Source organism: Tachypleus tridentatus, chromosome 13 (assembly GCF_004210375.1).
Source record: "Tachypleus tridentatus isolate NWPU-2018 chromosome 13, ASM421037v1, whole genome shotgun sequence".
In the NCBI taxonomy this organism is placed as follows: Eukaryota; Metazoa; Arthropoda; class Merostomata; order Xiphosura; family Limulidae; genus Tachypleus; species Tachypleus tridentatus.
The window spans coordinates 273,806,726-273,950,904 of NC_134837.1; the positions used below are offsets into that span (position 1 = coordinate 273,806,726).

At 32.6% G+C, this 144,179-nt stretch overlaps 3 protein-coding genes across 11 annotated transcripts in view; all 3 read right to left on the bottom strand.

Moving 5' to 3' along the window:
* Positions 1-34,855: 34,855 nt before the first annotated feature.
* Positions 34,856-87,349, bottom strand: Zip48C (Zinc/iron regulated transporter-related protein 48C). Of its 6 annotated transcripts, none has more exons than XM_076477953.1 (9): positions 86,996-87,349; positions 85,176-85,214; positions 72,812-72,970; positions 64,196-64,340; positions 59,228-59,368; positions 53,491-53,557; positions 48,683-48,781; positions 42,705-42,863; positions 34,856-35,316 (listed from the first exon to the last, which is right to left on the bottom strand). In XM_076477953.1, the coding sequence occupies exons 1-9, from the start codon at positions 87,101-87,103 to the stop codon at positions 35,238-35,240; spliced, it is 996 nt and encodes a 331-aa protein (XP_076334068.1). In that variant the 5' UTR covers positions 87,104-87,349; the 3' UTR covers positions 34,856-35,237. The 6 variants fall into 6 exon arrangements, with proteins under 6 accessions (XP_076334068.1, XP_076334066.1, XP_076334071.1 ...); XM_076477951.1 differs by having other exon boundaries at positions 53,491-53,560; positions 86,996-87,347; XM_076477956.1 differs by lacking the exon at positions 72,812-72,970 and having other exon boundaries at positions 53,491-53,560; positions 86,996-87,348.
* Positions 87,350-104,450: 17,101 nt separating this feature from the next.
* On the bottom strand, positions 104,451-117,650 carry LOC143240179 (uncharacterized). Its single transcript, XM_076482229.1, has 2 exons — positions 117,152-117,650; positions 104,451-106,953 (listed from the first exon to the last, which is right to left on the bottom strand). Exons 1-2 carry the CDS (start codon positions 117,329-117,331, stop codon positions 105,712-105,714), a joined length of 1,422 nt encoding a protein of 473 aa, XP_076338344.1. The 5' UTR covers positions 117,332-117,650; the 3' UTR covers positions 104,451-105,711.
* A 2,850-nt stretch (positions 117,651-120,500) lies between these two features.
* Positions 120,501-144,179, bottom strand: part of LOC143240180 (organic solute transporter subunit alpha-like) — a 68,309-nt gene continuing 44,630 nt past the window's right edge. Inside the window, exons 7-8 of one of the 4 annotated variants that reach the window (XM_076482231.1) lie at positions 131,538-131,794; positions 120,501-121,360 (exon numbers count right to left, since the gene is read on the bottom strand). In XM_076482231.1, the coding sequence (XP_076338346.1) occupies positions 121,240-121,360; positions 131,538-131,794 (378 nt within the window). In that variant the 3' untranslated portion in view covers positions 120,501-121,239. Of the gene's footprint in view, positions 121,361-123,516; positions 125,742-131,537; positions 131,795-144,179 lie in introns of those variants that run through there. The other 3 variants (XM_076482230.1, XM_076482233.1, XM_076482234.1) reach the window with 3 other exon arrangements.

Sequence of the window (144,179 nt, forward strand, 5' to 3'; positions counted from 1 at the left end):
AATCTGTTAAACATTATAGCTGGTATACAACAGTTCTAATGTAATCTGTTAAACATTATAGCTGTAATCTGTTAAACATTATACAACAGTTCTAATGTAATCTGTTAAACATTATAGCTGGTATACAACAGTTCTAATGTAATCTGTTAAACATTATAGCTGGGATACAACAGTTCTAATGTAATCTGTTAAACATTATAGCTGGGATACAACAGTTCTAATGTAATCTGTTAAACATTATAGCTGGGATACAACAGTTCTAATGTAATCTGTTAAACATTATAGCTGGTTAAACATTATATATAACAGTTCTAATGTAATCTGTTAAACATTATAGCTGGTATACAACAGTTCTAATGTAATCTGTTAAACATTATAGCTGGTATACAACAGTTCTAATGTAATCTGTTAAACATTATAGCTGGGATACAACAGTTCTAATGTAATCTGTTAAACATTATAGCTGGGATATAACAGTTCTAATGTAATCTGTTAAACATTATAGCTGGGATACAACAGTTCTAATGTAATCTGTTAAACATTATAGCTGGGATACAACAGTTCTAATGTAATCTGTTAAACATTATACCTGGTATACAACAGTTCTAATGTAATCTGTTAAACATTATAGCTGGTACAACACAGTTCTAATGTAATCTGTTAAACATTATAGCTGGTATACAACAGTTCTAATGTAATCTGTTAAACATTATAGCTGGGATACAACAGTTCTAATGTAATCTGTTAAACATTATAGCTGGATATACAACAGTTCTAATGTAATCTGTTAAACATTATAACTGGGATACAACAGTTCTAATGTAATCTGTTAAACATTATAGCTGGGATACAACAGTTCTAATGTAATCTGTTAAACATTATAGCTGGGATACAACAGTTCTAATGTAATCTGTTAAACATTATAGCTGGTATATCTGTTAAACATTATAACAGTTCTAATGTAATCTGTTAAACATTATAGCTTATACAACAGTTCTGTAATCTGTTAAACATTATAGCTACAACAGTTCTAATGTTATCTGTTACACATTATAACTGGGATACAACAGTTCTAATGTAATCTGTTAAACATTATAGCTGGGATACAACAGTTCTAATGTAATCTGTTAAACATTATAGCTGGGATACAACAGTTCTAATGTAATCTGTTAAACATTATAGCTGGGATACAACAGTTCTAATGTAATCTGTTAAACATTATAGCTGGGATACAACAGTTCTAATGTAATCTGTTAAACATTATAGCTGGGATATGACAGTTCTAATGTAATTTGTTAAACATTACAGCTGGGATATGACAGTTCTAATGTAATCTGTTAAACATTATAGCTGGTATACAACAGTTCTAATGTAATCTGTTAAACATTATAACTGGATACAACAGTTCTAATGTAATCTGTTAAACATTATAGCTGGTATACAACAGTTCTAATGTAATCTGTTAAACATTATAGCTGGGATACAACAGTTCTAATGTAATCTGTTAAACATTATAGCTGGGATACAACAGTTCTAATGTAATCTGTTAAACATTATAGCTGGGATATAACAGTTCTAATGTAATCTGTTAAACATTATAGCTGGGATACAACAGTTCTAATGTAATCTGTTAAACATTATAGCTGGGATACAACAGTTCTAATGTAATCTGTTAAACATTATAGCTGGGATACAACAGTTCTAATGTAATCTGTTAAACATTATAGCTGGTATACAACAGTTCTAATGTAATCTGTTAAACATTATAGCTGGTATACAACAGTTCTAATGTAATCTGTTAAACATTATAGCTGGTATACAACAGTTCTAATGTAATCTGTTAAACATTATAGCTGGTATACAACAGTTCTAATGTAATCTGTTAAACATTATAGCTGGTATACAACATATGTAATCTGTTAAACAGTTCTAATGTAATCTGTTAAACATTATAGCTGGGATATGACAGTTCTAATGTAATCTGTTAAACATTATAGCTGGGATACAACAGTTCTAATGCAATCTGTTAAACATTGTAGCTGGGATACAACAGTTCTAATGTAATCTGTTAAACATTATAGCTGGTATACAACAGTTCTAATGTAATCTGTTAAACATTATAGCTGGTATACAACAGTTCTAATGTAATCTGTTAAACATTATAGCTGGTATACAACAGTTCTAATGTAATCTGTTAAACATTATAGCTGGGATACAACAGTTCTAATGTAATCTGTTAAACATTATAATACAACAGTTCTAATGTAATCTGTTAAACATTATAGCTGGGATACAACAGTTCTAATGTAATCTGTTAAACATTATAGCTGGGATACAACAGTTCTAATGTAATCTGTTAAACATTATAGCTGGTATACAACAGTTCTAATGTAATCTGTTAAACATTATAGCTGGGATACAACAGTTCTAATGTAATCTGTTAAACATTATAGCTGGGATACAACAGTTCTAATGTAATCTGTTGGGATAAACAGTTCTAATGTAATCTGTTAAACATTATAGCTGGTATACAACAGTTCTAATGTAATCTGTTAAACATTATAGCTGGTATACAACAGTTCTAATGTAATCTGTTAAACATTATAGCTGGTATACAACAGTTCTAATGTAATCTGTTAAACATTATAGCTGGTATACAACAGTTCTAATGTAATCTGTTAAACATTATAGCTGGGATATAACAGTTCTAATGTTATCTGTTTAACATTATAGCTGGGATATGACAGTTCTAATGTAATTTGTTAAACATTACAGCTGGGATATGACAGTTCTAATGTAATCTGTTAAACATTATAGCTGGGATACAACAGTTCTAATGTAATCTGTTAAACATTATAGCTGGTATACAACAGTTCTAATGTAATCTGTTAAACATTATAGCTGGTATACAACAGTTCTAATGTAATCTGTTAAACATTATAGCTGGTATACAACAGTTCTAATGTAACCTGTTAAACTAATACAACAGTTCTAATGTAATCTGTTAAACATTATACCTGGTATACAACAGTTCTAATGTAATCTGTTAAACATTATAACTGGGATATAACAGTTCTAATGTAATCTGTTAAACATTATAGCTGGGATACAACAGTTCTAATGTAATCTGTTAAACATTATAGCTGGGATATCACAGTTGTAATGTAATATGTTAAACATAATAGCTGGGATACAACAGTTCTAACATAATATGTTACACATTATAGCTGGGATACAACAGTTCTAATGTAATCTGTTAAACATTATAACTGGGATACAACAGTTCTAATGTAATCTGTTAAACATTATAGCTGGGATACAACAGTTCTAATGTAATCTGTTAAACATTATAGCTGGGATACAACAGTTCTAATGTTATCTGTTAAACATTATAGCTGGGATACAACAGTTCTAATATAATCTGTTAAACATTATAGCTGGGATACAACAGTTCTAATGTAATTGGGATACAACAGTTCTAATGTAATCTGTTAAACATTATAGCTGGGATACAACAGTTCTAATGTAATCTGTTAAACATTATAGCTGGTATACAACAGTTCTAATGTAATCTGTTAAACATTATAGCTGGGATACAACAGTTCTAATGTAATCTGTTAAACATTATAGCTGGGATACAACAGTTCTAATGTAATCTGTTAAACATTATAGCTGGGATACAACAGTTCTAATGCAATCTGTTAAACATTGTAGCTGGGATACAACAGTTCTAATGTAATCTGTTAAACATTATAGCTGGTATACAACAGTTCTAATGTAATCTGTTAAACATTATAGCTGGGATACAACAGTTCTAATGTAATCTGTTAAACATTATAGCTGGGATATAACAGTTCTAATGTAATCTGTTAAACATTATAGCTGGGATACAACAGTTCTAATGTAATCTGTTAAACATTATAGCTGGGATACAACAGTTCTAATGTAATCTGTTAAACATTATAGCTGGGATATAACAGTTCTAATGTAATCTGTTAAACATTATAGCTGGGATACAACAGTTCTAATGTAATCTGTTAAACATTATAGCTGGTATACAACAGTTCTAATGTAATCTGTTAAACATTATAGCTGGTATACAACAGTTCTAATGTAATCTGTTAAACATTATAGCTGGTATACAACAGTTCTAATGTAATCTGTTAAACATTATAGCTGGTATACAACAGTTCTAATGTAATCTGTTAAACATTATAGCTGGGATACAACAGTTCTAATGTAATCTGTTAAACATTATAGCTGGGATACAACAGTTCTAATGTAATCTGTTAAACATTATAGCTGGGATACAACAGTTCTAATGTGATCTGTTAAACATTATAGCTGGGATACAACAGTTCTAATGTAATCTGTTAAACATTATAGCTGGGATACAACAGTTCTAATGTAATCTGTTAAACATTATAGCTGGGATATGACAGTTCTAATGTAATCTGTTAAACATTATAGCTGGTATACAACAGTTCTAATGTAATCTGTTAAACATTATAGCTGGTATACAACAGTTCTAATGTAATCTGTTAAACATTATAGCTGGTATACAACAGTTCTAATGTAATCTGTTAAACATTATAGCTGGGATACAACAGTTCTGGTTAAACATACAACAGTTCTAATGTAATCTGTTAAACATTATAGCTGGGATACAACAGTTCTAATGTAAAATCTGTTAAACATTATAGTTAAACTAGCTGGATACAACAGTTCTAATGTAATCTGTTAAACATTATAACTGGGATACAACAGTTCTAATGTAATCTGTTAAACATTATAGCTGGGATACAACAGTTCTAATGTAATCTGTTAAACATTATAGCTGGGATACAACAGTTCTAATGTAATCTGTTAAACATTATAGCTGGGATACAACAGTTCTAATGTAATCTGTTAAACATTATAGCTGGTATACAACAGTTCTAATGTAATCTGTTAAACATTATAGCTGGGATATGACAGTTCTAATGTAATTTGTTAAACATTACAGCTGGGATATGACAGTTCTAATGTAATCTGTTAAACATTATAGCTGGGATAAACAGTTCTAATGTAATCTGTTAAACATTATAGCTGGGATACAACAGTTCTAATGTAATCTGTTAAACATTATAGCTGGGATACAACAGTTCTAATGTAATCTGTTAAACATTATAGCTGGGATACAACAGTTCTAATGTAATCTGTTAAACATTATAGCTGGTATACAACAGTTCTAATGTAATCTGTTAAACATTATAGCTGGTATACAACAGTTCTAATGTAATCTGTTAAACATTATATAGCTGGTTAAACATATAGCTGGTATAACATAATGTAATCTGTTAAACATTATCTATATAACAGTTCAAATGTAATCTGTTAAACATTATAGCTGGGATATGACAGTTCTAATGTAATTTGTTAAACATTATAGCTGGGATATGACAGTTCTAATGTAATCTGTTAAACATTATAGCTGGGATATGACAGTTCTAATGTAATCTGTTAAACATTATAGCTGGTATACAACAGTTCTAATGTAATCTGTTAAACATTATAGCTGGTATACAACAGTTCTAATGTAATCTGTTAAACATTATAGCTGGTATACAACAGTTCTAATGTAATCTGTTAAACATTATAGCTGGTATACAACAGTTCTAATGTAATCTGTTAAACATTATAGCTGGTATACAACAGTTCTAATGTAATCTGTTAAACATTATAACTGGGATATAACAGTTCTAATGTAATCTGTTAAACATTATAGCTGGGATATGACAGTTCTAATGTAATCTGTTAAACATTATAGCTGGGATATACAACAGTTCTAATGTAATATGTTAAACATGATAGCTGGGATACAACAGTTCTAACAGTTCTAATGTAATCTGTTAAACATTATAGCTGGTATACAACAGTTCTAATGTAATCTGTTAAACATTATAGCTGGTATACAACAGTTCTAATGTAATCTGTTAAACATTATAGCTGGAACAGTTCTAATGTAATCTGTTAAACATTATAGCTGGGATACAACAGTTCTAATGTAATCTGTTAAACATTATAGCTGGGATATGACAGTTCTAATGTAATCTGTTAAACATTATAGCTGGGATACAACAGTTCTAATGTAATCTGTTAAACATTATAGCTGGTATACAACAGTTCTAATGTAATCTGTTAAACATTATAGCTGGTATACAACAGTTCTAATGTAATCTGTTAAACATTATAGCTGGTATACAACAGTTCTAATGTAATCTGTTAAACATTATAACTGGGATATAACAGTTCTAATGTAATCTGTTAAACATTATAGCTGGGATACAACAGTTCTAATGTAATCTGTTAAACATTATAGCTGGGATACAACAGTTCTAATGTAATCTGTTAAACATTATAGCTGGGATACAACAGTTCTAATGTAATCTGTTAAACATTATAGCTGGGATACAACAGTTCTAATGTAATCTGTTAAACATTAACAGTTCTAATGTAATCTGTTAAACATTATAACTGGGATATAACAGTTCTAATGTAATCTGTTAAACATTATAGCTGGGATACAACAGTTCTAATGCAATCTGTTAAACATTGTAGCTGGGATACAACAGTTCTAATGTAATCTGTTAAACATTATAGCTGGGATACAACAGTTCTAATGTAATCTGTTAAACATTATAGCTGGGATACAACAGTTCTAATGTAATCTGTTAAACATTATAGCTGGGATACAACAGTTCTAATGTAATCTGTTAAACATTATAGCTGGGATATACAACAGTTCTAATGTAATCTGTTAAACATTATAGCTGGGATACAACAGTTCTAATGCAATCTGTTAAACATTGTAGCTGGGATACAACAGTTCTAATGTAATCTGTTAAACATTATAGCTGGTATACAACAGTTCTAATGTAATCTGTTAAACATTATAACTGGGATATAACAGTTCTAATGTAATCTGTTAAACATTATAGCTTACAACACTAATGTAATCTGTTAAACATTATGGGATATGACAGTTCTAATGTAATCTGTTAAACATTATAGCTGGGATATAACAGTTCTAATGTAATCTGTTAAACATTATAGCTGGGATATGACAGTTCTAATGTAATCTGTTAAACATTATAGCTGGGATACAACAGTTCTAATGTAATCTGTTAAACATTATAGCTGGTATACAACAGTTCTAATGTAATCTGTTAAACATTATAGCTGGTATACAACAGTTCTAATGTAATCTGTTAAACATTATAGCTGGTATACAACAGTTCTAATGTAATCTGTTAAACATTATAGCTGGGATATAACAGTTCTAATGTAATCTGTTAAACATTATAGCTGGGATACAACAGTTCTAATGTAATCTGTTAAACATTATAGCTGGGATATGACAGTTCTAATGTAATCTGTTAAACATTATAGCTGGGATACAACAGTTCTAATGTAATCTGTTAAACATTATAGCTGGTATACAACAGTTCTAATGTAATCTGTTAAACATTATAGCTGGTATACAACAGTTCTAATGTAATCTGTTAAACAGTTCTAATGTAATCTGTTAAACTAGCTGGTATACAACAGTTCTAATGTTATCTGTTAAACATTATAACTGGGATATAACAGTTCAAATATAATCTGTTAAACATTATAGCTGGGATACAACAGTTCTAATGTAATCTGTTAAACATTATAGCTGGGATACAACAGTTCTAATGTAATCTGTTAAACATTATAGCTGGGATACAACAGTTCTAATGTAATCTGTTAAACATTATAGCTGGTATACAACAGTTCTAATGTAATCTGTTAAACATTATAGCTGGTATACAACAGTTCTAATGTAATCTGTTAAACATTATAGCTGGTATACAACAGTTCTAATGTAATCTGTTAAACATTATAGCTGGTATACAACAGTTCTAATGTAATCTGTTAAACATTATAGCTGGGATATAACATTATAGCTGGTATACAACAGTTCTAATGTTATCTGTTAAACATTATAACTGGGATATAACAGTTCTAATGTAATCTGTTAAACATTATAGCTGGGATACAACAGTTCTAATGCAATCTGTTAAACATTGTAGCTGGGATACAACAGTTCTAATGTAATCTGTTAAACATTATACCTGGTATACAACAGTTCTAATGTAATCTGTTAAACATTATAGCAACAGTTCTAATGTAATCTGTTAAACATTATAGCTGGATACAACAGTTCTAATGTAATCTGTTAAACATTATAGCTGGATATACAACAGTTCTAATGTAATCTGTTAAACATTATAGCTGGGATACAACAGTTCTAATGTAATCTGTTAAACATTATAGCTGGGATACAACAGTTCTAATGTAATCTGTTAAACATTATAGCTGGTATACATACAACAGTTCTAATGTAATCTGTTAAACATTATAGCTGGTATACAACAGTTCTAATGTAATCTGTTAAACATTATATATAACAGTTCTAATGTAATCTGTTAAACATTATAGCTGGGATACAACAGTTCTAATGTAATCTGTTAAACATTATAGCTGGGATACAACAGTTCTAATGTAATCTGTTAAACATTATAGCTGGTTAAACATTATACAACAGTTCTAATGTAATCTGTTAAACATTATAGCTGGGATACAACAGTTCTAATGTAATCTGTTAAACATTATAGCTGGGATACAACAGTTCTAATGTAATCTGTTAAACATTATAGCTGGTATACAACAGTTCTAATGTAATCTGTTAAACATTATAGCTGGGATACAACAGTTCTAATGTAATCTGTTAAACATTATAGCTGGGATACAACAGTTCTAATGTAATCTGTTAAACATTATAGCTGGGATACAACAGTTCTAATGTAATCTGTTAAACATTATAGCTGGGATACAACAGTTCTAATGTAATCTGTTAAACATTATAGCTGGGATACAACAGTTCTAATGTAATCTGTTAAACATTATAGCTGGTATACAACAGTTCTAATGTAATCTGTTAAACATTATAGCTGGTATACAACAGTTCTAATGTAATCTGTTAAACATTATAGCTGGGATACAACAGTTCTAATGTAATCTGTTAAACATTATAGCTGGGATATAACAGTTCTAATGTAATCTGTTAAACATTATAGCTGGGATACAACAGTTCTAATGTAATCTGTTAAACATTATAGCTGGGATATAAAAGTTCTAATGTAATCTGTTAAACATTATAGCTGGGATACAACAGTTCTAATGCAATCTGTTAAACATTGTAACTGGGATACAACAGTTCTAATGTTATCTGTTAAACATTATAACTGGATACAACAGTTCTAATGTAATCTGTTAAACATTATAGCTGGGATACAACAGTTCTAATGTAATCTGTTAAACATTATAACTGGGATATAACAGTTCTAATGTAATCTGTTAAACATTATAGCTGGGATATGACAGTTCTAATGTAATCTGTTAAACATTATAGCTGGGATATGACAGTTCTAATGTAATCTGTTAAACATTATAGCTGGTATACAACAGTTCTAATGTAATCTGTTAAACATTATAGCTGGTATACAACAGTTCTAATGTAATCTGTTAAACATTATAGCTGGTATACAACAGTTCTAATGTAATCTGTTAAACATTATAGCTGGTATACAACAGTTCTAATGTAATCTGTTAAACAGCTTATATAACAGTTCTAATGTAATCTGTTAAACATTATAGCTGGGATAACAGTTCTAATGTAATCTGTTAAACATTATAGCTGGGATACAACAGTTCTAATGTAATCTGTTAAACATTATAGCTGGGATACAACAGTTCTAATGTAATCTGTTAAACATTATAGCTGGTATACAACAGTTCTAATGTAATCTGTTAAACATTATAGCTGGGTAATCTGTTAAACATATAGCAACAGTTCTAATGTAATCTGTTAAACATTATAGCTGGGATACAACAGTTCTAATGCAATCTGTTAAACATTGTAACTGGGATACAACAGTTCTAATGTAATCTGTTAAACATTATAGCTGGGATATAACAGTTCTAATGTAATCTGTTAAACATTATAGCTGGGATACAACAGTTCTAATGTAATCTGTTAAACATTATAGCTGGTATACAACACAGTTCTAATGTAATCTGTTAAACATTATAGCTGGGATATAACAGTTCTAATGTAATCTGTTAAACATTATAGCTGGATACAACAGTTCTAATGTAATCTGTTAAACATTGTAGCTGGGATACAACAGTTCTAATGTAATCTGTTAAACATTATAGCTGGTATACAACAGTTCTAATGTAATCTGTTAAACATTATAGCTGGTTAAACATTATACAACAGTTCTAATGTAATCTGTTAAACATTATAGCTGGTATACAACAGTTCTAATGTAATCTGTTAAACATTATAGCTGGGATACAACAGTTCTAATGTAATCTGTTAAACATTATAGCTGGTATACAACAGTTCTAATGTAATCTGTTAAACATTATAGCTGGGATAACAGTTCTAATGTTATCTGTTAAACATTATAGCTGGGATATGACAGTTCTAATGTAATCTGTTAAACATTATAGCTGGGATACAACAGTTCTAATGTAATCTGTTAAACATTATAGCTGGTATACAACAGTTCTAATGTAATCTGTTAAACATTATAGCTGGTATACAACAGTTCTAATGTAATCTGTTAAACATTATAGCTGGTATACAACAGTTCTAATGTAATCTGTTAAACATTATAGCTGGGATACAACAGTTCTAATGTAATCTGTTAAACATTATAGCTGGGATATAACAGTTCTAATGTAATCTGTTAAACATTATAGCTGGGATATGACAGTTCTAATGTAATCTGTTAAACATTATAGCTGGGATACAACAGTTCTAATGTAATCTGTTAAACATTATAGCTGGGATACAACAGTTCTAATGTAATCTGTTAAACATTATAGCTGGGATACAACAGTTCTAATGTAATCTGTTAAACATTATAGCTGGTATACAACAGTTCTAATGTAATCTGTTAAACATTATAGCTGGGATACAACAGTTCTAATGTAATCTGTTAAACATTGTAGCTGGGATACAACAGTTCTAATGTAATCTGTTAAACATTATAGCTGGTATACAACAGTTCTAATGTAATCTGTTAAACATTATAGCTGGGATACAACAGTTCTAATGTAATCTGTTAAACATTATAGCTGGGATACAACAGTTCTAATGTAATCTGTTAAACATTATAGCTGGGATAACAGTTCTAAATCTGTTAAACATTATAGCTGGGATACAACAGTTCTAATGTAATCTGTTAAACATTATAGCTGGGATACAACAGTTCTAATGTAATCTGTTAAACATTATAGCTGGGATATACAACAGTTCTAATGTAATCTGTTAAACATTATAGCTGGGATACAACAGTTCTAATGTAATCTGTTAAACATTATAGCTGGGATACAACAGTTCTAATGTAATCTGTTAAACATTATAGCTGGGATACAACAGTTCTAATGTAATCTGTTAAACATTATAGCTGGTATACAACAGTTCTAATGTAATCTGTTAAACATTATAGCTGGATAGTTCTAAACAGTTCTAATGTAATCTGTTAAACATTATAGCTGGGATACAACAGTTCTAATGTAATCTGTTAAACATTATAGCTGGGATACAACAGTTCTAATGTAATCTGTTAAACATTATAGCTGGGATACAACAGTTCTAATGTAATCTGTTAAACATTATAGCTGGGATACAACAGTTCTAATGTAATCTGTTAAACATTATAGCTGGGATACAACAGTTCTAATGTAATCTGTTAAACATTATAGCTGGTATACAACAGTTCTAATGTAATCTGTTAAACATTATAGCTGGATATAACAGTTCTAATGTAATCTGTTAAACATTATAGCTGGAATATGACAGTTCTAATGTGATCTGTTAAACATTATAGCTGGGATACAACAGTTCTAATGTAATCTGTTAAACATTATAGCTGGGATAACAGTTCTAATGTAATCTGTTAAACATTATAGCTGGTATACAACAGTTCTAATGTAATCTGTTAAACATTATAGCTGGTATACAACAGTTCTAATGTAATCTGTTAAACATTATAGCTGGTATACAACAGTTCTAATGTAATCTGTTAAACATTATAGCTGGTATACAACAGTTCTAATGTAATCTGTTAAACATTATAGCTGGGATACAACAGTTCTAATGTAATCTGTTAAACATTATAGCTGGTTAAACATTATAGCTGGGATAACAGTTCTAATGTAATCTGTTAAACATTATAGCTGGGATACAACAGTTCTAATGTAATCTGTTAAACATTATAGCTGGTATACAACAGTTCTAATGTAATCTGTTAAACATTATAGCTGGTATACAACAGTTCTAATGTAATCTGTTAAACATTATAGCTGGTATACAACAGTTCTAATGTAATCTGTTAAACATTATAGCTGGGATATAACAGTTCTAATGTAATCTGTTAAACATTATAGCTGGGATATAACAGTTCTAATGTAATCTGTTAAACATTATAGCTGGGATACAACAGTTCTAATGTAATCTGTTAAACATTATAGCTGGGATACAACAGTTCTAATGTAATCTGTTAAACATTATAGCTGGTATACAACAGTTCTAATGTAATCTGTTAAACATTATAGCTGGTATACAACAGTTCTAATGTAATCTGTTAAACATTATAGCTGGTATACAACAGTTCTAGTGTAATCTGTTAAACATTATAACTGTGATATGACAGTTCTAATGTAATGTTAATCTGCTTATAACAGTTCTAATATCTGTTAAACATTATAGCTGGATACAACATATCTGTTAAACAGTTCTAATGTAATCTGTTAAACATTATAACTGGGATACAACAGTTCTAATGTAATCTGTTAAACATTATAGCTGGGATACAACAGTTCTAATGTAATCTGTTAAACATTATAGCTGGGATACAACAGTTCTAATGTAATCTGTTAAACATTATAGCTGGGATACAACAGTTCTAATGTAATCTGTTAAACATTATAGCTGGGATACAACAGTTCTAATGTAATCTGTTAAACATTATAGCTGGGATACAACAGTTCTAATGTAATCTGTTAAACATTATAGCTGGTATACAACAGTTCTAATGTAATCTGTTAAACATTATAGCTGGTATACAACAGTTCTAATGTAATCTGTTAAACATTATAGCTGGTATACAACAGTTCTAATGTAATCTGTTAAACATTATAGCTGGTATACAACAGTTCTAATGTAATCTGTTAAACATTATAGCTGGGATATAACAGTTCTAATGTAATCTGTTAAACATTATAGCTGGGATACAACAGTTCTAATGTAATCTGTTAAACATTATAACTGGGATATAACAGTTCTAATGTAATCTGTTAAACATTATAGCTGGGATACAGTTCTAATGTAATCTGTTAAACATTATAGCTGGGATATACAACAGTTCTAATGTAATCTGTTAAACATTATAGCTGGGATACAACAGTTCTAATGTAATCTGTTAAACATTATAGCTGGGATACAACAGTTCTAATGTAATCTGTTAAACATTATAGCTGGGATACAACAGTTCTAATGTAATCTGTTAAACATTATAGCTGGGATACAACAGTTCTAATGTAATCTGTTAAACATTATAGCTGGGATACAACAGTTCTAATGTAATCTGTTAAACATTATAGCTGGGATACAACAGTTCTAATGTAATCTGTTAAACATTATAGCTGGGATACAACAGTTCTAATGTAATCTGTTAAACATTATAGCTGGTATAACAGTTCTAATTATATCTGTTAAACATTATAGCTGGGATATATAACAGTTCTAATGTAATCTGTTAAACATTATAGCTGGGATACAACAGTTCTAATGTAATCTGTTAAACATTATAGCTGGGATACAACAGTTCTAATGTAATCTGTTAAACATTATAGCTGGTATACAACAGTTCTAATGTAATCTGTTAAACATTATAACTGGGATATAACAGTTCTAATGTAATCTGTTAAACATTATAGCTGGGATACAACAGTTCTAATGTAATCTGTTAAACATTATAGCTGGGATACAACAGTTCTAATGTAATCTGTTAAACATTATAGCTGGATACAACAGTTCTAATGTAATCTGTTAAACATTATAGCTGGTATACAACAGTTCTAATGTAATCTGTTAAACATTATAGCTGGTATACAACAGTTCTAATGTAATCTGTTAAACATTATAGCTGGTATACAACAGTTCTAATGTAATCTGTTAAACATTATAGCTGGTATACAACAGTTCTAATGTAATCTGTTAAACATTATAGCTGGGATACAACAGTTCTAATGTAATCTGTTAAACATTATAGCTGGTATACAACAGTTCTAATGTAATCTGTTAAACATTATAGCTGGATATATACAACAGTTCTAATGTAATCTGTTAAACATTATAGCTGGGATACAACAGTTCTAATGTAATCTGTTAAACATTATAGCTGGGATACAACAGTTCTAATGTAATCTGTTAAACATTATAGCTGGGATACAACAGTTCTAATGTAATCTGTTAAACATTATAGCTGGGATACAACAGTTCTAATGTAATCTGTTAAACATTATAGCTGGGATACAACAGTTCTAATATAATCTGTTAAACATTATAGCTGGGATACAACAGTTCTAATGTAATCTGTTAAACATTATAGCTGGTATACAACAGTTCTAATGTAATCTGTTAAACATTATAGCTGGTATACAACAGTTCTAATGTTAAACATTATAGCTGGGATACAACAGTTCTAATGTAATCTGTTAAACATTATAGCTGGGATACAACAGTTCTAATGTAATCTGTTAAACATTATAGCTGGGATACAACAGTTCTAATGTGATCTGTTAAACATTATAGCTGGGATATAACAGTTCTAATGTAATCTGTTAAACATTATAGCTGGGATACAACAGTTCTAATGTAATCTGTTAAACATTATAGCTGGGATATAACAGTTCTAATGTAATCTGTTAAACATTATAGCTGGGATACAACAGTTCTAATGTAATCTGTTAAACATTATAGCTGGGATACAACAGTTCTAATGTAATCTGTTAAACATTGTAGCTGGGATACAACAGTTCTAATGTAATCTGTTAAACATTATAGCTGGTATACAACAGTTCTAATGTAATCTGTTAAACATTATAACTGGGATATAACAGTTCAAATGTAATCTGTTAAACATTATAGCTGGGATACAACAGTTCTAATGTAATCTGTTAAACATTATAGCTGGGATACAACAGTTCTAATGTAATCTGTTAAACATTATAGCTGGGATATGACAGTTCTAATGTAATCTGTTAAACATTATAGCTGGTATACAACAGTTCTAATGTAATCTGTTAAACATTATAGCTGGTATACAACAGTTCTAATGTAATCTGTTAAACATTATAGCTGGTATACAACAGTTCTAATGTAATCTGTTAAACATTATAGCTGGTATACAACAGTTCTAATGTAATCTGTTAAACATTATAGCTGTAATCTGTTAAACATATAACAGTTCAAATATAATCTGTTAAACATTATAGCTGGGATACAACAGTTCTAATGTAATCTGTTAAACATTATAGCTGGGATACAACAGTTCTAATGTAATCTGTTAAACATTATAGCTGGGATATAACAGTTCTAATGTAATCTGTTAAACATTATAGCTGGGATACAACAGTTCTAATGTAATCTGTTAAACATTGTAACTGGGATACAACAGTTCTAATGTGATCTGTTAAACATTATAGCTGGGATACAACAGTTCTAATGTAATCTGTTAAACATTATAGCTGGGATACAACAGTTCTAATGTAATCTGTTAAACATTATAGCTGGTATACAACAGTTCTAATGTAATCTGTTAAACATTATAGCTGGTATACAACAGTTCTAATGTAATCTGTTAAACATTATAGCTGGTATACAACAGTTCTAATGATACAACAGTTCTAAATCTGTTAAACATTATAGCTGGGATACAACAGTTCTAATGTAATCTGTTAAACATTATAGCTGGGATACAACAGTTCTAATGTAATCTGTTAAACATTATAGCTGGGATACAACAGTTCTAATGTAATCTGTTAAACATTATAGCTGGGATACAACAGTTCTAATGTGATCTGTTAAACATTATAGCTGGTATACAACAGTTCTAATGTAATCTGTTAAACATTATAGCTGGGATACAACAGTTCTAATGTAATCTGTTAAACATTATAGCTGGTATACAACAGTTCTAATGTAATCTGTTAAACATTATAGCTGGGATACAACAGTTCTAATGTAATCTGTTAAACATTATAGCTGGGATACAACAGTTCTAATGTAATCTGTTAAACATTATAGCTGGGATACAACAGTTCTAATGTAATCTGTTAAACATTATAGCTGGTATACAACAGTTCTAATGTAATCTGTTAAACATTATAGCTGGGATACAACAGTTCTAATGTAATCTGTTAAACATTATAGCTGGGATACAACAGTTCTAATGTAATCTGTTAAACATTATAGCTGGGATATGACAGTTCTAATGTAATCTGTTAAACATTATAGCTGGGATACAACAGTTCTAATGTAATCTGTTAAACATTATAGCTGGGATACAACAGTTCTAATGTAATCTGTTAAACATTATAGCTGGGATACAACAGTTCTAATGTAATCTGTTAAACATTATAGCTGGTATACAACAGTTCTAATGTAATCTAATGTAATCTGTTAAACATTATAGCTGGGATATAACAGTTCAAATATAATCTGTTAAACATTATAGCTGGGATACAACAGTTCTAATGTAATCTGTTAAACATTGTAACTGGGATACAACAGTTCTAATGTGATCTGTTAAACAGCTGGGATACAACAGTTCTAATCTGTTAAACATTATAGCTGTTCTAATGGATAACAGTTCTAATGTAATCTGTTAAACATTATAGCTGGTATACAACAGTTCTAATGTAATCTGTTAAACATTATAGCTGGGATACAACAGTTCTAATGTAATCTGTTAAACATTATAGCTGGGATACAACAGTTCTAATGTAATCTGTTAAACATTATAGCTGGGATACAACAGTTCTAAGTTCTAACATTATATACAACTGTTAAACATTATAGCTGGTATACAACAGTTCTAATGTAATCTGTTAAACATTATAGCTGGGATACAACAGTTCTAATGTAATCTGTTAAACATTATAGCTGGGATACAACAGTTCTAATGTAATCTGTTAAACATTATAGCTGGGATACAACAGTTCTAATGTAATCTGTTAAACATTATAGCTGGGATACAACAGTTCTAATGTAATCTGTTAAACATTATAGCTGGGATAGCTGGGATAACAGTTCTAGTGTAATCTGTTAAACATTATAACTGGGATATAACAGTTCTAATGTAATCTGTTAAACATTATAGCTGGGATACAACAGTTCTAATGTAATCTGTTAAACATTATAGCTGGTATACAACAGTTCTAATGTAATCTGTTAAACATTATAGCTGGGATACAACAGTTCTAATGTAATCTGTTAAACATTATAACTGGGATACAACAGTTCTAATGTGATCTGTTAAACATTATAGCTGGGATATACAACAGTTCTAATGTAATCTGTTAAACATTATAGCTGGGATACAACAGTTCTAATGTAATCTGTTAAACATTATAGCTGGGATACAACAGTTCTAATGTAATCTGTTAAACATTATAGCTGGTATACAACAGTTCTAATGTAATCTGTTAAACATTATAGCTGGTATACAACAGTTCTAATGTAATCTGTTAAACATTATAGCTGGTATACAACAGTTCTAATGTAATCTGTTAAACATTATAGCTGGTATACAACAGTTCTAATGTAATCTGTTAAACATTATAACTGGGATATAACAGTTCAAATGTTAATCTGTTAAACATTATAGCTGGGATACAACAGTTCTAATGTAATCTGTTAAACATTATAGCTGGGATATGACAGTTCTAATGTAATCTGTTAAACATTATAGCTGGTATACAACAGTTCTAATGTAATCTGTTAAACATTATAGCTGGGATACAACAGTTCTAATGTAATCTGTTAAACATTATAGCTATAGCTGGTATACAACAGTTCTAATGTAATCTGTTAAACATTATAGCTGGTATACAACAGTTCTAATGTAATCTGTTAAACATTATAGCTGGTATACAACAGTTCTAATGTAATCTGTTAAACATTATAGCTGGGATACAACAGTTCTAATGTAATCTGTTAAACATTATAGCTGGTATACAACAGTTCTAATGTAATCTGTTAAACATTATAGCTGGGATATACAACAGTTCTAATGTAATCTGTTAAACATTATAGCTGGGATACAACAGTTCTAATGTAATCTGTTAAACATTATAGCTGGGATACAACAGTTCTAATGTAATCTCTTAAACATTATAGCTGGGATACAACAGTTCTAATGTAATCTGTTAAACATTATAGCTGGTATACAACAGTTCTAATGTAATCTGTTAAACATTATAGCTGTTATACAACAGTTCTAATGTAATCTGTTAAACATTATAGCTGGGATACAACAGTTCTAATGTAATCTGTTAAACATTATAGCTGGTATACAACAGTTCTAATGTTATCTGTTAAACATTATAACTGGGATATAACAGTTCAAATATAATCTGTTAAACATTATAGCTGGGATACAACAGTTCTAATGTAATCTGTTAAACATTGTAACTGGGATACAACAGTTCTAATGTAATCTGTTAAACATTATAGCTGGGATACAACAGTTCTAATGTAATCTGTTAAACATTATAGCTGGGATACAACAGTTCTAATGTAATCTGTTATACTGGTATAACAGTTCTAATGTAATCTGTTAAACATTATAGCTGGTATACAACAGTTCTAATGTAATCTGTTAAACATTATAGCTGGTATACAACAGTTCTAATGTAATCTGTTAAACATTATAGCTGGGATATCACAGTTGTAATGTAATATGTTAAACATTATAGCTGGGATACAACAGTTCTAACATAATATGTTACACATTATAGCTGGGATATGACAGTTCTAATGTAATTTGTTAAACATTACAGCTGGGATACAACATCTGTTAAACATTATAGCTGGTATACAACAGTTCTAATGTAATCTGTTAAACATTATAGCTGGTATACAACAGTTCTAATGTAATCTGTTAAACATTATAGCTGGTATACAACAGTTCTAATGTAATCTGTTAAACATTATTAAGCTGGGATACAACAGTTCTAATGTAATCTGTTAAACAGTTCAACAGTTCTAATGTAATCTGTTAAACATTATAGCTGGGATACAACAGTTCTAATGTAATCTGTTAAACATTATAGCTGGGATACAACAGTTCTAATGTAATCTGTTAAACATTATAGCTATACAACAGTTCTAATGTAATCTGTTAAACATTATAGCAACAGTTCTAATGTAATCTGTTAAACATTATAGCTGGGATACAACAGTTCTAATGCAATCTGTTAAACATTGTAGCTGGGATACAACAGTTCTAATGTAATCTGTTAAACATTATAGCTGGTATACAACAGTTCTAATGTAATCTGTTAAACATTATAGCTGGTATACAACAGTTCTAATGTAATCTGTTAAACATTATAGCTGGTATACAACAGTTCTAATGTAATCTGTTAAACATTATAGCTGGTATACAACAGTTCTAATGTAATCTGTTAAACATTATAGCTGGGATATAACAGTTCTAATGTAATCTGTTAAACATTATAGCTGGGATACAGTTCTAATGTAATCTGTTAAACATTATAGCTGGGATACAACAGTTCTAATGTAATCTGTTAAACATTATAGCTGGTATACAACAGTTCTAATGTAATCTGTTAAACATTATAGCTGGTATACAACAGTTCTAATGTAATCTGTTAAACATTATAGCTGGTATACAACAGTTCTAATGTAATCTGTTAAACATTATAGCTGGTATACAACAGTTCTAATGTAATCTGTTAAACATTATAGCTGGGATACAACAGTTCTAATGTAATCTGTTAAACATTATAGCTGGGATATAACAGTTCTAATGTAATCTGTTAAACATTATAGCTGGGATATGACAGTTCTAATGTAATCTGTTAAACATTATAGCTGGGATACAACAGTTCTAATGTAATCTGTTAAACATTATAGCTGGTATACAACAGTTCTAATGTAATCTGTTAAACATTATAGCTGGTATACAACAGTTCTAATGTAATCTGTTAAACATTATAGCTGGGATATAACAGTTCTAATGTAATCTGTTAAACATTATAGCTGGTTAAACATTATATATAACAGTTCTAATGTAATCTGTTAAACATTATAGCTGGGATACAACAGTTCTAATGTAATCTGTTAAACATTATAGCTGGGATACAACAGTTCTAATGCAATCTGTTAAACATTATAGCTGGGATACAACAGTTCTAATGTAATCTGTTAAACATTATAGCTGGGATATAACAGTTCTAATGTAATCTGTTAAACATTATAGCTGGGATACAACAGTTCTAATGTAATCTGTTAAACATTATAGATGGAATATAACAGTTCTAATGTAATCTGTTAAACATTATAGCTGGGATACAACAGTTCTAATGTAATCTGTTAAACATTATAGCTGGTATACAACAGTTCTAATGTAATCTGTTAAACATTATAACTGGGATATAACAGTTCAAATATAATCTGTTAAACATTATAGCTGGGATACAACAGTTCTAATGAAATCTGTTAAACATTATAGCTGGGATACAACAGTTCTAATGTAATCTGTTAAACATTATAGCTGGGATATAACAGTTCTAATGTAATCTGTTAAACATTATAGCTGGGATACAACAGTTCTAATGTAATCTGTTAAACATTATAGCTGGATACAACAGTTCTAATGTAATCTGTTAAACATTATAGCTGGGATATAACAGTTCTAATGTAATCTGTTAAACATTATAGCTGGGATATAACAGTTCTAATGTTATCTGTTAAACATTATAGCTGGGATATAACAGTTCAAATATAATCTGTTAAACATTACAGCTGGGATATGGTATACAACAGTTCTAATGTAATCTGTTAAACATTATAGCTGGTATACAACAGTTCTAATGTAATCTGTTAAACATTATAGCTGGTATACAACAGTTCTAATGTAATCTGTTAAACATTATAGCTGGGATACAACAGTTCTAATGTAATCTGTTAAACATTATAGCTGGGATATAACAGTTCTAATGTAATCTGTTAAACATTATAGCTGGTATACAACAGTTCTAATGTAATCTGTTAAACATTATAGCTGGGATATAACAGTTCTAATGTAATCTGTTAAACATTATAGCTGGGATATGACAGTTCTAATGTAATCTGTTAAACATTATAGCTGGGATATGACAGTTCTAATGTAATCTGTTAAACATTATAGCTGGGATACAACAGTTCTAATGTAATCTGTTAAACATTATAGCTGGGATACAACAGTTCTAATGTAATCTGTTAAACATTATAGCTGGTATACAACAGTTCTAATGTAATCTGTTAAACATTATAGCTGGGATATAACAGTTCTAATGTAATCTGTTAAACATTATAGCTGGGATATAACAGTTCTAATGTAATCTGTTAAACATTATAGCTGGGATACAACAGTTCTAATGTAATCTGTTAAACATTATAGCTGGGATATACAACAGTTCTAATGTAATCTGTTAAACATTATAGCTGGTATACAACAGTTCTAATGTAATCTGTTAAACATTATAGCTGGTATACAACAGTTCTAATGTAATCTGTTAAACATTATAGCTGGTATACAACAGTTCTAATGTAATCTGTTAAACATTATAGCTGGGATATAACAGTTCTAATGTAATCTGTTAAACATTATAGCTGGGATACAACAGTTCTAATGTAATCTGTTAAACATTATAGCTGGGATACAACAGTTCTAATGTAATCTGTTAAACATTATAGCTGGTATACAACAGTTCTAATGTAATCTGTTAAACATTATAGCTGGTATACAACAGTTCTAATGTAATCTGTTAAACATTATAGCTGGTATACAACAGTTCTAATGTAATCTGTTAAACATTATAACTGGAATATAACAGTTCAAATGTAATCTGTTAAACATTATAGCTGGGATATAACAGTTCTAATGTAATTTGTTAAACATTATAGCTGGGATATGACAGTTCTAATGTGATCTGTTAAACATTATAGCTGTTAAACATTATAGCTGGGATATAACAGTTCTAATGTAATCTGTTAAACATTATAGCTGGTATACAACAGTTCTAATGTAATCTGTTAAACATTATAGCTGGTATACAACAGTTCTAATGTAATCTGTTAAACATTATAACTGGGATATAACAGTTCTAATGTAATCTGTTAAACATTATAGCTGGGATATGACAGTTCTAATGTAATCTGTTAAACATTATAGCTGGGATATGACAGTTCTAATGTAATCTGTTAAACATTATAGCTGGGATAGTTCTAATGTAACAGTTCTAATGTCTAATGTAATCTGTTAAACATTATAGCTTGGATATAACAGTTCTAATGTAATATGTTAAACATTATAGCTGGGATATCACAGTATTAGGAAGGATTTAAAATAATCTTTAAACAAACATAAATTGTGTATCAAACCAGATAAGCAAGGTTGATTGAAGCTGTGGCCTTCTATATGGATGAAGGTTAAAAAATCAGTTAATGCTGAAAACAAAATAAGTAGTACACTCAATCTATACAATATAGCATCAAAAAATATGTGGTAACTTCACTAAAAGACAGACTAAAAATGTGTTATGGTTCATGTAAGTTACAGGTTAGAAATTTGGATGCTGTGAAAAATCGACTAAAATAACACCAGACAGATGAGTAAACACCTTCAAAAAGTAATATTAAAATAAATAAATGTGTTGAGTTGGATAACATTCCACCTGACAATACTAATAAATATTTTAACTTATCATGTTGCAGATATTTGATGATCGAATGAATGTTTCTTAGTTGGACACCAAAGGTTTGATGAGGAATTATTATTGAAAAGAGGAAACCCAAAGAACACCAGAAGAATTTGACATCTGTATTTATTACAGAGATGTATGAAAAACATTGCAATTTATCAATGCTGTTCTCTATGATTTACAAGTGACACAATTCTTACACAATACAGCAACTAAAACTAGGCTAAAAAATAAAGTAATTCAACCCTAGAATTCAGCACATTAGCTGAGTCACTCCATTATTTTCAGCACATCAGCTGAGTCACTCCATTATTTTCAGCACATCAGCCGAGTCACTCTGTTATTTTCAGCACATCAGCTGAGTCACTCCGTTATTTTCAGCACATCAGCCGAGTCACTCCGTTATTTTCAGCACATCAGCTGAGTCACTCCGTTATTTTCACACTGTTAAAACAAGTCTTTGCTTCCAGTAAATTGCATTTTTGTTAAAACTTTAAAAGGTTTTTAATGTTTTTATAAGCATTTAGAAAATTTAATACTTAAATAATTTGAAACTATAAAGAGTTGTTTCAATATTATTTCTAAATAGTACAGTATTACCAAATGTTGAATTTTCATTCTATCATTTCATGCATGTGTTTCTTATCTTCATATAAACTTGCCTTAGTTAATGATCTGTATGCTTTTACCACTAACTGCACATTCCTGATATATGTAACTTGGTAACTGTCTTATAATTACACACATTACATTTCTGCAGGATTTAGATTAACTTACAACAGATTTCACACATTAGAAGTTAAATAAGATAGCAACTGGTATAAGTGGGGATAAAATCTGAATATGGATACAGCCAGCAGAAGAAGCAGGTTCAAGATTTAGTACAAACATCATGACAAATGTAGATTTTAATACAGCAGCCAGTAGAAGAAGCAGGTTCAAGATTTAGTACAAACATCATGACAAATGTAGATTTTAATACAGCAGCCAGTAAAAGAAGCAGGTTCAAGATTTAGTACAGGAAAACATCGATATAAAACGCATCGATAAAGCGCGATAATCAGTTGGGCGCGATGGGGTCTTAGGCCCCAAATTTTTTTTGGTTTCTACAGAGGCCGCCGCTTAATATTACCACTGCTTAATGTAATCAGCCGGTTAATGTGATCAAAAATCAAAAACCAAATCCACTTCAATCTTTTTGTATGGTTTTCACGCTGCATATTGTGATCAAACCCCGGCCTGCATGTAATAATTCCTGGTGCTGTCAACTGCAGTAAAGTACATAATCTGCCAGTCATAGGATAGCTCTCAGTGCGTAGGCAAGAAGTATCAAAACTTTATTTTCATTAAAACCACAAGTCATCCTTGATCGACCGATGGATGACGAAGGATGAGTCATATACACTCATACACCAGTGACAGTGGCATGAAGTGCTGCAAACGATAGCGTCAATGTTGAAACCATATAAATTTCTAAGAAACAGCTCGCTCCCCAGAAGCTTTCAGACGAAATAGTTTCTTGGAAATCTGTGACGTCAGCTATTCACTTTTATTCTAATATCGCCAAATAACTGAAAGGTCTTGTAACACCAGCTCGTAGGCAGAATTTCGTAGACCAAATCAATTTTGTCGTGAGTGAATGGGATAGTGACCATCCGGTGGCGACAGACTGCGATTTTCATATTTTTTCAACATACAGCGTATTTATACCCATGGAGAAGAGAGGCACCAAAAGGAATGCTTACACAGTACAAGAGAAGATACAGATTGTGCAGCGAATCCGGAACGGGGAAGCAAGGACCAAGATTATGAAAGAAATAGGAGTTCCAGAGTCTACACTTCGAGGTTGACTGAAGAATGAAGATCAACTGAGAGAATTCTGCAACCAGGTAGACAGAATGACAGGACTACAGAGGAAGAAAGCCAAGACAGCAGCAGACCCAGCAGTGGACATGGAAGTTTATGATTGGTTTGTGAGACTTCGAGCAGACAACATTCCCATCTCAGGACCCATGGTCCTTGCAAAGGCAGAGAAGACCTACCAGCAACTATACCAGAAAGAAGATTGGCAGCCCACCCATGGATGGCTACAGAGATTCAAGGAGCGGCACGGCATCAACCAGATCAAGATTTGTGGAGAGGCAAAGTCGGCAGATATAGCAGCAGCAGTGGAATTCATCTCTCAACTACAGGATTACATCAAGGAGAATAACTTGGAACTGAACCAGATCTACAATTGTGATGAGACAGCACTTTACTACAAGGCTATGCCAGATAGGACATTCGCACTTTGGACAGAGACCCAGACATTTACAGCAGAAGAAGTAGCAGAGGCAGAAAGGAAGTTTGTAGACTACCAGGATGGACTCCCCTTGTGAAGCAGTGGGCCGAGATTGACGAAGTAGCACCAGTTACCCAGCCACCCCTTACAGATGAAGAGATCCAGAAAGCAATAGAGAACCCAGCGGCAGCACTCACAGATTTTACCACTCCAGATGAAGAAGAAGAAGATGACCCCATTCCAGAAGAATTCAGGAATTGCATCACCTCAACTCAGTCAGTACAGTACACAGAACAACTTCTATATTGGGCAAAACACCACAATCTAGGAATTTGCAAGATACTACAGATCCAGGACCTAATGAGAACTGTGAAGAGGATGCGGAACCAAGGAGGAAGACAACAGACACTTTTGGAGGCTTTTGAAAGAAAGAAGACTACTGAGTAACTATAAATTTGTGCATTTCAACTTGTTTTATGTGCTTACTATATTTTATTGTTATTAAATTTTTTGAAAAATCTGTTTTTGTTTCAGTACTGAATTCGTATTTTAAACTTTGCCATGACATTTTTTTATCTGGTAATTATTTGATCTCAGTTTGTACTTAGATTTTAATAATTAGTAAATAAATTATCAAAATTAATTACTATATGTATTAACTTTTAAAATTGAACTAATTTTAATCAGCGTCTAATCGTAAAAACGATCACATGATTGCTCTGACGGAACTACTTTTAGAATATCAGCCCCCATCAAAGTAATGAACTCGATAAATTTCTTTAGAATTCTGCTTTTTACATTTAATTTCAGTCTTAAAATTGAGTTTAATAAATAAAAATAAATAAAAAAAAAGCTATATCATTGATGTAAGTAGTAGTTTTGTTTGTTTTTCTTTATTTCACTACAAAACGCATAAATTTTGCATTATCGCTCACCCCGAGGGTAAAAAAAATATATAATCAAATCGGTATAAGGCGCAATCAGATACAACGCGGTCGAATTTTTTGGACCCCAACTACTTATATCGATGTTTGACTGTACAAACATCATGACAAATGTATATCGATGTTCATGATTTGTACAAACATCATGACAAATGTAGATTTTAATACAACAGCCAGTAGAAGAAGCAGGTTCATGATTTAGTACAAACATCATGACAAATGTAGATTTTAATACAGCAGTCAGTAGAAGCAGGTTCATGATTTAGTACAAACATCATGACAAATGTAGATTTTAATACAGCAGTCAGTAGAAGAAGCAGGTTCATGATTTAGTACAAACATCATGACAAATGTAGATTTTAATACAGCAGCCAGTAGAAGAAGCAGGTTCATGATTTAGTACAAACATCATGACAAATGTAGATTTTAATGCGGCAGTCAGTAGAAGCAGGTTCAAGATTTAGTACAAACATCATGACAAATGTAGATTTTAATACAGCAGCCAGTAGAAGAAGCAGGTTCAAGATTTAGTACAAACATCATGACAAATGTAGATTTTAATACAGCAGCCAGTAGAAGAAGCAGGTTCAAGATTTAGTACAAACATTATGACAAATGTAGATTTTAATGCAGCAGTGGGTAGAAGAAGGAGGTTCATGATTTAGTACAAACATCATGACAAATGTAGATTTTAATACAGCAGCCAGTAGAAGAAGCAGGTTCAAGATTTAGTACAAACATCATGACAAATGTAGATTTTAATACAGCAGTGGGTAGAAGAAGCAGGTTCAAGATTTAGTACAAACATCATGACAAATGTAGATTTTAATACAGCAGCCAGTAGAAGAAGCAGGTTCATGATTTAGTACAAACATCATGACAAATGTAGATTTTAATACAGCAGCCAGTAGAAGAAGCAGGTTCATGATTTAGTACAAACATCATGACAAATGTAGATTTTAATACAGCAGTAGCTACTTGTCTTGCAATACAAAATAGTTCCTGGAATTTAATAAATGCTGTTTCATTGTTTTATAAAAGGGCTTTGAGAGTTTGTTAGATGCTAAAAATAAAGTGTACATCTTAGGCTGGAAAGTTACAGAAGGCAGATATACTTAGGTTAAAAAACATTCAACCGCACTGAGATTTACTGAGGGTTTGAAATGAGCCATGACTGAATCACAATTTTAGTATATTAAAGAACAAGTTATTAAGAGAATAGAAGACCAGAAATAGCAAATACAAACATTAAACAATTAAATATATTTGCTCAAATCAGAGGTGAATCTTTCAGAGTATTTGAACACAGGTTTCCAGAATTAAATCAGAGATGTAGTGATAATACATTGAAGTATATAAAAAAGTCTTGTTAGTAACTTAAATACAACAAATGAGTGAAATTTAGATTTAAATTCACTGATGACACACTAAAGTATATAAAAAACGTCTTGTTGGTAACTTAAGTTAAATGAATGACACATAGTTTTACATTCATTGATGATATATTGAAGTATATAAAAAAATGTCTTGTTGGTAACTTAAGTTAAATGAATGACACATAGTTTTAATTCATTGATGATACATTGAAGTATATAAAAAATGTCTTGTTAGTAACTTAATTAATTTAAATTAGTGAAACTTAGCTTTAATGGAATTACTACTGGACTGATGTTACTAGGGTCATAAAACTGTAACAGTGGATTTTTTAACATCATAAAAAGTTTAGTCATCTAACTTTTCTCTACACATTTCACTTGCTTTTACCTTTTCTTTCTGTCATAAACATACTGTAAGTTTCACTGCTGTCATTCAACAATACTTTCATAAATCTGTTGAATTATGTAACACTTTTTCCGTGATTATTCTAAGCAAGTAATGTTACTCAGTTCTTTAGTGATCTTAAACTAAGTCGTAGTAAAGAGCACTTTTCCATGACCTAATAAACAGACAGTAAAGAGCACTTTTCCATGACCTAATAAACTGACAGTAAAGAGCACTTTTCCATGACCTAACAAACTGACCTTAGGTAGAGAAAATACTTTTTGTCCAAGGAGATCAAACGCAGTGACTAACATGTTAGAATAGAAAAACAAAGACAGAAAACTGCATTTATATTACCTTAAGGAAATTCAGGAAAGTAACAGCTGATCAGAATATAATAATCCAAAGATAAATGTATATACTATCATTAACAACTGTTTTTGTTATTTAGATGATGAGATAGTTTTTTAACAAATTTCTAAGAACATATAGTAAAATTATTTGTTTGACAACTTATGCAACCAAACTTGAGACTAAAAGTCTCCAAGAGCCAACTTCAAAGGAAGTAAGTACAATGCCTCAAATGTGAGGTGACCACAGGTGACATCAAACCTTCTAAGTGTCAACTTTGATGAAAGTACATATCTGTTGTGAAGTGACCACTGACGGTGTGAGATCAAACCTAAAAAACGTTTGAGGTACACAAAAATAATCCTGTGTCAAAAATATTAAAAGATATTAGGGTATTTTTAGAATTTTACAAAAGGCTTACCTGACATTCTGATACTCACAAAACCTTCAATGATGTTGACAAAACACTAGATTTTCAGTGGATTAATAAATATTAAAAGATATTAGGGTATTTTTAGAATTTTACAAAAGGCTTACCTAACATTCTGATACTCACAAAACCTTCAATGATGTTGACAAAACACTAGATTTTCAGTGGATAAATAACAAGGAAAAGATACAGAGATTCATTACTAAAAATAATTTAGTTAGCCACAGGTTATATGAAGCCCAGATACTTCAGGTTAGATAAACTATTTTTGTAAATGGTGTTTAATATTAGTATTAACACATTCTGTTGTTTTATTTATGGTAGAAGTTCATGACATTTACAATTCATGCAGTTTAATGACACCAATCTACAACGTGGTTTAACAGTTACATGATTACCATTTTGCAGTAACACACAGACCATGTATAAAAGAAATGTGGATATATTACATTAGAGAAAAAGAGGGAACAGATCATTCAAATTGATTAAAAAACACATTTTAGTAGTTGGAACCTATAATGTGGGAACAGAAATCTCTATCAGTAAACTCATTAAGTAAGACAAGATACTTTGTGGAGAAAAAAATTATGTTTTAGAATCAGACGTGTTATGCACAAACACTGGAAATATGGGGAAAACAGTAAGTATACAACAGACAGTAGCAGAATAAAGTTTATAAGAAATTATGATTATTCTCCATTAAGTATTGACAAAATAATAAGTATACAACAGACAGTAGCAGAATAAAGTTTATTAGAAATTATTACAAATTATGATTATACTCCATTAAGTATTAATAAAATAGTAAGTATACAACAGACAGTAGTAGAATAAAGTTTATTAAAATTATTAAAAATTATGATTATTCTCCATTAAGTACTAACAAAATAGTAAGTATATAACAGACAGTAGCAGAATAAAGTTTATTAAAATTATTACAAATTATGATTATACTCATTAAGTACTAACAAAATAGTAAGTATACAACAGACAGCAGCAGAATAAAGTTTATTAAAATTATTAGAAATTATGATTATACTCCATTAAGTACTAACAAAATAGTAAGTATACAACAGACAGCAGCAAAATAAAGTTTATTAAAATTATTAGAAATTATGATTATACTTCATTAAGTACTAACAAAATAGTAAGTATACAACAGACAGCAGCAAAATAAAGTTTATTAAAATTATTAGAAATTATGATTATACTCCATTAAGTACTAACAAAATAGTAAGTATACAACAGACAGCAGCAAAATAAAGTTTATTAAAATTATTAGAAATTATGATTATACTCAATAAGTACTAACAAAATAGTAAGTATATAACAGACAGTTACAGAATAAAGTTATATTAAAATTATTAGGAATTATGATTATACTCCCTTAAGTATTGACAAAATAATAAGTATACATCAGACAGTTACAGAATAAAGTTTATTAAAGGTTATTAGGAATTATAATTATACTAAATTACATACTGACAAAATGATATAGAGGAATAAATATGAAATTCTTTTGGGAAACAACTTTTCTCAATCATGTGACTTAGGCCTACAAGCAAACTGTTATTTGTAGCAAGCATTATTGAAGAAACCAATAACCTTAGACAGACTGTACTGCACTAAGCCTGGCCCATTACAGAGTGAGAGACATTCTCTCTTACTTTATCACACATAGCATCTGTAGTATTGAGATCCAAACTGGTATCTTCATATAAAAGGTTAAAATTTAAAAGCCGATTTAGTGACAGATGTAGCTACATGACTTCTCAAAGACTCTGAACCTTGTAAAGTAAATAACAAGTCTCGGGTTCAACAGTGCACTTTTGGTTAAGATAATTCACAGCCTTAATATACCCAGTTATTTCATTCTCTACTTGAAAAATGGAAAAGAACAAAGAAATAAATAAAGCTTTGCCAAATTTTCCCTGTGGATATAATGTATTCTTCAAATAATCACACACACACATACTTCTGAATGTTCTTAGAAGTATATTTAGTAGGTACAGACTTCTGTTGCTGCAGGGATGAGTTTCCTCAGAATTATGAGAAAAGCAAGACAAGAAAGGGGAAAGATAAATATGAAAATGAGAAGCAATTCCAATATGAAGATTGGATTTCTCCATGGAATGCCCCAGAAGTTTCCTCTTACACCCAGATGGGATAAACCACAGGTTGTGCTTTGATTTTTATAACTCATTAAATTTAAGTAATTACTCATACATTATAAGAAGCAAAACACATCAGTAAACTAAAGCAGCATGTTTCTGATAAATCTCTTATGAAATACCTGAGCTATGACATGGATAGCATTTGGTTGTAAAGTTAGAAAAGAAACACTGCTATAGTTTACTCAGCAGTAGTTTCAATAATATATAACGTTGCTAGAGTTCACCAGGCAGTAGTATCAACAACACATAACACTGCTGGAGTTTAGTAGACAGGAGCATAATGCCACTAGAGTGACCAATCAATGATACATAATGCTGCTACAATCGACTAGGCAGTAGTGTCAATGACATATGATATTTTTAGAGTTGACTACACAGTAGTTTCAATGATATAATACTGATAGAGTTGACTAGACAGTAATATCAAGGACAAATAACATTGCTAGTGTAGACTAGAAAGTGATATCAATGATATATAATGTTGCTGGAGTTTACTATGCAGTAGTATCAAAGACACATAATGTCATTAGAGTTGACCAGGCAGTAGTGTCAATGATATATAATGTTACCAGGCAGTAAGAATAAACTGGAAAATATTTCGTAATGATGAGAAACGCACTCAAGACGGCTGGTATGGATATTAAAACTTTTATCAAAATAAAGTAGAGAACAAAGTTTCAACTTTCTTAGGCCATCTTCAGGTTAACAAAGAGAGTTTGCAATTGACTGTTGTGAAGCATGTCTTAGGGATGAGAGTATAACGAGTATGATAATGTAGGGGGCGCTGCAGTATATGTTAAGTTATTAATTTGTATAGGTATAAAGGTGTTTTCTCATATTCCTTTTATTTGCTGTATAAGTAGGGCTTTTATGATTTTGCTTTTGTTTATGTTTGTTAACATACTTAGTATCTGAGTGTTTTCTATGGTTATGTTGTGTTTATTTGAGTTGCAGTGTTCAAAAAGTGTGAAAGTATTTTTTTTATGTTCTTTGAATCTGGTTTCCATTTTTTCTGCTTGTTTCTCCAATATAGAAGTCATGGCAGTTATCACATTGTATTTTATAAATAATGTTGGTGTTTGTCAGTGTAGTTTTTACATAAGATGGACTTTAGTTTTGTACCTGGGTTTTGAATAAATGTGGTATTTACTTGAAGGTTGTGTTTTACGTTTTTTTACCAAATGCTAGTTATTTTTTTGCTGATATTGGGAATATATGATATGCAGCAGTGTAAAGTTTTGTAGTTTATTGTTTCTTGGGATTTATTGTTGTTAATCTATGTATGTGTGTAATTTTTTCAACAGTTTTTGATGTTGATGAAGTGTTGTTTTGTTAATTTCATGGTTAATTTTATCAGGTGAAAACAGTTTTGTGTCAAAATGAACATTCGTCTGGAAGACCTAGCTAGAAGACTGATGATCCATTCTACACAAACTGAAACAACAGAAAGCAACCAGCAGAAAGAAGATGACTGACAACACTTCCAACCAACAATCTAACTTTATACATAGAAGTAAAACCATCTATTTCCTAATAACAGTATCTTAAACAACTTTTTCAAAGAATTTTCATGCAAAACAATCAACATAATTTCACAAAAAAACAACTAAAAAACAACCTCAAATGGAAAGATATTAATTCTATAAACAATCTAAAACAAGACAACCAAATCAAAATTCTAAAAGCAATGCTATACTTATAATGAACACAAAAAATGAATAACCTCAGATACAAAGAAATTTAAACCAATATGCACAAAAACACAAGAAAACCAAACACAAAAAATACTTCTACAAATGAGAAAACCAACACAATCTAAGAAAACCTTTATTCTTACCTATGCAAGACCAACTCATGCGCACCACAACTATATGGCACCTCCAAACCTCACAAAATCAACTGTTCACTATGACCTACAATGTTGACCTATGAATCATTTGACTACAGCTTTGGTAAATATATAACATGGGCATTTTCTAAATATGCAACATCAGCCGACTTCTTTTTCAAAGACTCTTTTAATTTTAAATATGTTCTTAATCAACTCAATGATAAAGCCTTAAAGGCTAGTTTTGATGTAATCTCCATCTTCACAGAAGTCTGCAAAATAGCTCCAGAGATTTATATTCAAGACCCCAACCCATTGATACACATCCCAGCAATCCTTACAGAATTCAATACCACCAAAACTAACTTTATGTTCAATAACCAAAAATACCCACAAATAAATGCCCCGAGTATGGGGAATCCTGTGTTACCAGTTCTCTCCAAGATTTCATGACACAGATTGAATTTCAAGCAATCCATTCAACCTAACACCCACCACAATGCTGATATGTTAATAATAGAATTGCTGGATTCACATCTACAGAACACACACTTAGTTTTCTCAACCACGTTAACTCCATACACCCCAACATTAAGTTCATCTGTGAACATAAAAAAAATGCATTTCTCAATCTCAAGATCACAAGAACTGATACACTATTCAAAAAAAATCACCCATGCTGGACTATACATTCCCTGGGACTCAGCACATGAAACAAAACAAAAACTCAACATATTAAGAAACCAAATAATCACAACCATAAAACTATGTTCACCAAATAAAATTAACAATGAAATCAACAAAATAAAACAACACTTCATCAACATAAACAAATTTCCTCAGAAAACCATGGAAATAATTATATGCACATATCTAGACAAACAACAATAAATCCCAAGATACAACAAACCACAAAACCTTATACTGCTGCATACCACATGTTCCCGACATCAGCGAAAAATAACCAACATCCGAGAAAAACTTATAACAAAAAACATCATTCCAGTACACAATAAATTTATTAAAAAATCACGTACAAAACTAAAAGACCGCACTATGTAAATAGTACATTGACAAACACAACACCAACATTATTTATAAAATACAACCCAACAGCTGCCATGATTTCTATATTGGAGAAACAAGAAAAATGGAAACCAGATTCAAAGAACACAAAATAACATCTTCACACATTTTTGAACATTGCAATTAACCATAGAAAACACTCAAATACTAAGTATGGAAACAAACATAAAGAAATGCAAAATAATAAAAGTCCTATTTATACAGCAACTAAAACCAAAATTAAACCAATATGAGAGAACACCTTTATACCTATACTAATTAATAACCTAACATATACTGCAGCGCCCCCTACATTCTTGTACCCATTACACTCTCGTCCCTAAGACATGCTTCACAACAGTCAGTTGCAAACTCTCTTTGTTAACCTGAAGATGGCCTAAGAAGGTCGAAACGTTGTTCTCTACTTTATTTTGATAAAAGTTTTAATACCCATACCAGCCGTCTTAAGATACATTGGAAAATATATTTAGAAAATGACATTATCTTGACAAAATGGATGAATAAACCTCAGCTTTTTCAAAAACAGCTATTTTGTTTTGGTGGATGAACATACATAGTTTTATTTTAATAGAGTTAGAATAATTAAATTTACCACTTTAGGTTAAAAAATGAACATGTCAGTGAAAATACTGCAAGCAATCCTAAAAGATTACTGGTGATGCTTTCACAATTACTTTTATGAATTAGTAAACAAAATAGATACTTTCTCATCATACTCATGAATGTCACACAGTTATGTTTATCATATGTTAGTAAGCAAATACAATGTGTGTGACGACTGAGTACACACTTGACAGTAAACAGTGACCATCAAAATCCCACTCATTAACCTGTCAGAATAACATTTTACAAAAGTTGCAATTTCTTTCAGAACTATTTATTTCATAGAAAGTGTCTTACAAATCAAAATTTGATTACCAACATTTCTAGTCTTGTAATGGAATAGTACTTACATAAACAAATAGTATACTGGCCATTTCAAAGGAAAAAAAAATTATTGATATAAATATTCTAAAATTTTAAAGTAAACTACAACATATCTTAAGATGTAATTCTCATGTCATTCAATGAACACTAATATCTCCTTCAACAAAAAATATTTTTAATCAAAAACCTGTACATTCTTGTCATCTGGAACTTCTAAGAAGTAACTCATGCTTTTGCTGACTATTGCATAAGAGCATCATTGGAACTCTTGTTTTTCAGAAAAATGAAATAAATGAATGTTGAGGCACTTCTGACTTTATGCAAATGCTACATCCAAAGTCATCATCAACAGGAATCCAAATATTGCAAACCAGGAAGCAAAACTTCCATTCCCACTGTAAAACAAGAAAATACAAGAGTTAATATTTCACTTTGTCATGATGAGATACACTTCACTAAAACACTACTGTATCATGCTAATCAAATAAATATTAAGACAAAAACTGAAAGATGAAAAAAATACAAGAAATAAACATCATTCTATTTTCAATTGAAACATTGCATGATCAGTGTTTTACACAAGTCAACTGAAATTTAACAACTGTCGTCTGCTAAGCATTAACTATTACAAAAGAGATTGTCAAATACAACTTAAAATAAATAATTTATATTACTTTCAATCAACAACATTTTCAGAACTTCCAAAAGACGAATATTGCTTAAAAGTAAAAACTACTAAAACCAGCTGAACAATGTATCTCTTCATTGTAATGATTCTTGGAAAACAGGATTATGATGAAAGATAAGTATAGTTACAAGTTAGTGAGAAACAGATAATTCTTGAAAGGAATTATTAAAATCATAAATGTTAATCTCTCAGCACAGTGGACTACCTGTGTTCTGCCCACTGTAGAGAATCCAACCCCACCACATGATTAAACAATATGTAGTTAATTTCTAACAATAATCACTTAAATGCTTCCATGGCAAGACCTCAGCAAACAAACAGCACATTATTACAAGTAAAACAAACAATAAAGAATAGATATATACCAAAAGGCTTTTGAACTGCGACAGACACAAACAATCAAAACATATTAGTGGTTTAAAATTAGATATTCATAAGTATGTAACAGTACAATTAGTCAAGGGGTGATCACTTTTATGGACCTCTGAAAGGTCAAATATTATGCATGGTTATGAAGCACAAAAATTGGAAGTTGTTTTAAGTAAAACCATCTTTGTGTACCTATAAGGAAGGAATGTATTTTGTTTTCCCTTTGAACAGCAACAGCTAGGGTATCAGAGTCAAAATCTGAAGTACAAATTAACCCCTAAGAATGGCCATTACATCCACCAAAACATTCTTTTGTTTGGATGTGTTATAACAGCACTTGCTTTAAGAAAAAGTTATTTTCTCACATATTGTATATGCAAAAAAATTACTGCTTTGTAAAGCTGAACTTAATATTTTAGTGTTCCATTCAAGTTCTCTAGACAGAAGGTATTACTGACTGGCTGGTAAATTTAAATGTCATCCAACTAGAAGCATGTAACTTGAAATAAAGAAATTCTATTCAGTATACTTCAAGGATAACAACAGTACATCAGGTGTCAAATAAATAAAAAGTATGCAACATGAAAGAAGTATGTAACTTGAAATAAAAAAACTATTCATCATACATCAAGAACAACAGTGGTGGACTGGGTGTAATGCAGGTGAGAAGTATGTAACTTGAAATAAAGAAACTATTCATCATACATCAAGAACAACAGTGGTGGATTGGGTGTAATGCAGGTGAGAAGTATGTATCTTGAAATAAAGAAACTATTCATCATAAATCAAGAACAACAGTGGTGGATTGGGTGTAATGCAGGTGAGAAGTATGTAACTTGAAATAAAGAAACTATTCATCATACATCAAAAACAACAGTGGTGGACTGGGTGTAATGCAGGTGAGAAGTATGTATCTTGAAATAAAGAAACTATTCATCATACATCAAGAACAACAGTGGTGGACTGGGTGTAATGCAGGTGAGAAGTATGTAACTTGAAATAAAGAAACTATTCATCATACATCAAGAACAACAGTGGTGGACTGGGTGTAATGCAGGTGAGAAGTATGTAACTTGAAATAAAGAAACTATTCATCATACATCAAGAACAACAGTGGTGGACTGGGTGTAATGCAGGTGAGAAGCATGTAACTTGAAATAAAGAAACTATTCATCATACATCAAGAACAACAGTGGTGGACTGGGTGTAATGCAGGTGAGAAGTATGTAACTTGAAATAAAGAAACTATTCATCATACATCAAAAACAACAGTGGTGGATTGGGTGTAATGCAGATGAGAAGTATGTATCTTGAAATAAAGAAACTATTCATCATACATCAAGAACAACAGTGGTGGACTGGGTGTAATGCAGGTGAGAAGTATGTATCTTGAAATAAAGAAACTATTCATCACACATCAAGAACAACAGTGGTGGACTGGGTGTAATGCAGGTGAGAAGTATGTATCTTGAAATAAAGAAACTATTCATCATACATCAAAAACAACAGTGGTGGATTGGGTGTAATGCAGGTGAGAAGTATGTATCTTGAAATAAAGAAACTATTCATCATACATCAAAAACAACAGTGGTGGATTGGGTGTAATGCAGATGAGAAGTATGTATCTTGAAATAAAGAAACTATTCATCATACATCAAGAACAACAGTGGTGGATTGGGTGTAATGCAGGTGAGAAGTATGTATCTTGAAATAAAGAAACTATTCATCATAAATCAAGAACAACAGTGGTGGATTGGGTGTAATGCAGGTGAGAAGTATGTAACTTGAAATAAAGAAACTATTCATCATACATCAAGAACAACAGTGGTGGATTGGGTGTAATGCAGGTGAGAAGTATGTAACTTGAAATAAAGAAACTATTCATCATACATCAAAAACAACAGTGGTGGACTGGGTGTAATGCAGGTGAGAAGTATGTATCTTGAAATAAAGAAACTATTCATCATAAATCAAGAACAACAGTGGTGGATTGGGTGTAATGCAGGTGAGAAGTATGTAACTTGAAATAAAGAAACTATTCATCATACATCAAAAACAACAGTGGTGGACTGGGTGTAATGCAGGTGAGAAGTATGTATCTTGAAATAAAGAAACTATTCATCATACATCAAAAACAGTGGTGGACTGGGTGTAATGCAGATGAGAAGTATGTATCTTGAAATAAAGAAACTATTCATCATACATCAAGAACAACAGTGGTGGACTGGGTGTAATGCAGGTGAGAAGTATGTATCTTGAAATAAAGAAACTATTCATCATACATCAAAAACAGTGGTGGACTGGGTGTAATGCAGATGAGAAGTATGTATCTTGAAATAAAGAAACTATTCATCATACATCAAGAACAACAGTGGTGGACTGGGTGTAATGCAGGTGAGAAGTATGTATCTTGAAATAAAGAAACTATTCATCATACATCAAAAACAACAGTGGTGGATTGGGTGTAATGCAGGTGAGAAGTATGTAACTTGAAATAAAGAAACTATTCATCATACATCAAGAACAACAGTGGTGGACTGGGTGTAATGCAGGTGAGAAGTATGTAACTTGAAATAAAGAAACTATTCATCATACATCAAAAACAACAGTGGTGGACTGGGTGTAATGCAGGTGAGAAGTATGTAACTTGAAATAAAGAAACTATTCATCATACATCAAAAACAACAGTGGTGGACTGGGTGTAATGCAGGTGAGAAGTATGTATCTTGAAATAAAGAAACTATTCATCATACATCAAAAACAACAGTGGTGGACTGGGTGTAATGCAGGTGAGAAGTATGTATCTTGAAATAAAGAAACTATTCATCATACATCAAAAACAACAGTGGTGGACTGGGTGTAATGCAGGTGAGAAGTATGTAACTTGAAATAAAGAAACTATTCATCATACATCAAGAACAACAGTGGTGGACTGGGTGTAATGCAGGTGAGAAGTATGTATCTTGAAATAAAGAAACTATTCATCATACATCAAAACCAACAGTGGTGGATTGGGTGTAATGCAGGTGAGAAGTATGTATCTTGAAATAAAGAAACTATTCATCATACATCAAAAACAACAGTGGTGGACTGGGTGTAATGCAGATGAAAAGTATGTATCTTGAAATAAAGAAGTTTAAGAATGACATTTCAATATTTATGTTTTGACAAAAATGTTATGTTCAAATGAATTTTCTATATTTTAAAATCTAATTTCTCAAAAACACAAAGACTCACCTCATTTTGACAATATTGTTCTAACAGAAGTTTAGCAAATAGCAATAAATCTTTGATTAATATGTTGCTGTGTGTTCTTTCATTGAGCAAGTTATTTTACAATATTTGATAAAAATAAAGCCAGCACAGTCCACTCCATAATGATTAATGTATTACTAACTGCTTTATGTTACTGTTCCTTGTAAACAGTTGCAGGCTTAAGCTTACAAGCAATGTTTTAATTTCAACAAACATCCACTGGCTAATAGTAATATGACTATCATACAAATAAACCTGTATAATTTCATTAATAATTGAAACAGTAACTATCATTCATCTGAATATTTAATTACATTTTGAATCATCAAATCAACTAAATATTTCAATAAGTGTTTGATATTCTACTTCCTCAATCAACTAACAACTAAATATTTCAATAAGTGTTTGATATTCTACTTCCTCAATCAATGGACTTAATGCTTCACTGATTCTCACATTTATAATGCAACCTCGTTTCTGAACCTTTTGCAAAATTTATCAATCACTAATATTAAAAACACTGTAGGAATATTTTTATAAATTATTTAATTTAAACGTTATAGGTACTCTGGTTAAAATCTAAGTTAAAACACTGAAAATACAGCTTTTTACAAAATTTTCTACAAATGTCACTATAATAAAAAACAACATAATTCTCTGTCAGGAGATAAGTGTAATAGTTTCAAAATGAGACCCAAAGCTCAAGTGCTTTCAAAGAGTTGACTATTCTTCTTCAGGAGAATAAAGGGTTATGTTTAATGAGTGTGATGAAATATACAGTCTCACATGTGTAAGAGGTTATAAACAAAACACTACCACCCAACAAGATGAGAAAAATATACCATGTACATCTGCCCTGAAACAATAACCTAAAACCAATTCTTCTCATGTTCTACTAGTTATTACCTAGCACCCAAAACTGAAGAATCTATACCAGATACTAAAGAAATCTTTAAACTTAATGATCAATTAATATCTATTTTTAGGAAAGTTTCTGTAATTTCTTTCAGAAAGAATAAAACTTTCCATTCATATTTAGTTCATGCTAAAAGTAAACTCTAAACCGACACCAGGTGGAAGTGAACTTTGCAATAAGAAGCGACGTTAAACTTGTAAGTTTCAACAATAAAAACACAAACAAAACACTTTAATGTGCTTAGACACTCTCTTGAAGACATTAAACTTATGGGTTTAGAGACAAATTTTACATGTAACCGAAACAGGGAAATTAAAGAAGCTTATTGGATAGCACTGTTAAATACTGTAAGTAAACTTGTAAGTTTCAACAATAAAAACACAAACAAAACACTTTAATGTGCTTAGACACTCTCTTGAAGACATTAAACTTATGGGTTTAGAGACAAATTTTACATCTAACCGAAACAGGGATATTAAAGAAGCTTATTGGATAGCACTGTTAAATACTGTAACACCAAGCTTACTGGATAGCACTGTTAAATACTGTAACACCACATGATATCAATGTCAGGGTTGTTGACCTTTTCAAGTCTCTCAATAGATTTCCAAAACTAAATTCATGATTACACTTACTTCACATTACTAGTGTTATTCTTCCTTATATATACATTGATTTGATTTCATATATATTGAGCTACATTATTATTTTCTGTGTTATTCTGAGTAAATCCTGTAATGTAGAAAACACATCTGCACTAGTACTGACCATAAGTAACCTAGAGATGTATTACAAGTAGTTTAAGCTGGAATAAGTCCTGTTAATGTAGAGGGAGACATACATGTACTAGTCTTGACCATAAGTAACACAGGGTTAGATTAAGTGTAGTTTACACTTAAATAAATCCTGTTCATGTCAAGGGAGACATACCTGTACTAGTCCTGACCATAAGTAACACAGGGTTAGATTAAGTGTAGTTTACACTTAAATAAATCCTGTTCATGTCAAGGGAGACATACCTGTACTAGTTCTGACCATAAGTAACATATGGTTGGATTCAGTGTAGCTTACACTTGAATAAATTCTGTTCATATAGAGGGAGACACACATCCTGACCATAAGCAACCTAGGTATGGATTATGTGTGGTTTGCAGCTGGGTAAATTATGTTTGTGTAGAGGAAGACACATCTGCCCTAGTCTTGATCCTAAGTAACCTGAGGGATGGAATAAGTGTAGTTTACAGTTCAGTAAATCCTGTACACGTAGCAGATATAACAACGTATTAACTATAGTTATAATTGATATATCTGAACTAGTTCTGACAATAAGTAACCAACTGAAGAATAAGGATGGTTAAATCTAGTTCATGTAAGGAAAAACACTTGTACTGACCATAAGTAACTTGATGAATAAGTGTAACTTGCAACAGGGTAGATCATGTTCATGTGGGAAAATACATTTTTACATTACTTAAGTAATCTGTGAGTGAATTAAGTATGGCTTAAGTTAAATATACCTTGTTCATGTTTAAAATTTGACTTAGGCACAAACAATGTCATAAAATTCTAAAAAATCTATCTGAATAAAAATATAGCCATTTTTAATATGAAATCTCTGAGTTAATCAGAGCTACTTGCAGTGTGAGTACAATCTCCACAAAATCTGAAATTGCACAAATACGTTACAGAGACAGGTATAGTTTAATCTGCTGGGTACTTTTATGTGGTTGAAAGTTTGAAGGGTGTGTTCAAGAGAAGAGTTCTTCTAGTGCTTATCTCTGAGTGACAGCTACTCTACCCCAACCAAACATAAGCTTCTCACCATCAATGTTTATTGCCCTTCAACAACTGTCCCTTCTCACGTTCCTCTTTCTGATTAGGAACTTGTGGAAACTTCTTGAAAATACTTAACATATAAATGTCATTCTTTGCTTCTGGCATTAATTTGTTTTGACATCTTTGCCAAGGTAAAGCCTTCTTTGATGACTTTAACAGCTTAATTTTGTAGTAATGGGTAAAACACCACATCTCCTGTACTGGTAACATTCTGAGCATTTAGCAACCTTGAACTTACATATCAGTTTAAAACTGAAGAATGAAGGTTAAAATAACTTGTCATTTTGGAAGGAAAGTTGTCTGTTCTCAGTGAAATTGCATGAAATTAACTGCTAACTTGGAGTCAATTTTTAGCAAAAATTCATTCACACCAACCACACCAAACTCACTTTTTACTTCAGGATTACTCTAAACCATGTAATTTATTGTAAAATAAGCTGCATCCTGAGATATGACAAATTATTTGATTAATCAGATGGAGAGCAGTTTGACAAATGTACTCTTGTTAAGTTAGAGAACACATGTTAAGTTATAGCATAACACTCGTATATTAACAAGTGTTGCTGTGTTTGACTCTAAATTACTAAATATTTAAAAAAGAAGTATTTATTTGAAATGTATCTGAATAATAGTAAAAAACACATTTGGAATATTATGCTCTCACCAAAAATATATGTTTTAAAAATTTTATACAGATTTAAATCATCCTTTAACCTTACCCCATATTAGCTTCAGGAATTATGTCATCAAAAACAACATATACCATAGCACCTGCAGCAAATGCTAAGGCATATGGCAAGAGTGGTTCTGCTATACTAACAGCCACAACACCTAGTAGACCTGCAACTGGTTCTACAATCCCACTCAGCTGGCCATACCTACAAGAAAAATATAACAATAATAGAAAAGCTTCTTATGTGTATGGTTTGAAACTTAACAGTAAATATTTTGTTTAAATAGGAAGAGTATGAAAGAAGTTATAATATATTAAAAACTCAAAAAAGGAGAAAAATCACAAATTTTCAACCACACACTTAATTTACTTAGAGGGTATCTTATAGACTAGTTATATTTTTCAGAATGAAATATGAAAGACTATCTGTGAAATGAGACTGTTCAACTTTACCAGTTAATTCATTAAATTTAAAGTAGGAAAAATGAAAATACATAATAATTTAAATTATAAACCTACTTAAAAAAATGTGTGCTATTTACAGAGATACATTTCTTGTCTTTTGACTATACTATACAATAATAAAACATACGTTATTCTAACATAAATTTAGCTCCTGTGTAGATAGAACAGTACTTTACTATAATAAAACATACATGTTATTCTAACGTAAATCCAGTTCCCATCTAGTGTTGCAACAAAATTATGATCTGCTGAGTTTTGATTGAATGTACATGGGTTTTATGCATACAACAATACAATTGGTTTGTGTAATATTTCATGCAATATTCTTTCCAGATTTAATCTCATACTATTTACTTTTTATACATTCTTGGTGGGGAATGCCCCTAGACCTCCATAGTATTAGTATGCAAATTGTGCTTTGCAAAATATGTGTTACCGTTTGATTTCACAAATTAGAATTCCTCTTTCAAATAGTCTGCATACGAGCCCGATTGATTTCCTCTCTTCTGTATATTTCAGTTTTCACACTATTGATAGAATTCATGTTTCAACATTATAGGATCTAATATTCCCTTAACTTCTAGATGGCTTCACTAGTAGTTTATCTGCAACTTTGATGGATGAAGCTCTATTGTCAACAGCAGATCTTCCTTCAGAAATATACATTTGCTTTGCCTTAGCCTGATCCTCATCTCATAAGATATCTATAAACTGGTCATGTGCTAAAGAATCCATCATTATGTGAGTAGAATCAAGTTAAGATAACTGAACAAAACCCTTTATAAATATTTCTCTAGTTTAGCTCAAATCTCTTCTTCCTTCCATACTCCTGATAACAAGAAACCCACTTGAAATAAAAATGTATCAAACAACAGCTGGTATGGGTATTAACACTTTTACTGATAAGCAGAGAACAACACTGTTCTTTGTTTGTCAATAAAAGTGTTAGTACTCATACCAATGTTCTGATATACATTTTCCTCCATATTTTGTTCCATAACTTTGGTCTCGATACTTTTTTCTAGTACAACACTGCATCTGTTAGATAAGGTGGTTACCAATACTTCATAGGTTTTTGTGGCTCTCAGCTGGAAGGTTACTTAATATTATCAGATTTGGTCCTTTTAAATAGGCTGCAAGATAGATGGCTTGTTGTTCACTATTCCACCGATCTATTCTGGGAACAATTTCAAATTAAGCCTAGTATGGCTCCCAGTAAACTGTGTTGGCCCATACTGAACTGGCTAGCTAAGTTCTGGAATTGCTTACTCCATAGCTGAAGTAGCCCAGAAAGGTTCTTCAGTATCAAATAGCACAGCAGTAGCGATAATAGTAATGATCAAACGATCTCCTCTTCCATATTTGTTCATGAATGATGTTATCAGTTGGAACTCTTGAACTTACAGAAAGAGGTGTGGCTGGTTTAATTGTTGCTTTTAATAATTTATTTACTAGATTTTATTGTATTGCCACCAATGATTTCTACCTCATTTACGTGTTTCTTCAGTTAACATTTAACTTTGTTAATTTTGTCATTATAACCTTGCTATACTTACTTACTTACTCGCTGTACTTACTCAATTTTGTTACTACAGCCTTTTCATACTTATTTCATGTTATTTATCTGTACATTTTCTAGTCTACCATTAATATTATCTTTGGACTTTTTTATTCCTATCTTATATTTATTTCATCTCTTGATATCATTTTGTTTCTTGTCACATTCCTCTTGGTCCTCTCTTAATTTTATGCAAATTTCTCTTTGTAATATTTTCACCAAAACAAGTAATAATTAACTCTTTGACCTCATGGTGGTCATCTTCACTGTTGAAATTCAACTTGTAATACATTCAAAGTTCTATTTTATTTTCATCAAAATAACATCACTTCTGATACCAATATTTGAAAATTGTTCATATGTTAGCATGAACTTTAATATTATCTGGTGAAAATAATTCAATATTTAGTCGAGATAAGAATAACAGGTGAGTTTTGATTCCTTCTTAACATTTCTTTGCAGGTTTTTAACTTGGCTGTATTGTCTCTGTTTACAGCCACAATACTTTCACTACATATTAACATTTCTTTACAAGTGTGTACATTTTTAACTCGGCTGTATTGTCTCTATTTACAGCCACAATACTTTCACTACATATTAACATTTCTTTACAAGTGTGTACATTTTTAACTCGGCTGTATTGTCTCTATTTACAGCCACAATACTTTCACTACATATTAACATTTCTTTACAAGTGTGTACATTTTTAACTTTGCTGTATCGCCTCTGTTTACAGCCACAATACTTTCACTACATATTAACATTTCTTTACAAGTGTGTACATTTTTAACTTGGCTGTATTGTCTCTGTTTACAGCCACAATACTTTCACTACATCTTAACATTTCTTTACAAGTGTGTACATTTTTAACTTGACTGTATTGCCTCTGTTTACAGCCACAATACTTTCACTACATATTAACGTTTCTTTACAAGTCTGTACGTTTTTAACTTGATTGTATTGTCTCTGTTTACAGCCACAATACTTTCACTACATATTAACATTTCTTTACAAGTGTGTACATTTCTAACTTGGCTGTATTGCCTCTGTTTACAGCCACAATACTTTCACTACATATTAACATTTCTTTACAAGTGTGTACATTTCTAACTTGGCTGTATTGCCTCTGTTTACAGCCACAATACTTTCACTACATATTAACATTTCTTTACAAGTGTGTACATTTTTAACTCGGCTGTATTGTCTCTGTTTACAGCCACAATACTTTCACTACATATTAACATTTCTTTACAAGTGTGTACATTTTTAACTTGGCTGTATTGCCTCTGTTTACAGCCACAATACTTTCACTACATATTAACATTTCTTAACTAAAACTAAACTAAACTAACGTGGCAGGGGTTCAGTTTAGAGAGAGAGAAATCCGAAGAGTTCTCTCTCCAACTGGGGTGTTCAGGAACTTTGTAGTTCCTCTTCGTCCCCTTTCGTGAATTGTTATTAGGATTAAGTGGTGGTTTTTTTTATTATTATTATTTTAATAAATTAATTATCGTTATTATTCTTGACTTTTTGGGTGGGGAATGTCTCACTAAATGGTCTTTTGGGTGGAGGCAAAGGTAGCAGTGGAAAGAAGGAAAGGTCGGGACCTGTCTCGAAAAGAAAAAGTTGGGTAGATGTGAACATGAATGTAATTCATTCAAGTTCAGATCAAATCAAACGCCCGATTCTGGGTCTGGCAAAAGGTTGCCTGGGCTGGGATCTAGAAATCAATGCCTGAAGATTTTGATGTGGGGAAGCGGGAGTACCCGAGAAAACCCACTTTCACACGACAGGCCGAAAGTTTTGCCTGTCGTGTGCCCTGTACCTGAAAAAAAGGAATTCATGTTAATAACATAGTTTTATGTATTTAGACTCTTTGTTGAGTGGATTGTGATTCTTGAAATATGTTGTATGGTGATATGTATTTTGTTGGTGCACTTGATAATTTGTGTAGTGATGCCGTTAGTTTGTTTCTGTTTTCTGCTTTTGATAATATTTCATAGAAAGTTCTGTTATTCTATCTCTTATAGTTGGTAAATTACTAATTTGGTGTAGATAATTTGTTGGTGTAAAAGATGGTAAACTGAATGCGGATTTTAATATTTTGTTTTGTTGCACTTGGATTTTTTTGGAGTGTGTTGTTTGACATGTTGTATGTTACTTGACATCCATTACTCTATTAGTGGGCCGGATGTAAGCCTTGTATATTTGTATAATGGTGTTGGTGCGCATTTTGATTGTTTACCAGTTATAGTCTTTAGATATGAAATCCTTTTCTTATTGATGAGTGTATATTGTTTATGTGTTTTTCCATGTTAGTTTTGTGTGAAAGTGGCGCCAAGGAATGTGATGTTTTTGCTCATGTTGATGGTTGTGTTTCCAAGTGATAGATTTATTTTTTCTAGATTTTTTCTTTGCTTCTTTAGTTTTCTATAGAAGGTGATTGCTTGTGTTTTTGTCGGATTTAACACGACCCTCCACTTGTTGCTCCATGTTGAGGCGATGTTTAGTGATTCTTGTACGCGAGACATGGCCATTACTGGGTTTCTGGAGGTGCTCCAGATTGCGATGTCATCTGCGTATTGTGAATTGTGTGTGTATGTTAGATTTGGAAAAGGTATGTCACTGACGAAAATTATGTAAAGAAGTGGAGAGAGGACTGATCCTTGGGGCACTCCTGCCGTTATATTAAACAATTTTAACATTTCTTTACAAGTGTGTACATTTTTAACTTGGCTGTATTGCCTCTGTTTACAGCCACAATACTTTCACTACATATTAACATTTCTTTACAAGTTTGTACATTTTTAACTTGGCTGTATGCATATGTTTACAGCCACAATACTTTCACTACATGAACATAAACACTGAATTATTTATACAAAGTAACTCAATGTGTTAACAGCTTAGAGATATCCAAAACGGCAGATATTGAGTGATTCACTTTAATGGCTAGAAAACAACTATTTTGTTTTTATACATCTTATCAACTGACTGTACTTACAATCTAGTACATTTAATAGATGTTTCACAAAATCTCTCATTTGCAACATTCCTAAGTATCCTAAGACTAACTCTGTGATAGTAACATTTACATTACAATATCAGAAAGATGTACAATGCAACTGAGCACGGACAATTTCAGAAGGCCACAATGCTTTAGTTAGTACATACAATATAAAAAGCAAAGTGTAATGCTTTTACATAAATAATAGTTTGAAACAGCAAATGTTTTTTTTTGGTTTCCACAATAATTTATTTTACACTGATCTACAATCTCAAATGTATTAATTATGTTTTAAAGCTTCATAATGCATTATATTAAAGATCAAAGAGCAAAACATTGTAATGTTTATTACAATACAGTATGGCTTCTTAATTGTGTTAATGCATAAAACTGTTTGTTAAATAAATCAATAAGAAGCAATAGATCTATTTGTAGACTTTTGTTTCAGTGTTTTATTGAGTTATATTACCTACTAAAACTGAAATATTATGCTATTTAGTTTGCAGTAACACAAATGGTACTAAAAGGTGACCTTGAGATTGTATTATCATGTGCCCAAGGCCAGATTATCTATTAGGCACAATAGGCACAGTGCCTAGGGCCTATGAAAATCTGAGGGCTTACAAAAACTATGGGTTCATGAAAATTTTCTTTAAAAGTTAATCTTAGAGGGCCAAAAAATAATAAACATAAAACACATATTTTACTGTAAAAACTTCATGACATCTTCAAGTTATGATATACTTTTCTGACTTATGTCAATACCAATGTCTTTTTAATATAGAAGTCACCTTCCAACATCACATATGGTCATCTTTGCTCCCAGAAAATGTTTTACTGGTATTTTCCCCTCCATATATTCTTTATAATCCAAATGTGTTTTGTATTAGCCATGCATTACACATAGAATACACATCAAGTTGTTCAAAAATATATACCATGCATTACACACAGAATACACATCAAGTTGTTCAAAAATATATCATGTCAATACCAAAAACTTTTCCAATAAGAAATTCCTGCTCCATGCAAAGGCAAACTCACGGCAAGGCCTTCTGGGAAGTTCTGAATGCCAATTCCTATGGCTAGATTTCTGCAAATAAATAAATTATCTATAAGTTAAATTTGTTTCACTCTGAATAACTGCTATAGGTAGCTCACTGAAACATTATATAAAACAAGGAGGTTAAAGGTTAAAGTTCAGTTATCTTACAACTAACAATGAGAACAGAAGACATATTTCAGTGAAAATATGAACAATGAATTATTTTTTCAAGTATGCAAATAAAAGACTAAAACATTAGTTCCAGCTATCACATAAGTGTTTGTTCATAGCAAATTGAGCAAAGGCTTCTATTATAAGCAAGAACACTTTACAAAATGTATATAAATAACTTAGAATATTTAAAAACTGAACATGATAACAATTAACATCTATATAACTCAATGAAAAAACAGAGCTGTATTTAACTACCAGATTTTAAAAACTTGTACTTCAATGATTTTCTGGAAAATGCTATAACCAGAAAGATAAACTAGAGAGATACTCAGTAAAGAGCATACTATCTCCATGCAACATTGGTCATATTTGGGACTCAAAAAAATATGAAAATGTGTCTTTTTATTTGTTAACATGGCCCATTTTTGGCAGGACAATGTAGAATAATATTATATGCAAGTCCACCAAGTTTTGTCAAAATGCAATAATTTTTGACTGAATTACAGAACAAAAATTGTGTGAAAAAGCAGTCTTGAATTAACAGATAAAGATTTTTTAAAATTTTTCATGACCTTGTGACCTTAAACTTAGACCCTCCCAAACTAATTATTTCTAAGTTAGATCATAGTTCAAATTTATACTATCTTTTGTTCAAATCCATTTAGTCCTTTTCAAGAAATCTTGAAAGGGATAAAATATCACAAACTTGAGACAAAAAATAAATGAAGACCATGTTAAGCCTAGTTCATTGTTCAGCCTGTAATTGAGAAGGAACATCAAATACTGGAGGCAGAAAAATATTATCAATATTCTTGTTAGTCTGAAAAGTTTCAGCAGACACAACAGGAACCTGGGCAATGTCTGGGAACAAATATTTACCTGAATAGAGTTCAATCTCCCAACGTACAAAAGCAGAGAGATTCATCATCAGGTTGCTCACACCACATTGGTCATTGGTGTGGCACCCGAAATAGAACATGAACTTCAGAATTCATAACTAAAAAAAAATTTTCACAAACTGTTGAATGCAGAAATATAGTGGTAAGAACGAAATGGTGTAAAATAAAGTAAACTGAAAAAGGAACCACTTTGTGTTAGTCACACAGCAAAAACTAAGCACACTAAGGAAGATTTCTGAATTCAAACACTGTCAAACAAGAAGCGAAGGTTTGATAGAAGGGAAAGTTACATTCATCACGGAATATAGTAATTCCAACAGGAGGCAGGGACATAAGGCTTGGGGCATGTGTAAAGAAAATGTTATCACACAGAGTGCACAGTGGGGTGAAATGGTTAATTTTGTAAAAGAGATAACTACTGTATCAGAAACTCACAATGTTTCTCTACTGATTCAATCAAGTTGCAGTTCATGTAGATGATCTATTCCCAAATGTGGGAAGTTGTCATGTATATGACCTCAGCCATTCTGACCAAGCTTGTAATTACTGTGTAAATATAGTTCTGAACATACTAAGTGTATCATCACAAGAGTTGCAAGCTTTAGGTAAACATTACAAGTCTACTGTACAAAAAAAAAAGTACTTTTACAAAAGGTTTGTCTAAATTTTTACAGTTTTTACTTAGTCTGAGTAATGGGTGATTTTTATTGTAAGAATAAAAATATCTCTTTTCATATTACAGTTTGAATGATCTCTCAATCCTCTTAAATGAAGTTTTTTCTCTTATTTTCTCCATCCAATACTACTATGGAAAAAAATCCTCCAGAATAAAATATTAAAAGTGAAATAAAAAATGTGTTATTTTTAGATGACAAAAGACAATTACATTTATTTACTCTAAATGGCCTCAGGCTCTTTAAAAGTTTCTACATGTTTTCATTTCATTGTCTTATTGCTCTTTGAACCATAATTAATTGGCATAAAAAAGCAATAACTGACCTGGTGACAGCTTGGCACAAGACATAGTAAACATTGACTTACATTATGCAGTGCTTTTCCTTTCTACATTCCTTGAGAATAATTTATTATTATTTTTATTTAAAACAATTTTCATGAATAACCTAATAAATTTTAGTTACTTTTTAAAAAAAATATATAGCAAATAAAAATATGCACAAAACCATGAAAGTTTGCACTAACTTTATCTTTGAGGCCTTTGCACTTGTGGGCATCATATTTATTAAGCCTATTTTTCTCATTCTGATAGTTGTCCAAAATAATTCTTCTATCTTTTACATGTGCATTTTAAAACACAAAATATACAAATGCTGGTCTAAAATAATTAACAATTACCCAACTTTCATACTAACATATAAACAGGTTAAATTTCACTACTTCTCAAAGCAGCACTATCAGTCCAAACAGGAGAATTATTAGTCTTTACCACTAAAATAAAACAATCATGTGCTTTATGTAATGTAGAAATGGCTCTATATATTGGTTATAAACAATTTAAATAGCAATCTTAAAGAATTAAACATATAGGGTGTTCGGAAAATCACTGTGCACTTATATATTTATTAACAGACATGTTTCAATATAGAATACAGGAGGTAAATATGTATGACAATTATAAACAATGTTGAAAGTGACTCCCGTTGTCATCAATACAGGCCTGGATCCTTCTTATTTTGTTTCTAAACACCGCTATCAGTTGCTGGCTTGAAACAGACCGAATAAAATATGATTACCAAACTGCACAGTGACTTTCCAAACACCCTATATTTCTTTAAAGACAGAAAATTTGGAAGGGGTGTGTCAATTTGGGTTGAACAAATATGGTGATGTCTCAGAAAATCAAGAAGTTCAAATTTCATATTATGATTTGTCAACATGTGTTACTAACTAACTAAACAATCTGAAACCTAAGGGAAAAGTACAAACTTGATAACAGAGAAGCCACTAAATCATGCTCACTTTGAAAAATGTAGATTGAAAATATAAATATTTCCTTTATAAATGAAAATTTAGATAATATAAACATTTCAATTGTAATCTATGTCCTGATGTCAAGATTACTGGCATACATTCATAACAAAGTAGTTTAATTATGTTTAAAAAGTCACACAATATATACTTCTATACACTTTTATCCAGAAGGGTAAAGGGTCATGTAAATTACTTTTCTAAGATCTATTGAAAAGCAGTCTCTATCCTAACATATTAATAGATTCCTTATAAGATGAAAAAACTGGAGTAATGTAAGTTTTCAATATATGTTTATAAATTTAAGGAGATACATGTAATAATAATGTTTATAAATTTAAGGAGATACATGTAATAATAATGTTTATAAATTTAAGGAGATACATGTAATAATAATGTTTATAAATTTAAGGAGATACATGTAATAATAATGTTTATAAATTTAAGGAGATACATGTAATAATAATGTTTATAAATTTAAGGAGATACATGTAATAATAATGTTTATAAATTTAAGGAGATACATGTAATAATAATGTTTATAAATTTAAGGAGATACATGTAATAATAATGTTTATAAATTTAAAGAGATACATGTAATAATAATGTTTATAAATTTAAGGAGATACATGTAATAATAATGTTTATAAATTTAAGGAGATACATGTAATAATAATGTTTATAAATTTAAGGAGATACATGTAATAATAATGTTTCATAGTGGCATGAATGGGTAGTGAAAGAAAATATTACAAATCTATCTTCTGACAAGCTTATATCACCATCAGATACAAGTAATTTACATACACAGGAATTTATATATATAATATGGAATGTCCCCCAGTGGCACAGTGGTATGTCTGTGGATTCACACCGCTAAACACCAAGTTTGATACTCGTAGTTAGCAAAGAACAGATATAGCTCATTGTGTAGCTTTGTGCTTAATTCTAATCAAAGCAAACAAAAAAAAACAATATGAAATAAAGATGTCACATGACTGGAGACAGCTTACCAACTTAATAAAGCTATCTTGGTACCCTGGGATGTTAGTTTTGAGTGGGGTTATGTTGTTCAATTAAGACATCTTTCATTTATGAAATAACACACAACTAGCATCCTGGTTTCTACATCAGAAAAACTAGAAACCAGATCCATAGAATATAATAAAAAAAAAATCCTCCCATATTTACCACTACTGCAACACAACAACTCACAGAATATGTAAAAAAAAACAACTGATTTAAACTAATAACAAAACATCAACAGATGCAGAATAAAAAGAAGCAACATTACTGAACAACACTCTAGGATACCAAGCAGTTAAGCACTCTCCATACATGTGACCTCTTTACTTTATACTCTATACATACTCCTGTGTACATGTAAACCAACTGTACCTCATAGAGAAGCTTATACAAACACAGTTAATCTGTAATAAAACTTCTTTCACAACCCAATCGAGCCATTTCCACATTTTATTTTCTGAAGATGTGTTCCTTATAAAATTTTAATGCATGTAATAATAATGGAAGACATCTTTAAATACTATCCTACACACCATTTACCAGTTTTAACAACAAATCAGACAAAAAACAACAACTTTAGACACATTAAATTATCAATTCTAAACTCTGTATAAAATTAATATTATTCATTTCTTTATAAACATTCAAATCACAAAAACAATGTGTGCATACCTTGCATTCTCAAATGTAGCAAATTTGGTCTTATTAACAGCTCCAAAGCCTACACCAACTGCAAGACCTTCTGGATAAAATGAAAAATACATAGCTAAACTTTAGTTATAATTTATATATATGTTCCTAAAACATAAAATATATTAAATACACAAATATGTATGCAGAGATATCTAAAAAATACACAAATGTTTTGTTATTATTCAATTTCTTGAATACATCACATGACTTGTAAGTTAGTAGTCCTCTATCATTTTAACCTACGTTTTGACTGTAGTTTAGTTCTCTAATTCTAACTAACATAAAATGTTGCAATAAAAACACCAGTTGATGATAAATATTTTTAACAGAGATAACCTACAGATGTGTAACTTGTACAGAACAACAGATTCTGTAACAGAGATAAGCTACAGAAGTATAACTTGTACAGAACAACAGATTCTGTAACAGAAATAAGCTACAGATGTATAACTTGTACAGAACAACAGATTCTGTAACAGAGATAATCTACAGATGTATAACTTGTACAGAACAACAGATTCTGTAACAGAGATAATCTACAGATGTATAACTTGTACAGAACAACAGATTCTGTAACAGAGATAAGCTACAGATGTATAACTTGTACAGAACAACATATTCTGTAACAGAGATAAGCTACAGATGTATAACTTGTACAGAACAACATATTCTGTAACAGAGATAACCTACAGATATGTAACTTGTACAGAACAACAGATTCTGTAACAGAGATAAGCTACAGATGTATAACTTGTACAGAACAACATATTCTGTAACAGAGATAAGCTACAGATGTATAACTTGTACAGAACAACATATTCTGTAACAGAGATAAGCTACAGATGTATAACTTGTACAGAACAACATATTCTGTAACAGAGATAATCTACAGATGTATAACTTGTACAGAACAACAGATTCTGTAACAGAGATAATCTACAGATGTATAACTTGTACAGAACAACATATTCTGTAACAGAGATAAGCTACAGATGTATAACTTGTACAGAACAACAGATTCTGTTACCTGATTTTTTAAACTTTTAATGCACAGAAGTTCTTAGTTTGATATTCTAACTACAAAATATTATAAATCTTTCAGCAACGGAAAACACATTGAAATGTGTAATTGCACAATGACAAGAAAAATACTACTTAAACACAAAACAGTATTTAAAATAGATTAAATTAAAATAAACAAACTGTTTTCACTGCTACTTGATGTAATGACTCATGAAATGGATATACTAAGACATAACATTTTCACAAGAAATTTAAGACACAGTATGATGGTCAGTATGAAAAGTTGTTAAACCAACAAAAGATATATCATAAGACTAAGTTTCTGTGCATTTTATGCAGAAGAACAGTTTATACTTGAAGTAGTAAGATCAGAGAGTATGTTCAATATTGAAATATTTACTTGAATTGTAAATTATACATTTTAAGTTGTTGTTGTTGTTGTTTTTGAATTTCGCACAAAGCTACTCGAGGGCTATCTGTGCTAGCCGTCCTTAATTTAGCAGTGTAAGACGAGAGGGAAGGCAGCTAGTCATCACCACCCACCGCCAACTCTTGGGCTACTCTTTTACCAATGAATAATGGGATTGACCTTCACATTATAACGCCCCCACGGCTGAAAGTGCGAGCACGTTTGGTGCGACGGGGATGCGAACCCGCGACCCTCAGATTACGAGTCACATGCCTTAATGCGCTTGGTCATGCTGGGCCTATACATTTTAAGTATAACTAGATATTATTCTAATATTAGAATGTATGATTAAACACTGCAACAGCAGTATAACAACTAACACATTCTTGGCTTAAAAGGGCCTACATTACATATCATATGACTATTGTTTCAAAACATAAAACTTCAAAAGAAATACATGAATCTAACAGTAAATGCTGTAACCCATATCCAAGTTGTGACTTTTTACAAATATTTCTTTTATTCGCAATTTGTTTTAGAACAAAGTATTAAGAATCAATAAGCAACTAAACATAAACACTGCAAAATATATACTAAATCTTGTTTGTACATGTATAATGCTGATTTTGAATACCAAATGAAATATTTCACCCAAGTTTGTTTTTATGTTCAAAAATATATGTTTACACTAGAGAAATTTCAATTTTGAAGAAACCTGTTTTTTTTTAAGTTTCACTGTAAGAAGAATTATTGTAATATTAAATAGTAATAATTCTGAAACTAAATTTTAAAACAAACAGCAGTCTGAAAATAAAACATGACTGACTAATGAAGAGATGTATTTAAAACCAATAGCTAACTGAAAACAAAACACAACCAATGATGAGGCATTTCATAATACAAACAGCAGTCTCTAAACAAAACATGACTAAGGATGAGGTGTGTTGTGTTTTAAAACAAATAGGAGTCCATAAAAAAAAACATGACTAATGATGAGATGCATTTTAAAACAGAGTAGTATGAGAACAAAATGTAACTAATGATGAGATGTGTTTTAAAACAAATAGCAGTATGAGAACAAAACATGACTAGTGATGAGATGTGTTTTAAAACAGAGTAGTATGAGAACAAAATGTAACTACTGATGTGTTTTAAAACAAATAGGGTCTGAAAACAAAACATGATTAATGATGAGATGTGTTTTAAAACAAATAGCAGTATGAGAATAAAATGTGACTAGTGATGAGATGTGTTTTAATCAAATAGCAGTATGAGAATAAAATGTAACTAGTGATGAGATGTGTTTTAAAACAAATAGCAGTATAAGAATAAAATGTAACTAGTGATGAGATGTGTTTTAATCAAATAGCAGTATGAGAATAAAATGTCACTAGTGATGAGATGTGTTTTAAAACAAATAGCAGTATGAGAATAAAATGTGACTACTGATGAGATGTGTTTTAAAACAAATAGCAGTATGAGAATAAAATGTGACTACTGATGAGATGTGTTTTAAAACAAATAGCAGTATGAGAATAAAATATGACTAGTGATGAGATGTGTTTTAAAACAAATAGCAGTATGAGAATAAAATGTGACTAGTGATGAGATGTGTTTTAAAACAAATAGCAGTATCTGAATAAAATCTGACTAGTGATGAGATGTGTTTTAAAACAAATAGCAGTATGAGAATAAAATGTGACTAGTGACGAGATGTGTTTTAAAACAAATAACAGTATAAGAATAAAATGTGACTAGTGATGAGATGTGTTTTAAAACAAATAGCAGTATGAGAATAAAATGTGACTAGTGATGAGATGTGTTTTAAAACAAATAGCAGTATGAGAATAAAATGTGACTAGTGATGAGATGTGTTTTAAAACAAATAGCAGTATGAGAATAAAATGTGACTAGTGATGAGATGTGTTTTAAAACAAATAGCAGTATGAGAATAAAATGTGACTAGTGATGAGATGTGTTTTAATCAAATAGCAGTATGAGAATAAAATGTAACTAGTGATGAGATGTGTTTTAAAACAAATAGCAGTATAAGAATAAAATGTAACTAGTGATGAGATGTGTTTTAATCAAATAGCAGTATGAGAATAAAATGTCACTAGTGATGAGATGTGTTTTAAAACAAATAGCAGTATGAGAATAAAATGTGACTACTGATGAGATGTGTTTTAAAACAAATAGCAGTATGAGAATAAAATGTGACTAGTGACGAGATGTGTTTTAAAACAAATAACAGTATAAGAATAAAATGTGACTAGTGATGAGATGTGTTTTAAAACAAATAGCAGTATGAGAATAAAATGTGACTAGTGATGAGATGTGTTTTAAAACAAATAGCAGTATGAGAATAAAATGTGACTAGTGATGAGATGTGTTTTAAAACAAATAGCAGTATGAGAATAAAATGTGACTAGTGATGAGATGTGTTTTAAAACAAATAGCAGTATGAGAATAAAATGTGACTAGTGATGAGATGTGTTTTAAAACAAATAGCAGTATGAGAATAAAATGTGACTAGTGATGAGATGTGTTTTAAAACAAATAGCAGTATAAGAATAAAATGTGACTAGTGATGAGATGTGTTTTAAAACAAATAAGAGTCTGAAAACAAATAGCTATTTATTTTAATACCTATGAGTGTTTCAATTTGATGAATGTGACATATTGTAGGACAGGGGTTCCCAACCGGTGGGTTGCGACCCCCTAGGGGTCATGAAGCCTTGGCAGGGGAGTCGCATAGCCTTGTTAGAAGTAGCTTGGGATAACATTAATTTTATTTCATCAATTACATTTTCAAGTCGCGAGTGCCAAAAGGTTGGGAACCCCTGTTGTAGGATGTGTATTGCCTAATAGGATGTCCTGCCTATTCTCTAAATTTGTAGAAGATTCTTTAGAGTAAGATCAACAATATTTGTTTTACAAATATATTAGCATGTTTATGAACATTGTTGAATGTTCAAGAATCTCACCTTAAACTATATAAAGTAACATGCCAAGAGACAGATTATTACTGGTCAGCTACAGTCAGTATACTAGAAGCCTTGGAAACTATAATTGTGATTAACACTTATTAAACAGAAAACTACAGAATCTGACCAGAAACTTTTATAGATTGTGAACATTATAAACCATTTAACTTTGGTAAATAAACTTTGAACATTAGTGATTATAAGATACTTGCAGAATAAGAAATGTTTTAGTTTTAATTGTTTGAGTCTTTACAAAACAACTGAAGAACATATTACATGTATTAAATGCTACAAACAACTTAAGAAAAATGCTAATTAACTAAATATGGACACAAAGATGGTCAAACCAATGAGATTATCAAATATAGTTAGGAAGAAGGCAATGTAGTTTATATAGTTTAATTAGATGAACAGTTTAAATTCTAATATGAGGAAGAAGCTAGGGAAAGCAAAAGGAACTTCATGATATCAGAAACCACTGTGAAATAAAATAACAGTGTGTTCAAAATTGGAAGTAACAAGTGTAAGAATATATGTAAAAAGTAAATACAACTCAGAAGTTGAAGCTCAGAGTTGAAGTTGAATACATATGCATATTTCAGCAAATGAATAATAAAATATAATCCTGTTATATCAGAGTAAATCCATTCAGTATGCAGTTATGGTTTTTGTTATCAGAGGATCTATAAACTACCATTCAGAAGCGGAACATCACGTGCAAAAGTTATGGTAATAAACTGGGTAATTACAACTCTGCAGAAAGTTTATTACCATAACTTTAGCACGTGATGTTCCGCTTTTGATTGGTAGTTTATAGATCCTCTGATAACAAAAAAAAAACTGCATACTGAATGGATTTACTCTGACATAACAGGATTATATTTTATTATTCATTTGCTGAAATATGCATAGGTATTAATTTCTCAATGTATCAATAATGTTCTCAATTAATTAGAACAACATAAAGTACAAAAATGTCCAATTTTTTAACTAGGTTTAGATTAATCAATAACTTACTAGATATTGTTCAGATGTTAATATTTTATGAGAACTCATTATTGAACAAACCATTGTTGAGGGAAGTGATTTTGATGTAGATATATATTTTAATATGTTAAATTAAATGTATTGTGATGTGTTACTTAGTCTTCAATTAATTTCTTTATTATGAACATCTTGAACTGACTCCCAACTTTCATATTAATTTGAACTGTAAACATTACAGGAAGTGGAATAGGTTATTTAACACCAAACAAATACCATACATAAAAGTTTTGTAATAGAACAAAATTTTTACCAGGAATGTTATGAACAGTGATAGCCACAAGTAACAGGAATATCCTTTTCCAACTTCTTTCCAATTCTTTTTTTTGACATTCTGTATTTCTTTCTTGCAGGGTCCTGTGCTTCCTATTATTTAGTCCATCATGTTTCCTCACTTAAAAGTAGATAGAATGTAAAAACAATTTCAAAGCTACCATAAAAGTGACATACCAAATTCTTTGAAATTTATTATTTCAAGTTTTTGTTACATTTTTATCTTGTTTATATGATGTGCTTTTTTAGAAGTTAATAAATCTTTATATTTTCTTAACTTCTGATTTATAACTGTTGCATGTCCTAATAATGAATTCTTGATATGTTAATCCAACATTAAAATGTACAAACTATTACACGAGCTCCTTACTGGGATGAATATCTGAATTACTTTTTATATGTTTGAAAACAATTGTTAAGTTTCAAAGTTATTTTATAAAAGTAAAGCATTACATAATTTATTTGAGGCTCAGATAATAGTACTGAGAGTTAATAAACTTTATAAGAAGACGTGCTGGATAAATTTGTAGAGCTGTTTTATAAAAGTAACTTAGTACATAATTTATTTGCAGTTTATATAATACTGCTGAGAGTAAACTACACTTTAGAAGAACAATGATTTAGGAGTTGTGTTATCCTTGGAATTACTTCCGAAGTAGTGTCGATTTGATGGTTATGAAACTTTATTCTATACCACAATTTTCCTTACAAGAGTTTTCACAAGATTTGGGAAAATTTAATCTTAGACTACAATTCTATAGATATATTCTACAGATCTTTTGTTCTTCTTCAACTTGAAGATGTAAAACAGTCCTTATCAGGTATGTAATGGAATTGAATTCAGTTTCTTCGGTCATCTGTCATGAATATCGTGAAGCATGGATGGAAGTTTGAGACACCTTTAACTTTATCCACAATAAATTACGTGCACAGCCAAGGCTCAACACTAACTTTTTTGACAACTTGTCCTGAGGGTAACCTTTGTGAAATATTCGCTTGCCTGCACTTAGGAGCCACTGTCCCAAATAAAAACTGCAACAGACTGACAACAGACAGATATACCATTTCAGTAACTGACTTCAATAATAAAACACAAGTGTAACATAATAAGCATTATAATATCTGTAAATCTGAACACTTCAAAATACAACAATACTCAATAAAAACATCGAAACTTTCAGTAGTTACTCCACATACAATGATTATAAGCATCTTCATCAACAGGTAAGTGAGCATGTTAATTATCCTGGTAGACTACAAGTAGTCTAAAAGTGGAATAGTACTTCATAATACCTGTAAACAGTTGCTCTGATAAGTACACTGGTAAGCAGTAGGTAGACTAGACTTAGTCATCAAGGTAATCAGACCTCCTGGTATGAAGAGATTGAGCCCACCAGTACTCCACTGCTCTCCTGGAGTTAAACTCAGCCAATGTTGGACCATCTATTTCTATCCTCATAAGTATGAATAGCATGACTGGATCCAGACTGGTTCTCCAGTCATGCTCGATTTTCTTCGTAATGGAAAATCCCTCTTCGCAACATGCTGTATTCATTGGCAGTGTGAGAATGATTTCTGCCAAAAGACAAATTAGAGAATCTGTTGAAGAATTGAAGAAAAATCCAATTTCAGAAGTGATAAAAGTCCATGCCTCGAACATCGTCTCACCGCCAAGAGAATGCCTTTAGGTGAAGACACTCGTGTAATGCTGCAGCCTTATCATAGTCTACAACCTGAAGAGGTTGTTCAATATGAGCTGTCAGTGTTAATTTGATCTACCCCAAACACAGCAAGAGGTTCTTACGGTTCATAGAAAGGCCAGTCTCTTGGATCAAGCACCATGGCAACCTGCATTAGTTCCTTCTCCAGAAAAGGTCTAAATCTTTTCTGAGTATGATCTATGACTCTCTGCAATATGTTCTTTCACATTTTCAAACTGTTGAAGATCCTGCTCATGTTTGGTTAGCTCAATCTCTTGCCACTGATTGCCTTCACCAACATCTTGGATAAAGTGTCTTAGATTTTCTCCATTCATATGTTTGAAGCCCTCTCTTCAAACAAGACAGGATAAATTTGTGCTTTACCTTTGGCAAGCACAAAGGTATTCAGTGCATCAAGTGAGCCAGTTAGAGTAACCTGGTCACATTGGAAGCTTAAGCTCAGTAGTGAGGATTCATGCAAGATATTAAGCAGGAAATGCATATGCAGCAGAGTCTTGTATTTTTTCAAATCCTGTTGGTTTTGTTCTATCTCTCCCAACCATTGTAGCACTAGCATCTTTTGACTAAGCTGTATGGTCTAAATACATATATACAAAGTTGAAATTTCTTTTCATCAGAACTTCAAGTGCTCTATAGAGATGAGGAGCCATCTTGTCTTTAGGATGTTCACAGGTTTTAATGTTTTTTCTTCTAGAGCATCACTGACACTTTTTAGTTCCCTGCTTGTTTTGGCACTGAAATGATACTGTTTGTAAAGTACTAACAGAAGATCTTTTATGTCCGATAAAAACTTTTGTTCCTTCATTTATAGCATCCAACAGTCCCCTTTCAAATAGGTGGGCCACATACCATACCCCAACTAACCATGGCATTCCATCTCTAGTAAGAAGTGTGATTAGTCCATTTTCTGCTCCAGTATTGACAGAAGCACCATCAGTACCTATCCTGGTTGTCTTTCTTTACCAGTTCTCCACACCAACTGTCTCAAATGTTTTTTTCAACTGCTGTTTTTAATCCTGTGACAGTATCACTGGGTGGGGCTTGCAAGTCCAAAAATTTTGTAACATTTGCTCCCTCAACAAATCTCCTCTTCAATTACTCCAGAGTCTGTAGATCCATCCGATATGAAGTAAAACACTGCAGCATTGTTAAGGTCTGTACACAGATCTTTCATTATGATGTCATTAATACATTTGATAAAGTTCCTCGATGATTTGTAATTTATGTACATGCTTCCTTGCTACACTCCATTTATTTTCCATAACTTACATAAAGGCATAAAATGAGAAAACGGATGTTCTGTTACTACTGAGTAATAGGTGGCAGTGAAAAGTTTTTCCAGTTTCTCAAGCTGATGAGCATGTAAATTTCTCATGCATAAATCCATTGGCTGAACCTGTGGGTTAGCTTCAGCATTGGCAGCTTGAGCACACATAGTATGCCTTCCACTTATTTCCTGGGCTTTGATCAATTATAGACGAAGGTTACTGGTACCTTTTACAAAGACACTATTTCCCTGGCATATGTTTTTGTGGCTTTCACATGCCTTGCAAAACATTTCATTAGTTTCTTGATCAAACCAAGGGAATGCTTTTTCCCATTTTGGCAGGTAACTTCAAGATTGCTTCTCCAAGTCATACTTTTTATTGTGTTCTGCCAAAGGCATTGAGTTACCCACCTGACTGCTTGATCTTGCTGCCTCAGGAATGGTCTCACTATAGCCACTGACACTAGTGGTGGTGCCTGCTTTTCTCTCAACTTTTTCATCCTTCTCAGTCCTAACATCTTCACTACAGACTTCCTTTCACTTTGTACAACTATTGTCTTTACTAATATCACTTTCTGCATTCAATTCTAAACTCTCATCATGAGATTTCCTTCACTTTTCGATATATTTCAACAAAGCCATATTCTTTGGTAAAACCACACATTAACTGCAGACAACAAGATGCATGGAGTTATTGGGCATTGTAAATTATATGGAGACAACCAGATATTGGAGAGAGGGTGTCTGTTCACAAAAATTGCTGGCCCTGAAACCCGTGACACAGAAACTACTGAACAAGGCTGTTCAATTTAGTTTACACATGGACCTTGTAATTTATATGTTACAACATGTGTCACAGGTGCAGCAGGGAGAGGATGTCTGATGAGAGAAATCGTGGCTTGTTTGCCCAACTTTCAGTTTCATTACAGACTGTTATCACCCATTATCGGAAAAAACATCCATTAAAAATGACCAATAAAACAATTATTTATACACAAAATATCACTTGTCCGATCAGGAAATAGGCATAGCAAGGACTGTTGCCCGCAGGTAACATTTACATGCCCCTGGACGTTGGGCAGTTGTTAATTTCAAGCCCTGACAGTTTTGTCAAAATGAATTTTAGCAGCACTGTATTCTTCTGTAACAACAATCAATAATTTGACGATAAAATTAAAGCTGATGCTTTCCAAAACACTCTACTCTGAAAACGTTTCTGACTATTGAGAGTTCCTCCCTTCTAAAAGTGCTACATCCCTTGGTCTGCACTGTTTGACAGTTTTACAATATATTACATGTACTGAAAATGGTTGTCTTCAGCTGTAAGTCTACTCCATGACAATGGTTGATAATTTACAGTGAACCAAGACTATAGTGATATGCTACAACATTATTATACAACTTATTATAAAGTGCAACTAACCCTCTGGAATAAACATATTAATTTCAAACTGGCAAGAATCAGTATCAGATTGGATATTCAAGTAGCACTTCATTGAAATACAGACATTTTGTTATACATACTACACGTGAAACAAAACGATGAATGTTTTCATTCTATTCAGAGAGGGATACCTAGGTGTACAGATGAGTGTTACAAAATACCACAGTGTATCTTATTACATAGTACAAGTGATTCACAGTATGTAGCCTTCAATATAATACATAACTGACCAAAATAAATGACAGTCCTACATGTAATCAATAGTATGTAACCTTTGACTGCAATTATAAGATTAACCTGCTCTGACAGGTTCTCTGCATATAACTAATGCTGTGTAACTACTACTGTATTGAATCAACATAATTACTCAACTTACCAAAGTATACTATTTTAATGTTCTATCTTACACAGTTTTACCTTACATGCTAAGTTGGTTATTTATGTTTATTTTTTAACAGTTTTTAACCAAATTAAACAATGTTCTGTGGTACTTTTCTTGAAGGAAATAATACTGACCTCTTTCTACTGGTGCAGATGATGACTTGATTTTATACAAATTACCTTTACAACCACTAGAAACTGGAGCTGCTGGATAAGGAGCTTCTTTTTTAAGTTTACTCTCCGAATGCAGGGCAAGAGTAATACCTGGAGAGTGAATTCCCTGTAAATACAATCAATACAACAGTGATGAGTCCGAGAAAATAGAGACTACTTGTTTTATAACAATATAAACAAATACATACACAAATCTAATCCACTAATTTACTATTACTATAGATGCATTTCATATTTAACAATATGCTTGTACAAGCCTAAACTCTCCAATACAATATTCAATTTCAAATAGAAAAAAATGTGACTCAAACTTTTGATTACACATAAAAAAAAACTATTCCTATTGATTACTTCCTTCTACATGCAAAATAAACTGTCATGCAGACCACAAGCCTTTGTCCCTCCTCTACAAATTGATTGATTCCAATGCATTTCTCATACAAATTATCATACGTCAACCCCCCACCAACATGACACCCTAATACAATACTATCAAACCATCACTTCGAGTTTTGGAAAAAGATGGAAGTACTGTTTTTCAGTGAAGAAGAAGGGTGGGAAGTGTTAGATAAGTATCTATCATAAATATATTTATAACTTCTACGGTATGTTACCTCAACTCACATAAACGTTTAGAATTCCCCCACTGAATAGGTAAAGGGACTAGTGAAAGGGAGAGAAAGAAGAATCGTTCAAGTGTCTGAAGGACACTCACTAAGATGAGACAGTTAGATCAAAAGATCTGATGTGGGGATCATACTGGTGGCAAGTCAAAACTCAGACACCAGGAATCAACAATCATGTAGGGGTGGAAAGATGATCATACTGGTGGCAAGTCAAAACTCAGATACCAGGAATCAACATTCATGTGGGGGTGGAAAGAGAATCATACTGGTGGCAAGTCAAAACTCAGACACCAGGAATCAACATTCATGTGGGGGTAGAAAGAGGATCATACTGGTGGCAAGTCAAATACAAGTCAAAACTCAGACATCAGGAATCAACATTCATGTAGGGGTGGAAAGATGATCATACTGGTGGCAAGTCAAAACTCAGACACCAGGAATCAACATTCATGTGGGGGTAGAAAGAGGATCATACTGGTGGCAAGTCAAATACAAGTCAAAACTCAGACATCAGGAATCAACATTTATGTGGGGGTGGAAAGAGGATGATACTGGTGGCAAGTCAAAACTCAGACACCAGGAATCAACATTCATGTGGGGGTAGAAAGAGGATCATACTGGTGGCAAGTCAAATACAAGTCAAAACTCAGACATCAGGAATCAACATTCATGTAGGGGTGGAAAGATGATCATACTGGTGGCAAGTCAAAATTCAGACACCAGGAATCAACATTCATGTGGGGGTAGAAAGAGGATCATACTGGTGGCAAGTCAAATACAAGTCAAAACTCAGACATCAGGAATCAACATTTATGTGGGGGTGGAAAGAGGATGATACTGGTGGCAAGTCAAAACTCAGACACCAGGAATCAACATTCATGTGGGGGTAGAAAGAGGATCATACTGGTGGCAAGTCAAATACAAGTCAAAACTCAGACACCAGGAATCAACATTCATGTGGGGGTAGAAAGAGGATCACACTGGTGGCAAGTCAAATACAAGTCAAAACTCAGACACCAGGAATCAACATTCATGTGGGGGTGGAAATGTGATCGTATTGGTGGCAAATCAAGTACAATGCAAAATCCAGCAACCTGGCAGGGGTAGGAAAGAGGATAATACCATCTTCATCTCAAGTTCACAAGACCAAAGAAAATACACAACTCTCTGACTCATGAATGGGGCACATATGAATACGACAGTTTGGTAGACTGAACCAGGAACTCAACATCTGGTATTGCTATATAATGTAAAACCATCTCCATCAAAAGTGAAATTAACTGGAATTACTTAAGTGAATTAAAAACCTCAGAGTAAGAAACATCAAGAAATAGCAGAGGGGAAAGAACTGTAATAATCAACAATTTCTTCTATTGTGACTCAAAACACTGATGGAGTATAAATGAGAGAGAATTACAGACATCTGTAATACATATGTGAGGACTTATGTTGATTGGTTCTCTCCTAAATCCAAAAGTCAGTCAGTGGGAACCAGCATCCACATGGTGGTAGGATGAAGGATCCCAACCAAAGGAGTGAAATGCAATCTTGCTCTCTCACATTTGTTTCTATGTTTCATATTGGAGGATATCACTTCATCTACACCAACAAATCACTGCAACCCTACTCTCAACTAAATAATTTCATGATCATTTCCATTTTTTGTTTGTATTTCATTAACCCATTGAAGAGGATACCTCTATGCTCCAACACCCCAAAAGCTTAAAAGTTGAGAAAAACCCCCAAACTTTACTAGTAGAAAAGAGGGATAAATCATGGTGGAGAGCCCAGAGAAACAACAACACATGGGACAGTGCAATGGGTGACCATAAAACCCTATTTTTAAAATTAGACCATACTGATTTATTCAGTACAAGTCATGACAGGGATGGGCAACTATCCCCTTCTGCTTTACCCAAGTAGTTCATGGGTAAATATAAACTGGGATTAGCAAAATTATGAAGCAATTTTATCACAGGGGTAAACCAACAAGCAAACTTGTGGAATGCATTATCTCTGTAGTGTTGCATGGCTGTAGAATTGTACTATGCAAGTAAACATGGCTTGACAGAATGCATCTGAACAGTTAAAGAATACATGGTCAGGATACCACTTGTCACAGAGCAGGATCCAAACCTTGGAAAATTAACAAATAAAAAAAGGGCTGCTAAAAAAGAAAAACAAGAAAAAACTAACCCAGCAATAATCTTAATGAATTCTAATATTCTAGAATGGTTACAGGCAGCACACAATATCCCAAAGAGAAGGAAAACCTTGATTCAAGGAAAACAGTGAGAGCCAAACATATCATGAGTAGTTCACATGACTGATTGAAGACATACCTTTAAGAATGAAGAAGATGAAATACCAATTAAAAAGTAAGAACTGGGTGAGAAGATACTCAAACCAAAGTACAGGAGGAAGAAGCCAATGAAATGGAAAACTGAACCCAAATGGTAAAGGAAAAAGAATATGAACAGAGAATAGTTGCCAAGCAAGAAAGAGGTAGAAAGGTACATCACAGAAGCCATGCAGGCAATATAACAGAGAAAAGCATGTACAGGACAAAGAAGCCTATCCAGATCAGGAAGAGGATAAAGGTGTGAAATGGAATGAGGAGAAAGCAGCCAAGTAATGTAAAGTAATGTAATGTAATGTAAAGAAATGTCAAGTAATGTAAAGAAATGTAAAGTGATGTAAAGAAATGTAAAGTAATGTAAAGAAATGTAAAGTGATGTAAAGAAATGTAAAGAGATGTAAAATAATGTAAAGTAATGTAAAGTAATGTAAAGAAATGTCAAGTAATGTAAAGAAATGTAAAGTGATGTAAAGAAATGTAAAGTAATGTAAAGAAATGTGAAGTGATGTAAAGAAATGTAAAGAGATGTAAAGTAATGTAATGTAATGTAAAGTAACGTAAAGTAATGTAAAGAAAAATAATAATGAATAAAACCCAATACAAAAACTAAACTATTAAAATCATGTTTCTTTAAAAGAGTTCCAAAAGAGAAAAATGGCTGAATGAGAAGTTACAGTTTGGTAGAACTGAACACAGGGAGTCACTTATATCATGATAGTATATTGCATTTTTATAAGCAGATGTTGATGCATGGTAAGTTGCATGACACACATTGAAATTAGTCAATTTCAATGGAGAGGAGATAGAAGGCTTGTGGCACATGTGATTTGTTTTCATACAAGGGACAGAATTGAACAAGAAAAGCTATTTATGTGAGTGGAGCTAATGTACCGTATAAAAACAGAAAAGTCCTGACATTTTTCTTTCATTATTAATTCTTTTGCAACAACAATATTACTAAAGGTAAACAATTAAAAGTACATTATTAGATTTATTATCTTAATATAAAGAGATTATTCACTATTTGGTATTATTATCATAATTTGTTATTTTAATTAAAATAATTTTAACTACATTTCCTCATTACAGACTAAGCTCAATTCAGATATATAAATCCAAGCTTACACAAACATAGGTGCTTATACCTGTAAATAAAGCTGTGATGAGTAGTAGACGAGTTAATAAAATTAAATACCAAAGCACACACACTTCCAGATGACTATCGCTACAAACAAAGCCGTGATGAGTAGTAGATGAGTTAATAAAATTAAATACCAAAGCACACACACTTCCAGATGACTATAGCTACAAACAAAGTTGTGATGAGTAGTAGATGAGTTAATAAAATTAAATACCAAAGCACACACACTTCCAGATGATTATAGCTACAAACAAAGCCGTGATGAGTAGTAGATGAGTTAATAAAATTAAATACCAAAGCACACACACTTCCACATGACTATAGCTACAAACAAAGTTATGATGAGTAGTAGATGAGTTAATAAAATTAAATACCAAAGCACACACACTTCCAGATGACTATAGCTACAAACAAAGCCGTGATGAGTAGTAGATGAGTTAATAAAATTAAATACCAAAGCACACACACTTCCAGATGACTATAGCTACAAACAAAGCCGTGATGAGTAGTAGATGAGTTAATAAAATTAAATACCAAAGCACACACACTTCCAGATGACTATAGCTACAAACAAAGCCGTGATGAGTAGTAGATGAGTTAATAAAATTAAATACCAAAGCACACACACTTCCAGATGACTATAGCTACAAACAAAGCCGTGATGAGTAGTAGATGAGTTAATAAAATTAAATACCAAAGCACACACACTTCCAGATGACTATCGCTACAAACAAAGTTGTGATGAGTAGTAGATGAGTTAATAAAATTAAATACCAAAGCACACACACTTCCACATGACTATAGCTACAAACAAAGTTGTGATGAGTAGTAGATGAGTCAATAAAATTAAATACCAAAGCACACACACTTCCACATGACTATAGCTACAAACAAAACCATGATGAGTAGTAGATGAGTTAATAAAATTAAATACCAAAGCACACACACTTCCACATGACTATAGCTACAAACAAAGTTGTGATGAGTAGTAGATGAGTTAATAAAATTAAATACCAAAGCACACACACTTCCAGATGACTATAGCTACAAACAAAGCTGTGATGAGTAGTAGATGAGTTAATAAAATTAAATACCAAAGCGCACACACTTCCAGATGACTATAGCTACAAACAAAGTTGTGATGAGTAGTAGATGAGTTAATAAAATTAAATACCAAAGCACACACACTTCCACATGACTATAGCTACAAACAAAGTTGTGATGAGTAGTAGATGAGTTAATAAAATTAAATACCAAAGCACACACACTTCCAGATGACTATAGCTACAAACAAAGTTGTGATGAGTAGTAGATGAGTTAATAAAATTAAATACCAAAGCACACACACTTCCACATGACTATAGCTACAAACAAAGTTGTGATGAGTAGTAGATGAGTTAATAAAATTAAATACCAAAGCACACACACTTCCAGATGACTATCGCTACAAACAAAGTTGTGATGAGTAGTAGATGAGTTAATAAAATTAAATACCAAAGCACACACACTTCCAGATGACTATAGCTACAAACAAAGTTGTGATGAGTAGTAGATGAGTTAATAAAATTAAATACCAAAGCACACACACTTCCAGATGACTATAGCTACAAACAAAGTTGTGATGAGTAGTAGATGAGTTAATAAAATTAAATACCAAAGCACACACACTTCCAGATGACTATAGCTACAAACAAAGTTGTGATGAGTAGTAGATGAGTTAATAAAATTAAATACCAAAGCACACACACTTCCAGATGACTATCGCTACAAACAAAGTTGTGATGAGTAGTAGATGAGTTAATAAAATTAAATACCAAAGCACACACACTTCCACATGACTATAGCTACAAACAAAGTTGTGATGAGTAGTAGATGAGTTAATAAAATTAAATACCAAAGCACACACACTTCCACATGACTATAGCTACAAACAAAGTTGTGATGAGTAGTAGATGAGTTAATAAAATTAAATACCAAAGCACACACACTTCCACATGACTATAGCTACAAACAAAGTTGTGATGAGTAGTAGATGAGTTAATAAAATTAAATACCAAAGCACACACACTTCCAGATGACTATAGCTACAAACAAAGTTGTGATGAGTAGTAGATGAGTTAATAAAATTAAATACCAAAGCACACACACTTCCAGATGACTATAGCTACAAACAAAACCGTGATGAGTAGTAGATGAGTTAATAAAATTAAATACCAAAGCACACACACTTCCAGATGACTATAGCTACAAACAAAGCCGTGATGAGTAGTAGATGAGTTAATAAAATTAAATACCAAAGCACACACACTTCCAGATGACTATCGCTACAAACAAAGCTGTGATGAGTAGTAGATGAGTTAATAAAATTAAATACCAAAGCACACACACTTCCACATGACTATAGCTACAAACAAAGTTGTGATGAGTAGTAGATGAGTTAATAAAATTAAATACCAAAGCACACACACTTCCAGATGACTATAGCTACAAACAAAGCCGTGATGAGTAGTAGATGAGTTAATAAAATTAAATACCAAAGCACACACACTTCCACATGACTATAGCTACAAACAAAGTTGTGATGAGTAGTAGATGAGTTAATAAAATTAAATACCAAAGCACACACACTTCCAGATGACTATAGCTACAAACAAAGTTGTGATGAGTAGTAGATGAGTTAATAAAATTAAATACCAAAGCACACACACTTCCAGATGACTATAGCTACAAACAAAGTTGTGATGAGTAGTAGATGAGTTAATAAAATTAAATACCAAAGCACACACACTTCCAGATGACTATAGCTACAAACAAAGTTGTGATGAGTAGTAGATGAGTTAATAAAATTAAATACCAAAGCACACACACTTCCAGATGACTATAGCTACAAACAAAGCTGTGATGAGTAGTAGATGAGTTAATAAAATTAAATACCAAAGCACACACACTTCCACATGACTATAGCTACAAACAAAGTTGTGATGAGTAGTAGATGAGTTGATAAAATTAAATACCAAAGCACACACACTTCCAGATGACTATAGCTACAAACAAAGCCGTGATGAGTAGTAGATGAGTTAATAAAATTAAATACCAAAGCACACACACTTCCAGATGACTATCGCTACAAACAAAGCTGTGATGAGTAGTAGATGAGTTAATAAAATTAAATACCAAAGCACACACACTTCCACATGACTATAGCTACAAACAAAGTTGTGATGAGTAGTAGATGAGTTAATAAAATTAAATACCAAAGCACACACACTTCCAGATGACTATAGCTACAAACAAAGCCGTGATGAGTAGTAGATGAGTTAATAAAATTAAATACCAAAGCACACACACTTCCAGATGACTATCGCTACAAACAAAGCCGTGATGAGTAGTAGATGAGTTAATAAAATTAAATACCAAAGCACACACACTTCCACATGACTATAGCTACAAACAAAGTTGTGATGAGTAGTAGATGAGTTAATAAAATTAAATACCAAAGCACACACACTTCCAGATGACTATAGCTACAAACAAAGCTGTGATATTTAGTATAAAAATTAAAATGAATCAAACAGTTAAGAATAAACACATGCACTGAAAAAAAATAAAAGGGACAGAATAAAAATTAAGCAATATTTACTGCTATAATAATGTAATTTAATACTATAATGTCCTGCCCTCTAACAGCTAGGATTAGAGAAGTTAATTGTTTATGTGTAAAGCTTAATAATAATAAATAAGAACTTATCGTTCTGATATTCCTATGTAGTGGAATGTTATCTAAGTGAGCTAAGATCTTGAAGTTTAATGTAAGAAATGTTAACAAAGTATTTAGTGTTATCACCATTGCAGTAAAATGTACTTTGCATGATTTAAAGTTAAATATATGGTCAGTTAGTGTAGGAATTAAACACAAGATCAGATGATTGTACTAAATGATTAGCTTATACATTAAGCTAGAAATTTTCTTTTGTTTAAATAGTCTGGTATAAGAACCAGCATTAGTTAAATATAAGAACTTGAGTGAAAGTAAAAATAACAGAATATATAATAATATGTCAATGACACTATATTCCATGTCCAGTGCCTATAACTACAGGTAATTAGTTGTTGTTTTTTTCTTATAAAAAGTAACTAGAACCTTTAAATTATAGCTTGACATTTAAAAAAGTTAAAATGTTATATTTAATATAACTGTAGATAAATAATTTGTATATAATGTTGATAACATTGTTTCAGAGAAAAAATGTTTCAGTTTTTATTCAACTGGTTGTAATGTCAAGTTTTAAAACTATTTTATAGTTTACTTACAGGATCATGGTTTTATACATCAACTGCCCCAAGCCTGGCAATAACTTTAAAATGTCTTTCGAAAATGAGATCAGAAGGAAACACTACATTGCTACTTACAGAATTTCTAATACCGTTCTCTAGTAATAGTGAATATTCACCAAATAAGGCATAAGTACGTCCATTCCATAAACGAAGAAAGCTCCTAGAATAAATCCTAAAATTATTGGTAGAACAGCATATTGTCCATACTTATGAGAAGACTTGGCAATTTCTAGTCCAGGTTCCAGAAGTGACCAGAAACTTGCTGCCATCATGACCTATGTAAAAAGACATGGAAGGTTTGGAATACCTTATTAAAATCTATTTAAGGACCTGATTATTCTTATTTGGGTAGAGAATGGGTGCTGTACCAATAATTTAGGTTGGCCTAGTAACAGTAATGCCTTAACATCATGGTATTTATGCTCAAACATCATTCTGGGGAGCAGAATGCCAACTTTAAGAATGTGTGTCCAGATACATGTGTGTTTTGTAGTTGTGGTTTTTCTATGTAATATTTTCAATGTAAGGTTTGGATACACTATGTGAAATTGATACTAGTCTTCCTATGATATAAATTTCATTTTCTTTTTTAATATATGTTATAACGATAATTTTTAAGCCATAAACAAAATATGCTGCATATTTTTAAAAAAATCCTCGGGTACAAGCTACATTGTGGGATTATAAAAGGTGTCTTAGGTTTTAGAGGTTACTGCAGAAATAGGACCCACATTGCAGTGGGGATACACCGATCTATCAATCTTAACCTCCATTTCACAAGTCTCACATAAGAAGATTAGAAATTAGGAGAGTGAGGTGCTTAATCAAGTCCATAATGTCTCACATCTATATCACCCTTCACTGTCTGCAGACAGTTGTGAGAAGGTGGCTGCTCTTCCAAGTTAAAAATAAGAAAAAAATAAACACAAAAATATGAAAAATAAATATAACTCAAAATAAAAATAATGAAAATAAAAGTAAAATAAAAAATAAGGAAAATAAGGTACTACCATTTGGGGTCAAGTAACTTAGAAATTAGGAGAGCGAGATATAGGTGCTCAATCCCACAATGTCCCACATCTAGTGAATTGAGGTTTAGACATAAATGACGTATCATACTCCAACCACTATACACTAGCAAAAAGGCTCTTGTAAATAATGAAATAATATGGCACACACTAGTCATAATGACACCACGGTGCACAAGAAGGCACCTGGTGGTAAATGAAAACCCAGTGAGCAAGGAACAGCCATGTGATGTAAATAATGTGAAACAAGGGTATGAGGTGTAGTTCACATACCAGACCTGATGATGGGCAGCCAGAGACAGATTTCATGACAAGATACTTAAAAAGGCAACACTCCACAGCCATAAACGAGAAATACACCTACCTAATTAACTGGTGAATCCAACTTGTAAGGGTAATGGGGGAGAAGTCCAGGGTCAAGGAAGGATTTTATGGAACAAACAAACAGTTAGTTACATGAACCACAGTAGAAAGCAATGTGTGACATACCATTCAAGAACCCGAATAGACAAAGAAGGCAGTCATGATCAGAATGGACATAAAAGTGTAAAATAAAGAAGAATAACATGGGAAAAAAATGAGAATTACCCTCCCTAGTAGTAGACATCTTGGGTAAAAATGATTAATTAGGGAAGAAAAGAACATAGGAACTGTCATAGAGCACAATGAAAGCATCAATCTCAGACCACAAATTCATGATAGCTGCAAGCTAATTATATGAGGTACAGGTGATACAAGGAACACAAAGGTACAAACAGAAGATGTGGGAGAGAGGGTAGGATAACACTGAAAGTGGGTAGGATACAAAGGGAAAACAAAGAAAACGAAAACAACACTGGAGACTGGAAAACAGACACAAAATTAATAAACTGAAAAGTACATGATAATGCCACTCAAAAGCTGGCAATAAAAAACTGACAGTCCCCAACTGAAGGGCAAAGTGAAAAATGCAGTTAATTGTGACAAAAAAGATACTGAACGATGACATTCCCAGTTAAGTGATCACCAGTGTAAAATATGCCATTTATACTGATAAACTGCAAAGGAGGAAAGACATACAAGACAAACAATGAATGAGGCAATATGCCTGGAAAATCTGAATTACCAGGTGAGAGACCAGATAAAAGCCACAAGCAAAACTGAAAGGTTGGAATGGATGGATGATGCATGTCTGATTGACATTAACATGGAGCATAAGAAGCAAAGGAAGAGGAGAAGACACCAAAAGCCGTTGAAGAAGTGAAAACCATTTCTGAGCAAAACTGAACCACTAAGAACATATGACACGGAATGGTCTAAAACAATGAAAGCACCTTGGGAAGAATATGAATAGGATATGCATACAAGTAATATCCCTTTAAGTTTGGGCTGAGAGCATCTACAGCTGCTGCTAAAGGATAAGGAATGGGAGACCAAAAATGAGGAAGATGTGGAATGAAAAGTGTGGCAAAATTATAATAAGTTGCCAGGATGACTAACAGGCAGTTCAAACAACAGCGTTAGTCACCTGAAGTTGGCCTTTCCAATCCTGGTTTCGAGTTATTTAATGTTACGGCCAGTTTCTAATTTCAAATCGAACTAGATGAACTCAGATTTTCAAAAGGGAGCCACATTAAAAAGGTGTAATGTATAAATTAAAAAACTTAAATGGCATTAAAAAAGATTAATGGCCTTTAGAAAACTAAAAACATTACCAAGGTGGACATTGTCACCATCACCAATAACACTGTCTAACATTGTGGACAAACCTTGGGACAGAACATGCTTAAAATGGTGCTGTTGTTGAGAGTCGTAATGATGACAAGAAAGTAACATGTGGCTTATTGTGATCTGAGTGTTACACAAACTACACATTGGTGCATCAGTTCCAGATAAAAGAAAATTGTGACCAATGTGTCGTCTAGTTAGGACAACTTCCCCTTTCTGATCCTTACAGAAACAAGATGGCCAAAGTCCAATATAGGGTTTTGTTTGGAAAAGCTTGTTTTCGCATTTTCACTCCAAGTCGACTGCCAGCTGGCATGGAGCAGAGCCTTGAATACAGGACCACAGTCCATGTATGGGACAGGCATAACGGTGATAGTGCCAGAGCAGATAGGCTTAGCTGCAGTGTCGGTGAGCTCGTTCTCGCAAATACCAACGTGGCCCAGTATCCAGAAAAACTGGATATAAGTAGATGTTAAACAGAAATGGGCCAGTTGGTTTTAAATATCGGAAAGAACAGGGTGTGAACCAACGTGAAGCGATACCAGGGCCAGTAGAGAACTAAGCGAGTCAGTATAAATAGTGCAGTTGGAGTACTGCTTAGCTTCTACGTGATTCAGGGGAAGAGATATGGCATACAGTTCAGCAGTGAACAGAGAAGCTGTAAAGGGATTCTTCTTGCAACTACCAAACCAAAACAAACCATGGCAGAGCCCACACAGTCAACTGATTTCAAACCATCTGTATAAATAGGAGAGGAAGGATGGTTCGAAAGATGTTCAGAAAATAGCAGACAGTATTTCCAATCAGGAGTGTCTACTTTTCTCAGATGAGTTAAAGATAGGTCACAATTGGGGACTGTAAGAAGCCATGGTGGGATGGGCTGACCAGTGGATACAACAATGTTATCTGAGGACAGACCCAATTCATCGAATTGCACCTAGATACGAAAGCCAAAAAAAGCAATGGTAGACCGTCTGGTCTGAAAACACATGGCCCATTGAGGAAGGAAAACAACCCAAGGTGGGATCCTGTGGTAAGGAACAAAGTTTTGAAGCATATAGTAAAGACAGTTGCAAATGGCATAGGTGCAAAGAAGGTTCATGAGACTGTAAAAGCTCTGAACTGGGGAAGTGCAGAAAGCCCCAGTGCAAAGCCAAAGTCCTTGATGATGAATAGGGTCCAGCATCTTTAAGGCCGATGGTCTGGCAGAGCCATAGACCAGTGATCCATAATCTAGTTTTGATTGAATAAGAGCACGATATATCTTTAACATAGAACGTCGATCCACTCCCCAAGTGGTAGGAGAGGGCACGAAAGATATTCAGTGCTCTTGTACATTTGATCTGTAGCTGCTTGATGTGTAGTATAAAGGTCAGCTTATGGTCAAAGATAAGTCCCAAGAATTTAGTCTCAGGGACCACAGGCAGTACAACTTCACCGATACAGAGTTTATGATCAGGGTGAATACCCCATTGGTGGCAAAAGTGCATGCAAATGGTTTTAGGGAGAAGAACGGTAAAGCCATTTGCTGTGGTCCACTTCAGTAAACAATTGAGGGCAATCTGTAGCTGCCGCTCAATATACCTCACGTTCGACGACTGACATGGGGTGTGAAAGTCGTCGACAAAGAGCTCACTTGCAACAGTAAGAGGGAGTTGTTCAGTGAATTTTATACTGAAAAGTGTGACACTCAAAACACAGCCCTAAGGGACTCCAAGTTCCTGTAGAAAAGAACAAGAAAATGTCAAATCCACACGAACTCGGAACTCCTGTCCATTAAAACATTTTTAATAAAAATGGGCAAATGGCCACGTAATCCATATATATGGAGGTCTTCAAAATGCCATATCTCCATGTTGTATCATAAGCCTTCTCAATGTCAAAGAATATTGATACAAGATGTTGTTGTTTGAGAAAGGCTTCTCTGATTGACGTTTCAAGTTGAATCAGGTGGTCCGTGGTGGTGCACTATCATTGAAACCCACACTGGGTGGGTGAGAGGAGGTTGTTTGATTCGAGGAACCAAAGAAGACAAGCATTAACCATCCACTCTAAGGTCTTACAGAGACAGCTCGTCAAAGCAATTAGACAGTAGTTTGAAGGAATCTTGGGATCCTTACAAGTAGTTTTTCTATAAATTTAAAGCCATGTTGAACACAAAATACAAAGAACTACATGACTTACAAAAACAAAAAATGAACCTAGACCATCAACTGGCATGCTGCATTACACCAGAGATTTACAGACTTATACAAAAAAACATAAACCAAATCAACACAAGGAATGACAGAGACAAAAAGATCTGCCACAACAAAAAACTAGAAAAACTAAGATGCAAACAACAGAAAAGACATCACGACAAATCGAAAACTAACCTTATAATTAACAGATCCGACCAACAATTAAACACAGACGAGATACATCTACTTAACAAAGGACTCAACTTCACAATAGCACCTAAGTACATTCCAACCTTAGAAATCAAAACATGTTTAGAAGATCTAGCCAGGAGACTTGTGATACTTTCTACAAAAAACAAAAACAAGAAAACAACCAACAGAAAGAAGACAACTTAGACAATTTTATTGACATCTAACAGCCAAACGTCCCAGGAAAAATTAAAAATTTATATTTTCCAGAAACACCTAAAAACAGCATCTCAAATGATTTTTTCAAAGACTTTTCTCACAAAACAGAAAGCTAAAAAACAATCTTACAAAAAGAGACATTAATTCCATTAAGAACCTAAAACAAGACAAAAACATAAAAATTCTAAAAGCAGATAAAGGTAACGCTATAGTCATAATGAACACAAATGAATACATCCAAAAAATGAAGAACATCCTATCAGACACTAACAAATTTAAACCAATACACACAAATCTAACAAAGACACACGAAACGCAACTAAACAAATTGCTATTACAAATGAAAAAAGCCAACACAATTTTACAAACACCTTATTCCTACCTACGTAAAACCGACTCACGCACACCACAAATATACAGCATCTCCAAACCTCATAAACCAGATTGTCCACTACGACAAATAATGTCAACATATGAATCGTTTAATTACAATCTTGGTAAATACATAGCATGGGCATTCTCCAAATATGTAACATCAGCCAGCTCATTCATCAAAGACTCTTTTAATTTCAAGTCTAATCTAAATCAACTTAATCATAAAGCTTTAATGGCCAGTTTCGATGTTATATCCCTCTTTACAGAAGTTCCAACCACTGAAGCCTCCAAGATAGCCTTAGAACTCTATATCCAAGACCCTAACCCATCTATAGACATTCCCAGCAACCAATTAGCAACCCTCCTAGAATTCACCATGATAAAGACAAACTTCATGTTCAACAACAACAACTATATACAAACAAATGGCCTAAGCATGGGCAACCCAGTATCACCAGTTCTAGCCAATATTTTTATGACACAAGTTGAAACACAAGCAATTAACACAGCATTACATCCACCACTATACTGGTACAGATATGTAAATGGCACGGCTGTGCAGGATTCAGATCTACAGAACACACACTTAATTTTTTCAATCACATTAACTCTGTACATCCCAACATTAACTTCACATGTGAACAGGAAGAAAGCAATCAAATATCATTTCTTAACCTCAAAATTACAAGAACCGACACGCAATTTAAAACAGAAATCCACCGAAAAATCACCCATATTGGACTACACATTCCTTGGGACTCAGCACATGAAACAAAACAAAAACTCAATATACTAAAAAAACCAAATAAACACAGCCATAAAAGTATGCTCACCAGATAAAATTAATGATGAATTAGACAAAATAAAACAATACTTCATCAACATCAATAAGTGTCCTCCACAAACCTTAGAAAACATCATACGCACACACCTAGACAGAAAGCAAAATCAACCAACAAAAGTAAATATATCTCACGAATCAAAAAATCACAAAACCATATACTGTTGCATACCATATATTCCCGACATCAGCAGAAAAATAACCAACATTTAGCAAAAACTAGTAACAAAATATGACATTCCAGTTAATACCAAATTTATTCAAAAACCAGGCACAAAACTGAGGTCTATACAATGTAAAAACTACACTGACAAACACCACATCAACATTATTTATAAAATACAATGTAATAACTGCCACTACTTCTATATTGGAGAAACAAGTAGGAAAATGGAAACCAGATTCAAAGAACACAAAAAGTCACCGTCACATGTTTTCGAACACTGCAAGTCAAATAAACACAACAAACCATAGAAAACACTCAAATACTAAATAAAGAAACAAACATAAACAAACACAAAATTAAAGAAGCCTTACTTATACAACAACTTAAACCCAAAATAAACCAATACAAAGGAACACCTTTATACCTATATTAAAAATAATAAAATAAGTAACATAAAATTATATATTCAAACATCTAACACCGTCCTCTACATTCCAACACTCAGTTACACAAACCCTTCCAAACATGTGGTCAATTTCTGGTCAGATACCTCTTTCTTTCTTTGTGAACCTGAAGAATGACCGAAGAAGGTCGAAACGTTGTTTGCTCCTATACGAAAAATATTTTCTCAACCCAAACGTGTATGCGAACTGGGTGGAAAACCCTTCTGTTTACGACCACATCCTTTTTCCTTACTGTCCTCATTCAAGGGAGGGGAGGTCTATCAACCTCCATGGATCCTGCCCTAGGTTGATTGGGCAGGTCTTTGCTGTTGGAAGGGGATTCCAGAGACTGAGGACATGAATGAATGATTGTTTTGCATCTTGGGGTGGGAGAAGAAGATGGATCCAAGGAAATGCCATGGAGGTCAATAGATGTTTCATTTGGTTTGAAAATGATTCTTTTGGAGGCACAGAGATCTCTCTGCACTCCCACTGTAGTAGTGGAACGAAGTACAGCAGCATACGTCTGAGATTAAGTTGGGTACAGCAACTTTCGAGCCTCGGGGTAAGTAATGTTATGAATCATTTTCAAATAATGCACCTGTAAGAGCCATTACAATTAACGCAGTGAGGGTCTGTTTTACACTCATAGGCATTATTGTCCTTGCCACTGCAATGAGCACGCATCAAGGAACCATGACATGATGTATTCAAGTGATTGAACCGTTAACACTGGAAACATTGGAAAGGGTTTGGAATGTTTGGCTGTATTCTGCAATTAAGATAACCTGCCTTGATGGAGGCAGGTGGACATGGTGATGTAAATGTGAGAATGAGGACATTGGTCAGTACCATAATTCCATCTTTGCAAGTGGTTATATGCCTCACTGCAGAAACTCCTTGGGTGGAGAAACCAGCAAGAATCTCGGACTCTGGGATGTTCTTCAAATCCCTCTCAACAATAACTCATTGTGATGAATTCAAAGTAGTATAACATGTAACCTCAATAGGTATATCCTCAATTGTCTTTGAATGCAAGAGGAGTTCACTGCATTGAGATGTGGATGTTTCTACCAATATGGCACCAGATCGAAGCTCCTTCACTGACTTTGGAGAGCCAGCAAGTCCCTCTAGTCCCTTCTGAATAAAAAAGGGAGACATTTGCCCCAAAGGTTTGTCTGGAAGTGAATGCAATATAAGAAAATGGGGTACAATAGGTGGTAAAGATGATGAGGATTGCTACTCAAAATCTTCAAGATGTGGTTCATTCACCTATAGATGGTTTTTCACTACTTTATTAAGATTTTAATTGGAGAATCAATAATAAAGAGAGGGAAATTTTGGTGCCCACTGAACCCACCTGTCATGGAGCCCTACAGTGTCAAACAAGGACACTGCAGCAATGCCAGGGTTTTGTGAGCACCATAACCAAACACCAGCATCAGAAATAATGTCCACAACACCTGTTGAGAACATCCAACACTGGTACTTGGTTGACCGTAGCCAAGTAATGACCAGCCGACTGATCCAACGGAGGCCACCCCAAGGCCAAAATGGTGTGCTAGGGTTGGACCCTTCAACCACCAGGATCCTCTCCTCCCTATCACGGGTTGCCACGCACGGCAAACACAAGGTGGATGTTTAGATCCCAGAGGAGGTGAACTGTAAGTATAAAACCTTCCCTGGGAAGTCCTCTCATCACGTACAGGAATCCACACCAAAGAGCCAGTGAAAGTAAGATATATAAAAAAGCAAATTCTGAAAGGTTTCCATTTGTTTGCAGTCAAGCACAAACTTATACAATAGGCTACTAGTTTTTATCTATATTAGCCTTAAGACTTGCCACTGATCCATTAGGGTGCAATTCTGAATATATGTGACAAGAGATATCTTTTGTGAAGTAGGTAAATTAATGAACTGAATAACCAGATATAATGTGTTAAAGTGGAAAATAAATTTAAATTTTCCAAACAGGCATGGTCCTTACAGATTAGGTATTATGAGTGAAGTAATGAAACATATTGGTTCATAAAGTATATATAAGACAAAATTAAAAAAAAAAACATTATACATTTAAGAAGTTTAAACTGAATGTTATGATGGGAGATTTATAGAATTATAAAAATCAAGAGAATTTGTCAAAAACTGGGAAATCTCAAAAACTATACAGAAAAAAAAGGCTCAAAACACCACTCATATTGTAAAAAAATAAATACAGTTGGCTGACAATTTGAGAATTAGTAGTAAGAATATCTTTAAATACTTTAAGAGTTAGCAATTTGTTAGGATGGGAGTTGACATTTGAGGGATGATAAAGGAAAGCTCATATTTGGTGATTATATGATTTGATGGATTATCAAATTCTAATTTTTCTTAAATTAATACTGACAAAGGAAATAAGATGATCACTGTGCTTTTGGAAAAAATTGAAAAATTTAATGAATAATAAAGCCAGCCCATAGAACAGATATTTCCCAAAGGATTTTGGAGAATGTTAAGGATCACTCCTTAACATTAATATGAGAGACAACTGCTACTATTTTACTAATTCCTTGAACTTCTGGTAGGCACCAGAAGATTGGAAGTTGGCTAATGTTACTCTTCTTTTCAAGAGAAATGAAGAAATTATTACAATAACTATTGGGCTTACTAGTCTTTTATCACTGATTGAAAATGTTGTAGAAAGTGCTAAAAGATGCCTTGCAAAGTCATTCACCAAAGTTTAAAAAATTTTGTTTGGATAATCAGTATTGCTTCACTGGGGAAGATCTTGCCTTACTAATCTTTTAATATTTTTTGAAGATGTTACTGTTCATGAAAAAATGTGGATTTGATATATTTAGGTTTTCAGGAAACATTTCATTATATGTCACATAAAAATCTTGTCAGAAAATTATTTTTAGATGTGGGATATAGGATGGTTCATTGAATAGAAAAATTGCTAAAGGAAGAAAACAATAGTCTGTTATAAGTGAAGCTTAATAAAACTGGATTAGTATCACACAAACCTCAGAGCTCAGTGTTAGGATCTTCTCATTTTACAGGAATAATACTGGCAATGGAATGGTTGATAAATTTGCTAACAATATTAAGGTCTTCTGTTGTTGTCGACTGTGCTGAAGAAACAGCTTCTTGCCAAAATGATTTAAAATAGTTGGTAAGTTGTGTGCATAAATGGTAGATAGCTTTTACAGTAAATGCCTGTGGGATATCATTATTTGAACCATGAGTATAATTCTAATAAGGAAAAAAAAAAGGTTCTTGGCATACTTGTTGATTAATCTTAACCCATCTAAACAATGTGCCATTGCTGATGGATGGACTTGTGCAGAATAGCAACTATTGGATGGAAGGACAATAAAAGGAACAGATAAAGGTGTGAATGTTAGTTATAGTTACAGGTGATTCTCCGACAAAGCATGTGGATAGAATAGTCTGTGGTGTAAATATGGAGAAAAGAATTAGATTATTCTACCCAGGATATTCTTTGCAAACTGCTTATTGTAGCATAAGAATGAACACAATATTCTGAATGTGGCTCAACCAGTAACCTACACAATGAAATTATTATTTATTTAAACTTACATCCAGTATTTCTATAGATACAACATAAAATCCTATTTGCCTTACCACTAGCAACAGCACACTGCTTAGATGGCTTAAGAAACTGATTAATCATTACACCTAGATCCCTTTATTTCTTAACACAATAAAGGTTATTCTCATCCAAATTATAATTCAAACAATAATAACCCACATGTAATATCATGGATTTATTATAATTATAACCCATCCACCACTTATTTACCCAACTTATCAAATGATCTAAATCCTTTTGTGAATCAGCAGTATCCTCTTCACATCTACCAAAGATATTCATATTAGCAGCAAGTTTAAGTAATTTATTGACCATTCCTCCATCTATGTCATTGATGTAAATCAAAACAAGCAAAAGTCCTAAGACTGAGCCCTAAGGTATCCCACTTGTAACAATAATCCAGTTTCACCAAACTCCATTTGTAACAACCTTCTGCTTTCTTACATCCATCCACTCTTATATTCTCACTGATGTAAGACTAATAAGTCTATAATTACTGGGACAATTTTTAACACTTCCCTTTAAAAGAGGAGTGATATTAGTTAACTTCAACTCCTCTAGCAAATATCTGGTATTCAGGAACTAATAAAAATAGTAGTAAATTGCTAAATCCAATCCTTAACCTTCTTCAAAACCCTTGGGAAAATACTATCTGACCCAGGATCCTTATCATTCTTTAAAAATATCATCTGACCCAGGAGTGTTATTCTTTAAAAATATCATCTGACCCAGAAGTGTTATCATCTGAACCAGGAGCATTACTATTCTTTAAAAATACCATCTGACCCAGGAATGTTATCATCTGAACCAGGAGCATTACCATTCTTTAAAAATATCATCTGACCCAGGAGCATTACCATTCTTTAAAAATATCATCTGACCCAGGAGCGTTATCATTCTTTAATAATATCATCTGACCCAGAAGTGTTATCATTCTTTAAAAATATCATCTGACCCACGAATGTTATCATTCTTTAAAAATATCATCTGACCCAGTAGTGTTATCATTCTTTAAAAATATCATCTGACCCAGGAGCGTTATCATTCTTTAAAAATATCATCTGACCCAGGAGTGTTATTCTTTAAAATTACCATCTGACCCAGGAGCATTATCATTCTTTAAAAATACCATCTGACCCAGGAATGTTATCATTCTTTAAAAATATCATCTGACCCAGGAGCATTATCATTCTTTAAAAATATCATCTGACCCAGGAATGTTATAATTCTTTAAAAATATCATCTGACCCAGGAGCATTATTATTCTTTAAAAATACCATCTGACCCAGGAGTGTTATTCTTTAAAAATATCATCTGACCCAGGAATGTTATCATTCTTTAAAAATATCATCTGACCCAGAAGTGTTATCATCTGAACCAGGAGCATTACCATTCTTTAAAAATATCATCTGACCCAGGAGCATTACCATTCTTTAAAAATATCATCTGACCCAGGAATGTTATAATTCTTTAAAAATATCATCTGACCCAGGAGAGTTATCATTCTTTAAAAATATCATCTGACCCAGGAGATTTATCATTCTTTAAAAATATCATCTGACCCAGGAGAGTTATCATTCTTTAAAAATACCATCTGACCCAGGAGAGTTATCATTCTTTAACCTTCCCAATTTATTCTTATCTTGCTTTTTATATTTAGAAAATTAAATCACTTCTGGTATTAGAACACAAGTACAATTACATTTCTATAACATCATAGCTATGTTATACTTACCCTGCTGCAAAACCCAGACTTCCATCCAAAACTTTTCTCTAAGTATTGAAAAAAACCACCAAAAACCTATTATATTTCTTAATAAAAATTCTATAGATAACAACTATTTTAAAACCAGCATACAGCAATAATTACTACATAATATCTAATATGTAATACATGCTCAGAACATAGTAGCTAGTATTCTGGCCATGTTCAACATCCACTGTTACACAGCCAGTGTATATTCCTAATATGTAACACATAATTGAAACATCGCAGTAACTAAACTGACTACATCCAAGGTCCACTGTTATATAAGCAGTTTACATGTCTAACATGTATTACATAATCAGAATGTAACAACTACTACACCAGCTACATCCAAGGGCCACTGTTATACAGGCAGTGTACATGTCTAACATGCATTATATAATCAGAATGTAACAGCTACTACACTGACTACATCCAAGGTCCACTGTTATATAGGCAGTATATATGTCTAACATGTATCACATAATTAGAATGTAACAACTACTACACCAGCTACATCCAAGGTCCACTGTTGTATAGGCAGTGTACTGGTCCAACATGCATTATATAATCAGAATGTAACAACTACTACACTAACTACATCCAAGGTCCACTGTTATATAGGCAGTGTACTGGTCTAACATGTATTACATAATTAGAATGTAGCAGTTACTACACCAGCTACATCCAACATCAATTGAGATGCACCTGTAATTAGTATATTACCTTGATCTAGTATTCATAACACAAGTGTCAATAGCCATCACATAGTTCACCTCCTATATTAAACTTTATGTATATATATATATATATCAGTAACATGTATTACCACTATGTACCATATAATCTCACTGTAACAAGTGCTATAACCTCCACTTACACTCCACTACCTGCTGTTATCTTTAACCCACATGTAAAAAAAGTACTAGAACCTGCAGAACCTATGATAACAGTAGCAACTCTATAAGGCCTGCATGTGCCATATTATAGCATATTTGCTAATGCATTAAAACTGTCCAATGGCAACGAGACGTTTTAAGCTATTCTTCACTTTTTGTTTATTCAAGTAAATACTCTGACTGCAAAGTTTAATTTTAAATTTAACTTTTGTAATGGTGTGCATATTATACAAAGTATTAGTTAAGTTTTGGTACTTGAATGACAACCTATCTGTTTCTCACTCTGATTTTGATGTTTGAAAATTTTCCTTCTTTTCTAAACATCTAAATAACTTTTTACCACTTAATGTTGTCATTACTCACCACCATCACCAAAAATGGACAGAGGTTACGTTTCCACCTTTGTTTGTCAGCAATATTTTTAACTGATTAGTTTTCAGACGATCAAAGTCACAAAAATCCAAAGCAATTCCTATCTGTTAACATGGTGACCAATTCTTCACACTATTTTTTGCTGTATGACTCAGTTAAAAACGACAGAATTTTGATGAAACTTCAAAAAATGTGTAGAATATCATTCCGCATTCTCCTGCTAGAAATGGTCCGTGTCCGTTGAAAACGACAGGTATATGGATTAATTTTCTCATTTTAAGTCAAATACGATCAACGCTGAGTGAAGGATGTATGCGCTTACTCGCACTTTGCTTTAGTTGAAATAGTTATTACACTCCACATTTATAACAATTGCACCACTGAAAAACGCAAAGCAAAAAACATTTTCATTTTAGAGTTAATTCTTAAATTTAGATATCTATAACTGTTTGCAAGTTACACGTTGCATATCAAATCACACATCTTCTCTACGATTTTGACCTATATCATCTTATCTAGATTACACTTAAGCTTACCTGTTTCGAATCAAAAACAAACACCAGAGAAGCACCAGCAGCTGTTACACCCCATGTTAAAAAGGTACCTAAAAGAGTTTGTTGAACCGGTGAAAAGCTCTTTATCATTTTATGAGTGAGTATTCAACAAATACCTACAAACCAACAGATACAATTATACCGGAATAAAATATCATGATACATGAATAACACTAAGTAAATAGCTCTCAATACTGAGATTGATAATAGTCAATGTTCAGATTAGTATAAACAAATTCAAGGCTTTCTCAACAAATCTATAATGTTAGTAATTGGTATTACGTATTATTAAATTCAAAATTATTGTTGCAATGTTCGTAGCGCCATCTTGTAGAATAGAGCTTTGATAAACGCAACGTATTTTACACACACAATGCATCGTTTTATTTCACAATTGGATCCATATAAATAGGTCATACAAGATAATTTCGCTTAAGTTCATCATCAGAATACGTGATTAGTGTAATTTGCCAAAATAACTATATAGAAGTGCGAAATAAATTCGAATGTTGAGATGGACCAAGCAAAGCAGTAATCTTTTGTAGAGGATGGTTGTGGACATCATTATTTCAATTAACATATTTAAATATATCATAGAGGCTGTGGATCTGTGTCAGCCAAAAATTTGTTAATTTCGAAATGTGGTTTACGAATTTAGCTCGTGAGCCTTCAGTTTCAAATTGTTACTTATTATTTCGTTACCAGTACCAAGAGATATGACCAATTTCATCACAATAACTTTTCATTACAATATTATTTTTCATTACGATAGCCGTCATTCTACAGAGGAAAGTGTCACTTCAGGTTGTGTTGGGACGTAGTTTCACCGTTAATTATTATTCCAAATGATCTGAGGTTGTGATAGGATTTCGATTTCCTCTGTTATGTTTGTTTTTGAATTTCGCACAAAGCTACTCGAGGGCTAGCCGTCCCTAATTTAGCAGTGTAAGACTAGAGGGAAGGCAGCTAGTCATCACCACCTACCGCCAACTCTTGGGCTACTCTTTTACCAACAAATAGTGGGATTGACCGCACATTATAACGCCCCCACGGCTGGGAGGGCGAGCATGTTTGACGCAACCTTCGGATTACGAGTCGCACGCCTTACGCGCTTGGCCATGCCGGACACAAGGTGAAATACACATTTTTTTATAGAATTTATGTTTAGTACGTACATAGTACGTTGTTGATGTTAATTAAAAAAAATACACACACGTGTTGAAAGCAAACTGACATTTAAGGTCTACAATTAATGTTTTAAAATAAAACTGTTCTCAGTTTCAAAATAAAATCACTCAATAGTTTACAGAATAAGGATAAAGACCTTAAGATTGAGAACAGTCTTGTACAACCAACATGTTACGACATCGTATTTTCTTATCAACAATCTATATAAGTATAATAATAATGTCCGTTATTTTTCCATGTAAATACTTTTCAGAGTGTGGACGCATATTCACCAAAATTTAGTATGGAGGTTCATTGACATGAGGAAGATACATACAAGTTTTGAGTTTTACAGTTATTATAAATATATTAATCATTACCTCACCTCTTTTGGAAGTATTTTCACAAAATTTAGTATGGAGGTTCATTGACATGAGGAAGATACATACAAGTTTTGAGTTTTACAGTTATTATAAATGTATTAATCATTACCTCACCTCTTTTGGAAGTATCTTCACAAAATTTAGTATGGAGGTTCATTGACATGGGGAAGATACATACAAGTTTTGAGTTTTACAGTTATTATAAATGTATTAATCATTACCTCACCTCTTTTGGAAGTATCTTCACAAAATTTAGTATGGAGGTTCATTGACATGGGGAAGATACATACAAGTTTTGAGTTTTACAGTTATTATAAATGTATTAATCATTACCTCACCTCTTTTGGAAGTATCTTCACAAAATTTAGTATGGAGGTTCATTGACATGGGGAAGATACATACAAGTTTTGAGTTGTACAGTTATTATAAATGTATTAATCATTACCTCACCTCTTTTGGAAGTATCTTCACAAAATTTAGTATGGAGGTTCGTTGGGTCCATGGAGAAATAAATACAAAGTTTAAGTTTTGTGTTTTTTATGGCGTTTTATACCACTGCTTCTTTCCCTGACGATGGATCTTCACCACAATTGGCTCGAAGGTTTGTTAGGTCCGTATGAAAATACATGCAAGTTTCCTGTTTCACATATTTTGTTTTTCAGTTTTATGGGCGTTTTTTTTTCTACAATTATATATAAGGGAAGCAACTTTTCTTGTCCTAGGATTACCTTTCATTAATCATGAATTTATGTCACTTCCGGCCAGAGGACGGGTAATGCAACTAGTAGTGCAATAAGTTACAACTAATAAAACCTATATGAACTTAAGAATCACATGATTAAATTTACATACGGGTTTAAGGTAAATAATTTTTTCCATCCTTCAACACTTCTTCCCTCTTGTCCTTCATCTGTATCTTACACTCATTTTTTCATATTTGATTCTCTCTATACATCTACCAAGTTATTATCAATAATAATCACACTTTGTGCCAAAATAAGTTTTTATATTAAGCCATGCATTTAATTTCATTGATATAAGCCTACGGCCCGGCATGGCCTAGCGCGTAAGGCGTGCGACTCGTAATCCGAGGGTCGCGGGTTCGCGCCCGCGTCGTGCTAAACATGCTCGCCCTCCCAGCCGTGGGGGTGTATAATGTGACGGTCAATCCCACTATTCGTTGGTAAAAGAGTAGCCCAAGAGTTGGCGGTGGGTGGTGATGACTAGCTGCCTTCCCTCTAGTCTTACACTGCTAAATTAGGGACGGCTAGCACAGATAGCCCTCGAGTAGCTTTGTGCGAAATTCCCAAACAAACAAAAGATATAAGCCATTAAGTGTTTTACATTATATTATTATTTTCAGTATTTCTTTCGTATTAATTCAATCTCTATTTTGAATTTATTTTAATTTTCCTATGCAAGTGTGCGCGTGCGCGTGTTTTCATATAGCAAAGCCACATTAGACTATCTGCCGAGTCTACCGAGGGGAATCGAACCCCTGATTTAGCTGTACAAGGGGGGACTCCTACTCAAGTAGTCCTACATTCACACTTCATTTTACATATACAAGTTTTCTCAAATATATTAATTTTTAATCTAATGGAGAAACTTAAATATTTAATTTTACTTTTTAAAACGGCTTATATGTTGAAAATTCAGAAAACTAAATTTGAAGCCTCAATGTTACATGGTCTTTAAATCTTCTATCAACACCTCATCAGAAATCAATAAAACTCAGTAACAAGTGATAATCGAATTAGAAATTAAGCCTCTTATTTATTTTTAGTATTTTAAATCGTGTGTCTACTGAATACTTCATAATAAGTTATTATCAATGTTACATGTTTTTCCAATCCTACATACAGTAAATGTAAGCTCACTGTATTGAGTACAAGCACCACACATATACATTCTCTACTACTACAAAATTCTTTGTATTTCCTTGCAATTCATTTCTTACGACTTAGTTTCGACTATTTTTCAGTACTGTATAATTTAGACCAGTTTATTACTTTTTATAAACAATGAAGTTTTACCTCGTCAAAGAGAAGGCTTAAATAACCGTATTATGAGGTGGCAAACAGAATATTTGGAAAGAAATGACAAAGATGAACACATTTCGTTTTACCTTTCTTATTCATGATTACCAATGGTGGGTGAAAATTATTCAAATCATTATAACTTATTGGTTGATCAAAGGATAAATTTGGCTTTAATCTTATTTTTACAGTTGTTAAAGTTTCGAACAATATAAACATAGTGTTTTAGTGAGCAAGTTTAAGAGCAAGATAAACACACTGCACTGTATTTGATAAAGTTAAGATCCATATAAAGACATCGTGTTGTAGTTGTTAGTTATAGGCCAGATAGACATAGTTGGTAACATTAAGGGTAACATAAACACCTGTTTTATAGGCAATATGTAAAATATGTTTGTTTATTTTTGTAAAGCTAAGAGCTATTTTGAATACGATGTATTTCAGTTGGCACCAGTATAAGTGATATTAACTACGTATACAATATTTAGAATCTCTGTAATGTTTATACAATGAGGTTCAGTGTTTTCTCTCGTATATAGAATCTCTGTAATGTTTATACAATAAGGTTTAGTGTTTTTCTCTCATATATAGAATCTCTGTAATGTTTATACAATGAGGTTTAGTGTTTTTCTCTCATATAACTCTTCTAAAACCGCTGGTTTCACCGACTTTTGGTTGGTTGTAAACGAATCGTTTTGGTCCCGAGGTTTTCAGAAATATAACATTTTCCACTTCACCCCTTGAGAACCTGGTGATTTCCTGTAAACCCATTCTGCTAAAGTTCTGGAATCAATAACTTCTAAGTGATGTTAAACGAATCGTCTCGGGTTCGAGGTTTGCACAGAAGTTAACATTTTAAATCCAATCCTTTAGGGAACTGGGTATTTTACAGAGATTCCTGAAAATGTAGCATTGATTTACCTCAGAGCACATACATATATAAACCTCCCTCCCGCAGTGATATGTCTGCGGACTTGTATTGCTAGAAACCAAGTTTTGATACTCGTGATGGACAGAGTACAGATAGCCCTTTGTCTAACTCTGTGTTTAAATACAAATATATAGGCTTACTAATTACCATTCGTAACTTGGTTAGAAAAATTAAATTGTGCATAACAGTGGGAAGTGTAAGTAAAGTTAAAAATGTAAAATAGTAGTTTAAGCATTAGCATTATGGTTGTCCTGTAAATGTGGGCCATTAGGCCCACGGGTTCGCTAGTAATCTTAAGATTCAACTCTAAACTTTTAAAGCTCACCTGAAAAGAAGGAATTCGTTACAACATAAATAATTAAAAATGGAACCAAACGAATCAGTTGTTGATAGTTAAAAAGTTGCCCTTAGAGTGCTTCGTAGTTATCTTCATTGAATCATATTTTAAGTGGAAAACAACTGAACTGTGTAACTAACTTTAAATGAGAGTTTTCGTCAAGTTCTTTGTAACATGGAGAAGTAGAGAGTATTTTATAGATATTTCTAAACAGTGATGTCATCCGTACATTTACTTTTGGGCGACATGTGTTATGATACCCTTTCGTACTTTATTCTAAAGTGCATGAACAGAAATATGTCCCTTCCTCTCACAACACAGAAAGGTAAATACGACGTTATCTTGCCAACCAAAACACCTCCTCCAGATATTTTTGATCGAACGCCAAACGTCAAGAACAGCAATAACTACACATAAGTACAGTATTTCTTTAAAACAGTATTTTCAGGAAAACGACTTTATAGTACAGGAAAGTTTTCAATATTTAGTCAGTATCGTGGTAACGAAACATAAAACTTTTGAGAAGTGTATATTGCTTTCTACCTCTTTGAACGCTTGTGGCCTCATTTGGCATAGAACGCAGGAACAGCTGAAATTTTCTGTCTAAAAATACACCTACTTTCCGAGTTTTCACCTTCTTCTGGATTATTTTAGGTTGCTGCAAGTTTTCCTTCACGGTCTAGAATACTAAAATATAAATCAGCACAAATGTTTTTTTGTTTTTTTTTCTGAGGTTTAATACAGCATGTATTCATATAAAGCAAACTTGATTGAAATTGTTTTACCACGAGCAATCAAAGTTTATATATAAAGAAAAAATAACAACAGAAGAAGACTGTAATCAGTCATGTATGTCCTTCGGTAATTTCAAAGATTAAACGAGTGCGATTAGACTTCCATACTGTATTTCAACTGATCTTTCAAGTTTAATGAGCAGTAGACACTAAAGCTTTCACAATATTTTAGTACAAGTCATCAAATTGAATATTTTCATTTTAGTAGAGTGTGTTGTATTTCAAGCTACAAGAAATTACAATTGTAGATCATTACTGTTTCTTCTGACTACAGATAATGTCATAATTCTACGCAAAACACATTTATATAAAACGTTTTAATGTACATTCTCTTTACTGTAGATTCACCACGAAGTAAAACTTACCAGGAACACGTAAGTAGTTTCGATGTGTCATCTTTTCAATACAGATTTACCACAAAGTTAAAACACAGAAAGCAATAGTTCCAATGTGTCATCTCTTCAATATAGATTGACAATAAAGTTAGAAACGGGAGGACAAGTAAGAAGTTTCGAGGTACTATTATTTTTCAATACAGATTTACCACAAAGTTAAAACACAGAAAGCAATAGTTCCAATGTGTCATCTCTTCAATATAGATTGACAATAAAGTTAGAAACGGGAGGACAAGTAAGTAGTTTCGAGGTACTATTATTTTTTCAATACAGATTTACCACAAAGTTAAAACACAGAAAGCAATAGTTCCAATGTGTCATCTCTTCAATATAGATTGACAATAAAGTTAGAAACGGGAGGACAAGTAAGTAGTTTCGAGGTACTATTATTTTTTCAATATAGATTTACCACAAAGTTAAAACACAGAAAGCAATAGTTCCAATATGTCATCTCTTCAATATAGATTGACAATAAAGTTAGAAACGGGAGGACAAGTAAGTAGTTTCGAGGTACTATTATTTTTTCAATACAGATTTACCACAAAGTTAAAACACAGAAAGCAATAGTTCCAATGTGTCATCTCTTCAATATAGATTGACAATAAAGTTAGAAACGGGAGGACAAGTAAGTAGTTTCGAGGTACTATTATTTTTTCAATATAGATTTACCACAAAGTTAAAACACAGAAAGCAATAGTTCCAATGTGTCATCTCTTCAATATAGATTGACAATAAAGTTAGAAACGGGAGGACAAGTAAGTAGTTTCGAGGTACTATTATTTTTTCAATATAGATTTACCACAAAGTTAAAACACAGAAAGCAAGTAGTTACAATGTGTCATCTCTTCAATATAGATTGAGAATAAAGTTAGAAACGGGAGGACAAGTAAGTAGTTTCGAGGTACTATTATTTTTTCAATATAGATTTACCATAAAGTTTAAAACACAAAGAACAATTCAGTAATTTCGATGTACTATCCCTTCATTATAGATTTACAATGAATTGAAAACACCAGGGACATGTGCTATCGTTTCAGTACAAATTTACCATAAAGTTAAGAAATACTGAGTAGAATTAAGTAGTTTCGGTGTGCTTTTCCTTCAACGTGAATTATTCGGAAACATTTATTTTACGGTTAATTTCAACAATTTACGATCCTAATTTTTATAATACAAGCTTGCCTATTTCAGAAATTCCTTCACTTTTTATACTAGAACTTTTTACAACACAGAGCGTTGAAGATAACCATGTTAAATATCATAAGTTTTGTTTGTTATCACGATTGTAGTTTTCAGTATGGAAAAACTATTTTATATAGTTATATATAATCTTACTTGCACACAATAGTTCGTATGGTATACAATATAAATTATTATTTTATATCATGTACACTTGTTTATTTTATTTATGGGTATGCTACTAAGGTTTTCTGGCACCGTCCCTAATTTTGAACTAATTACCAGAAGGCAGTCATTCAGCGACACCCATTGTCTATCTTAATGGATTGACTGTCACCTCTATAATGTACCAATATTCTACAGTGGCTCAGTAGTAATCCTAAGGGTTTAATCCACTAAAATTGGATTTCGATACTTGTGTTGGGTACAGCACAGATAGCCCATAGCGAAGTTTTGTGTTTAATAACAAATAAACAAAGGAAGCCACAACTTAGAATCGAACAATATTTTATGGTATTACCAGTATTCAAGTCTGGTTCATTAACCCGAAATATACTTCGATCCCACTTTGAATACATTGAAAAAATTGCGAGTCTTTTAAAAGTATATTTGAAGTTATTTAATAATTTATCTTGTGAAATTATAAACTGCGGTACTTAGTTAAAACAAAGGCTATTTACATTCACGTGCAAAACGTTTATTGTGCTAACTAAAGTTATTAACAGGAAAGTAATTCTTAATTACTAGTCCTATTACCAGACTTAGTCGGTTAGTTTTGTTGTTAAGCTAAATGCTACATAGTGGGTTATCTGTACTCTGCCCACCAAGGATATCATAACCCAATTTTAGTGTCAAAACCTGTAACCTAACTACTGAGCCATTTGGGGTTGCTCCAATCTTGGTAAATATCCTCATTTGTCAATAATTTGCGTAAAGAAAAAATGTGCATAGTACTTTTAATTGACAATTTTGAAAAGTATAGATTTAGTTTTTTATCAAATTCGTTTTAACTAATACCATTTTATTTTTGTATATTTTTCACTTGATATGTATTGTGGTCGTGTAAAGTTTGCATAAAGGTCAAAGAAAAACAAAACAAAACACAAATGTGGACTTATTTTTACTGATTTAACTAAAATAGAACACCTGTATCTCAGAACAGCTGGTATAGATATGGATGTCCAAAAAGCATTCGACTCAGTATGGCACAATGGCCTCCAGTAAACTCAAGCCCAAAACACCCCGTCAGTTTTAGTCCGATGGATCGCCAGCTTTCATCACTAACCGTACAGCTGTAGTCAAAATTCATTCATCTCTTTAAAATCGATTCAACTTAAATGCTGGTATACCCCAAGGCTCGGTGCTTAACTCTCTCTCTATATCTGCATGTGTTTAGGTTTAAAATTAATATTTCCTCAGAAACATTAATATCCCCTGGGGTGCTCGAAGACTAACGAGTCCTCCTTCAACCCCGCACCAGGTAGGAATTTAGAAAATAATAGTGTTAGTGGATTACACTGATAGACAGATTAGTGGACCGATTTAACACATGTAAATGCTTGTCTGGTAAGCGAGGCAGGCAACAAGGCGAAGGCTAAGCATCTCTCTCTTAAGCCCCCCAGTGGCTCAGCAGTATGTCTGCAGACTTCCACCGGTAAAAACCGGGTTTTGATACCCATGATGGGCAGTTTTTAAAGGTCTCCCACTAGTACAGTGGTAAGTCTACAGATTTACAACACTAAAATCAGGAGTTCGATTCCTCTCAGCAGGTAGCCCGAGTTGGCTTTGCTAAATGAAAACACACACACTCTCTCTTTGTTGGTGATTTTTCTTTCCTTCTTTATTTATCCCTTTCGGTCTTTTCTCTGTTACATCTTATTCCTCCTCTCTTTTCTTTCTCTCACAACTCTCTCTGCTTAGTTCATCTTGAGATAAAACATGATGGGCTGCAGCTTTGATCTTTCCGCTACTTCACAAATTGCTTCATCTGAACATCTTATCACAAGATAAAATTCACTGGCCCCCAGAGAAATGGCCTGGCCTAACATCTTTGCAGTCTTCCCGATTTCTCAAATTTTCCAGTCATAAACCAAGATACACCTCTACCTTACAAGACATGCCTATCCTCTGAGCACGTGCGGGGCTGAAGAGAAACAATAAGTTTCTGAGTGCCCCTGGTTTGCCTTTTGGTTCTCCCATGAAGGTTTAAAACCAAAACGACTACCTTGATAAATTTGGCAGACAATTTAAACGTGTCCAGTCTCTATATTCTCTTAGCTTAAACCAAACTTATTTTCTTCAATTCAGGTTTACTGTGTGATAATTCTGGATAACTTCCTGTTGTAAGTAGATCCATTCGATTCTTACATGGAAGACAGTAGTTATTTGAGAATACTGCAATAATGTTAACTTTATGTAGCCATGAAAAGTATGCTAGTATCTCATAATGATCTTAATGTAATCACCTGCTATAGCAATGTAATGAATATTGAAAAACAAGGTGTTGTATAACAACAAACTATCGAGTGTTATTCAAGCTTCAATTAATTTACATCACTACTTATGTGGCTCAACATTTTACACATCATACAGAACTGAACTGGCTAATGAATTTCTGCAATCCAGAAGGCCAGAAAGCAAAGTGGTTCTAGAAGTTTCAAACATACAATTTTAATATTGGAAAAATTGAAAGGTTAATGTGTTACCTTAAAGATCTTTAATTATCAAAGAAAGTAAACACTGCAAAGAATTTGTTTATTTTGAATTTTGTGCAAAGCTACATAAGGACTATCTGCACTACCCATCCCTAATTTTACAGTGTAAAGCTAGAGAAAAGACATCTAGTTATCACCCCCACTGCCAACTTTTGGGCTATTCTTCTACCAACATACTGTGAGATTGATTGTCACATTTTAATACCCCCATGGCTGAAAGGGTGAGCATGTTTGGTGTGACATGGATTCAAACCCTAGACCCACAGATTGTGAGCCTAGCATCCTAACCATGTCGCTATGCTGGGCCCACTGCAAAGAGAAATGCACAGTATAAGGCAACTAACCTAAAATGCAACAAAGCAGAAATCCAAGGTAAAGGCATTCACATATGTTGAATTTACTGTGGTCCAAAAGCCAAATGAAAGACACTCATCCAAGATACAACAGCATTAAACAAATAATTCAGTGGATTAGAAATGGCACAGAACAGTTGGTGGCTCAATAAAAAAAAAAATGTTCCAATAAAACAGAAATTACAACATCATTTGGTACTTCCACACTCACTGCAATCAGAGTTCTGTCACCTACACAACCTTGCAACAGCTTCGATGTTAAAATGACATTGGAAAGGATAAGAGAATGCCTTTACAGAGGTTAGTTATATTGAAGCCTCACCCTGTTTTCAGTCTAGATTCATTCTGATAACTGTGTACATTCACAATAGCCTTATGGTGTAGTTTCATTTGGAAAAAGTTGTTACATCCAAAACTCTTCTATGTAAATTTCCACAGACAGTGGTTTCCCATTATCAGTTTCATCACACAGAAATCCACAAGTGCTGAATTTGGCACTTGACCAGCATGTCTTTGTATGGAATAACATGCACGTATTTCATTCACTTAGTGCTCGAAGTAAAATGGTAGAATAGATACATTATAATAGCAGCTTTTCCAGATGAAGATCCTTCTTATATTGTATACTGTTGTTTTGGACACATGCATGGCTAATGCCATACAAACATTTGTGTAATCTCACCTCCCACATAACGTAGCTGGGTTACTACTCATTGCAATTCTCTATCAGGATGGTCCTAGTACCCACAAGTTCATCCATATTATTTTGTTTTTCAATGCTATTAAGCTTAAGGGATTTCCTGTCTTGGAAATTTTAAATATCCAATCTGAAAACACTTTTATGAACTGAGCATACAATTTTATATCAGATTGGTCCTCTACCATGGAAATAAACACATCTTAGTTGTAGGGGATATTGAAGTGATACTATTACTGTCTGTGTGATTGGTCCTCTACCATGGAAATAAACACATCTGAGTTGTAGGGTATATTGAAGTGATACTATTACTGTCTGTGTGATTGGTCCTCTACCATGGAAATAAACACATCTTAGTTGTAGGGGATATTGAAGTGATACTATTACTGTCTGAGTAACTGGTCCTCTACCATGGAAATAAACACATCTTAGTTGTAGGGGATATTGAAGTGATACTATTACTGTCTGTGTGATTGGTCCTCTACCATGGAAATAAACACATCTTAGTTGTAGGGGATATTGAAGTGATACTATTACTGTCTGTGTAACTGGTCCTCTACCATGGAAATAAACACAACTTAGTTGTAGGGGATATTGAAGTGATACTATTACTGTCTGTGTCACTGGTCCTCTTCCATGGAAATAAACACATCTTAGTTGTAGGGGATATTGAAGTGATACTATTACTGTCTGTGTGATTGGTCCTCTACCATGGAAATAAACACATCTGAGTTGTAGGGTATATTGAAGTGATACTATTACTGTCTGTGTGATTGGTCCTCTACCATGGAAATAAACACATCTTAGTTGTAGGGGATATTGAAGTGATACTATTACTGTCTGAGTAACTGGTCCTCTACCATGGAAATAAACACATCTTAGTTGTAGGGGATATTGAAGTGATACTATTACTGTCTGTGTGATTGGTCCTCTACCATGGAAATAAACACAACTTAGTTGTAGGGGATATTGAAGTGATACTATTACTGTCTGTGTCACTGGTCCTCTTCCATGGAAATAAACACATCTTAGTTGTAGGGGATATTGAAGTGATACTATTACTGTCTGTGTGAATGGTCCTCTACCATGGAAATAAACACATCTTAGTTGTAGGGGATATTGAAGTGATACTATTACTGTCTGTGTGATTGGTCCTCTACCATGGAAATAAACACATCTTAGTTGTAGGGGATATTGAAGTGATACTATTACTGTCTGTGTAACTGGTCCTCTACCATGGAAATAAACACAACTTAGTTGTAGGGATATTGAAGTGATACTATTACTGTCTGTGTCACTGGTCCTCTTCCATGGAAATAAACACATCTTAGTTGTAGGGGATATTGAAGTGATACTATTACTGTCTGTGTGATTGGTCCTCTACCATGGAAATAAACACATCTGAGTTGTAGGGTATATTGAAGTGATACTATTACTGTCTGTGTGATTGGTCCTCTACCATGGAAATAAACACATCTTAGTTGTAGGGGATATTGAAGTGATACTATTACTGTCTGAGTAACTGGTCCTCTACCATGGAAATAAACACATCTTAGTTGTAGGGGATATTGAAGTGATACTATTACTGTCTGTGTGATTGGTCCTCTACCATGGAAATAAACACAACTTAGTTGTAGGGGATATTGAAGTGATACTATTACTGTCTGTGTCACTGGTCCTCTTCCATGGAAATAAACACATCTTAGTTGTAGGGGATATTGAAGTGATACTATTACTGTCTGTGTGAATGGTCCTCTACCATGGAAATAAACACATCTGAGTTGTAGGGTATATTGAAGTGATACTATTACTGTCTGTGTGATTGGTCCTCTACCATGGAAATAAACACATCTTAGTTGTAGGGGATATTGAAGTGATACTATTACTGTCTGTGTAACTGGTCCTCTACCATGGAAATAAACACATCTTAGTTGTAGGGGATATTGAAGTGATACTATTACTGTCTGTGTAACTGGTCCTCTACCATGGAAATAAACACATCTTAGTTGTAGGAGATATTGAAGTGATACTATTACTGTCTGTATGATTGGTCCTCTACCATGGAAATAAACACATCTTAGTTGTAGGGAATATTGAAGTGAAATTAAACTTAACCTCTTCTTAACTAGGAAGCAGAAAGTATAACAGAAAAGCTTCTCAAAATTTTGTTTAAAGTATTTATGGAACTTTGAAAACACTTTGTTTGTAGATGTGTAAAATATTATAATCAAATTATGTATTAGACTAACAAGCTTTGTTACTGTACAATACAGCTTGCTGCACAGTATGAATATCCTCTCTTTTTCATCTCTCAGTTTAGTAAAGTTTATTACCAAAACAAGCTGAATTCTAAAGTTCCTTGACTAATACACTATGATACTATTGTAGATTCCAGACTAATACACTATGATACTACTGTAGATTCCAGGCTAATACACTATGATACTACTGTAGATTCCAGGCTAATACACTATGATACTATTGTAGATTCCAGACTAATACACTATGATACTACTGTAGATTCCAGACTAATACACTATGATACTACTGTAGATTCCAGACTAATACACTATGATACTACTGTAGATTCCAGACTAATACACTATGATACTACTGTAGATTCCAGGCTAATACACTATGATACTACTGTAGATTCCAGGCTAATACACTATGATACTACTGTAGATTCCAGACTAATACACAATGATACTACTGTAAATTCTACACATGAAAGAAGTGATTTCCATGATTAATTTTCCTTTCCCAATGTATTAACTTGAATCTTACCGTCAAGACTGACATTATTCAAGGTCTATACCTCCCCCCCACAGGTATGCATGTTCAATACCCCTCTACACACATACAACAAAAAATATATAGGAAACTTTTAAATGTGATGTTAAACAATGTAATCTTATGTGCTGTGATGGATCCTTAATTCAAATACTAAATTTCAAGACAATCCATCAAGAAATATACCAAATATAATAATTTTTTTTCTTTTCACCAAAAGTATTAACTGATTTGATAGAAAAACATACTTAACTTTTTTGGATTGTTTTTCAAATCTTGTACACTGATAGGTCTTTACAACTTGCAATTAAGTGTCAGATTTGTTCCAAGTACAAGCTACATAAAGTTATTCAAATGTGACCAACATTTTTGTGCACACCTCTACAAAAACTCGTTAACAGTGAAGATAACTGATTTTGATCAGCAAAACTACAGGGTGAAAGGGCATGCAGATACACAAGTATTAATTAGGCCAAACAAACTAGATTCACAGTTTCAAGCTCGTGTTTTAAAAATATATACAGGTTAATGGTTATTATTCCTGGACAACTTTAAACACAATTTTTTAAAATTTTTGACATTTTTCTGATTAGGGAGTTTAGTGTCACATGATATTAGCTTAAGCAATTAGCATAAATAATGATCCTTCACATATGAGTAATTAAAATAAACTGCTAATCTAGATTCTATGGTGTTACCATATAGCAAGTTATTAATACTATTTTAGAGAGAAAAAACTAAACATATATTTCATAAGGAATCTGGTTGGTTCTGTTCCAAATAATAGGGTTACAATCCTAAAGCTAATGTTGCTTATAACTGAGTGTCACTTTTTTTATTCGCTGTGGTTTCTTCGTGTGTATTGACATAAAATCATAATATTTACTCAAAAACACCTTAGCTGTGAAGAAAAGGTGGGGCAAAAAAAAAAAAGAAAGACTGAAAATGCCTAAAGTTCAATAAAAACAAGGCCCAACTAACTAATGAAGGAATGTTCTTGTGAAGTTACATACAACCCATCATATATGATGAAGCAAGTATAACCCTACTTAATGAAATATTCAAATAAACTACCTGAGCAACAATTCAATGAACTACATCTTTATTTATGATGCACATGTATGTACTTTATGTACAAGAAATAAAGGAAACCATTAGTATCACATGCACACACACTGTACATAAATATCTGGCTTTAAAGCACATTTTGCTAAAAACATACAAATTAACTTCTACTTAATTGTTTGTACACAACAATACTGCTATGGCAGTTAAATAATCTTCAACATTATTATAACACTTGAGGAACACAAACAGGTATACAAGTGTTTCACGACAGCTGTTAAGGGTGCATCATTACAACACTTACTAACTCTTCATTATTATAACACTTGAGGAACACAAACAGGTATACAAGTGTTTCATCATGACAGCTGTTAAGGGTGCATCATTACAACACTTACTAAATCTTCAACATTATTATAACACTTGAGGAACACAAACAGGTATACAAGTGTTTCATGACAGCTGTTAAGGGTGCATCATTACAACACTTACTAAATCTTCAACATTATTATAACACTAATACTTATAATACTTGAGGAACACAAATGGGTATACAAGTGTTTTATGACAGCTGTTAAGATAGCACTATTACAACACTTACTACAACTTGTATATCTGAGGTTTACTAACACAAATAAAGGCCAATTTCTTTTTATAACTTTTAGGGTTACATTATCGTAACACTTACTACTACTTCTATATTTGAGGTTCCCAAACACAGATACAAGTGCTTCATTAAATTACTCCTGAGGTTACAGCACTATAACACAATACTACTATTACACTTGAGATACACAAGCAGGTATACAAGTGTATTATTATAACACTCACAACTACTTATATTTCGAGGTACACAAACAAGGATACAAATATTTCATTACATTACTCTTTTAGAGTTATAACTATTTATACACTTGAGGTACAATGCTTAAACACAGCTATATGTAAGTATTCAGTTCAGCATCTACAAGACTTAGATAAAATATCTTCACTGCACAAGTCTGTTTTGTATTACTACATTGGTTCTCAACCATTTTGAATCCATAGATCTCTTCCCTTTAAAGCATTCATTAAAAACATTACTGCAATACTGTATCTATAATTCCAGACAGAGTACCTATGTTTAATGTATTTATATAACGAGATACATACATCCAAACCACGAAAAATTCCTCAAGCCAATTATTTGGACACACACAGTGAGAAATGTGCTCACTCAAACAATAATAATGACTTAAGTCTTGCTCACTAACTTTACCCTTTTGCGACAGGTCAAAGGTCATGTCATCGCATTTGTTGACTTGCATTCAAAATTTTATTGAACTACTATTTTATGAATGTCAATAAATCTGAAATAAAATTGTAGATTATAATTCAAACATATATATACACTGTTTAAAATTAGAAGTTTGTGATGTTAAAATACAATGTTTATAGTTTAGAACAAATTAGGAACTCAAATTAACAATACTGACAAGCTATAATATAAAACAAGAACCTCATTTTATTTTGCGAGATGTGGCTTATGTATTGAATCAAACACAGTGGCCCAATTCAACTTTTCCATTTTTGAAAACAGTCCCTTATATACAATATATAACATGTGAATAATTAAGAATAACCAATCAACAACTTAGAATTTCCCCAGAGCTATTTTAATGTGTGAAAAGACTACCACGTTCTTTTAAATCAAGATTTGTTTCTGCTGGAAATAATTAAAATGTATTTAGATTTAAATTACTAAGCTTGATAAATTATAGTGGAATTTATGGTATCAGTATAGTTATTTATGATTTTTTTAGTTGTTCAACTGTATAAATAAAAAACTTAAAAAAGTTTGATATCCTCCAACTTGCAAAATTTTAAGGCTTAACAGCCTACGTCTAGCAGCAATGGAGTACAAAGGTCACAGCCAGAAGTGGCAATTGTTTGCTTCTTGATTTTGTTGGAGAATAAGTTTAATAATTTATTTCTAAATGGTATTAATCTATATCCATATAAAACGTATAATAACCGAAATGTAACTGTATATTACAGAATACTAGTCCACTGACATACAGCCAAGAAAGGGAATACTAAAGACCACTTTCATATTACTAGATACATGTGCATCATGTCAATACAAGCTATGTAATGTTAGCTCAGTGTGACTGGAACTAAAGACCACTTTCATATTACTAGATACATGTGCATCATGTCAATACAAGTTATGTAATGTTAGCTCAGTGTGACTGGAACTAAAGACCACTTTCATATTACTAGATACATGTGCATCATGTCAATACAAGCTATGTAATGTTAGCTCAGTGTGACTGGAAGATCAATATAATAAAACACAATAAATACATATATAACATTGTGAGAATTACGCTACTCAAACTGAACATTTGTATTATAACATGTAGTCACTGTAGCATGAAAAAAGTATAATTTATATTTATTTTTCCTTTTTTTATTTTTATATGATATTATGAAGTTGAACAATTGACATACCACAATTAGCTAGAGTATAGAATATAGTCTTCCTGAATACAAACACTTGAAATGCAGTTAGAAGGTTTCAGAAATTAAGCAAAGAATACTCCAGATATTTTGGGATGAAGAACAGTTTTATTTAATCATAACATAAAATCACTTTGCACTTGGACTAGTAACAAAACAGAATTGATATTTTCAAAAACAAATCTTTAGTAAGAATATTTCAATAAAATTCTGATTTTTTGTGTACAAAAGAACTGTAAAATTTACCAAAGTCTTCTGTATCAAAAGCTACAGTGCAAATACTTAAAGTGTGTAAATGTGTAGATGGGTTTTTGTACATTATACCAAGCCCGTCGCAAAAGGGTTAAAACAATGCAGTGACTTTTGTCATTATACTAATAAAGATGTGATTGTAATTGTGTGTTTATGCACTAGAATGTGGAATTCTTACATTCCATAAACCTCTACAGAACTCCTCGATTTTCTTTTAGAAAACCAAGTTGAGAAGCACAGTCTTAGAGCATTAGTTAACAAGACTGTTCACATGCTACAACCCAAATATACTAATTACTAGTATGCAGACTTCTTCAACAGCATTGAAACACTTGAGATAGCAACCAAACAAGTTTCTCTTTCAATACTGTAGCACATATACAAATCCTTGTTTAAATGCTACTATAAGAATATCTTACTTTAAAAAGTAACACAGAACTACGATAGCTCTTGACTTTTATGCTAACAGTACACTGTTAACACTTATCTGTTTCCAATGTATATATTTTTAAAAAACACAGACTAATAGTACACAAAGGACAATAGTTATTACTATCACATAAACAATTAAACAATCTTATAAGTAGTGAAATATAAGTTTCACTCTTGTCTCAACTGCGTCTAATACCAAAATAGATTGGTTTTCACTTTAAAACAAAGGATTCTTCTTGCTACCAGGACATAAGTTGCATTTCTCTTTGAAAAATCACTAAAAATAATTGTTTATTCATGGGATCAAATTTCTCCTGTGCTTTAAAACTGTCAAGAAACTTTCTTTTAAAAAAAAAGCATGTTCACATGACAAACACAGACACTCCAAAAATCTAGAAAAAACGTACAAGAACTTTATAAATTAATAACTGTGTTCAAAGTTAGTACGTTATTTACATTTGAAAGCTTAGCTGATATATGTCAAAATAAAGTAATTAATATATCAGATACAATAGTGACAAATGACCAAAATAATCTTTCTAACAATCATTTTCTCAAAAGATAAAATCTTATGCTATCCAAACATTTATGAAAAGATCACTACTGTTTACTTCCTTCTGGGTCAGGTTGTCTTATATTCATTTACACAATTACATGAAACTAATTTACAGTTTTGTGTGTTCAGCACACTCCTCTTGCACTTCTGGCTGTTGACTGAGAATGTCTTCATTTCCCGAGTATGGCTCTCCACTTTCTTTGATAGTTGGTTTAGAAACAATTTCTTCATTACAGTTCTCAGACAGAGGTTTTACTTTAGCTTCCAGTTGTGCAATACATTGCTGAACATCTTTGATAACAGCTCTTCTGGCATTTCTAACCTGTTCATCCCCAAGAGTACTGACATCATCAAGTTTCAGCATACACCTTGTCAACATCTCATCCAAGTATCCATATTTCTTCTGTCCATTGATGGTAGATCCATCAAAGGCTGTTACTTCCATTTTAAGGCTATCAAGTTCACTTCTTATAGCAGCTATTTGCTGAAAAGGGTCTAGCTGTTGGTATTCTGAGGGTCCATCACAACTGTCACTTGTAGTCCTTGCATTTTGCTGTTGGGTACAAGGCAAATCACAACTAGCTTGGCTAGCATCAGATTTATCATGTCCTTGATTATGAGAAGATCCACTGTTAATATTTATTCTTGTTATGTGACAACCTTTGTTGGAGAAATTGTTACCAGAATGGAGCTCCTCAGCCCTGAGAGAAGAACAAGGATCTTTGTGATTCACAAGGATTTGAGGAGAATCCTCTCGATTATTTGGGAAATCTCCTTGCATTTCCTTCTGAATTGGTACGTAGAAAACTTTTGTCGTTGATACAAGTGGACTCTCTGAATCACAATCACCTCGAGCTGGACAATTTTGACTAGTAGAGTCTTGTCTATTGGATAAAGAATGCCATGTACTGCCACCAGAGGAACTGTGGTTTTCAAAGTTCTGTCTTAGCTGCTTTATACTTGGACTACCCCAATCCTCTCCTTCAGAAGAGTGTTGTTGATGGGATCTGGTTTTTCCTTCTTCACCAGTACTATCAGAAGCATATCCTGAACTTGTTGAGCCATCCCGAGGCTCTACAAGTATGGGAATATGGTAAACACGTGGTTCCAGAGGTCTTCTTTGGGATTGTCCAGGCTGAGCATCACTGCCTTGAGATGATGTCTCTGACTCTGAAGTACACATGTACTCACCACTTGTTTTCATAGGGGCACCCTTTTGATGAATTACCTTAATCGGCATGCCCTCTTCATCACAATTCCAGTTATTAAAGGATGATCCTACTTTGCGAGAAATGTTTGGACTACCAGAGTTGGATTCTGATGGGGAATTATTTCCCTCACAATGCCCATGCTATAAATAGAAATATTATAATAATATACATATATATTGAAACAATTCTATTTGCAAATACAAATTTAAGAATTAATGTTCTGAAATAAAATATAAGAAAGCACAAATGAAAGAGCAAATAACATTACATATTTCTAAATTAAACCTGTCAACACAACATCAGCTATAAAGTTAACTGTTTCTTTACCTCATGTGCTTGTAAAACATTTATTTAATTACTTTAGCTCAATAACACATTTCACTTTTAAACCACTGTTTCCACCCAATCAAAACATTTAAATACGTACAGCCTTGAACAACATTTGTAATTTAATGTTCAAAATATATTAAATTATTAAACTTATTTTACATCTGTGTAGGTCACCAAACAAGCTGAAAATCAATTGGAACTGTAACAATTATTCATTCAGAACCATTAAAAAACAAAACAAAAAAAAACAGCGATAAGTTACAAGATTTATTCTAAAGTCTGTTTAATAATTTACAGTGAAGAGAATACTCAGCCAATTATGTAGTTTTGTATTAAACAAGAACATCGATTTGCAAAATATAGTAAAACATACATATGACAACAACTGAAAACAGTACAAACTATGAAAAACTTCCATAAATATAACTCTCTTCACATTTCTTTTCTGAAGTAAAACTAAACTGGTTAGATTACAAATACTGTTTTCATGACATGAAAAACGCATGTTCAAAAAGTCCAGATACAAAATAATAAAAACCATGTAACCCAAGCACTTTCAAAATGTTGGCCTACCTTATTTTGAAGAAGATACACCTTTCACAAATGCGTGGGTTATAGGGTTTTTAATCATTTCGTACAAACATTGTTTGCCATTCTTGTTTCATGGAGACAAACAATTATTGCATGGATACAATATGTACAAGTTATAATATATACAGTCGCCATTGTAAAACATCATGAGTACAACAACTCAATACAACTGTTGAGTGATTTGGTTTGGCTTATTGTTTTATTTAAAAGCAATATGAGATATGTATATTTCATTGTGTCATGTTCTTTATGAAAAAATTAAAAATGTTTTATAATTGTAGATTTCCAGGTATTCTTCAATACTTTTAAAACTTTTCTATAATAATTATATTCTTACAAAGGAAAATTTTATTTTTAATTTGTTTCAAAAGCTACACATGGTTTCACTGTGTTTATGTATCACTGGTATACATGAAAAATAACCTTTTTAAACATAACAAAACAAACATATTAACTAATAATGTGACTGATAATACCTTGTGGCTTCTTTTATGCTGCAACTTGAAGTGAAAGCTTACTGTAAGCATCGTGAATAGCGTAAAATGTGTAATGTAAACAACATCCAATTTCTATTTAAAATACAACTGCTTTATACAGTGCATTCTTAAGCTACATGTGAATGTTTTATTTCAATTTCTATTTAAAATACAACTGCTTTATACAGTGCATTCTTAAGCTACATGTGAATGTTTTATTTCAATTTCTATTTAAAATACAACTGCTTTATACAGTGCATTCTTAAGCTACATGTGAATGTTTTATTTCAATTTCTATTTAAAATACAACTGCTTTATACAGTGCATTCTTAAGCTACATGTGAATGTTTTATTTCAATTTCTATTTAAAATACAACTGCTTTATACAGTGCATTCTTAAGCTACATGTGAATGTTTTATTTCAATTTCTATTTAAAATACAACTGCTTTATACAGTGCATTCTTAAACTACATGTGAATGTTTTATTTCAATTTCTATTTAAAATACAACTGCTTTATACAGTGCATTCTTAAGCTACATGTGAATGTTTTATTTCAATTTCTATTTAAAATACAACTGCTTTATACAGTGCATTCTTAAGCTACATGTGAATGTTTTATTTCAATTTCTATTTAAAATACAACTGCTTTATACAGTGCATTCTTAAGCTGCATGTGAATGTTTTATTTCATTTTTATAAATTATATATAAATTTGTTGTCACGATGAATGAGTGTTCAATGAAATGTTTTGAAGGTCAAAATCTACCATTTGTTATCCACACTGTTTTCACTGCAGTTTGATGTTCATGCCTATAACTCTTTCACCACATGAAATGGTTCTAAACCACTTTATATCTATTAGTAATTCAACAAATTTTAACTAGTTGTTCTACTATGGTTCTTGCCAAACTATTTAGGTTAATCACCATGATGCAAGTCTTGAGTTTCTTTTGCAGAAGATTTTGTTTGGTGGTCCTAGAGCAACAAAATGTCCAGTAGTAAAAACATTTTCCAACTCATCTAAATATTCTTTATAGTAATAAACAACTTTGTCCAGTACTTTTTGGTTTTTCATATATTCTGATTAATCTCTAATCAAGTTGTAATTTTTCAGATGATTCAGGATTTGTCTAGTTTAAAGTAGAAAAATATGAACACTAATAAAAACATGGTAGTTTGTTGATGATACAGTGGAAGAATCAGCAACCATACCCACTTTCGGGACAACTCCAATAACATTACAACAAGGTTTCTGTCAGATATGTAGAATAACAAATTTTTGTAAAGCATGAATCTCCAAGAATGAACACTGCAGGAAAAGTTTTATAAAGTTAAACACCGAGTCAAAAATTAAAGATATTTACACCTTGAGAAAAAGGTTCACTCAGTGAAAAAGAAAATATAATTACAAAATAGCTTAAGTTATTATCTATCAAGATATTACTTAGCAAAAATACAGAGACAACAATGACATCATCACAAGTATATTAAAACAAGCAAACAAAACGGAGCATATAATTTCTGAAATACCTTCCTTTCCATGACAAAAGTTGCTACACAAATATATTTGCCACCTCACTGTCCCACAATATATAAAGATTGAATGTATCTTTCAAGATTTTGCTTTTATTAAACAAAAGTCAAAACTACTGCACTCACCTAGTCTACATTAAAGGTAAAGACTGTAATTCAGTTTAAACATACCTGCCATAACATTATACATCTAATTTTTTTATTCAAGTATCACAGGTGTGTCACAATTGATATACCTTCCTTTCCATGACAAAAGTTGCTACACAAATATATTTGCCACCTCACTGTCCCACAATATATAAAGATTGAATGTATCTTTCAAGATTTTGCTTTTATTAAACAAAAGTCAAAACTACTGCACTCACCTAGTCTACATTAAAGGTAAAGACTGTAATTCAGTTTAAACATACCTGCCATAACATTATACATCTAATTTTTTTATTCAAGTATCACAGGTGTGTCACAATTGATATTTTCATAACAACTTCTTTATTTTCACTCTCGTGTTCTTACAATTATATTTTCAAACTTTGGTTTCTTTACTGGAACTATATGTTAGATCTGGCAAAGTGCTGTATACTAAATATTGACTTCCATCACTCTTCATTAACATATTGTCAATACCTGCTTGTTTCTCAAGACAGTACACTTAAAGTACATTACTTGTCAAGTTATTTAGGTAGGGGACTTACTTCAATAAGTGACAAGATCATATGTTTTCAACGTTCATGTTCACGTTATGTTCAGGTCATGTTAATGCACAATTCTGTATAATATTCAAATGGAATTACAATAAAACAAGTAACAGCACATTATTATCAATAAACCTGGCAAGAAAATGTATTTAATACATTAGACTATAACAAGTTCTAATTTCTCAATTTCAAAAAGAAATGTTTAAATACATTTTCATCCTTCTCTTGTCTGTATTATGTGACACTCATCCCTACATGTAGTTTAACCTGTTCAGTGCTGTAGACGAGATAGCTCATCCACGCCGATTGGTAACAGTACCACGGATGAGTTAATTCGTTCTCAATAATACTCAACTTCAATGCTAGATGTCAGCACCATACACACATTTGACTTACTTACATATTGTTTCACTTTCAATCCAAAATGGCATCACGAAAAAGGTTACACAATTAAGAGGCATTAGAGTTGTATTTTGAACTTGGTTTGGAGTTGCCTTAGCAGCCAACAGGTTAAACATGAAACTATACTTTTATAGTACAGATAGTGCTAAGAAACAGACTAATTTTATATCATGTAATTTTCTTGGTCCATGGAAATAGCACATCCTGCCATTCAGACATGGTCAATAATTCTCTTTAATATTTGATCTTGGATTGTTTATTGACTTTAATATATTTATTTCTGTACAAGACTATGAAAACAATGTTTGAATTACTTTGTCTAAAGATTATTACCAAGTTCACATCAATCAGGCCCATGAATTATTTTAAGGCATGCATATTTTGATTAAAAAGCAAAATTATAAGAGATAGGGCATCATTTAATTTTATGTATTTAATTACTGTAAGAAATAAGTTATTTCATGTACTACTACCATTACAAAATAGCAGTATTGAGTTTTTCAAATGGCAAAAAAAACAATAGTCCAGATGTAAGCATTTAATATTGTTTTGTGTATTTTTCTGTATTGTTACATACGTGAAAAAACTAGAAACATAGTAGATTAAATAAAAAAACATGACTTTATAGAAATAAATCTAAATGTATTACTTGTTCAATGACACAAACTGTCCACTGTACACTTGATTAAATATATTACTTAATATAGTAAAAATTAACCAACCCAGTTGAGAATACCTGAGTAATTGTGAAGAAGCAAAAAATATTCAAACATTTGATTTTACAACACAGTATATAACAATCCATTAGAAAATTTAATTTCTGTTATGAATTCATTAATAGAAATATACTGTCATCCTTTTATAGCACTGGAAGAAAACTTACCTCCAAAAATAAATAATAAATTTGATATCTATAATAACTTTTTTTCCCAATGACTGTGTATTTAAACAGGAGTTCCAGTAGGAACTACCTATACAGCAAGGTTGTATCTAAGTTAATGAGAATCGGTTTAGTGAAAACTGCATATATACATACATACATTATACACACACACACTGCTGGTCAAAATCTTAAGACCAATGGACATAGGAAAAAATATGCATTTTGTGTAGTTAGACTCAACCATTTATTTGAGTAAAGCTTCGAAAGATGAAAATAAAAAAACTTTTAGCATTTAGTAGGAAAAATGTGAACACTATGAAATTAGCCTAAATACTAGCTGGTCAAAAGTTTAAGACCATACTGAAACAAAGCATTAATTGGTAAACATACAACAAAATTTAGTCATTTGTGTTCAAGCATAAGCATTGTCAACATCCCTCACTGACATCAAGCGTGTTACATTGGGTAAAAACATGACAAAATCTAAAAAGTTGAGAGTTTGAACATGGCAGCATTGTTGAGCTGCAAAAGCAAGGTCTCTCTCAATGTACCATTGCTGGTGAGATTGGGCATAGTAAAACTGCTGTTGCAAATTGCTTAAGAGACCCTGAGGAATACAGAACAAGAATTTCAAGTGGTCGGCCCAAGAAAATTTCACCGGCATTAAGCAGAAGGATTTAACGGGTTGTCTGGCAAGACACCAGCCAACCGTTAAACCAATTAAGGCCCTTACAGACGCAGAATAAGCTTAAGAACAATAAGATGGCATCTATGAGAGAAAAGCTTTAAAAACCATAAACATCTTCAAAGGTCACGCCTCCTTCTACATCACGAAACAGCTTGGTTAAACTTTGCTGAGAAGCACCAAACATGGGATGTAGGTGAGTGGATGAAGGTTTTGTTCTCTGATAAAAAATAAATTTAACCTGGATGGTCCAGATGGCTTCCAACATTACTAACACGATAAGGAGATCCCACTGGAGACATTTTCTTCACAACACAGTGGAGGAGGTTCCACCATAATCTGGGGTGCCTTCTCCTTCCATGGAACAATGGAACTTCAGGTTATACAGGGGCATCAAACAGCATGTTGGAGATAGCATCCTTATTGACTAAAGGCCCTTGCTTGTGTGGAAATGACTTGATCTTTCAGCAGGACAACGCTGCAATCCACAATGCCCACAGGACAAAGGACTTTTTCATGGCAAATAACGTGATTCTTTTGGACCATCCAGCGTGTTCGCCCGAACTGAACCCCAATGAAAATGTTTGGGGGTGGATGGCAAGGGAAGTTTATAGAAATGGTGGTCAATTCCAAACAGTGCATGACCTTCATGAAGCCATCTTCACCACTTGGAATAAAATTCCAGCCAGCCTTCTGCAAATGCTTATACTGAGCATGCCAAGTGAATGTTTGAAGTTATTTGTAATGACAGCCATGCAACTAACTACTGAGACCCCTTGTTAGATATTTTCTACCCTGTTTAGGACTTCTTTTTGGTGTGGTCTTTTGACCAGCTAGTATTTAGGCTAATTTCATGGTGTTCACATTTCCCCTACTAAATGCTAAAAGTTTTTTTATTTTCACTTTCCCTTTTATTTTCATCTTTCCAAGCTTTACTCAAATAAGTGGTTGAGTCTAACAACGCAAAATGTATATTTTTTTCTTATATTCATTGGCCTTAAGATTTTGACCAGCAGTGTGTGTGTGTGTGTGTGTGTGTGTGTGTGTATAATTTATATATATAATATATATACACAGAAAGTTTCCTTTAACTTATAAACAGGTAGATTTATAATTTGTACAAATAATTCTCAGATAAACAATTTTATTAACACTATTTATATGGTACAATTAGAAATAGAAAATAGTTCAATTTCAGATGTGGAGACATTATTTAGTTCTAGAAACTAAAATAACTGATAATCATATCAAAAATTTTTGATAAAAATATTTATGTTCCAATATCAAATCTAGCTTCTTTTAACAGTAATGTACCATACTCTAAGTATCACAAATACTCAGATTTTGCAAAATTTGTAAAAAATTATATTTTATTACTAATGTTGAAATACTGATACAAAATTTAGTATTCAATGGGTTTATTTAGGAAACTAAATTAAAATATTTTGTGATAAAGAAAAAAAGAGTTTTTGTCCAAAGTTTCTGATGAGTACTTCTTAGTAAGTTTATTTAAACAACTTGAAACTACTTTTAAAACAGATGAACACCTTATAAAAGGATTGTTTATAGTCTGAAAATTGGTAGTACCATACTTAATGAGTGGTCATTGGGAGTTATACTAGTTAATTTAGATAACTTGGTTGGGCTATTATAATTTTATCTACTGAACAAGTAATTAAGTTAAATTAGTGCTTTATCAATACAATAAGGAATAGAATGTCAACCATAGGAGGCAAGTTTCTTACTTGTTCCCAAGTGGCAATACTTTTACTTTGGAGAGCAGTCACCAACTGTCTTTAAGAAGTGAACGGTTATATGGCTGCATTTCTTTTGATATATTTTATTTACATGAGACAAGCAAACAGAGGTTAAGACAGAGATGACGTATCCTCAGTTCAATTTGAATGTGGGTCCTACTTCTATAATAACCTCCAAAACCCAAGGTGTGTTTTATATCCTTTTAGTTTATACAGAATCTTTATTTTTTTTGAGAGGGCTTGATTTTTATAATTTAAATGTCATTTATCACTGCTTTAGAATTGCTGTATTTAATGCAGTCCTTACTTTTAATTTTACTGGACTGTTTGAGTATTAATTTTCTATATGCATTGATGATTGACAAACCTGCGAGACTGATAAATAGACGTTAAAACTGGTAGGCACTTTTATTTCCATCTCAATGTAAGTCCTACTTCTGCAGTAACCTCTAAAACCCAGAGCCACATTTTATACCCCATATTATAGCCTGCACCATGGGGATCCTTTTAATTTATGCAGCACTTGTGTTTACTTTGTTCACTGTGTGTATATGTATTACTTAGATTTTAGAAATGACCACTCTTGACACACTAAAAGATATATCCCACACATGTCAGCAAAGAGCCTTCCGAGATGCATTTTTACTTCAAGTGGGTTTCTTATCATCATGTGTTACCAGTTACTACCTCTAACACTAACAACAAATGGAAGTGATAGTTTTATTACAGACAATCTAACACCTTGAATTCATTTTTTTATTTTGTAAGAAATAAAACAAAATAAACAAGGAGGTAATTTACTTGGTGTAAGGACCTAAGATTTCAACACTAGTAGGAATATAAATAGACAATTATTTTTAAATAAAGATCTTTCCTTTGCATTTTTAAAAGCTGGATAAATGTTGGATAAACAACTGGAGATTCAGAACAAATTTTACATAGAAAAACAAGTCGGGACCTATTAAGATGTCTTGAACATTTTTTTTTTCCCTTTCCATTTTAGTTCACAAACTAGTATAAGTTATAAAAAACCCAGAGGATTTTCAATTAAGTTAAACAATTTGTGGAGTTATAATACAGTACTGTGTTAGGACGTTTAACACTATGGTAATTTTTGTGGAGTTATAATACAGTACTGTGTTAGGACGTTTAACACTATGGTAATTTTTGTGGAGTTATAATACAGTACTGTGTTAGGACTTTAACACTATGGTAATTTTACACTGATCACTGTTGACAACTAAATGAGTCACAGTGAAAATACTTATCACTTGTTAGAATTCCAATATACTTGTACCAAGGGCATCTCATAAGGATTCTGCTAGAATGAATATAATAATCAATTGTAGGGTGTGAAATAACTGTCAAAGCACCCCATGCTGTGTTTTGACTACACAGAAAGAAGCTAACATATTGTATCAGTATATGTTAGAAGTACTCTACAAACAAACCTTGACAAAGACAGTGTTTAACACTATATCTTAAGTTTTGTTGTCATGCTACAGCCTAAAAAGCACAGAGAATTATCAGTAGAGCATAGAGTTTGCATAGAAGCTTTGAAATGATCCCCAAACACTGTCAAGTACACCTCAGATCACAAGACCAAGACAAGTAAATTTGAAAATAAGGAAGACGTAAAACACCTAAACTTCATGATACTGATATTAAGTATCTTTTATTATACAGCTTTCAAGACTTTTTATATATGTTTATATAGAAATAATGTCTTGTTTGTAATTAGGTTGGCTGAAGAGCAGTCTTAAGAGGTGTACAGTTCTACCAACCAAATAAAAACTAAATTAAACAAATGATAATTCAAACCTTGTAAGTACATTAAACACAATATAGAAGTTTATATCCATTTTGTTTATTGAATATATACACACACAATTCATATAATCTAAACAGACATGACAAAAGACAACTACTGGGTAAGGTCAAGCTAATAAATCATTCACATTTTTGAAAAGGATTTATTGCCTTAACAATACATTTTGTTGTTTTCTTATAGTTTAGTCTGGGAAACAATGGTAATTATTATACATGAAATTCCCTTTAAATATATTAATAGCTTGTTCTTCTAAGGCATAGTATTTTGTGCAGGTTGGAGAAAACCTTTTATTTATTATTAAGGCTTAGCTTTTACAATTTGTCTACACAGAAGAACAAGCTCTTACCATTATTATAAATGAAATTCCCAGTAAATATTACATTGTTCCTCTTGCACACACACTTTTATTACTCTAAATCATTTTTAGTCTCTGTTATCATGGATCTTAATTTCTACAGAATCACCCATTTATTTGACACACAACATCTTATCCACAATCACATTATTTTGAGACTTATCCACAACTTCATAAAGATAACTGAACCAGCAGATAATAACTAAAGTAAAAAAAAATAAAAAATCAACTATCAGTGACCTCATTTCTTAATTATGATGAATCAAGATGTTAACAAACATGACCTGAGCAGTTCTGAAACCTCCTGACCTATAATTTACAAAATAGGAGTTAAATATCTCGTGTATTGAAGTAGATAACTCTTCAAATAACTCGCATAACAGTACAAAATTATAATGATTCTCCCTAAAATTTTGTTTAACCAATAATTTTGTAGTTTCATTAACGTTAATGATTTTTTATAGATGATTATCTATTATATTACACAAAACTGAACAAACCTTAGTTCTACCCTCTATAAAACTTCAGTAATTATTCACTGAAGTTGCGTTCAATTTAAAACAGCTCAAACACTATCAAACTGTAATATTAAGTTGTAACATATCTCGTAGTTATATAACCAACTCTCTACTATTGAACTATAGCAATTTCTATTAGTAATTTTAAATTTAACTTACAAGAAAAAGGAAATAAAGTATACCCATGTTTTGACTCTAGCTTTATGTTTAAAGTAATTAGTACAAAAACAAAAACATTTTCAATAACTCAAAGTATTTTAAGAATATAAAATATTCTCACCTTAAACCCTCCGTGATGAAATCTTTCATGCCAGTCAGGCCACTCTGGATTTAATTGGGCTGCTTCACAAAACATATCACGATCTTCGACGGGTCGAAAACCAAAACGTTTGAAAAATTCTGACCTACGTTCAGCTGGATTTGTGTCCGAAAATTGAAAAGGAAATTTTCGTTGTTCCATATTTATTCTTTAATTTCGCAACTCGATACTACACCTATCTTTCTCAGTAAAAACGTAGTTCTTTCTTGAACGTCATTCTCTTTGACCAATCAAATGTTTTTCTACTCTTTTGTGTTGGAGCAATAGGTGTCGCTTTTTAGTAAATTCAAAGCTATCTATCTCACTGTGTGTCGAATCGTACAAATAAACTTCAGTGAGAACGTGTATCAATACAAATTATATAAGTTTAAATTTTAAGATTATGTTTTTGTAGTTAAACGCAAAGTTATATATCTGTGACCTTCCTACTACGGCATCGAAATTCAGTTTCGAGCGTTTAAGTTCGCAGACGCGTCACTGGAGGGCTAAATTCTAAGGAACAAAGTTTATAATTTGTTGTCTGTGCAATAGAGATATGTTTTAGTCATCAACTTTAATAATAAATACTATCACAAATAAGACCAAAAATTCACTGAAAATTTGTAAGCATAACGAAATTTTTAAGTAGAGAACACGCTACAAGTTTCGACGGGTCATAGCAAAATTAGGCTGTTTTCTTCTGATTAGAATAAAACACATGTTTTGTCTGAACAGCAAGAAATGTGTGTGTGTGTTTTTTTTATAGCAAAGCTACATCGGGCAATCTGCTGAGCCTACTGCGGGTAATCAAACCCCTGATTTCAGTGTTGTAAATTCGTAGACTTATCGCTGTACTAGCAAGGGGCAGCAAGAAATGTATTTTTTATACTTTATTCAAATATTAATATAAACTCCTATATACAAAAGGAAAATTAACTTTGCTGCTGGGTATTAAAGCAACATTTATCTTTAAAGAACAAGTATGACATTTTTATACGACGCATACTGAAAATCAAATATTACTCCATGAGTCGGAATAAATATTTCTACAATTTTTGGAGTTTAGGAAGTCAGTTTCAATTATAAACGTACTTCTGTTATTTTTCACATTTTTCTAACTTAAATGGTTTGTCTTCTTCCTTTTCCACCACAAAGAACTGTGGCGCGCATTATAGTGTTGTAAGGCCTAAATTTAACGCTGCCGTACTGGAGGGAGGCGACTTTTTCACAAGATGTTCTGTGATGTTGATCGTTTATTATTTCACAACAAATTTTTTTCACTGCATCATCTTGTGAAATTTTTGATCATCGAACAACTACAAAAATCGGTGTACACATTACTTTATATATTTTTAGTCTTAAAGGTAATAAACCAAAGTCACTGGAGATGATTGCTGATGAGCTACATAGCCTGAAGATATAAAATTATAAAACATATTTCTTCCAGAACGACATCACAAAAAAAGGATACAATACACAGTTCAGGTAGAGAAAATTGTGAGAGGCAAGTGTCAGAAAGTAGTGAAACATGATGACGACATCACAAAAAAGGGATACAATACACAGTTCAGGTAGAAAAAACTGTGAAAGGCAAGTGTCAGAAAGTAGTGAAACATGATGACGACATCACAAAAAAGGGATACAATACACAGTTCAGGTAGAGAAAATTGTGAAAGGCAAGTGTCAGAAAGTAGTGAAACATGATGACGTAAAACTCATAAACAAAGAAATCAAGTTAACTGAGACAAAATGGAAAACATTTCTTCAAGTTCCTTCAGTGAATCTAACAGCGTCATGATATAAAGTTTATTAAGAAAAATGACACATTCATAAAAGAAATTGAGGAAGAAACAAAAATGAGTATGTGGGAAAAGAGACAACAAAGTGAAGGAAGAAGTGGAGATCGTCAAACAGAAAGAAAAGATTCAAGTGTTAGGGACTTGATAAAGAAGCCTGAGATTCATGGAAAGTATCTGGAATGTGAGAAAGCAACATACATACACATATATACCCATGGAATCCAAGCAGTGAAAAATGAAAGTACCATTACCTTATTCTTGTTGCGAAGAAAAACTTGAACTAAAAACACACATTTAAAACAAAAACTTTAGAAAACATGGCAGGCCCAGTTTAAGTAATAGAAGGAGGAGACTGGGAATCATGAATACTAGGTCAGAAAGAAGTCAACCATGTGGTGCATAAGGTTGGTAGTATCACTGACTGTCACAGTGCCTCTTGTCACTATTATATTATCAAATGGTTCCTGTTAAAGTGTGTCAAAACCTTTGGTAATGTCAGAAACATGGGAATATAAATGCGTAATTCATCGACATAAACAGATGTTGCAGTGGTTTCATTTTTTTCTTTTAAGTTAGAAATAAAATGAGCCTCATATAGCAATAGTATTTTGATTTGAAGATAACTGTGAATAGTAGTACATGAAACTTTGGTGTTGGATTAAACAATGGGAAATGTGTCCCCAAATTACACATTTGTTTAATACAAAACCAAATGAAAAATAATCCAGATTAAAATTCGGTATATCTCTATCATGTATTCATGATTACTAATAAAAAAAAAAGCCTATGATGTGAATATTAAAGAAAGTTTACAATAATAGACAAAAGTTCTGGTAATGCCTATGAAAAAAACACACCTGTGGAAAAGCAATTCTAATGAAAGTATGCACTGCATGCTCATGGAGAGTTACTGTACATGGTGGATGTATGCACTGCATGCTCATGGAGAGTTACTGTACATGGAGGATGTATGCACTGCATGCTCATGGAGAGTTACTGTACATGGAGGATGTATGCACTGCATGCTCATGGAGAGTTACTGTACATGGAGGATGTATGCACTGCATGCTCATGGAGAGTTACTGTACATGGAGGATGTATGCACTGCATGCTCATGGAGAGTTACTGTACATGGAGGATGTATGCACTGCATGCTCATGGAGAGTTACTGTACATGGAGGATGTATGCACTGCATGCTCATGGAGAGTTACTGTACATGGAGGATGTATCTCTTTCTTACTGATGGAGGGCTGGTCTAATGATAGCTATATCATAGTCTGGCATAGTAAATGTTAACACATACAAGGGTAGGAGCTAAATTAAGACATGGTATGCATAAACATCTTCATGGCAATGTGTAATGAAGTAGCTGTGAATGTTTCTAAAACATTCTTTACTCATTTATTCTTTTATGGAATGAAGATGCATTTAAGAATGAAAACATTCTCTTAATTTACTTATTCTTTATGAGATGTGGATAAGAGTTAAAAATTACTTCGTTTATTTATTCTTTATAAAATAAGGACAAGAATAAAAACAACTTCTTTACTTATCATATTTGGTACAAGGATGAAAACAATTTCTTTACTTGTTTACTCTTTACAGAAGAAGAATGCAGAAAAAAATTATAACATAAAAACACTTGTACTATGATATTTAATGACTAGAAAAATACAATGCTTCCCTGCCCTCAATTGAATTGGAAATGTTAAATAATACAAACGTTGCTGTAATGAACGCAAAAATGTCAGAAGAATAAAGTTTAGTTATTTATAAACTCAGTGACTTCCTTTAATATACTGATCTATAAATAAGTATGAAATCTTAATTAAAATTAAATAATAGTAACTAATGCAAAAACTACATTCAGTTAATGGTGTTGGTTAAAAGAAAACTATAATTTGGGGTTTTGATAAAGTTGAAAGTGACTTTCTTCACATTACAAAAAAAAATGTTTAAAAAGTACAAGAACAACATGTTTTTAGAATGTTAACATAAATATACATCTCAGATTATATAGTACACAAACACACATTATGACTACAGTACCTAATCAGTTGAAAACTTGAATTTCTCATAATTAATAAGTAAAATATGAAAATGTTTAGGTGTTTTGAAAGTAATTTTTCTGACCTACAGATGTAAAGCAGCTGTTCTTCAAGTACAATTATTGTTATTATTATTGTAATATCTAGACAAAATATCTGCACTTTATTTAAACTGTATTAAGTTGTTCCTGCCCTGAGTTCACTGAAACTTGTTCAGACACACTAATCTGTGAGACAGATGAATTGCCACAGGCTGATGAGTCTGGAGGAGGATGAAGAAATATACCACGTGCTAGGACAGCTAAGATGAAAGCTTCTCCTATAATAACTGCAGAACTTATATCTGTAAGTACAGAAACATCAATGATGCACATAAACTGTTGTACAATATCTTCATATACTACTTTCAACACAAAATCTTTTTAATGTTTCTTATTACATATCTCCTGCAGAATTCTGCCCAGGTTATTATCCTGGTCAACTACAGAGATGACAAGCTATACTATGGGGTGTCTGAAGGTATGCAAATTGTATTATATACACAAAACAGTCAAAATGTTCACATTTTTTAATGCAAACTTGCCACATTTAACAACTTTTATTGATATTTGAGTGACAAATGCATACAAAGGGAGTGCTGGGGTTACACACATAGGGAGTGCTGGGGTTGCATACAAAGGGAGTGCTGGGGTTGCTGATGAACATTAACCCGCTGCTTTAAAAAACCGTCAAACATGTTTCATTTAAAGATTTTGAGCATGTCTGACATTTATAAACACAACTGAGAGTATTTTAAAACAACATCTAGAATACTTTAAATAAGTTCTTTACAAGACATGTATATAAACTCATCTGTTTACAAGACATGTATATAAACTCATCTGTTTACAAGATATATATATATATACACTCATCTGTTTACAAGATATATATAAACTCATCTGTTTACAAGATGTATATAAACTCATCTGTTTACAAGATGTATATAAACTCATCTGTTTACAAGATGTATATAAACTCATCTGTTTACAAGATGTATATAAACTCATCTGTTTACAAGATGTATATAAACTCATCTGTTTACAAGATGTATATAAACTCATCTGTTTACAAGATGTATATAAACTCATCTGTTTACAAGATGTATATAAACTCATCTGTTTACAAGATATATATAAACTCATCTGTTTACAAGATATATATATACACTCATCTGTTTACAAGATATATATATACACTCATCTGTTTACAAGATATATATATATACACTCATCTGTTTACAAGATATATATATATACACTCATCTGTTTACAAGATATATATAAACTCATCTGTTTACAAGATATATATATAAACTCATCTGTTTACAAGATATATATAAACTCATCTGTTTACAAGATATAAATAAACTCATCTGTTTACAAGATATATATAAACTCATCTGTTTACAAGATATATATAAACTCATCTGTTTACAAGATATAAATAAACTCATCTGTTTACAAGATATATATAAACTCATCTGTTTACAAGATGTATATAAACTCATCTGTTTACAAGATATATATAAACTCATCTGTTTACAAGTTTCTAGTTATATAACCAAGGAAATAAGACAATATGCAAGGTTCAGTAAATCAGAATTACAAAGGAAGAGATACCTGATTCAGTTTCTAGTTATATAACCAAGGAAATGAGACAATATGCAAGGTTCAGTAAATCAGAATTACAAAGGAAGAGATACCTGATTCAGTTTCTAGTTATATAACCAAGGAAATGAGACAATATGCAAGGTTCAGTAAATCAGAATTACAAAGGAAGAGATACCTGATTCAGTTTCTAGTTATATAACCAAGGAAATGAGACAATATGCAAGGTTCAGTAAATCAGAATTACAAAGGAAGAGATACCTGATTCAGTTTCTAGTTATATAACCAAGGAAATGAGACAATATGCAAGGTTCAGTAAATCAGAATTACAAAGGAAGAGATACCTGATTCAGTTTCTAGTTATATAACCAAGGAAATGAGACAATATGCAAGGTTCAGTAAATCAGAATTACAAAGGAAGAGATACCTGATTCAGTTTCTAGTTATATAACCAAGGAAATGAGACAATATGCAAGGTTCAGTAAATCAGAATTACAAAAGAAGAGATACCTGATTCAGTTTCTAGTTATATAACCAAGGAAATGAGACAATATGCAAGGTTCAGTAAATCAGAATTACAAAGGAAGAGATACCTGATTCAGTTTCTAGTTATATAACCAAGGAAATGAGACAATATGCAAGGTTCAGTAAATCAGAATTACAAAGGAAGAGATACCTGATTCAGTTTCTAGTTATATAACCAAGGAAATGAGACAATATGCAAGGTTCAGTAAATCAGAATTACAAGGAAGAGATACCTGATTCAGTTTCTAGTTATATAACCAAGGAAATGAGACAATATGCAAGGTTCAGTAAATCAGAATTACAAAGGAAGAGATACTGATTCAGTTTCTAGTTATATAACCAAGGAAATGAGACAATATGCAAGGTTCAGTAAATCAGAATTACAAAGGAAGAGATACCTGATTCAGTTTCTAGTTATATAACCAAGGAAATGAGACAATATGCAAGGTTCAGTAAATCAGAATTACAAAGGAAGAGATACCTGATTCAGTTTCTAGTTATATAACCAAGGAAATGAGACAATATGCAAGGTTCAGTAAATCAGAATTACAAAGGAAGAGATACCTGATTCAGTTTCTAGTTATATAACCAAGGAAATGAGACAATATGCAAGGTTCAGTAAATCAGAATTACAAAGGAAGAGATACTGATTCAGTTTCTAGTTATATAACCAAGGAAATGAGACAATATGCAAGGTTCAGTAAATCAGAATTACAAAGGAAGAGATACCTGATTCAGTTTCTAGTTATATAACCAAGGAAATGAGACAATATGTAAGGTTCAGTAAATCAGAATTACAAAGGAAGAGATACCTGATTCAGTTTCTAGTTATATAACCAAGGAAATGAGACAATATGCAAGGTTCAGTAAATCAGAATTACAAAGGAAGAGATACCTGATTCAGTTTCTAGTTATATAACCAAGGAAATGAGACAATATGCAAGGTTCAGTAAATCAGAATTACAAAGGAAGAGATACCTGATTCAGTTTCTAGTTATATAACCAAGGAAATGAGACACATAACAACATCAGGAAGAAGTAATTAATGAACATGCTCGAAACATTCAAGTGATGAGCAGAAAAACTTTGCTACCAATCTGTATTAATTATCATGTAAAGAAAGATTTTTAAGAATCAGTTTAATAGCCAGACTATGCACCACAAAGCAGTTACGTATGATGTGAGAACTACAGTATAGTTTCTGCCCCTTGGACTGCAGTTGATTTACAGTCTGAATGGACATTTTGACGACTGATGATAGAGGGGGACATATTAATGATGGAAGTTCAAGAGCTGTATGAAAGATTGTACTTCAAAATGGGTCAAATTTTGCCAGTTTTCAGAATGTTTAAAAAAGTTATTGAAAGACAACAAAGAAGAAAATTGAAATGGAAAGATTAAAAGTTTGGCTCTTTATCTAAGGAAAAAAATTCTTAATTGAAGACATTCTTAATGCTGAAGCAGAAGTATATATCTACAATATTCCTACTGTTCCATTTCAAGGAAAGTGTACTCTCTACATGTTCAATTAGATGCTGCAAAACCAAGACTGAACAAAAGTTATAATGTTAAAGTGAATTACCATCAGTAACAAGACGAGCAGCAGTTATAAAGCAAGCAATAACACAGAAAAATCTTGTAACAAAAGGGTAATGAAACTTGAACAACATGAAAGTAAGCTTATTATGATTCTATGAGTTAACCTTTGTTTTTAAATGACAAACTATAACCAATTTGAATGGTTGATTCAGTTGTAACACTCAAACTTCAAATACATGATTTCTTTGCAGAACAGAAATGGGTTAATGCACCCAGTTGGAAATGCTTTAGAAATACTATGGGCCAAGTACAGCTCACAGGACTCACAAGCTGTTTCCTTGTCACCATCACTCCCTGGTTCATAGTTAAATGACTGAACAACACTAATGACAATAAAGAACCCTGGGTTAAAACAACACTAATGACAATAAAGAACCCTGGGTTAAAACAACACTAATGACAATAAAGAACCCTGGGTTAAAACAACACTAATGACAATAAAGAACCCTGGGTTAAACTCATCATTACAAAACCAGTGCTGTGATTTTCTAACTCCATGTCCAATCTAAGCCTCCTCTAGGTTATTACAAAACCAGTGATGTGATTTTCTAACTCCATGTCCAATCTAAGCCTCCTCTAGGTTATTACAAAACCAGTGCTGTGATTTTCTAACTCCATGTCCAATCTAAGCCTCCTCTAGGTTATTACAAAACCAGTGCTGTGATTTTCTAACTCCATGTCCAATCTAAGTCTCCTCTAGGTTATTACAAAACCAGTGCTGTGATTTTCTAACTCCATGTCCAATCTAAGCCTCCTCTAGGTTATTACAAAACCAGTGCTGTGATTTTCTAACTCCATGTCCAATCTAAGCCTCCTCTAGGTTATTACAAAACCAGTGCTGTGATTTTCTAACTCCATGTCCAATCTAAGCCTCCTCTAGGTTCTTGAAGATAACAAAATTAAATTTCAATTTGTGGTGTGGATATTTTCCCCCAAGGTGTGATTCCTTATCTAATAGAATACTGAGATTCATTTTAACTGAAATAAACAATTTTAAATAAGCATTTTATACAAACTGTATTTGTCACACTTGTTTTTATAACTAAATACATTGTTGTATGGTAGATAAGAATATGGTCTGTTCTTTATAATGAAAAAACATTTTGAAGAAGCTTTAGGAATTATTTTAAAAACAGCATGTTTCTGAAGAAGGCCTCAGCAGAGAAGTCAACACATCTTCTTTTCTTTCAACAGGTAGTTGCATTCTATTAGTTCCACATAAACCATAACTTAGTATTTTTATATTTTTCTACAGCAGTTATCTTGTATTTGAATATTTTGTCAGAATTTTGTATTTTAATTACATCCTTCCAAGTATTTAGACCCAGCTGAGTTTTGTCTGCTGTATATAAAGCTTAAAAGGTTCAGAATTAATTTTTTGCTGTATTGTCAACTTCAGTAACATTTTATATAATTTATTTCATAATCAGTATTGAAACAGTTACATACTCAAAAATACAACTGTAATACATTTACACTATAGGTTTTACCCTCAGTAACAAAAACCCACATTATTATATGATAGACATTAACAATAACATATACTTACAGTTTTGTAAATTGTTCATTAAACAAGAAAATAAACAAATTTAGCTGCATTTGTATATTTTTTTATTGATATATGAGAACAGAATAATTAGGATTTTTGATGAAGGTAATAAAAAATTCATTTTCTTTATTAGGTCAAAAGGTACCCATGATTGACAACCCATCAGAAATGGAGGTTGCAACACTCTCAACTGTCCCTTTTGACAAACTCCTAATAACAGTGTATAACCACAACTCACAATTACAAAATGTTGATTGTTACAAACAAACAAACTAGTTGGATCTTGCTATCACTGGTATACCCATGACTCCTATGTGTAGAGTACAATTTTGTGAGAAAGAGACACAAATCATCACTGTCAGATTTCAAAGTACAGGACACTAAACCATGCATGACCCATTCAACCTGGAAAGGCTATAAAGTAGTGTTTTGATACACTAAGAGGTAGGGTCCAGATTAGTATATTATGCTGGTAGCGTGCAGCCCAGCAAAGTCTCTAGAGAAACACAAAATTGAGTTGAGTGTTATGATGAAATTTTGTGTTATGATAAGCTGAAGGTTGAAATGGATCCCACAAGTTCAACCAGCTAATCTGTTCATCCTTACATACTAGAATTTTAGCCTCAGTGACCTATTTCAAACTTTATCTCCACAAGTTAATTCTGGACAGTATCCCCGACAAAATTAAATTGTGGCCTTTTAATTTTACTACCTTTATCAATCTCTTGTACTCAATAATTAGCTCCTATGACCTACCTTTCTGTAAACCATTAGCCCCTACATGCATCAGAGAAACTACACTTCTGATAATCCCCTTTATTACATCTCCCACTCTGTCAATTATATTCTCCACCTGTACCCCTGAGTAGCATAATCTGATTGTTTTCTCCCTGGCAATACCAGAGACTATTCGAACTACATGCCTTGTCAAGGAATCACCTGTCACTGTAACCTTATCATCCACATTCTTCTCCAACCCTTTTATTTTCCTTCCCTCCAACAGTTACTAGTCTGCCAAGGACTGAAAGTTGTTACTCAACATAATGGTGCTACTATAACTAAATACACTAGTTTTATCTCTAATAGTTCCTGAAAGTCATTGTTAACTGATACTGGTGTATCCCTTGTATATGAAAGTGTAAGCTCCTCCTGTAGTTCCTGAAAGTCATTGTTAACTGATACTGGTGTATCCCTTGTATATGAAAGTGTAAGCTCCTCCTGTAGTTCCTGAAAGTCATTGTTAACTGATACTGGTGTATCCCTTGTATATGAAAGTGTAAGCTCCTCCTGTAGTTCCTGAAAGTCATTGTTAACTGATACTGGTGTATCCCTCGTATATGAAAGTGTAAGCTCCTCCTGTAGTTCCTGAAAGTCATTGTTAACTGATACTGGTGTATCCCTTGTATATGAAAGTGTAAGCTCCTCCTGTAGTTCCTGAAAGTCATTGTTAACTGATACTGGTGTATCCCTTGTATATGAAAGTGTAAGCTCCTCCTGTAGTTCCTGAAAGTCATTGTTAACTGATACTGGTGTATCCCTCGTATATGAAAGTGTAAGCTCCTCCTGAAATCCTACTACCATTTCCCACAGTCTACACATATATCTTTATATTTAATTATAATTAAATATCTTTAATTAGGATAGCCTCCAACCTACAAACTCTAAATAAAAATTTCACATCTGCCTTAAAGTACTTGCCAGTCCAGAGTTCCCAAATAAATGAACCCATTACACCTAACAAAGTGTTAAAACTGAAAACTCTCCACCAGTCTTAATCATAGTATTTATACTTACAGCCTAAAAAAAATATTCACTACTGAAGTAGCCTATTGTTAATACTGCTACTATTAAGCCTAATATTTAAGAATCATTTATATTATTTTTTATCAATACTTTGTTTTCACTAAAGTAACAAAGCTTATCTTTAATCATGCAAAACTTAGAAAAAGAACTTCATTTATTGGAACTAATGATGAAGGTAACATTAATAATAAAATGTATCTAGCTTGATTTATATTATAATCAACCTAGATCCATCAGTTTAAATCAGCTTGTAGATATAAGTTCAAGTAAACAAATTAATTCTTAAAACACAAACAGAAAATAAAATAGGTTTATATTGCAAATATTTAATAAAACAATGTATTTATCCTGTTTTACAATTCACGAGTAAGATGAATTACACCTAAGACTAAAGTGCCATTACACAAAATGAACAATCTCTGACATTTATATTTACTGTAAGAAAATGATTGCTAGTTTATATCCCTACTTTGACAATTTCATACCAGACTCCTTCAAACATAACTTTGTTGTAAACATTCTAATCAGAGTATATAATATCTGTTCTTACCACCTCTGTCTTCACTTAGAAATTTCAAAAATTCATAACACATTACAAAATAGTGGTTAGCCAATTAATTTCTTACACTATTACGCAAAAAGTTTTAACAAATAAAATACTACCAACCAAAGCGTCACACCTAGTCTCAAAGTAACCACTAATTCTAATTTCCTTTCACTGGAAAACAAGAGTTTAAACTCAAACATCATATTCAAAAACTACTTAAAACATGTCATAAATTAAGTTACATTTAGTATTTACATCAACATTTAGAATTAAAAATATGTTTAAAATCAAAGTCACTTTCCCCACTCCTATGTGCTTATGGATTGTATATAAATACAAATAACAACCACATGATACTTCCGAAAACCTTAACTCCAGAACCACAGATTATGAATTCTTTATGAAAGCAAACTTCTCTATTTTCATAAATGAAATAATTTCTGGTTCTTGGTGTTTTTATTTGACATTTATTTATATTTTAAAGATATAGTGCTTATATTTATAATTAAGTGTATATATATAGTAATATATGTATGTTGCATATTCCATTATATTGATATAGTTATATCTGTTTTCCAAAACTTCAAATTAAATTTGAAAACTTGCTCAATGCTAATGTGTTTTGTAGTCTAGATATCATGGACAAATTTATATTGGAAATATTAATGCTGATGATGTAATTTAAGTGAAATATCCATATTAAAGATTTAGTTTGTCCATGGATCAGTTGCAAATATAAATTTAGCAAAAGTATAAAGCTTGATATTCTAGTATTATTAAACTTCAAATTAGGAAGGAAAGTAAATATATTATGGCACCTTAAAATGAAATATACCTTTCTTTGATGACAAAAAAAATAATACTGGATTATTTATTTTTTTTTTTTTATCAGAATGACAATTTACATATATTCAGGGTTGGTGAATGTTAAACATGAGGCAGAAATAGTAACATTACTCCTACTAACACTGGAGCCCTCATGTAATTGGTTCTCCATCCTTAACATTGGAATTATGTGTATGTTAACAAATTGGTCAGGCAAGAGACCTACAGAATGTAGGTAAGCCATCTTTAAAATTCTAAACCACTACTTGGAATAAACAAACAAAGACAAATATTATTAAAATAAGTGCTCAAAAACTATAAGAATAATTTTAAATTTCACAAATTCTATATCAATTGTGGGTTAGGAAAAAAGAGAAAATAGAAATTGGAAAGGAAAAGGAAACAATCCTTAAACTTAGAGATCATCGAGAAAGACAGATTCATTCTACTAGCTGCTGAAGAAGAGAAAATGAGTTATTATACTTATAGATCATCGAGAAAGACAGATTCATTCTACTAGCTGCTGAAGAAGAGAAAGTGAGTTATTAAACTTATAGATCACCCAGAAAGACAGATTCATTCTACTAGCTGCTGAAGAAGAGAAAGTGAGTTATTATACTTATAGATCACCCAGAAAGACAGATTCATTCTACTAGCTGCTGAAGAAGAGAAAGTGAGTTATTATACTTATAGATCATCCAGAAAGACAGATTCATTCTACTAGCTGCTGAAGAAGAGAAAGTGAGTTATTATACTTATAGATCATCCAGAAAGACAGATTCATTCTACTAGCTGCTAAAGAAGAGAAAGTGAGTTATTATACTTATAGATCATCCAGAAAGACAGATTCATTCTACTAGCTGCTAAAGAAGAGAAAGTGAGTTATTATACATATAGATCATCCAGAAAGACAGATTCATTCTACTAGCTGCTGAAGAAGAGAAAGTGAGTTATTATACTTATAGATCACCCAGAAAGACAGATTCATTCTACTAGCTGCTGAAGAAGAAAAAGTGAGTTATTATACTTATAGATCATCCAGAAAGACAGATTCATTCTACTAGCTGCTGAAGAAGAGAAAGTGAGTTATTATACTTATAGATCATCCAGAAAGACAGATTCATTCTACTAGCTGCTGAAGAAGAGAAAGTGAGTTATTATACTTATAGATCATCCAGAAAGACAGATTCATTCTACTAGCTGCTGAAGAAGAGAAAGTGAGTTATTATACTTATAGATCATCCAGAAAAACAGGTTCATTCTACTAGCTGCTGAAGAAGAGAAAGTGAGTTATTATACTTATAGATCATCCAGAAAGACAGATTCATTCCACTAGCTGCTGAAGAAGAGAAAGTGAGTTATTATACTTATAGATCATCCAGAAAGACAGATTCATTCTACTAGCTGCTGAAGAAGAGAAAGTGAGTTATTATACTTATAGATAATCCAGAAAGACAGATTCATTCTACTAGCTGCTGAAGAAGAGAAAGTGAGTTATTATACTTATAGATCATCCAGAAAGACAGATTCATTCTACTAGCTGCTGAAGAAGAGAAAGTGAGTTATTATACTTATAGATTATTCTGAAGGAGAGATTCATTGTACTACCTGTTTAGCAGAATAGACTGAGTTATACTACTAGATTGTAGGAAAAACATTCATTAAACATATTGTAAAATAAGTTTCATTATTTCAAACTAATTTTACTTAACTTGATACATTTGTTCTTGACATTATTTGTTGCTTATGCCCAACTACAAAATTATTTCTTTTTTATGTTACCTTAATGTTACATAATTGATACATGATGTTTAAATACATAATCTACAAGTTTCTTTGATGATATTTTTATAATTATTTGATATTTCATTTTTATATTTCATGCTCAAGGAATGAGCAGTCATTCCTATTGAAACATTTTCACATGATATCATTACCCACAAGTATCTCGTAAATGAATATAAAAAAGTGTTTACATTAAAAAAGTAAAGTTTAATGTACAAATAGAATATCAAATAAATACCTACAGTGTCCAGTAATTGTGGACGAAACTGGATAAATGCATGGAAATGCTTCTAACCGTCCAACGATGCTAAAAATTATTACTTGCAGACGAATGAAAAGAAAATTGGCCTGCAGGGGAACAAACTTGTGAGTGATTTGAAAATCCTTTATCGAGGCTGCAGCTATTCTACTAAATATCACCAGACTATATACACCAAACATCATGGACACAGCACTGATGGCTGAGATATATGGAGCTGCATTGCAAGGAGATAACTGTGTGAAAGGAGATAAAATAATCTGAGAAGAAATTTCAACACTCACTATTTTAATCTAACTATATATTTATTATACACCATAATCCTTATCATAATGAAATAGCCTCTTAGCTTTCTTAATTGAAGCATACATGAGATAGTGGACTGGTCAGTGGCTAGTACTATGTTTTGCATATTTTTCTAATTACATAATTCATGCTACATACTAAAATTAAATGCATGAATAATCATAGACATGAACCCCAAACTGCTCAGTACTTGCCACATAAAATTGGAGAGCCCAAACCAGGCACAAAAAGACAAACAACATCCAAGCAGTCACATAAATGTGAAATAGATGGAAGATGAATAGAGAGAAAGGCTCACCTCCTTTCCTAGCTGTTTAAGTTTTGAGTAGAAATGACCTATCCAGATACAACAGAATATGAGTGGAATGGAAAAGAGTTATGTGAACATGAAGTTCAAAGCCATCTAAATGTTGATGCCCATTAGCTGATAAGAGAAGAAAATAAAATAAATATGGTGACCCAAAAAGTTCAAAAAATGGACAAGATAAGGCACAAAGAACCACTGTGATATTCAAATTAGGAGCCTTAAAAGGCCTATGAAGATGAATAACTCGAAATGTTTTCAGTAGTAATGATCAAACTGGGGATTCAGAAACTTTTTTCTCTTAGAAAAATCAATGATATTTGATAAAGCAGCCTTATACAGAGCAATACATGAAGGCATTAAACCTTTGTTGATAAACTCTGTCAGGAACTGAAAGACATGGTACAGTGAGACAAGAATGATTAAACCCATATATGAGAGGCTGTAGATGATATGTGAACCATTTCCACTAATAAACTTCTGAAGAAAATGCTGAATGGAATATGTTAATGATGCCACATGATGGACCTAATAAAAGCCAAGCATGAAGGTGGCTGAAAAATGTCTAACCAAGACTGATGTAAGAGAGTGATGACCAAAGAAGTTGAAAACAAGGCTATCCCAGCCAGTGTGGTGCTAACAGAGCTCAACAGGATGAGTGAATCTATGCAAAATCTTGAGTAACATATAAGTCAGAGGAAGCATGTAAAGATGAAGACTATGCTAATCCTAGATGAGACCATCTAAGTCGAAGTCAGAAGATGTGGTACAGGACACCAGAAGGACAGGAGCTGAGCATTCCAGTGTGTGGTAAAAGCACTGATCTGAGACATAACTCATTGAATTGCTAAAAGTTCTAAACAGACTGATGTAAAGAGAAGTCTCCTCTTCTTCCCAAAGGCCTTTGAATTCCATATTCTTGATGCAAGCTCGTAACCCAAGAGAGAAGCATTTGTGAAAAGACATATCTCTTGACATGGAGGTGATAGAGGGACACAACCTGATGTGTTGTTGTTATCCAACCATCAGCCAAGATCTTGCAAAATGAACACTAACAAAATCTCTGAAAAATTCATCACATCTGTGTATATGCTCCACTGGTCTTGTAATGACATTGAATGGTCAGCATGTGAACACTAACTAAAGAAATGAGTGATTTCAAGGACGCCCACACCATCAAAAGAATTAGAAATGCATGCACTGGTGGAGATACAAATGTACTTGAAGACTTAACCTTTATTTGACCTAAGGGTATAAAGGAGAAGATTGGATCAGACTTAGTCTGGAACTGAAAAACATCCCTAAATGAACAAGGTATTGTACAGGAGTAAGAATACACTTCTCCTAAGAAACCCAGTTCTCACAGCTTCTGATAAGTTTGAATGTGAAATTATGCCAAGCGGTGAGCAGAAACCAGTCTGCCATGTAATGATGAATGTGAATGTCGAATGAGCGAAAATGTTGTGAAAAGAGTCTGATTATTAAGCAAAATTAATGTACAGGGAAGATGCAAGGCTGAATGAAAGAGCACAAAACCAAAAAAACCTGGTTGTTGTACATGAAATAGAGATAAGATTGTGAAGACTCCACAATCAGAATATGAAGGTAGACATTGGCAACATCAAATGTTATCATCCATGAGCTAGGTGAAAAGAGCAACTGAAGGGAAAAAACAACTCTCTTGTAAATTGGGTTGGCTGGAGGAAATAAATGAGATAAAAAAGGTTAATGGCAGGTTGTTACACACTCATTTTTTTAATACAACAAACAGTTGTGCATACGAATCCTCAAGATAATAGTCAACATGTTCTAGGGCCTTTTGTGCTAATGATTCTGGACAGTTTGAGCTCAACAGCTGGAAATAAGAGGATCCTTGAGAGTGGAAAGCCAACTGGTATGAGAGACAATAAAGAAGTGAAATGAATGAACCACTGATCTATGTTGAAGGTTTCTCCTACTGACAAGAACCCCTTTGAGCTGAGATTTCATAGGATTGGTTTGGTTTGAATTTTTTACAAGACTACATGAGGGTTATTTGTGCTAGCTGTCCCTAATTTAACAGTGACAGACTAGAGGGAAAGCAGCTAGCCATCATCACCCACTGCTGACTCCTAGGATACTTTTTTACCAATGAATAATGCAACTGACTGTCACATTACAATGTCCCCATGGCTGAAAGGGTGAGCGTGTTTGTTGGGATGAGAATTTGAGCCCACAAACCACAAATAGAGAGTTAAGCACCATAACCACCTGGTCATGCCAGGCTGACCCTACAGGCTGGCTCTGTAAGGTAGTTACCAACACTGTAGTCTGCACTCCACTTAAGAAGAGGCCCTTATACTCCAGTCGATTATGGTGCTGAAGCTGAAGGTCCAGAAACTCAAATGGGAAATGTAGGAAATTGTTATGAAGAAGCTTTGGTAAAAACAAAAACGTAGAGACAATCCACATTCACTCAAGATTGAAACAAGGAATACCAGAAAAAATACACCATTCAAAAAAAGGTGCTTCTCAGATCTTCAAGAGCCAATGAAAGAAGGCAAACCACCTCCAGCAAGGCATCTCTCTCCAAAAGATCTCAAGAACAAACAAACCAAGGTACCAAGAAGAGGGTAGAAACCAATAATCTGACCAAAGTAAAACTCAATAAATGACTACAATCATTCAAAATTTGAGCAGGAGTTCTGTGATAAGCATCAGACGACAGCTGCAAAAATGATACAAAAGTGCAAAACTGTTGTACGTGACAGAAGAATTCTGGAAAACTGAGACTGATTAAGGTGAAATGTGTAGACTTCCAGAAGAGGATCTATTCTATGAGAGTCCAGAAAAGGAGGCAAAATCATGGCAGCACCCTCTCTAAAATGATCAGTAACTCTCCTAGCATGCACAGCAATGTCTGTCAGTAACTCTCCTAGCATGCACAGCAATGTCTGTCAAAGGTACCAGACTAAAATGATCAGTAACTCTCCTAGCATGCACAGCAATGTCTGTCAAAGGTACCAGACTAAAATGATCAGTAACTCTCCTAGCATGCACAGCAATGTCTGTCAAAGGTACCAGACAAATGATTTTTCCACAATAAAGAAGGTGAAGTTCTGTAAATAACAGGATAAATATTAAAAAAAACAAACTTGGCACACTAGTTACAAAAATGGTGAAGGAGTAGAACAAGGTATGAGGCTCACAACTGAGCTGTCTGAGCAGAGGAAGATGCCATAAGGTTTAAATTCTCACCTTGATCACCTGCACCTCAGAGCCAACAGAAAAAAAATATTAAACTGCACGCAACACTACCTTTCTGCATATGTAGGATTATGTGCATTTTGTAGAAGGTGTCCCCCTGATACGTGACTAATGCCACAACCATAATGTGGTTGACGAGGAACATCAGTCAAAATATTTTCTCAACCCAAACGAGCCGTTTTTGCATATACAATTCTCTACAAGTGGGTTTTCTCGACATCACTGAAAATACAACAGATCTAAGAGAAACTGTAGTAATAATGCAGAAGACGAAACCTACAGTAATCACATACAACTGATGCTGTAAACTTACAGTAATCACATACAACTGATGCTGTAAACCTACAGTAATCAGTAATAGTAGTAAACTACTATTATTATTTGTTATAAAGCACAAGGCTATACAATGGGCAATTTGTGCTCTGCCTACCACAAGTATCAAAACCTGATTTTTAGTAGTATAAGTATACAGACATACTGCTGTGTCACAGATACACTCATAATGAATATAATTTCAAGAATATTATGTAAAGATATTGTTGAATGTCAACTACACTTTTTATACACGTATACTTAAAAGGCTTCTGTTTTAACTGCTATCTTTACAAAAACCATATGCTTACTGCTTGCTTTGTTATTTAAATAATTCAATATTTATTTGAATCAGTATTAGTTACATTAATATAACATTAAGTTTCTTAAATAGTAATAACTACACTAGACAAATGTAATTGGAATGGTAAATGATTCTTAACAGGGGTTGAAATTAGTAAGCCAATGGTCCTCCAGAATGCTGGCAGACCTGTAAAATGCAACTGCTAGGTAGCCACATGATCCCTTAAAAGTTTGACTCCAAATAAGTTGATTTAAGCATTGGTTGGTTTGGCATTTTATGGCCCAAAGCAACTCGGCTATCTGCACCAAACATCTGGTAAAAAGTTAAAATTAAAGTAAAATTATTAAAATTTGTAAAAGGAATCAAGGTAAAACCAAACAATGATAAATTTTTGAATTAAAAACATAAATAGTGTTAAATCCAATTATTTACATCTAGTTTACAGCAGTAAGAGAAAAACTACAGTAATACATGTTGTAAAGGATTTTCTGTAGAATAATTGTAATTATCATAACTTGCCAGGATGACTAACTGGTAAGTTCATCAGACACCTGAAGTTGCTCTTTCCAGTCCTGGTTTTGAGTTATTTGATGTTATGGCTATTTTCTGATTTCAAATTAACTAGTTGGACTTTAATTCTTATAAAGGAATCACATTACAATAGGTGTAATTTATAAATTAAAAACTTAAATAGCACTAAAAAGATTAATGGCCTTAAAAAACTAAAAACATTTGTAAGGTGGACAGTGTCAACATTGCCAATGACACTGTCTAACATTATGGATAAACTCTGGACAAAACATGGTGCCACCATTGAGAGTCATAACAATAGCAAGACAGTAAAATGTGGCATGTTGTTACCTGAATGTCACACAGACAACACAGTGGTGCATGAGTCCCAGATAAAAGAAAACAATGAGTTAAAACTGTGACTAATAAGTGAGGAAGCAAGACAGCCAAAGTCCAATAAAGGGTTTGGACAAAGAAAACAATGAGTTAAAAACTGTGACTAATAAGTGAGGAAGCAAGACAGCCAAAGTCCAATAAAGGGTTTGGACAAAGAAAACAATGAGTTAAAACTGTGACTAATAAGTGAGGAAGCAAGACAGCCAAAGTCCAATAAAGGGTTTGGACAAAGAAAACAATGAGTTAAAACTGTGACTAATAAGTGAGGAAGCAAGACAGCCAAAGTCCAATAAAGGGTTTGGACAAAGAAAACAATGAGTTAAAACTGTGACTAATAAGTGAGGAAGCAAGACAGCCAAAGTCCAATAAAGGGTTTGGACAAAGAAAACAATGAGTTAAAACTGTGACTAATAAGTGAGGAAGCAAGACAGCCAAAGTCCAATAAAGGGTTTGGACAAAGAAAACAATGAGTTAAAAACTGTGACTAATAAGTGAGGAAGCAAGACAGCCAAAGTCCAATAAAGGGTTTGGACAAAGAAAACAATGAGTTAAAACTGTGACTAATAAGTGAGGAAGCAAGACAGCCAAAGTCCAATAAAGGGTTTGGACAAAGAAAACAATGAGTTAAAACTGTGACTAATAAGTGAGGAAGCAAGACAGCCAAAGTCCAATAAAGGGTTTGGACAAAGAAAACAATGAGTTAAAACTGTGACTAATAAGTGAGGAAGCAAGACAGCCAAAGTCCAATAAAGGGTTTGGACAAAGAAAACAATGAGTTAAAACTGTGACTAATAAGTGAGGAAGCAAGACAGCCAAAGTCCAATAAAGGGTTTGGACAAAGAAAACAATGAGTTAAAACTGTGACTAATAAGTGAGGAAGCAAGACAGCCAAAGTCCAATAAAGGGTTTGGACAAAGAAAACAATGAGTTAAAACTGTGACTAATAAGTGAGGAAGCAAGACAGCCAAAGTCCAATAAAGGGTTTGGACAAAGAAAACAATGAGTTAAAACTGTGACTAATAAGTGAGGAAGCAAGACAGCCAAAGTCCAATAAAGGGTTTGGACAAAGAAAACAATGAGTTAAAACTGTGACTAATAAGTGAGGAAGCAAGACAGCCAAAGTCCAATAAAGGGTTTGGACAAAGAAAACAATGAGTTAAAACTGTGACTAATAAGTGAGGAAGCAAGACAGCCAAAGTCCAATAAAGGGTTTGGACAAAGAAAACAATGAGTTAAAACTGTGACTAATAAGTGAGGAAGCAAGACAGCCAAAGTCCAATAAAGGGTTTGGACAAAGAAAACAATGAGTTAAAACTGTGACTAATAAGTGAGGAAGCAAGACAGCCAAAGTCCAATAAAGGGTTTGGACAAAGAAAACAATGAGTTAAAAACTGTGACTAATAAGTGAGGAAGCAAGACAGCCAAAGTCCAATAAAGGGTTTGGACAAAGAAAACAATGAGTTAAAAACTGTGACTAATAAGTGAGGAAGCAAGACAGCCAAAGTCCAATAAAGGGTTTGGACAAAGAAAACAATGAGTTAAAAACTGTGACTAATAAGTGAGGAAGCAAGACAGCCAAAGTCCAATAAAGGGTTTGGACAAAGAAAACAATGAGTTAAAACTGTGACTAATAAGTGAGGAAGCAAGACAGCCAAAGTCCAATAAAGGGTTTGGACAAAGAAAACAATGAGTTAAAACTGTGACTAATAAGTGAGGAAGCAAGACAGCCAAAGTCCAATAAAGGGTTTGGACAAAGAAAACAATGAGTTAAAACTGTGACTAATAAGTGAGGAAGCAAGACAGCCAAAGTCCAATAAAGGGTTTGGACAAAGAAAACAATGAGTTAAAAAACTGTGACTAATAAGTGAGGAAGCAAGACAGCCAAAGTCCAATAAAGGGTTTGGACAAAGAAAACAATGAGTTAAAAAACTGTGACTAATAAGTGAGGAAGCAAGACAGCCAAAGTCCAATAAAGGGTTTGGACAAAGAAAACAATGAGTTAAAACTGTGACTAATAAGTGAGGAAGCAAGACAGCCAAAGTCCAATAAAGGGTTTGGACAAAGAAAACAATGAGTTAAAACTGTGACTAATAAGTGAGGAAGCAAGACAGCCAAAGTCCAATAAAGGGTTTGGACAAAGAAAACAATGAGTTAAAACTGTGACTAATAAGTGAGGAAGCAAGACAGCCAAAGTCCAATAAAGGGTTTGGACAAAGAAAACAATGAGTTAAAACTGTGACTAATAAGTGAGGAAGCAAGACAGCCAAAGTCCAATAAAGGGTTTGGACAAAGAAAACAATGAGTTAAAAACTGTGACTAATAAGTGAGGAAGCAAGACAGCCAAAGTCCAATAAAGGGTTTGGACAAAGAAAACAATGAGTTAAAACTGTGACTAATAAGTGAGGAAGCAAGACAGCCAAAGTCCAATAAAGGGTTTGGACAAAGAAAACAATGAGTTAAAACTGTGACTAATAAGTGAGGAAGCAAGACAGCCAAAGTCCAATAAAGGGTTTGGACAAAGAAAACAATGAGTTAAAAACTGTGACTAATAAGTGAGGAAGCAAGACAGCCAAAGTCCAATAAAGGGTTTGGACAAAGAAAACAATGAGTTAAAACTGTGACTAATAAGTGAGGAAGCAAGACAGCCAAAGTCCAATAAAGGGTTTGGACAAAGAAAACAATGAGTTAAAACTGTGACTAATAAGTGAGGAAGCAAGACGGCCAAAGTCCAATAAAGGGTTTGGACAAAGAAAACAATGAGTTAAAAACTGTGACTAATAAGTGAGGAAGCAAGACAGCCAAAGTGAGGAAGCAAGACAGCCAAAGTCCAATAAAGGGTTTTATTTGGCAAAGCTTGTTTTCATGTTGCTCACTACAAGTCGACTGTCAACTTGTATGGAGCTGACTCTTGAATATAGGACCATAGTTTAGGTACGGAACAGGCACAGCAGTGTCAGTGCCAGAGCAGACAGATTTAGCTGTGGTGTTGGCGAGCCCATTCCTGCAAATACCAACTTGGCCTGCTATCCAGAAAAACTGTATAATAGCAGATGTCAAAGAGAAATGGGCCAGTTGATTTTGAATATCAACAAGAACAGGGTGAGAACTAACGTGAAGTGATTCCAGGGACAGTATAGAACTAAGTGAATCAGTATAAATAGTGCAATTTCAGTACTGCTTGGCTTCTATGAGATCCAGGGCAAGAGAAATGGCATACAGTTCAGTAGTAAACACAGAAACTGTAGAGGGGATTTTGCATGCAACCACAGAACCACAACAAACCATGGCAGAACCCACACAGTTACCTGATTTTGAACCATCCTTCCATTTCTATTTATAGCAAATAACAGACAGTACTTCCAATCTGAAGTATCTGCTTTTCTCAGATGACTTAAAGGTCATATTTGGGAATTGTAATAAGACATGGTTGGATGGACTGACCAGTGGACACAGCAATGTTATCCAAGGACAGACCCAATTCATTCAACTGCCCCTGGATATGAAGGCCAAAAGGAGCAATGACAGATCATCTGTTCTGAAAAAGTATGACCCACCGAGGAAGGAAAACACAACCCCATGGAATTCTGTGGCAAGGATCAAGTTTTGTAGCATACAGTAAAGAGGAGGTTCATGAGACTCAGTGTATAAGTTCTGAACTGGGGAATTCCCTGATAATGAATGGGATCCAGCATCTTCAAGGCCAAAATCCTGGCAAAGCCATAGACCAGTGCCCATAGTCTAGTTTTAATCAAATAAGAGCATGATATATTTTAGCATAAAAAACTGATCCGCTCCCAAGTGGTGGAAGAGAGGACACGGAGGATGTTCAGTGTTCTTGTACATTTGACTTGTAGTTGCTTGATGTGTGGTATAAAGGTGAGCTTAGTCAAAGATAAGCCCCAAGAACTTTGTCTCAGGAATCACAAATAGCACAACTTCACCAACATGGAGTTCAGGATCAAGATGGATACCCCATTGGCAGCAAAATGCATGCAAACTGTTTTAGAGAGAGAGAAGTTAAAACTATTTGCTGTGGTTCACTTCAGTAATTGATTGAGAGCAGTCTGTAGCCAGGGTTTTGTGAGCACTATAAACAAACACCAGTATCAAATACAATGTCCACAACACCTGTTGAGAACATCCAACATTGGTACTTGGTTGACCCTAGTCCAAGTGGACCAATTGATAGGAGGGCCACCCCAAGGCTGCCTCATTTACAGAAATTCAAGGCCAAAGTGGTGTGTTTGGGGTTGAATCCCTCAATCACCAGGATACTCTCCTCCCATTCACGTGTCACCACGCACGGCAAACACATGGGTGTATGTTTAGATCCTAGAGGAAGTAAAATGTAAAACCAGAACCTTCCCTGAGAGGTCCCCTTCACCATGTACAGGAATCCACACTGAGGGGGTTTAAGTGTTTCTTAGCTACAAATAAGTTATGTTAACCATGAATGGACATTATCAACTTCACAAACACTTGTTAGTCATGTACATTCCTATAAACATCATTGCTATAAATGCCCATATATTCAAAACACATGCACTTTCATAAATCAGAATGCTGTCAACTTATCCAATATTCAAAATATCTGAATCAGTGTAATGAAACTGATATATAAAAATTTCATTTATAAGAACTTGAAATAGAGTACTGCTATTAAGATGACTACCGCTTTCAGTTAAAATACAGAACACCAAGACTACATTGATACTCACACAACTGAAAGATTTAATAATTTTTCAACACTTTCCAAAAATAGGCAAGTAAAAAGTGTAAACTTCTGGAGAATCTACCTCACTGTAAATGTTAAAATTCTGGAGAATCTATCTTACTGTAAATGTTAAACTTCTGTAGAATCTACCTTACTGTAAATGTTAAACTTCTGGAGAATCTACCTTGCTGTAAATGTTAAACTTCTGGAGAATCTACCTTGCTGTAAATGTTAAACTTCTGGAGAATCTACCTTGCTGTAAATGTTAAACTTCTGGAGAATCTACCTTGCTGTAAATGTTAAACTTCTGGAGAATCTACTTTTCTGTAAATGTTAAACGTCTGCAAAATCTACCTTACTGTAAATGCTAAACTTCTGGAGAATCTACCTTACTGTAAATGTTTGTACAAACACACTTTTGTAAACTTCTGGAGAATCTACCTTACTGTAAATGTTTGTACAAAAACACTTTTGTAAACTTCTGGAGAATCTACCTTACTGTAAATGTTTGTACAAACACACTTGAATCCATTTTGGTTGACTACACTTACCAAAAATAGAAATGAAAAACATATTACTGTTTTAGGAATCACAAATAATGGTGGTGCAAATCAGCCTGGCTCTGATTATATAAAATTAACAAAGTCATTGTGTAGTACTGTTGACAGTTGAACCTCAAAGTTTCTAACCAAGAATTTCCTTTGTAGCTTCATTAAATCTGAAATGGTTGAAACTATCAACAAATATGGCATGGAAAAAAAAAAAGAATCTTTTATCTTTTTTAGTTGAAAAGCTAAAACACCAAACATGGGACTGAACTAGTGGATAATATATGATCGATACATAAAGTAAACTCATCATGTGCCATTTACATCTTCACTGATATATTGTATTTTGATAAATTTTACAGAAACTTGTACATTTAAAAATGGCTGGTATGGGTAGAGAGAGCACTAATAGAGGAGCGAACAACATTTCGATCTTCTTCGGTCATCGTCAGGTTCACAAACAAAGAAAGGGCTACTGACCGGTAGCTGACCACATAATTGAAGGTGGTTGTGTAATTGAGTGTAGAATGCAGAGGGCATGCTTAGATGTTGGATATATTTATTAATATAGGTATAAAGGTGTTCCTTTGTATTGGTTTATTTTGGGCTTGAGTTGTCATATAAGTAAGGCTTCTTTAATTCTGCGTTTGTTTATGTTTGTTTCATTATTTAGTATTTGGGTGTTTTGTACGTTTATGTTGTGTTTGTTTGATTTGCAGTGTTTGAAAACATGTGAAGGCGACTTTTTGTGTTCTTTGAATCTGGTTACCATTTTTCTACTTGTTTCTCCAATATAGAAGTCGTGGCAGTTATCACATCATATTTTATCATGTTTGTGTTGTGTTTGTCAGTGTAGTTTTTACATACTATAGACCTTAGTAATAAACATAAAATTTCTCTCTTCATTATCACCATTTACTGCAGACAATCTAGAGCTTCTTAAGTATCTTGGTTTAAAATTGGTAGATTTTGGACTTTCCAACAGATGATGTAACACTCGAAGAAAGAGTTACTGAAATTTTGTATTCCTTGCCCTGCCATTTAAAAATATTTTTTTTGCCTCTGGATAAGGGAGGGATACTATGTTAATACAGATATCCATAAAAATGATGTGAGACTAAGACTTTCATAATACAGATATCTATAAAAATGATGTGAGACTAAAACTTTCATAACACAGATATCTATAAAAATGAAGTGAGACTAAGACTTTCATAACACAGATATCTATAAAAATGATGTGAGACTAAGACTTTCATAAGACAGATGTCCATAAAAATGATGCGAGACTAAGACTTTCATAATACAGATATCTATAAAAATGATGTGAGACTAAAACTTTCATAACACAGATATCTATAAAAATGAAGTGAGACTAAGACTTTCATAACACAGATATCTATAAAAATGATGTGAGACTAAGACTTTCATAAGACAGATGTCCATAAAAATGATGCGAGACTAAGACTTTCATAATACAGATATCTATAAAAATGATGTGAGACTAAGACTTTCATAATACAGATATCTATAAAAATGATGTGAGACTAAGACTTTCATAACACAGATATCTATAAAAATGATGTGAGACTAAGACTTTCATAATACAGATGTCCATAAAAATGATGTGAGACTAAGACTTTCATAATACAGATGTCCATAAAAATGATGTGAGACTAAGACTTTCATAATACAGATGTCCATAAAAATGATGTGAGACTAAGACTCATAATACAGATATCTATAAAAATGATGTAAGACTAAGACTTTCATAATAGATATCTATAAAAATGAAGTGAGACTAAGACTTTCATAATACAGATATCTATAAAAATGAAGTGAGACTAAGACTTTCATAACACAGATATCTATAAAAATGAAGTGAGACTAAGACTTTCATAATACAGATATCTATAAAAATGAAGTGAGACTAAGACTTTCATAACACAGATATCTATAAAAATGAAGTGAGACTAAGACT

Coding starts and splice junctions, on each gene's coding strand:
- LOC143240179 (XM_076482229.1), bottom strand. CDS start 117,331: ATGGAACAACGAAAATTTCCTTTTCAATTTTCGGACACAAATCCAGCT. Junction 106,954..117,151: donor TTCATCACGGAGGGTTTAAG/GTGAGAATATTT, acceptor TTCTATTTATAG/CATGGGCATTGTGAGGGAAA.
- Zip48C (XM_076477951.1), bottom strand. CDS start 87,103: ATGATAAAGAGCTTTTCACCGGTTCAACAAACTCTTTTAGGTACCTTT. Junction 72,971..85,175: donor GTCTGGGTTTTGCAGCAGGG/TAAGTATAACAT, acceptor CTTTTTACATAG/GTCATGATGGCAGCAAGTTT. Junction 64,341..72,811: donor ACGTACTTATGCCTTATTTG/GTGAATATTCAC, acceptor TTGTATTTACAG/GGAATTCACTCTCCAGGTAT.